The 144,179-nt window shown below is 44.9% G+C and overlaps 1 protein-coding gene and 1 long non-coding RNA gene across 2 annotated transcripts; both read right to left on the bottom strand.

Moving 5' to 3' along the window:
* Positions 1-967: 967 nt before the first annotated feature.
* On the bottom strand, positions 968-84,653 carry TRAM2 (translocation associated membrane protein 2). Its single transcript, XM_058734239.1, has 11 exons — positions 84,387-84,653; positions 41,591-41,654; positions 20,925-21,034; positions 20,304-20,420; positions 13,649-13,707; positions 12,395-12,479; positions 11,757-11,827; positions 8,897-9,001; positions 8,493-8,636; positions 7,487-7,650; positions 968-6,261 (listed from the first exon to the last, which is right to left on the bottom strand). The coding sequence occupies exons 1-11, from the start codon at positions 84,504-84,506 to the stop codon at positions 6,188-6,190; spliced, it is 1,113 nt and encodes a 370-aa protein (XP_058590222.1). The 5' UTR covers positions 84,507-84,653; the 3' UTR covers positions 968-6,187.
* A 25,455-nt stretch (positions 84,654-110,108) lies between these two features.
* LOC131513449 (uncharacterized) lies at positions 110,109-114,310 on the bottom strand. The gene is made up of 3 exons (XR_009262591.1): positions 114,013-114,310; positions 111,969-112,049; positions 110,109-111,373 (listed from the first exon to the last, which is right to left on the bottom strand). It is a non-coding gene; the product is annotated as an uncharacterized LOC131513449 (long non-coding RNA).
* Positions 114,311-144,179: the final 29,869 nt, after the last annotated feature.

The following is a 144,179-nucleotide window of genomic DNA, read 5'->3' on the forward strand; positions in this document are numbered from 1 at the left end:
ACTACTAGGGGGCCTTGAAAATACCATCGAATTAACGTGTATCAAACCCCTATCTATAGGCACTAAGGGTATTTGGGACCACAAGGTGGAGAAGCCCTCTCGAAACAGTTTCCAGAGAATCAAGGGTCACTTGGATGAGGGACTCCTTAATGTCCTGCTGGCACAGAAGTGTGCCTCTTAAAAAAAATTGAGTGCTTTACTTGTAGCATGAACAGCACTCACTATCCCTAAATCTCGCCAGCACTGCTGCCTGCAAAAACAAGCAACAAGCACACAAACCCCACATGTAAGCAAATGGGCTCAGAAAGGTTAACCACCTGGGGCCACCTAGCTGCTTCTGGCAGAGCCAGACTGAAACCCAAGTCTGAGCCAAAGCCTGACCTCTGTGAGTGCCACTCACCTTGACCTCAGGTGAACCCTTCCTGGGTAATCCTCACACCCTGTGGTGTCCATGGCTGACTGCCAGCTGTAACCACTCCTCTCCTGAGCTCTCAGAAGATGGTTCTGGAAAACACCACTGCAGCCAAGAGCAGGCCTTAGAACTGGCACCGGCAGCCCCCACTACCCTCCATTGTCACCACTACTGCTCAGCACCGGCACCAAGATTCCACACACACCTTCCGTCTTCTCCGAGCCAGTGACCTCACACCGTAGTAGGCATCAAGTCCACGGCACTTCCTTGTGAGAGCTACAAACTCAAGGTCAAGAAAACTCCTTTCCGTTTTTATAGTCTACTGATACAGACTCAAAAATGCTCGTTACTATGCACACTGCATGTAACTTTCTCCATCCTTAATTACAGTTCCCTCATTCACATGACCAAGATGAACATCGTTCAAAAAGATATATGAGAAAGAACTCCTACAGTGAAAAATGAGGCTAAAATTGACACGAAATTATTTTCCAAGTGAAAGCAAATGTAAGCATCCAGATTAAAAAGGAATAGAAGTAATTATACCAGAGACAATTAGACTGATAATTCTATGCCTTTTATTCAGTTATTTCAAAAATATTTGATTTGTTTCGAAATGTACATTAAAAAAAAATCCATACAAAACTGCAATTTGTTTTAAAACCAGACAGAAACGGTGGAAAAGGATTTTGAAAAAAGTTCACTGAAAATAAAAAGACCCCCCCCCTCCAAAAAAAAAAAAAAAAAAAACCCTTTTACATGAAAGCATAAATACGGCAGGTACAAATTTTCCTTGAGTTCCTTGTTGAAATTTGGTCCATAACGTGAACAGGCTAAAGTAGAAAACAAAAAGACACTTTGTCCACATTTGCATTAGGAGTTGCTCAGGCGGCACCAGCGGCCTCAGCTTGTCCTTCAGCTGTTTGTTAAACCAGAGGGACAGACACGTGAGGTGTATGGTCTCATCACACAAACACGGGAATCCACCCCCAAGGCAACAGTGGCACTTACGATGCCAGCCCGCTCCTACCGGGTGAGCAGGGCTGTCCCCGCGTGGCCGCATCTCCGCACAAGCTGCTTCCTCTCCACGCAAACAAGAAACTCTAGAACGCCTTTAGACAGAGTGACGGTGACATCTCAGGGGTCACAGCAGATCTACTTCCCAGACATGGACTTATTTAATGCCCCATCATGAGGATGGTTTTTTTTTTTTTTTTTACTTTTCAACAGATTAAAAAAAAAAAAATACACGAACTTCTAAGGTGATGCTACGATGCTCTATTCGAGTGCCACAGAAACCCACCCAGGGTGAAGACAAGGGCAGCAACACAGGGGAAGTGGCGCACATTTCTTCTGTAAGGGATGTCGACCGCCCTCCCACGGGTCCCTTCCCTCCCCAACTGCAGGGTGTTTAGGGACAGCAAGGCCTGTGGAAAGACCACCGGCTGGGAGAGTTATTGCACAGCCCGGAAGAGCAAGGGGACGGCAGGCAGCCGCTGCGAACATAGGTAACACTGAGTTTGGAGCGCAAGGAGACTGCAACAGCCACACTAGACCCGCTGTCAAATGGGTGTCTGCGGGCCGACACTTGTGACTAACACCTTTACCATACAAACTGTGGGTTGAATGGGAGACAAAACAGAGTGGAAGAGGTTACAGCCAGGGCGCCTTTCTTTTTAAACTAGGGGTTGGGGGTGCTGGCAGAGCAGGGTTCACAGGGCACTCAGTGTCCCTGGAGGCCACCAGGCTTCCTTCCATGGGTAAGAGGCACAGGTGACTGCAGCCACCCCTGTGGGCCAGAAAACCGACACAAAGGAGAAACCAGAAACAACCTAGAACTGACCACATACCCGAACACGATGGAGGGAGGGAACAGAGACGAGTGTGGCCAAACTGTCACAATCCATGTCCCTTTTACATGTGATATCCCAGGGTCCGGTGTCCTTGGCTGCACAGGACAGACCACCCTAGAGGCCTGGCAGCTTGCAGTACAAGCCAAGGCCAGAAGACCACATGGCAAGTAAGGCACTTCTACAGCGAGGAGGAGGGTCTGCTCAGGACAAACTCTCAGGGGTTGCTGAGCACAGAGTCAGAACAGAACATGGAAGTCTCGATGCTGTTGAGACATCTATAAAAATGAGTAGGGGGGAGGCAGGAGAGGAGAGACCCGGGGTAAAGACAGTGAAGCCGATGAAGGCTTGCTCACTGGGCCAGCCTCCGGCTGAAGAGGGATTCTATTTAAGTGTCTCACCATCTGACAATGACCCTGCGCCCTTCTGAGGAGCAGGGTTGTGGGCTGGGAGGCAGTGGGAGGGAAGGAAGACCATTCTATCTTCCCACCTCCCAAGACCACAGCACACCTTCCATTATGGAACAACTCTGCTCACTTGGGTCTCCCAGGCACTCAGCAAGGGGAGTGAGTGCTGTCCAGGCCAGGGAAAACAGACAGGGAAGGCTGAAACCTGTGATGTAAATCCAAAAGCTGAGCCTTCCCTAGCCACATGTGGCCTGGCAAGCCACTTCAAATTTAAAGAGGCATCCAGGGAGAAGAATTTTCTATTGTGGAATCTTGGGAGGGTGTACTCTCTGCCCCTACCTCTTATTCACCACTTAGGAAAAAAAAAAAAAAAAAAAAAAAAAAAAATCAAAGGCCGCTAAGGAAGAAGATCCCTAAAGAAAACCGAGATGCACACCCCCTGGGAGAATACCCCACCCAAGCTTTAGGGGTTTCTAGGGTCCCAGGGATTCTAGTCAAGAGAAGCATCTGCAAAGGTGGCCAGAGTACAGATGTCAATTTTGGTTTCTGAAATGTCAGTAAGTTCTGCCTGGGGACAGAAACAGAAACGGTTCTCGGCAACCATTTACATCTGTTGGCCCAGACACACACACACACACGGGGTTAGAATGGACTAGAATGGGGGAGAAGCAGCTCCCCTCCTGGCTCAGCCTGCTTCCCTTTCCTCTAGAACCTTCCCCTACCTTCAAAAGGAACACATGTCACTTAATAGTGCAGCTATCAGAGCCTAGATGGTAAAAATAACTTTCCCACCACTGAACCCGAGGAGCACAGGGCCCTCCTGTCCACCACACAGCCTGCCTCTCTTGCCCACTGCCACCTGCCACACCTGTGCTGGCCAGGGGTGTTTAGAGAGAGAGGCGGCTGTTGGCTGAGGTAGATGAGCATCTGTTCTCCTGCTCTTGCTGAGCCAGCCTCTCAAACTCAGAGCTGTCTGGCAGGGCCTTCCCAGATGGCTTGGCACTTTGGGAACAGGAGAGCGTGTAGAAGACGGAAGACGACAGCCAAAGTGGCCAAATCAGGACAAGCCAGCACAACAAGCTCACAGGATGGAGTTATTTCGGCAACATGCTTTGAGCCAGCCTGCCAAAGCCCGGGCTCTGCTCTGAAATATATGTGGCAGGGATGCCAGTGGGGTGACAAAGCACCCTACATTTACTCTCATCCCGTCTCCTCTCAAATCATCCCAGAGGCCCTGCTAGTGACATGCTAGCCTGAGTCATGGTCTCAGGGAGCCTAGGTTGACCCAGATCCCTGGAGTGGTGGTAGCAGCTCTGAATCATACCTACCACAGAGCCAGAAGTTTGCAGGAGGCTGAGGGAGCACGAAGCCACGTAGTCTCTGACCACAAACACCTAGCACACCTACATGAGAAGGGGGCTGCCTGATGGCATGCCTGGGGCCACTCTCCCCACCTCCCAGGCCTGCAGCCTACTGCATACCCACCGAAAATTAACTGGGGCTCACCTGAGGGAGTGGCCCCTCACAGGAGGCAGGTTGCTGCCCGAGACACAGCCAGGAGAGGACCAGGAAGGGCTGTGAGGCTGACGGGCAGGTTGGAGGCTGCTGGCTGAATGCCCCTCCATCTCCAGGCAAGGTAAGGAACCCGAACGCAGCCTCAGCAGGGTATTTGGCCGAATGGCTAAAGGGTCCTGGCTCGGGTCTGCAGGGTTGATTCCAAGTACCCTTTTAGCAACATTCTGCTCTGCAGCCTAGGAAGTGTCAGACGAGGATGGGAGAGATGCAGATCTCCAAAAGCACCGTCCCACTTCCTAAGGGTAATCAGAAGCCAAGGGTAGCTTTTCGCATTTCTACCTTATCCTGGACAGAGGAGGGTACAACTTCCTCAGTCACTGGAAAATCCAATCTGTTGCTGATAAAAGGGACATGGAGGAGGAGTTGCCCTGATGAAAAAACCCATCTCCCCCCTTTTAGGATAATAACCCAAGGTTTGGCTTCTACTGTGGCATCAGAAAGAGGACCAGCACATCAAAGGGTACTAACATTTCTATGCCCCCCAAGAATCACTCCCCAGCACCTTAATGCAAAATTCAAGAGTTCTTAATTAGGACCTCTGAAAGCCTAACCCCTTCCCGAAGTCCAAACCAGGCCCCACATGGGCTTGGAGGCCTTGTCTTTGGGTGGAGCAGAGGGAAAGGATATGTGAGGGACAGGGCAGAGGCCCCCCAGTGGCACAGTGGTAGAGTGGCGTTTGCTCGTCTACCCTGCAGACGAATTCCAAATCGGTCCTGCTCTCAGATACTCTCAAATGCTGGAGGTGCGCTGGACAGACATCGGAGGATGACAACGACCTTGCTGAAGAACACACGACAGACGGGGCCAGAGGGGATGTGGACCAGTGACCCTCTCTGGGGCACCAGGGGACGAGTGGGGGACTCGGATGTTCCTGCAGCTAGAGAGATGAAGTCAGGTAGTGAGGCCAGCCCTGACAGGGCTGCCTGGGTCTGGGGTTGAGGACCAGCGTCCATCAGGCTGGTCTGTTCACTGTGGTTTGGATTTGGTTTTGGATGCTGGTGAACGGTTGAAAAAGCAGCTGTAGCTGGGGCTGAAGAAAGGCTGAGGACAACAGCTCCATCGCCTCTGCCGCTGTTACCTTTCCAGAGGAGCCTGCTGCTCAGTACGCTTTGTTCTTGCTTTAGAGGGTGGGGAGACTTGTCCTCCTTCAGCACCTCCCCGGCAAAGTGAGGGCAGGCTGGCCCCCGTCCATGACCAGCCACCGGTAAGCCGTCTCGAGTCACGGGACCCAACATGGTTAACACCATCTTTCTGGACCAGGTCTCCATGCCCCACAGCCAAATGCCTTGGCAATTCCAAGGAGCAGTGGCTATGCTGGGCCTCCAGCTGGTGCGTGTGGAACTGGAATCATACATCTCAGTTAATCAGCACCTAGGAGATTATGATCCAAGAGGGCTGGTCTCTCCTCTCCTCGAGCGAACATGGGGCCCGCGGGTGGGCCTGCCAGTGGCCCCAGGCAGAGGCTCCTTGGCACGAGGCTTCTGGCTTTGACAAGTCCTGGGGACTGAAGCTGGGTGGTGGATGGCCAGGACTCACTGCAACTTGAGCTCCCTCTCATTGTAAAAATCAGACACGGAAAAATTGCACAATACGGTGAGAGAAGTAAAAAGCAGCAGCCGTGAAGGAAGAGAGAGAGGAGGCAAGCAAAAAGATAACCATGAGGGCCTGGGCTTCTAGAAAACCCAACACAGGACAGAGGCAAGGACGTGAGGTGGCTTAAGGGAGAGAAAGAAGGAAGAGTTTTGGTTTTATTGAGAATGGTTTATGGAGGAGTAAGAAAAGAAAGCCAAAAAGTGAGAAAGGAAAAGCCCCATTTGAAGACAGGTTCCTGCTGCTTGAGATGGAGCATCAGGAGCAGGAGGGGGAAGGCAGTGGCGGGGGCCAGGCTCCCCAACCTCCCTGCCGTGCCCCCATGAGAGGATCCCTGTTCCAGCACTTTGGCCTCAAGGAGACTTGAGTTTCTTAGTCCGTGGGGAGGTCCCATTCTCCGCTTTCACTACTCCGTTTTCATGGTAACCTAGGAAGTGAAGGGAGACAGACACACATGGTGTTCCTGCCTGGACTGGAACAGGAGAGGGGCCCGTGAGGGCCGAGCTTGCACATGGGGACCAACCAAGGGGATGCCTGGCTGCAGCTTCCTGCCAAGACGGGAAACCAGTAGATGCTCCCAGGAGGCCCTTGCTCCCCTCAACGTGACTCTGCTAAAGGTGGTTGGTCTCTGTCCTTTAGCAGGAGGCGGCTGGGATGACATATAGTAACCCAGGAACAGGCCGGGGCCCGCCCGCCTGCTCGCCCAGGCCTCAGGCTGGAACCAGATCCTAGGTGGAATGGCACAGAAGCTGCCAGGGGCCTCAGTTTCTCTCCCCCACAGGGCACCAGCCCACTTCCGCGACCACTCCCTGGGAAGGGAGAGTGGAAAGGAGGAGGTAGAGACGCTGTAGGGACAGGCATTACTCAGAGGCCTGATACTCCTCTGGCAGAAAAAAACTGCTTTTTACTGTTGTGGAAAACACCTCCATGTGCTTGCTCAAAGTCAATCGGGCTGCAGCCTCACGCCCCACATCCCCTCCCAGCCAGGCCTGACTCGTCACACCCAGCCCCGCACGTGTCTGGTTCAAACACACGGGAGCCCTTGCCAAGCAGGCCACACCTGGAGCAAGGCAGGTGAGTCAGGGAACAGAGCCCGGTGCAGACAGGCCCCCGGGCTGCACAGAACGTGCAGGGCTGCCAGTGGGCCTGGGACCTGGCAGGGGCGGGCAGTTACTGGAGCGTGGCCAGGGCCAGAGGCAAAGCGGGCATCCCACCCTTTCCGCCCACCCAGCACTGTATCGCCCCTAGTCATTCTTGAAGACAGGAGAGGAGCCAGCGGCCTGGGAGGTGGGGGATGCCGAGATGCGGAGCAAGAGGGCAGGTGAGGACAGGGCTGCTGGGCCACACAGGGAACAGGCGGCAGATCTTGGCTGGGGTTCAGAAGCCACTTCGAGGACATGCTTCCGGCCACAGCTCCCCAGCCGGTTGCTGCCCTGCCCCACCGCGGCCAGCCTCACCCACAAAGTGTCCCTGGCCGACGCCCAGCCACGTGCCAGTTAGGCCCCGGCAGGGGCCGAGGACCCAGGGCCCCAGGGAAGGACAGGGGAGCGGCAGGGCTGGTCTGGGTGGAGGTGGAGGAGCCGAGCCCAGGCCCCTCCCCACCCATCCCAGACCCACTTCTGTGTCTACCTGCCCACGGGCCCAGCACTCACCAGATTCCCTCTTGACGAGCCTGGCCGGCAGTCTGGGGGCAGCTGGGACTCTCCGCTTGGCGCTCTGCTCATTCCAGTATTCCCGCCAGTGTCGCAGCTGGGAGTGGATGAAGCGCCACATGAGCCAGGCCTGGGCAGCGCACACCAGCAGCAGCACACAGAGCCTGCGGAGGGACAGGGCGGTGGGCTCGGGAGTCGCCTCAGGGCAGAGCGGGAGACCAGGGCAGGAACCCCACAGCTCCCCTGGCCATCACCCTGGGCGCCAGCACGCCCCCATCCTGCCACCCGCACGAGGGAGGGCGTGTGGTTCGGTGCCGGTGTCCGCTCTAGTGCACTTCAGGGCTGGTGACAAAGAGATGGGGTCTAGGGACACCAGGGAGGAGGAGGGGACATCTGCATGTCCAGCTCCAGAGTCACTGCCTCCATGGCCTGTCTTTTCTGTACCCACAACAAACAACATGACTAAGCTCCATGTACATATACTGAAAGAATTCAACTGAATTGAACTACAATACAGCAGAATAATTCTAGAAGAGTAGCTTCTCATTTAGAATGCCACTTAAAAGCTGAGCAACAATGGATCAATCACACACCCTCCCAGGCCCAGGGTCACATGGGAACACAACGGCTTCCTCCCCATTTTCCCTGCTACTATGGGAGGCCACAGGCCGCGCTGCTGAGCACACGTGGCCGTAATGATCAGCTGAGGGGCTAGAGAGGTCACCTATCATGCACTTGAAGCACTGGACAAGGGGGAGGGGATTCCTGCTTGGGAACCTCGACTAGAGTCCCAGCAGGTGGTGGAGATGGTTTTGCTGGAAGCAGAAGGCTGGCACTCCTTCTTCCCTCAGGCCTGATGTCTACAGATCTCCAGCTAAACATCAGTGTGCGGGAGACCCCGGGGGTCTATTGCCCCCTGACCTTCTGAAGTTGTGCCAAGTTCAGGAGGCTCCTGGCAGCACTCAGGGAGCCTTGATTTATCTTCGGGGGCTTTTTCCCAACTCACCTGCAAAGTAAGGTGTTGAAGTTTCCTTTCTCGGGATCAAAGGCCTGGTTTTCTATGCGAGCGAGTCCAAAGCCGATGGCCAGCACGGCGAGTGTGAGGATGAAGAGGCGGGTGACCCCAAACACAGCAGCCCAGGCGTTAAACCTGCTCGTGGAGGTGGCAAAGGGACGTCAGCCTTTAGGGCCGGTGAGGGAGCTTTCACCCACTTCTCCAGAAGCAACGCCAAGTGGAAAGAGGGTGTGAAGGTAGCGCATCGGGGTGTTTGAGGGAGATCTCTGGAGTAAGATACTCCAAAAAAACAACCCTGGGGTTCCATCTGCAGGAAGGGGCACTATCAGCCATGCCTCATGGGAGGCTCCTGCCCACAGCACTGTGAGCGGGCCAGCCTGCTTTACACTACTTACAGCTTCTCGTTGTTCTCGTCGGCAAAGTAGAAGAGTCGAGCCATGTGGAAGAGGAACTCAGTTGAGTACTGCAGCAGCAGCAAGATCAGGCCCAGGCGGCTGAGGCTGGGAGAAATGGACAAGCCTCACAGTTCCCCCCCTGGGATGCTACAGAGCGTGAGGCACCCCACACCCTGGGCTCTGCTCTCCTCGCCAGCCTTCCCTGGCTGGCCCTCCTCACCCTACAGGATTCAGTTCTGCCGTCACACCTTTAACAGAATACTGAATCCCCCAGGCCTCCGCCTGTCCTGTCTGGGTCAGGGGCCCCTCACCGCTCCCACAGTGAACCTAGCTTAGGCTCCACGGCACCAGTCGCCATGCATTCTTTACCGGGCCCAGGACCCAGTGCATGAAAGGTGCTCAGAACAAGTGACTGAGCTTTGTACACAGAAATACAAAGGATTCCCGTCTGGTTTTTCATTATCCAAGTCTTCACAGCTAAGAGGTACAAGAAGAAGCAAAACTCAACATAATGCAAAGAGATGTGCTACTGAACCCACCTCTTAAAAATCTACACCCACTCAGACACCCCCTCCCCTCAATTCCAGGCATGGTGGCGTTACCAGCTTTCTTAGGCAGTTTGCTACAGATGTCAACTGTAGCTCAAATGGAGAAAGACCGCGAAGGGAAACCGCAGACCCTGCTGAACATGCAGGGCTTCAGGTAGTCAATAAAAAAATGTGGGAGCAGCCCCACAGGCTGTGCTAATGAAGGGCCCGGCCAATTCCACCCAACAAAACGAAAGCAGCGCAGAATCCAGTGGGGTGGTCACTGGGTCCTGAGGATGGTCAAGAGAATGATGGGAGCACTACCCAAGGTCTTCACGTGACCTAGAAAGTCCAATATGACCGTGCCCAGTGACCTCATGTCAAAACTCATTTTCTGCATTCCAGCCACGGTGGGCTTTACGAACACCTCAGGGCCTCTGCACCTGCTGTTTCTCTGCCCACACAGCTCTATCCCCAGATCTTCACATGCCTGACTCTCATCATACCTGCCTCAACCTGAGTCACCTCCCTCCCCACGACAACGGTGCCACGTAGACAAGTCGCTGTTACAATACCCTACTTTATTGTTTTAGAGAGTACACTAGTGAGCAGGGGAGAGGAGCAGGGGGACAGGGAGAGAAAGAGAGACAAAATGAATGAATGAATATCTCAGGGGAGAGGGAAGGGGGGCAGGGAGAGGGGGAGAGGGGGAGAGGGAGGGAGAGAGGGAGAGAGGGAGAGAGGGAGAGAGGGACAGAGGGACAGAGGGACAGAGGGACAGAGGGACAGAGGGACAGAGAGAAAATATCTCAAGCAGGCTTCATACCCAATGAGGAGCCCAATGTAGGGCTTGATCTCATAACCCTGGGACCATGACCTGAACAGAAATCAAGAGTCAGACGTTCAACCAACTAAGCCACCCAGGCGCCCCTAGTATTTTCTTCATCGCATTTACCAACACAGGAAGCTATTTTCTTGTTAATTGTCTGACTCCCTCTAGATTGGACACCCCAGGAGAACAAGGCCTTGGTCTGACTTCACCCAGGGGTAACTTCGGCTCCAAGAGCAGTGCCTGGCCCAGAGGAGGAGCTCAGGTACGTGTCAAGCAAGTGAAGGCCTCTAAAAGTCAAGCTCTTCACCAAAACAAGGCTCTGCAATCATTCAGCATTTCAAAGGTCTGCCTCCCTTGGGAAGTCCTGTAGTCAGGGGGTCTCTCCTGTCCCCACACTCACTTCTGAAAACCACAGCAAGGATGGAAGCAAAGGAAGGCCAGGCCACGGTCCTTACAGGAGCAGAGAGACGGCTGCACCAGCATCGCTGGAAAGGGAATGGGCCTCGTTTTGGAGGGCCTGCTGCTCCCTGCCCTCTCGCTTCTATCCTCATCCCAAAACAAGAATCACAGGACTCGCCCAAACGGGGTCTGACACCTGCCCTTCTCCTTCCGTGGGACACATCAGCTGTGGGAAAAGCAGATCTTAGAGCATCTCCTTTGTTTGGGAGGAACACTGACAATACAGCAGGGACCCGACAAGCAGCAAGAAGCTCTCTTTCCACATGGTCCTGCCTAAAGGTTCTCACCCTGGTCCTCACCACACACTGCTGGGTGCAGCACAAGAGCAAGGCTGGTCCCACCATAGAAGCTTTGGCCTCCAAGGACCCATCCAGGTGTCGATGCTATTTCACGCCTCCAGGGATAAGAGCATATTTGAGAGCTGCCATCCTCCTAATTCCATTACCCCAGGTCCGTCATCCTCACAGGAAGCCTGCTGTGAGGGCCTAGGAGATGACAGGCCCAAGGACCTCCAAGCAGCTTAGCAGAAAGTTATACATCACAAACCCTTAAAACGTCAGCCCAGAGAAAGTACAGGGTGCTCTCCTATCCTGCTCGGATAAAGCTCAGGAAAATTCCAAATTAGCAATGACATATCTACTCATCAGTAGGATTCTTTTTGTAAAAGACACTCAAGGCCAAACACCATGGCCATTCCTCCGACTTCAAAGGCACGGTTCAAGTGCCAGCATCCCTCAAAGCCTTCCCTGGCTCTGTCTCAGGATGCGTTAGTCCCTCTTCTGGATTCCCACGGCAGATGACCCATATTGTAGCACAGCCATCATCTCACTAAGCTGTCCTGACCTGTGCCTCTGCTGTCACTCCTACTAGGCTGAGCATGAACCACTAAAGACAAGGGAATCGCCGCCTTTGTATCCCCAGGTCTTAGCACGGTGGTGGGCAAACAGAAGGTGTGCAGTAACCGCCTCCTAACTGAATGTGTGGAGAGATGCACGGACATAAAAGGGCACAGAAATGTGACAGGCTCCGGGATCTCACTCACTTTAAGAGGTATGCTCCAGCTATGTGGACCAGGTACAGACAGATGTACTGGAGCTGGCGGGGAATTTCCTCCTGCAAACAAGAGAAGCAGGCAGTAAATGTGCTCATCCCCACCTCCTCTCCGCAGAGGGGAGGTACAGAGGGGCGGGGAGAGGGCAGCAGGCCAGGTTGCTCTGACACAGACAGTCCCCAGGTCACACCAGAAGCCCATGCACCAGGCTGCTGGGAAGTCAGAGGACGAGGTGCTGGCTTCAGGTCCATGTGGCAGGGCTGGGTTGAGAAAGAAGAGACAGGGACTGGGGAACAGGGCTTCTGGAAATAATTCAGAGGAAGGCTATTTAAAAAAAAAAAAAAAGACTGGGAAAGGCAAAAACCTCTGATCCACTACCCGGAAGACAAGAGGTAGACCTCCCCCAAAGCCACATGTCTAGTGTGGGCAGCAGGAGACCCGCTGGTGGCCTGCTCTCAGGGAGATCTTTGCAGAGACTTCACTGGCTCAGCATTTTCCTCAACCCGCCAACACGTCCCCTGTCCCCACCCAGCTCTGGGCTTCTGGAGGAAGGCTCAGGGGAAGGAGGCTGGGAAGAGCAGGAGGGCAGTGAAGGGCACGTACCTTCCAAGGGGGAAACGAGTACTCACCTTCCGTACCTTCTGGAAGTACAGCTCAGGCAGTGCATGCAGCCAGTAGGCCAGCTGGCACAGGTAGAAAAACTTCACCTGGAAGCTGGAGACAAGGAAACGAGTCACACGGGAGGGAGAAGACTATTCCTGCACGTGCTGGCAAAACACAGGACAAAAAGGTGAGGCCCAGGACCGTGGGACGAGCTGGGCCAGGACTGCGGGAGGGAGGCCCCACACCCGGGGACCCTGCTCCACATACGGGACCACTTAATGGGGCACGGAGTCCACAGAAAGAAACAAAAATGGTGAAAAGAGTACAGAGGAGGAAGGTTCTTCGGCTTGGAGAAGGGAAGGCTGAGCAAGGACAAGGAAGACGGGGCACCAATATACTGAAGAGTGAACAGATTTAAGCAAAGGAGGGTCCTCGTGCAGCTGTTAGCCCTGTGCTGTTGTGGTTCCGAAGGGTGGCCAGGAATGGCAGGGAGGGTGTCCTGTGGGAGGCAGACCTGGTGCTGCCCTTCTGGGGTCTTGGCAGCACAGAGCAGGAGGGGAAGGGGGTGCTGCCTCTGGAAGGGCACCCGCCACGCGAGGCTGGGCGGACGGTGTGTGGTGCACGAGCGCAGGTCACCAAGGACATACAAAGCCCAGAGAGCATTACGGAGATGCTCCGCTTGCGTATCCATCTTCCGACCATTTAGGTGCCTGCTGTGGACTAAATGTGTGCGTCCCCTCAAAATTCCTATGTTGGAACCCGAATCCCAATGTGATGGTGCTAGGAGGTGGGGGCCTTTGGGAGGAGATCTAGCAGTGAGGACGGGGACCTCAGTAATGGGATTCGTGCCCTCGTCAAACAGACCCCAGAGGGCTCCTTCTCTGCTCCTCCACATGAGGATACGGCCAGAAGACAACCATCTATGAACCAGACACCAAAACTGCCGGCGTCCTCATCTTGGGCTTTTCGGCCTCCAGAACTGTGAGAAGTTTCTGTTGTTTATAAGCCACACAGCCTACGGGGTCCTGGCACAGCAGCCTGAGCTAGGACACCCGCTCCGTGACGGGGGCTACCGCAGAAGACATTTCATTTGGGGGTTGTCCAGTCAAGCGCCCTAGGAGGAAGCAGCTCCCGGACGAGACTGCCATCTACAATACTGGGCCCCCACAGGCTCGGGGTGCAACCTGCTCCTCCTGCCAGCTGGTCTGGAGTTCTCTGGGGTGGGGAAGCCGGTGGACCAGCTTGCTCCTCCCTGGAGACCAAGTCATGAGAATACTCACGGGAGGTACACGTGTGGGTAGTCTTCCCAGAGGCTTCTTGGGTTTGTTAAATATCCTTCCTGTAGTGGGCAAGAAGAGGTAGTGTTTAGAGATGTGGATATGAGACCCGCTGGGGCCCTGGGCAGGCCTAGGGGTCAGGGGCACATCCAATCCCCAGCTACCAGGAAGAGGAAGATACAGGAAACGTGAAAACGAAGGCCTTCTCTGAAGGGGAGCCACCCGGCCTTCAACTGGCTTTTTTATTGTGAAAATGCTCTACTCTGGGGTTTGAAGACCTGTGTCTGGACATGGATCTGGGACTTACTGGCTCTAGCCTCTGAGCAAGCTCGTCTCCCTAAGCTTCAGTTGGGTCATCTTTAAATGAGGACAAAAATACCCTCCCAGAGTTATTGTTAGAAATAAATGTGATAGCTCATGTTTATGTGTCTAGCATGATGCCTGGCATGAAGGTACTCAGGAAATGCTTGTAGAATGAGTAAGCACGTGACCTCTAGAATCACCATCCACTGGAAAAATGAAAAGCCTACTTTGGCTTTTCACAACTCTGGCAGTAAAAAGAATGCAGGACCGCACAGGCCACCCTGGGAGGCCTCACCCCAGAGGCCTTGTAAGTGTGACACATACCACACTGGGTCATCATTGCTAGAGATCTCCATTACTCTGCAAGCTCATGGGTCTCATCATGCCCTTCTTTACACCTCCAGCACCTAGCCCAGGGCCTATTACAGAGTGGGCGAGGTAACCTGAAAACGCTCCCATCACGAAACATCTAGAAATGCTGAGTGAAACCTAACAACTAATTCTTTTGTATTCAAAAAGTTTTTACCAGAAAGGGAAAACCTTTGGAATTCAAAAGGGCTAGAAGGCTAAAAGCCTAAGCAGTAAGGGGAGGCTGAGGCAGCCCACAAGGCCCTATTCTTGGGCCAGGGTGGTCATGCCCATGTGGGAACAGAAGATGATGCCTCGGGAGTTGGAGCCCAAGACCTTGTATAAAATCAGGATCCCTGGGGCACCTGGGTGGCTCAGTCGGTTAAGTGTCCAACTTCGGCTCAGGTCATGATCTCACGGTCAGTGAGTTTGAGCCCCATGTCGGGCTCTGTGCTGACAGCTCAGAGCCTGGAGCCTGCCTCAGATTGTGTGTCTCCCTCTCTCTCTGCCCATCCCCCGCTTGTTCTCATTCTCTCTCCTTCCCTCTCAAAAATAAACAAACATTGAAAAAAATTTTTAAAAATATCAGGACCCCTTGGGGCGCCTGGGTGGCGCAGTCGGTTGAGCGTCCGACTTCAGCCAGGTCACGATCTCGCGGTCCGTGAGTTCGAGCCCCGCGTCAGGCTCTGGGCTGATGGCTCGGAGCCTGGAGCCTGTTTCCGATTCTGTGTCTCCCTCTCTCTCTGCCCCTCCCCCGTTCATGCTCTGTCTCTCTCTGTCCCAAAAATAAATAAAAAACGTTGAAAAAAAAAAAAAATCAGGACCCCTCAATGGCTACAAACTTCAAGAGAAGGTTAGATTAGAGTCTGCATTAGTTTGGATTAGACTAGAGAAAGGGTCGACTATAGTCTGGCAACAATAAAAGGAGATAAAGAAGCTGTTTGCTCACCCTGTGCTCACGATGAAAACTAAAATATATTAGCCCTTGAAAATCTGTAACCTTGGGTTCACTTTCAGATGGGTTTGGAGTTCAAATTTATAACCACTTGTATGGTCCAGGAACCACCAAGCTAAGAAATTAGTGTTAATGCTACTGTGACACCATTGGGACATACTCTCATCCAAGGATGTACAGGATTCTCATGCATTAAAATCTTGCTAAAGAGGAGATTACAATCCAAAATTACAAAACATAAGAGGAAACAATCCACCATGAGCAAGAGTCAGCTGATGTTACAGGAATCCAATAAAAACTTGTCGGTTGAATGAATCAATGATGAACGCTTTAGGTGATTTCTCCCTTCTGAGGGAAAAAACAAGGCTCTTATTTGTCACTCAGAGATGGTTAGATCAATATGACCCCATTCCACAAACAGGCTAATAAAGGAAAAGACAGGAAGTAGCTCCTGAAATGAGATGGTTTTTCAGCAGCATAGGTGTAATCTGAGCTGGGCCACCAACCTCCTGGCCCAATAACCTCAAGCCCAGTTCCTCAGTAAGTCAGAAAATAAACTGAGCTGGCGGCTTTGATGAGGAGACCGAGACTCAAATGTCACACTGGGACTAAGATCAGGGCATTAGCAGTGCTCAAAGCCAACGTGGTTCAGGGACAAACACTTGACTTACTGCCTCGTGGATCCACAGCTGTGTTTCCATGTGAGGCCTGACCTACCCACCCTCAAGTCACTACATTACCTTGGACATCTCAGGTATAGTCCCCAGCCCCCAGCCCACAAGCTGGGGCCCCATTAGCACAGTGACCAAAGTGACAGGTCCAGTCAGGCCACATGCACCAGTGTGGTCATGGTAACATTTCTGAAGGAAAAGGTCTCTCCCCAACCCCTCACAGCCTCACTCCCAGTCCTTTCTTCCTACCACTGCCTCCTCCCTCAGTCACACACAGATGGAAAGTTCCGGGGCCTCTGGAGGGTGACAGGAGCACTTTGCCACACCGCTGCTATCGGGCTCTGCCTTCCCTCTCTGCTGCTCATGAGGACCCAGGCACACAGTCATATATATGGTCTTCCACTCTCTACCTCAGTCCAGGGAAATCAGAGGTAAGAACGCACCATGATGGAAGAAGCAGCAATGCATTTAAGGAGGAAAATGGTACATCTGGGACTGAGGTGGGAGGAAAACTTCTGCCCAAAAAGAGGCCGCCCAAGAGAAGCAGCATGGAGAAAAACCTAAAAGTCCAGATGATCTTGTGATTTTAAACATGAACCTCCTTGGCCTGGCGCCTTTTCTTAGGAGACAAGGAGGTCAGAACTTTTAAGCCAACAAGCAAAGAAAACTCCCCAGAAAAATGCTGCCTGCTTGTGAATGTCCAGTCCACAGGGAGTTCAGGGAGGGTATGCAGGGGGGAGGGTGGGGGAGTCGGAGGAAAATGACTCACCGCTCTGAGAACAGCCTTTTCCAGACCTCGGGCCAGGCAGCTGCCTGAGGGCGGCCTGGGGCCGGGGTGCCCTCAGAGCTCTGGCAGGCTATGTACCTGAGATTATGGGGAGCCAAGAGGGCTAGAGCCAGCACCTGCACCCCACCCGCCTCTGAATCCCAGGCCCCATCAGGCACTGGCAGAGGGGCCTGGGAACTTTTGAAATCCTTCGTTATCTCCTTAACCTACAAGCTAAGTGAGGCCTGAGCGAACTGGAGCAATCTCTCCCTCCCCCACCCCTGCCCTGAAGCCTTCCTTTTTGGTGAATGGACAAACAGAACCACAGAAACAGCAGAATCCAGTCATGACACAGCCACAGTTGCTACCTAGATTCAGACATACCAATAGCGTTTGTCCTTCAGAAACAATCATGTACTAAAGTTCTGCTCTGAGTAGCCAGTCTGTTAACAGGAAATCAGTCCAGGGTGAAGAGCATTCCCCATACCAGGCTCTCAAGGAGCACCAGACTTCAGGATTTAAAACATGAAGGGAAACATCCCCAGGAAGCCGGCATGGAGACCAAACACGGCCCACCCTGCTTTCCCCTATAGAGTGCTCGTGTTTTGTTGTGTTTTCTAATCAATAGGAAGTAGTCCATAGGTAGGTTAACAGTAGGAGGTTGATCTTTTCATAAAGTATTGGTCGGTCCAGTCACACTCTCATCACTCTGCTTGTTAAATGCAGAGAGAAATGTCCAAACCCCACTGCCCAAAACCAGTTACTTCTAGGGGGATGGATCTGGGGCAAATTTTTTTACTTAAAAAAACAAAAAAAACCTTTTACGTATTTCTTATGTAATAGACTGTCATCTAGAAGTTTACAAAAACAATTGACTTGTTATTTTAAAAGCAGTTAAGGGCCAGAGCAAGAAGACGTAACTGCTGCTTACCCCCTCAGTCTCACAACCACTGTTTAGTGAGCACTTAGTACCTGCCGGGCTCTGCACTAGAGACTCTGTGAGCATGCAGGCTGTTCACAAGCAGTTCGGGGTCTAGTGGGACAGACAGACAGCACGGAATATATGCATGAATGAGAAAAATGTCACAGCAATGGGTGTAGTGCATGCAGTACAAACTGGGGGAGGGGGTTCTCTGAGGAGATGGCATTTATGTGGAGACTCAGATGGGAAGGAGTCAGCCATGGGCGGCCGTGGGATTCAGGGGGTGGAGCATGTGAGGAGAGGAACCGCCCCCGCAAAGCGCAAGAATCAGGAACAGCCAGGAGAGGTAGAGGAGCAGAGGTAATAGTGGGACCCAGATCACAGGAGCAAGGAAGATAATGGCTTAACTGGCTGCAAGAGGGACAAGGGCTTTTACACAAGGGTGCAGGACTTCATTTATGTTCTAAAAGGACCTGTCTGGCTAAGCAGAAGAAAACGGATTGTGGAGGGAGGCTACGAGAGAGGAAACGTCTCCATCTAGAAGGACGATGGTCAGTGGTCCAGGCAAGAGGTAATGGCGGTTTGGACTGTGGAGGAGGACTTCCCAACCTTGGCACTACCAACATCTGGGGCTGGGTAATTCTCGGTGGTGGGGGCTGTCCTGTGTGGTGCAGGACATTCAGCAGCACTCCTGGGCTCCACCCGCCAGCCCCATGTCCCCAGGGGCCAAAATCTCCCCTGTGGAAACTGGTGGGCTGGGCTACAGTATGGATAGAACCTCAATGAGCTCTGCAGGTGGGGTTCGCAGGACCTGCTGATGAACTGACTGCAGACAATAGAAGACAAGAACCAAGGAAGATTTCATCCTAACAGAAAAATAGGATTTAAGAAACACTTAGCTATTTCTCACTCCTTTTACAAAACTACCCTCCCTTCTTCTTCAATCATCTTTATTCCCTGCAGGATGGTGCAGTGGGAGTAGAAGAGGGCCAGGAGTGGCATGGTGCTCTTAGGAGTTGGGGGTCACTGGAGCTTTCCTGGGTCCCCATGGCCCCCACTTTCTACTGAAGATGTTGAGTGGGGAACTGGCTGTCACCATAATAAAGGCCTGTCATGAGCTTCCCCAAGTAAAGTGCTACATGCTGTCAGACTAATGAGCATCATTTTTAAGCCCCTGAAGGCCTGAGAGAAACAAAGAGCAGTTGAGCATTTAACGCACTGGAAGAGACGTCACATAACATGGCTTTTGGCCTCCAGAATCTGGTCTAAATGTGTCACAGCTCCAGGAGAATATCTGGGGCTGAAGTAGGAGGGGTAGAAGTGATTCAGAGACGAGGCAATGTTTCTTCTGAAAGACCCTGAGGCCATTCAGCCTCAAAGCAGCAGAGGGACTCCACGGGCGAACACCGAGAGGTTGGGAGAAGTCTGAAAGGCAGCATTACCTAGACCTGAAGGGGCCTGGACACACACTGTGCAACATTAAGGGGCACTCCTCATATGGGCCACACTGCACATCTTTCCCTCTGGGGACAGTGTAACATGGCAGTCCTGCTCAAGAGGACAGAAGCCTCAGGTCCTACATTTAAAATTCCTAATGTTCTGTTTAGGAAACGGTTCCATGATTAAAGGATAAGAGACATACAAGCAATATACACAAGGACATGCAGACTCCTGCTCTCAGAACGTGAATTCAGCGTTGAGCTCTGGAAGCAGAGAGTTCCTTAGGATGTGAAAGTTCATCACTGTCACTGAAGGAAGAGGAAGGGGGTGAGAGGTCAGCAGAAGGCAGGGAATGAGAGGTCAGCAGAAGGCAGGGAAGGGAACTTAGAGATCACAGGGTTGCTGAATTTTCCAAGCCCTAGGCCTGTGTTTCTCACAGGACGACTCTAGCTCTAGAAAAAGGGACCAAGTTACAGACAGGAGTTATTTCACGTGGGGGTGGGGGGCTTCTAATTAAACACTTTCATGCATCACAGGCCAGGTCTTGTTACAGCGAACCCCAAAGGACTATCCGCATTCCTTGCTAGTAAGGAATTCTGGTGTATCAAAGGCTGCTTGAAATAAGAGTCCTATTGTGTAGAAAGGAGAGGTAGATAAATTGTCTGGTCCCCCAGGCATTTGTGGGAATGGCACTGACTCTCACAGGATTTGATGTGCGGATGAGGGGATGCTTGCAGGAGGCCAGTGTGGTAAAACAGAAAGTGTACTGAACTTGGAACCAGACTCCTAAGTCCCAGTCTGGTCCTTGCCACCTCAGAACCACATGACCATGGGGACACTGCAAAATTTGATCTTGGATGCCATCAATCTATCAACATGGGGACCAGAATAAACAAACAACTCATCTCATGGGATAGCACTGGTAGGAGGACACTGTCAAATGATACAGCGCTGTGTAGAGGTATGGTACCATTATCATAGCATCACAGAATAACTATAACAAGGGTTTATTTTTGGACAAGAGGGCTCTCTGCAGCTTTAAAAGAGCATCTATACCATCTGGCCCCTCTCTCCTACCATGAGGATACAAAAATAGTCGTAGTTCCAAGAAACTGCTCAAAGCTTTTACAAACTGCTCCTGACTCTTTTCCTTCCCTGCTTAGCCCTTCACGGTCATTTTATCAGCCATCTGAGAAGAGATACGTTGCTGGAAGCCCAGGCCCTGTGCTTCAGCGGTCCCCGGGGCCACTCACCGTCACCACCACATAGAAGCACCATACCACAGAGCTGAGATGAAAGACGACCAGCTGTCCAGATTCGTTGAACTTGCTGTGTTTCACCTTGGAGAGGTGAAGCCGTTTGCTGATTTTCTAAAGAATAAAGAGAATCCTGCATATTAATATATGCAGGTGCATTCATAATGGGCGGCTTCAAACTCCCATTTTCTACCCTTGAAAGGATAGCAGTCTGAAGCGGCCATGGCTCAGGCCATTCAGTGTAAGCCTGCTGTGTGCATGGAGCGCTCAGTTCAAGGCAAGCATGTTGAGAAAGCGGCCAGATTGAGGTCCTCAGCCTAGATGTAAAGAAAACACCCCACAATCAGGCCACATATGACAGACCCATAAGCACTGTGTCTTGCCATTTCGGGCAGCTGTCCCCTCATGCAGTAAACGCTGCATCCCATGCACTAAAAGGCTGTGAGAGGGGACAGAAACCACAGTGTGTCACAATGGATGTCCAGTCAATAGGACCAATCAGGGCATGCAGATTAGGAGGGAAAGGGGCAGAGAGCTGCAGTGTCCTCTAAGGCGAGGCCCTTCTGCCCACCGCATCTCCCCAGCTTGTGATCTCAGAATCCAGACAGCGTCACTCACATCTAAAATGTACTCCTGAACCACAGCGTGCAAGATGATGGTGATGAAGACGTAGAACAAGATGGTGACCAGATCCTTCGGCCCATAGTGGTAGTGCACAGTCTCACTATCTGTGGAGGTAAGAAAAGCCATGTCAGCATCCCCGGGCTGAGGAAATGCTCTGGGACCCCAAACTGAAGAGATCTCTGAAGCAGAAGGCGCCATGCCGTACCCCTGGACTTGGAAGAAACCTTTTTCCCTAGAATCCTACCCACCCCGTGGGCATCGCCCTTGGTAAGTGCCAATGGGGAGGATTAAGGAGAACCAAGCACAAACGGTGATGACTACATCTCCTGCATCTGGGCAGGAGAGCGCAGTGGTTAGGAGCCAGGATAAGAGACAAGCCATCTCGATCGCTCCCTGGCTGTGCGACTATACAGAAGTGACCAACCTCTCTGAGCCACAATTTCCATCCCTGGAAGATGGGACTGTCGTCTTCAGCACGGAAGCATGGAGTAGCGGTTAGGAGAGTGGACTCAGAAGCCCGAGTTTATATCACAGCTCACTCATTACCTATGTGACTTTGGGGCACCTCTATATGTGACTTTTCTGTGCCTCAGTTTCCTCATCTGTAAAATGAGAGTAACAGCAGTTCCTGTATCGTAAGGTTTCCCTCAGAATCAGACGGCTTCAAAGCAAAGTGCAGGGAACAATATCTAGTACATAGCAAGTGCCATATGTATATTTGTTATTATTTCTGTTGTTGGGCTAGTGTGAGGATTAAATGAAATAATCTGTATCAAGAGGATTATCACCGTGCCTACACCCATGGCAAACATGCCATAAATGGCAGTCTATTAAAATATTATTTAATAGTAATAAATTAGACAGCATCCCAGACATGTAATAAGCCTTGTATAGCCCTGCTGTGGCGGCCTCGTTCTCCACGGACAGAGGAGGATTTATACTTTTGTTCCAGTTAGCAGGCTAGGGTTGCAAGGGCTCATGAACGCGCGCTGGGTCTCTGCTGCTCTGTAAACGCCCCCCTGGCTCCACCAAGCAGACTCGCTGGCTGCCTTTCCAGCTATGCTGTGCTCACGCGGAGTCGCACACACATGAGTCATCTGTCTCTGCCAGGATGCGTTTACCAGAAGGTGGACCAGGGCCGGTGAGTTTCGGGGTGGCCACGGAGCGAAGCAGAGCTGACTGGGTCACCCAGGGAATCAAACCATCCCCTCTGCCTCCCGGGACGGAGAGAACGGGATGGTCCATGGCGCTGAGTGGGGAGAGGGCAGCGAGCACGTGAACTCTGGAATCAGACAGACTTGCCTTTTTCCTCTCCCTCCTCCTTTCCACAAAAACCTACTCTGTAAGGGGCACTGGGCTAACTGCCGGAGTGTGGAGATAAGGGATACTGGCCGGACTTCAGAGCACACAGACCGGTGAGGAGACGGATAAGTAAACGTACAATTACCCTACAGACAGGCACGTGGGGCCAAGAGGCAAAGAGAGCGTCCCAGCGGGCCCCGGCAGGCCAGGGCCCAACCCCGGCTGGGTGGGCGCAGTGGGCAGCAGGTCAGGGTGAACAGGAGGACACCGGAACTTGGGGAGAAGCACGGGGGGGAGGGGGGAGGGGGCCATCTAGGCTGAGGAGGTAGTGTCTGCACAGGCTGCAGGGAATGAGACCGCAGCGCCTGTTGAGTGCCTGGGTACCGCGTGAAAGGGGGTGGGCTTTGTCCTGGGGGCAACATGGGACACATGGAAGAATTCAAATCCAACAGGCAAATGACAAAATACGGGTTTTGGAAAGTTTACTCTGGCAGCAGTGAACAGCGCCGTGCCTGGAGGTGAAGACACCAGTCAGGGAGCTGCCTCCGGATCCACAATAAGGAAGCATGGAGGCCTGAATTAAAGCAGGATGAGAGACGGAGAGGGCTGTCAGTGAGACAACGGGCAACACAGGGGGACTGGCCCACCCAGGGGCTGAGGGCTGGGAGGGGGAGTCAGGCACTGGCCGGTGGAGAAGGCACTAGAGCCAAGAGGATGGCTGCAATGACACTTTCCTAGCCTCCCTCAGAATGGAGGACCAGAGGAGACAAGTTCAATTGTAGTATATTTTGAAACTATAAAATAACTGAACACATGCAGAGTTCCATCAAGACCAGCATCACGAGTTATGGGCGCCTGGGTGGCTCAGTCGGTTAAGTGTCCGACTTCGGCTCAGGTCATGGTCTCACGGTCTATGAGTTTGAGCCCCACGTTGGGCTCTGTGCTGACAGCTCAGAGCCTGGAGACTGCTTTGGATTCTCTGTCTCCCTCTCTCTGTCCCTCCCCTGCTTGCACCCTGTCTCTCTCAAAAATAAACATTAAAAACTTTTTTAAAAAAAGACTAGCATCCCTAGGCAAAATGGAATTTAAACTCAAGTATAGTCTAACAGTAGTGAAATAACACCTGTCAAGACTTTGGGTTATCTTCTTTAAGGCCTATTCAAGGTCACCTGTTATTCTTCACCCCCAAATACCATGGTTCGAAAGAGACGTGACCATAGCCTTAGACCCCTCTTGAAACAAGAATCAGTGCATGAGTTAATACATTCTTTTGTTCCTTCGCTGTTGAGAGCCACATGCATGTTTTTCATCAACAAATAAACCATGTGCAGAGCTCCATTCTGGGTGCTGGGAGAAGACCATGAAGGATGGGCACAGACCTGCCCTCTTGGAGCTTAGTGGATGTGCACCAAATTCTCATACTTAAAAACTACAGAGGCTAAAACTACAACACAGCAACAACCAAAAAAACTGAAACAACCAGATTAAAAATGGGCAAAGGATGTGAACAGACATTTATCTTAAAAAGACATACAACTAGAGGCACTTGATTAAGCATCCAATTTCCGCTCAGGTTGTGATTTCACGATTCGTGAGTTTGAGCCCCACATCAGGCTTGCTGCTGTCAGCACAGAGCCTACTTCTGATTCTCTGTCCCCCTCTCTCTCTGCCCCCTCTCCCCTCCTCTCAAAAATAAATAAACTTTAAAAAAAAGAGAGATGTAAAAATGGTCAACATGTATGTGACAAAGTGCTCACCATCATTACTGTTAGGGAAATACAAATCGAAACTACCCCACATCCATCAGAATGGCTACAATTTAAAAAAAAAAATGAAAAAGAACAGAAAATAACAAGCGTTGATGAGGACGTAGATAAATTGGAACTTTTATGCACTGTAAAATGGTAGTCACTATGGAAAACAGTATGGTAGTTCCTAAAAAATTAAAAATAGTAAACTCAAAATGGATTAAAGACCTAACTGTAAGATCTGAAGCCATAAAAACTCCTAAACAAACAAAAACATAGGCAGTAATCTCTTGGACATCAGCCTTAGCAACATTTTTCTGGATATATCCCCTAAGGCAAGGGAAACAAAAGCAAAAATAAACTATTGGGCCTACGCCAAAATAAAAAGGTTTTGCACAGCAAAGGAAACCATCAACAAAACAAAAAGGCAACCTACAAACTGGAAGGAGATTATTTGCAAGTGATCTAATAAAGGGTTAATATGCAAAATATATAAAGAATTTATACAAGTCAACACACACACAATAATAATCTGATTAAAAATGAGCACAAGACCTGAATAGACAGGTTTCCAAAGAAGACATACAGATGGCCAACACACATGAAAACATGTTCAACATCACTAATCATCTGGGAAATGCAAATCAAAACTACAATGAGAGAATACCTCACACCTGTCAGAATGGCTAGAATCAGACAAGAAATAACAATTGTTGGTGAGAATGTGGAGAATAGGGAACCCCTGTGCACTGTTGGTGGGGATGTAAATTGGTCCAACCACTGTGGAAAACAGTATGGAGTTTCCCCCCAAAAAATTAAAAATAGAAATACCATACAATCCAGCAATTCTACTACTGGGTATTTACCCAAATAAAATGAAAACACTCATTCGAAAAGATGTATGCACCCCTATGTTTACTGCAGCATTATTAACAATAGCCACATTATGGAAGCAACCTAAGTGTCCACTGATAAAGAAGATGTGGTATATACATGTATATAATGGGATATTATTCAGCCATAAAAATGAAGGAGATCTTGCCATTCAAGACAACATGGATGGACCTACAGGGTATTATGCCAAGTAAAGTAAGTCCGAGAAATATAAATGCCTTATGATTTCACTTCTATGTGGCATGTAAAAAACAAAACAGAAACAGACTCCTATATAGAGAGAACAGATGGCTGGTTGCCAGACAGTGGGGGTAGGTGATGAGTGAAATAAGTGAAGGGGATTAAGAAGCCTACACTACTAGTTAAAAGTAACCCATGGAGATGACAAGTCCAGTATAGGGAGTCTAGTCAGTGATGCTGTAATAATGTCATATGGTGACAGTAACTACACTTTTGGTGATGAGCACAGTGTAATGTCAACTCGCTATGTTTGTTGCACACCAGAAACTATTACAACATTGTATGTCAACTATATTCCCTTTAAAAAAATTAAAAATGGAGTCACCACGTGATTCTGCAATTCCACTTTTGAGTATATACTCAAAACAACTGAAAGCAGGATCTCAAAGAAATATTTGTACACCCATGTTCACAGCAGCATTTTTCGCAATAGCCAAAGGTGGAAACGACCCCAATGTCTATTGACGGATGGATAAACAAAATGTGGTATACACATACAACAGAACACTATTCAGCCTTAAAAAGGAAGGAAATCCTGTCACATGCTACAGCACAGATCAACCTACAGGATATCATACTAAGTGAAACAGGCCAATCACAAAAGACATACTGGATGATTCCATCCTATAAGGTAGAAGTAGTCAAAATCATAGGCACAAACCAGAATGCTAGGTGGGGGCTGTGGAGGGAATGGGGCGTTGCTGTATAATAGCTACAAAGTTGCAGTTTTGCAAGATGAATAGGATTCTGGAGACCACTTGCAGGACAATGTGAATGCATTTAACAGCTACTGAACACTTAGAAATGGTAAAGATCACAAATTTCATCTTCTATATATTTAAATTAAAAAAAAAAAAAAAACAACCACCAGTGGCCACGTGTGAGAAGTGCTCTGAGGTGGACTGAAGGCTGAGGGGGAATAAGAGGGAGCAGAAGCCTCGCTCTGAGGGACCTGAGCACAGTGCCCAGTGCAGTCGGTGCCCTGCACTCGGATGGTGGCACAGTGATGGGGAGAGGACAAGTCCACATAGAGGTGGGGGATGGGCCAGCCATAGGGAGTGGTTCTCAATGGGCAAGGAGAGCAGCTGACAACACGGGGTTGAGAGAGGTAAGGGATACTGGCCATCCTCAGGTCCCCCAGGGGCTTCCGCACCCCAGCCCAGCCCCCCAATGCCACCTCAGGGTCAACACAAGCCACTGACACCCTCCCCTTGCCCCACATCCTTACTGGTGATAATCTGCTCCTTTGAGGTCTTTCGCCTACAATCATAACGGGTAGCAGCATCCACAAATACTGAGAAGACATGCTCTGGTTCATACACATGATCTCTGGTGCTTTCCCCTTATCTGCTACTTTCCTACTTTTGATCAAAGCAGGCAAGTGAACTGGTTTGGCCCTTTCTGCTCTCCACAGAGCCATGGAGGCTGGGTGGATACTTTGTGAACACAAAGTATTCTTACAGGAGGCTATAAACAAGTCCCTGTTTCTGGCAGATTTTTCTTTTTCTTTTTTTTTTTTTTTTTTTTTGGTTGCTCACTAATTCTAATACAAACCCTCTCAGGACCCAGGCTGGAGTTCTTGCTCTTCAAGCACTGCCCCTGTCTTGCATGAGCTCTCAAAAAGGCTGGCAATGGTTTGGCAGAAACCTAGTATAATTTTTTCTGAAAAGTAACTTGCAACACATCTCTGAGCTATTAGACCAGGGAGGCCACCCTGGTTGTGAGTTGCAGCAAAATGCCGACAGGTACCAGGTGGGTAACCCAAACGAGCAAAGCAGTCTGGGTGTGGTAAGCTAAAACCTTTCGGCACAGAGGTCTGCTGGTTACCCAGGGAATATCTGCACGTCCACAGTACGCTTCCAACTGACTTCCTTCAACCATCGCACCTTCTTGGTCTATCATTCACATTTCTGCTTTGAGAGAGGGACACGTTCTTCTTTCTCCACCTTACTAAAAGAACAGTTAAAAGTGGAACACACAGTTACTGACAGGTAGTCAAGCTGTCAGGGACACACTGGAGGGGAGTCGGTAACTGTGGGAAACTGCACAGCGTGTGTCCCCCGGGGGGAGAAGAAGGAGTGGGGAAGTCGCTCCTCAGATACGGAGGCTGTGGGAGGGATACAGCCCAGTGTGTCCAGATTCTCGATATTCCAGAAGCAAAGAAAGAGATCTTTACATGAAATCACTTGATTTAAAGACACTGCGCACAAATTCAAAATTTTAAAAAACACTTTATGGGCCAACACCAGACTGACCAGAAAAAATGGACCTGCCGGGCCATGGTGACCATGGGCCACCAGTGTGTAACCCCCAGGCAACATGACCCCTGCAACTTTCCAATAGGAACATCCTGGGAGTCTCCTTCCTACACACCCCCATGGAGTATGTCGATATGCCCTTCTGTAGGCATTACTCTAGCTTTAGAAGAAAGTACCTTCAGTAATGATCTTCCAACTGTAGATGAGTTACTCAGCCCTCATCCAAAGTGGCATCTGCTTGGCTGATCTCTGATCACAGTTTAAAAAGAAAGCTACAGTAATCAATAACAGCCTTGGCTGTTTTGACCAACAGCCTCAGTCAGCAGCTGCCCCTTTACGGGAGTAACATTCTTATGGACATCCTGCTTTGCTTCCTATGACTAAGAGATACATTCCTGTTTCCTCTGGTGTCACCTGTAAGCAGCTTCTCTGGTCTGCCTCACATGTTCCCATCCCGTCCGGGTACTACTGTGCGGTCTCGGCCCTCCTCCCACGACTTGAGCTGGTTGGTGGCTGTCTGTAGCCATCCCATCCACCTCTTAGATCCTTGGAGTCTGGGCACCTGCCAACGAGACTTCTAGCCTTTGTGTGAAAAACTGGTTGCTCAAAGAGCATCACTGCCCATCCTGGCTGCGTCTTTGCTCCTGGTTCCTTTCCTAATGCCTGCATATCTCGGTTTATAAGATGTACTTTCTGTTAGTTTCTGTGCTTATAGCCAACTCTGTTTCCATGTTAGTGTGACGTCTAAAAGAACTCAGATACGGGAAAAAAAAAAAAAAAAAAACCACCACAAGCAAAATCAAAAGGGAAATGATCACTTAAGGGGGAAATATTTATAATTCAGATCATAAACAAAGGACTAAGCTTGCTAATATGTAAAACACTTGATAATAAAAAGATCAAAAATCCAAAAGAAAAATGGGCAAAGGATACGAACAATTTACAGAAAAAATTTAAAAGATGCTCCACCTTACACAGAAAGGAAATGCAAATAAAAACTACAATGAGCTGCCATTTCATACCCATCACATTGGCAAAGATCCACAGCTTGACAACATACTCTCGCTGAGGCTGTGGAGAAACCTCTCCTTCACACACCACTGATGGGGGTGCAAAATGGACCACCCCTTTGGAAGGGCAATTTGGCAATTTCTATTGAGATTACAAGCGCATCAACCCTTTGATGTGGCGGCTGCACTTCTGGGAATTTATCTTGTGGTAATACCTGCCACGTTCACAATGACATGTGATGAGGTTATGCACGGCAGCACTGTTTTGAACAATAAACTAATGGAAGCAATCCAAGTTGTTTTCATCTATCAGGGGCAGGTTACATAGCCCATAGTTCTAATACACTGGGGCTATGCAAAGTGTGGCTGTGGACCAACAGCAATGGCATCACCTACGGGCTTGGAAACACGGGCTGTTGTGGATCTACCCCAGGCCTGCTGGATCAGAAACTCGGGATGGCCCAGGACTCCATGCTTAATGACATCTCCATGTGATTCTGATGCATGCTAACATTTAAGAAGTGCTGGTATGGGGCACCCGGGCGGTTCAGTCGGTTAAGCGTCTGACTTCGGCTCAGGTCATGATCTCACGGTTCGTGAGTTTGAGTCCCTCGTCGGGCTCTGTGCTGACAGCTCAGAGCCTGGAGCCTGCTTCAGATTCTGTGTCTCCCTCTCTCTCTGTCCCTCCCTTGCTCATGCTCTGTCTCTGTCTCAAAAAATAAATAAAACATTAAAAAAAATTTTTTTTAAAAAGAAGTGCTGATATAAACAATGGGTCTGTTTTTTAAAATCAGAGAGGGGACGCCTGAGTGACTCCATTGGTTAAGCGTCCGACTTCAGTTTAGGTCATTATCTCATCATGCACAGAGTTCAAGCCCCGCATCGGGCTCTCTGCTGTCAGTGAAGAGCACGCTTTGGATCCTCTGTACCCCTTTCTCCCTGCCCCTCTCCAGCTTGTGCGTGCTCTCAAAAAGAAATAAAAATTAAAAAAAGAAAAAAAAAATCAGAGAGAAACAAAGATCAGAAACAGGGAAAACCAATCAGGAGATTTAGAAAGCAGACCCATGGTTGCTTTGGGAGGGGGTAATGGCTGGGAGTGCTGTATCCTGCTGTAGGTGATGGTGGCGTGGGTGCACATCTATGTACAAATTCACCGGCCGTACCCTCAAGAACACGTATGTTTCACTGCAGGTGCTATACCTCAATAAAGTTTGTGACGAAAATGATGAAGCTCTCTACCCATTGACATAAAAGGATATCCAGCATACATTACTTAGTGGGGAAAAAAGTTAGGCCCAGAACAGTACAGTATTCTACCAATTACATAAAAAAGAGAAGAAAAGAAATATGTGTATTTGTGTCTGCATAAAGCAACAGTGGAAGGCGGGGGATAAATCCAGGAAGGGCACACAGGAAACAACAGGGATTATCCACAGGGGATGCGAGTGTCAAAGGAAGAGAGTTCAGGGTGAGAACAAGACTGAATTTTTGGACATGTGAGTGTATTTCCTACTCAAAAAATAATTCTTCCGCTTTGTACAAATAAAACTAAAAAGTATCCATTTTTCCCACCTCGCTGTCTCTCCCCCCCCCCCTTTTTTTTTTTTTACCACAGGGACCCAGACAAAGCATGAAAAGACCTGAAGCTCATTTCTAATGTTGCCACTCGCCCACCAGGGTGGGTGTGATCCAGGGTCTCTCTGCCCTCAGTTACTCCTTTGGGACAATGAGGTTAATGCCATCTACCTCTTCTCACAAAGCTCTAAGGATCAAGTAGATAACGGACTTATAAAGTGCTACACCAAAAGAGGAGATCATTCTGACCACTTCTTTCAGAACCAGAAGCTAAAAGAACATAACTGTCACCATGTACCACATACAAAGTACTCCCATCAGGGTGCTTATTTAGGATAAGGAATACAAACAACCATAAGCCACTTATTGAGCATGTGCTCTGTGCCTGGCACTGTAGTGAACACATCTTGTAAGCGGCATCATTCACCTCTCCCAGGAATCCTGAGTATTATACCCATTTTACAGACAGGGCAGCTGAGGTTAAGAGGTGGGAGTTAGTTAGGAGTGGGCTAAGACCCCAAACATGCTGCCAATGACAGGGGCTGAGGCCCATCGTTTATTCCGAGGCCTCCTTGCTTTCTGACTCCCCGAAGGCCATGCTAATATAAACAATGGCACGCCGAGGTGCCAGGGGAAGAGTGGGGTTGAGGACAGGCATGGGGCCCATGCCTCACAGGGCAACATTCTGATCTCCAATCTCACCCTGTGTGGCCAGGCCGCCAGGTCACACCGCCGCTGACCTCCCAAACTATAAGCATCACCATGGTTCTCACATGCACTCAGCTGGTATGGGCCGAAATGTGGCTCCCCTCACCCTCCTGCCAAAAATGATTATGTTGAAGTCCTAACCCTTACCACCTCACAATGTGACCTCATTGGGACACGGGGTCTTTACAGAGGTCATCAAGTTAAAATGAGAACGTTAGGGTGTACCCTAATCCAATGTGACTGGTGTCCTTACAAAAAGGGGAAATCTGGAGGCACCTGGGTTGCTCAGTTGGTTAAGCATCCAACTTTGGCTCAGGTCATGATCTCAAAATTCACAAGTTTGAGCCCTGCATTGGGCTCTCTGCCATCAGCACAAACCCTACTTTGGTCCTTTATCTCCCTCTCTCTCCGCCCCTCCCCTGCTTGTGCACTTTGTCTCGCTCTCAAAAATAAATAAACGTTAAAAAAAAATCTTAGAAAAAAGGGGTGGGGGGATGGATCCGGACACAGAGACACATACAAAGAGGATGGCCGTCTACACGCCAAGGACAGAGGCCTGGAACAGATCGTGGCTCAGAGCCCTCAAGCAAGCCAACCTGCCGACACTTTGATTTTGGAACTTCTAGCCTCCGGAGCTGTGAGACAATAAATTTCTGTTCCTTAAGCCACTTGGTCTGTAGTATTTTGCCATGGCAGCACTAGAGAAATACATACCCTTATACAATCCTTCCTCACATAGACCCCAACCCCGCCCCTGCCCACAAAATTAAAGATCTGCCCGAGGATCTTCAAGGTTACCATTTTATCCCCATCTTGTATGGCTTGAGATAGATTTTCAACAATTTTCTAGTAAGATAGAAAGATAAGGAAAGGATACTTTCATGATGTAAAAAGATGCAGCAAAAATGAGAGAAGCATTAAAGAGAATTTGGAAATAAAGGGCCTAACTTGTGACTCGTTTTCTTGATGTATCATTTTTTTTTTTTTTTTTTTAATAAAGCTATAACCCTCCCCGGGCCTTCGGGAAAGAAATAAAATAGTAAGTCCTAGGTGCCAAGCACACACTCAGCAGTTTACACACTGCAGTTTACACACATGAGGCTTCTATACACAACTCACCTGGGCAGACAACAATGCAGCACGTGGAGAATGCCTACAGGGAGGGAAAGCATGAACTTCAAGAGAAAACTTCATTGAGAGCCATAAAGGAAAAATAACTCCACAAGGATCCCATGCAAAAAAAAAAAAGAAAAAAAGAAAAAGAAAAAGAAAAAAGAAAAATCTAAAATCACTGCTTTTTTCTCCCTCTGGGTAAAAATAACAATGTCAACAAGTTCATTGTTAAATTAGGAACAAAAATTATTTCAGTAAGAACTGAATAAGAAAACAATTATCCTAGCTAGACAGAAGAAGGGATTTGATTGGGAAGGCCAGGAATGTGCAGAAGTGAAAACGCGGGGCAGGGTCTGGATCAGAGGGTGTGTTGGAGGGAAGGGAAAGAACAAGACAACTCACGAGGAGAAGAAACTAGGAGGATGGGAGAAAAGACAGTGGGAGGCTGCAGGTCAAAGATGCCATTGCCAGGCTTCCGGCTGGTGAACAATTAGCCACAGCAACTCGGGCTCCACTTACTTAAACCTCTGGAACTGTACCCAGAAGGGGAGGAATCCTCTGGGCTGTGGCAGGGAATTGGATTAAACCAAGTTTAGGCTGGAAGGGGGTCACCTCTGAGATGCTGTTTTCCCTTTGTGGAAATTCACTGAGCTGACCACTTACGTTGTGTCCACTTTTCTACACAACTGTTATGCTAAGATAATACCTGTCCTGTTCTGAATGGATCAGGCCCAAATTCACACGTTGGGGTCCTAACGCCAAGGTGAAGGTGTTACAGGTGGGGGCCTTTGGGAGTCGCTTATTATTAGGGAATGAGGCGAAGCCTTCATGTATGGGACTGGGGCCTTAGAAGGGAACTCACATAGCTCCCTGCCCCCCACCCCCTATCAGGACACAACAAGACGTTTGTGACTGGAAGAGGGCCCTCACCCGAACATGCTGGCACTCAGATCTCAGGCTTCTAGGCTCCAGACCTGGGAGAAATAAGTTTCTCTTGTTTAGAGGCCACCTTCTATGCTATTCTGTTTGAACAGACCAAACAGAGTGAGGCAGCAAGTTTAACATGTTTCAGTTCACTGGGGAAAAAAAAAAAAACAAAAACAAAAAACAAAAAACAGGTTTGGGGCTGGCTATCAGTCCTGGGTTAGAGGCCCCTCACTGTCTTTCAGATGGCTGACCAATAAGGCCAGGGACACCGGGGGCTGTGGTTTATTTTCTCTTACTCATACAGACAAGACCTCAGGGCCAAAGGGAACCTTGGCAGCTGCTTTGACCATGGGGCCAGGACAGAGCTAGGTCTCTGCCTCCCTGGTTGGGTTTGCCCTCTCTCCGCTGCCCCATTTGGTAAACCCAGCCTTCCTCTGGCTTGTCTGGACCAGTGCTGCATGGGGTGTGAGCAGCCCAGCCTCGGTGTGCCCCTGGGAATGTCTGTGTGTCTCAGCTCCCTCAGCAGGAAAAGGATGGGGCCAGGCCAGGCGAGCCTCCAGTACCCTCCAGCTACATTGGGCAGCTTTCTCTGCCCAGAGCCACTGCTTCCCACCCATCTCTTCCCTTTTGTCCCCCACAAGATTATCTTACAAAGAGGCACTCAGTCTGATATGCGATGCCAGTTTCAAGTCCATGGAACAAGCAGAAGACAAGACTAATTCCTGCCACGCAGCCCAGGGAACAAACCCCACTCCAAGCCCTGGACAAAGGCCTTCAGCTGAATGAAGCTTGCAAACCATCTGTCTGAGGTTGTTTTGATGGGGCAGAATGTCTCATCCTACCAGGGGTTGGGAGAACACGGCCAGGCTATCTTATGGGAGGTCCCTGGTCTTTGCATCTCTCCCTGCAAAAAGCTGCACAGCAACTGGTGGCAATAAAGCAGTGAGGACAAGAATGCCAGGGATGTGTCCTTGTCACCTTTGAGGACCACAAAACAAACCTTTCTCTCAAAGAAGCCCTCACCCTCGGTGATTTAGTCCTAGGGGCACAGCAACAGGCTCGGGAACGTCAGAGCTACCACAACCCCTGCCCACGCAGGGGGCGCCCCAAACATGGCCATGACTTCTCAGGGAGCTACAGCCCAGCTTGAAACCAAATCCAGCCCATGATACTGTTCACCCCCCTCCACTCCTCAGACCAAAGAGTTCTAGAAAAACCAAAATTGGAAGAGAACAGAAAAATGCAAATGATTCACAGGATTTAGCAAGTTTCCCTGTCTTACCTTCAAGGATGGAAGCAAAGGGTCGTTTGAAAGTCTGCCTGGTGCTTTTTACGCAGGGCACTTAGAACAGCGCTTTTAGTCTTCACAGGAATCACCTGTGGATCTCCTTAAAAAGCAAGATCTGATGCAGGTGTGTGGCAGGGCCCGGGGAGCCTGCATGTCTAACAAGTTCTCAAGTGATGTGAACAGTGTGGGTCCGTGGATCATTTGAGTGGCAAGCACTTAAGAAGACTCTCAGGGCTTCCTGTATTCAGGAAACACTTGAGATTGAGAGCATGACCATAGCTCTCGATTTTGCAGATCAAGGATGGAGACAACAAATGTTACGTGATCCGCCCAAGATAATTCAGCAGTTCAGTGGCACAACCCAAGACAACCTTATAAATGCTCAGCCCATTTGGGGTCACCTGTTCTAGACCAGCAGGAAAGCCAGCAGGCCTTGGGTCATTCAGCAAATCAGTGGAAAAGCCCAAAACAACCTTGTAAATGCTCAGCCCATTTGCGGTCACCTGTTCTAGATCAGACGGAAAGCCAGCAGGCCTTGGGTCATTCTGCAAATCAGTGGCAAAGCCCAAAATAACCTTGTAAATGCTCAGCCCATTTGCGGTCACCTGTTCTAGATCAGACAGAAAGCCAGCAGGCCTTGGGTCTGCGTAAAGAATCAAACATCTTTTCCTGAGCCTTTATGTTCTGTATATTTCTGGCCACAACATTACGCTCTGTGGTATTTTAATGAGAAAGAAGACTCAGTGTCTAATGGTACGACCAGAAACCAGACATCTTATTCCTTGCCACGGGGTACTGGCACGTAGTTGCCAGATAAAATACAAGACGACCAGTTCAACTTAAATTTCAGACAGATAAAGAATAATTTTCTAGTATAATTATGTCCCATACACAATCTGGGATATACTCATACTGAAAAAGAAAGTATTCACTGTTTATCTGAAACTCAAGTTTAACTGGCAGTCCTGGATTTTTGTTTGCTAAGTCTGGCAACCCTAACGGTAGCAAAATGGGAATAAGGACAGTAGGGATTTGGTAACAAGGAGCACTCTCTGCTTCACTGCTGTCGACGTTAAAGAAAAACACGAGGAAGCCAGCATGGCAGGCGTTTCACCAGGATGCACAACTTACTACGGCAACAAGAATGCCCATCTCCTCTTTAGTTCACCTCTCTGAACACGGCTTAATCTTCTCAACCAGCTCATTACAATGTGACAAAATCATACATGGAGGGCTGGTATTATTAGTTGAATTGCATCCCCGCAAACTCCTATGTTGGAAGTCCTAACCCCAGCACTTCAGAATGTGACCTTATTTGGAAATAGAATCAGTAGCAGCTGCAATTAGTTAAGATGAGGTCATAGTGGAGTAGAATGCCCTTAATCTAATATGACTGATGTCCTTATAAAAGGGGGAAATGCGGATGCAGAGACTGACATGCACGCAGAGCAAATGCCATATGAAGACTGGCATTCTGATGCCACGAGCTTCAGGACCGAGGGCTGGAGCAGAGGGAGCGTGGCCCTCCTGATGCCTTGATCTTGGACTTCTTGCCTCCAGAACTGTGAGACAATAAATTTCTGTTGTTAAGCCACTCAGTTTGTGGCACTTTTGTGACCTCAGCCCCATGAGCAGATGCTGGCAGCTGGGAGGAAGGGAAGAGAGGACAGAGACGAGAAACCCATCAACATTACCATTAGCTATTTTCTGTCAAACTTGAAAACTTCAGCTGAGGGAAGACACTGGGATTCAGAAATAGTAGGCTGCTTTGTGTGAACACAGCCACTGCCCTACTAAAATTCAAACTTAAATGTCGAATTGAGCAAGTTACACACGATTTAAAGAAACCTTAGAAATAAGAAACCCTTACCCAGGTTACACAAAAAGGATACGTTCCCAAGCACCCTCAGTCTTAAAGACATTTGGGAGGAGTGTTCTAAAACTTGCAACCTCAACAGACCCGTTATTGTGAACCGCTGTTTTCCCATGAGAAGTCTGCTTTCCTCCTGTACTTACAAACCAAACATGACCACACCGAGCTGGTGACTAAAGAGGCCAATGCAAAATTAAGCAGGCTATTCTGATTTCATTGCCTCTCTTGATTATTTGCTTGTCATATTTCGTATAACCCCAAAAGGCAAGATTTAAACAAAAGATACGCTATTTAACAATACTTTATCCTCTCTTTCCAAAGTAACTGAAACCTCCTCAATTCAGAATGGATTCTAATGGACCTTCACCTTTACCCAGGCCTCGTTGTGGCCCGGAGGGGCAGGCCAGGAGCAGAATTCAATAACCGCACCCAAGAAAAATGCCAAACCCAGCTGGCTCCTGCCACACTGGCCTTCGCTCAGTCACCAGAATGGGCCAAGATATTTGTTTCTCACTTGAGGCCTCTGCACATGCTAATCCCTATGTCTGGAACGTTCTTTCTTCTGCCTGGACCCTCTCCCTGTGTCCCAACACAACTGGCCACACATACTCGGCTCTAACATCAGCTTCTCAGCAGCATCTTCTGTCCTTACTTTTTCATTTTTCTTTATAACATAAGCCTGTCTATTCCCTTCACCACCCCTACCACAACCATAATTTTTTATTGTTTACTTGTTTATTATCTATCCCTCCCTAATAAATGGTGAGCTCCATGAGTCAGAAATCAGACATGTTTTGTACACAAAAATAGACACAAAGATCAATGGAACAGAATAGAGAACCCAGAAATAAACTCACACTTACATGGCCAATTCATCTATGACAAAGGAGGCAAGAATATACAATTGGGGGAAAGACAGTCTCTTCAATAAATGGTGCTGGGAAAACTGGACAGCTACATGCAAAAGAATGAAATTGGACCACTTTCTTACACCACACACAAAAATAAACTTAAAATGGATTAAAGACTTAAAGGTGACACCCAAAGCCATAAAAATCCTAGAAGAGAACACAGGCAGTAATTTCTCCACCATCAGCTATAGCAGTATTTTTCTAGATATGTCTCCTAAGGCAAGGCAAACAAAAGCAAAAGCAAACTATTGGGACTATACCAATATAAAAAGCTTCTGCACACCAAAGGAAACAGTCAACAAAATGAAAAGGCAACCTACAGAATGGGGAAAGGTATTTGCGAGTAATAAATCTTGTAAGGGATTAATATCCAAAATATATAAAGAACTCCTACACCTCCATGCCAAAAAACCAAATAATCCAATTAAAAATCGGTAGAGAACCTGAACAGACATGTTTCCAAAGAATATAGACAGATGCACACCAGACATGTAAAAAGTAGGTCAACATCACTATCAGAGAAATGCAAATCAAAACAATGAGAGAATACCTCACACTTGTCAGAATGGCTAGAATCAGACAAAACAATAACAAGTGTTGGTGAGAATATGGTGAATAAGGGAACACTTGTGCCTTATTGGTGGGAATGTAAATTGATGCAACCACTGTGGAAAACAGCATGGAGGTTCCTCAAAAAATTAAAAATAGAAATACTATATGGTCCAATAATTCTACTCGATATTTGCCCAAAGAAAGTGAAAACACTCATTCAAAAAGATATATGCATCCCTATGTTTATTACAGCATTATGTACAATAGCCAAAACATGGGAGCAACCAAAGTGGTCATCAATAGATGAATAGACAAGGAAGATGTCATATATAAACATATGTGTATGTACATAACCAATATACAGAGAGAACAGAATATTACACAGTCATGAAAAAAAAAAAAGGATGAGATCTCAGGGGTGCCTGGGTGGCTAAGTCAGTCGAGTGTCCAACTCTTGATGTTGGCTCGGGTCATGATCTCACAGTTGTGGGATCAAGCCTCGCATCAGGCTCTGCACTGAACATGGAGGCTGCTTGGGATTCTCTCTCTTCCTCTCTCTCTGCCCCTCCCCTGCTTGTGCTCGCTCACTCTCTCTCAAAATAAACTTTTTTTTTTTAAAAGGATGAGATCTTGCCATTTATGACAATAAGGACGGACCTAGAGGGTACTATGCAAAGTGAAATAAGTCAGAGAGAGACAAATTTCATATGATGGTCACCAGAGTGGAGAAGGGAAGAGTATAGGCAGAATGGGTGAAGGGAAGTGGGAGATAAAGGCTTCCAGTTATTTAATGAATAAGTCACAGGAGTAAAAGGTACAGCACAGAAAATACAGTCAGTCAATGGTACTGTAATAACGTTGTACGGTGATAGATGATAGCTACACTTGTGATGGGCATAGCATAATATATAAACTTGTGGAATCACAAAGTCGTACACCTGAAACTAACGTAACATTGTGTGTCAACTGTACTCAAATAAAACAATTGAAAAATTAAAAATAAAAGTAAAAACGACAACCTTTATTTCACTTCACTCTCTTCTTGCTTGTTCATAGTTTCCAAGAACTCAGATGTAATTCTTACCTCTATGTTCATCTATAAAGAAGTCGTACCCCTCCCAGACTGTTTCTTAATAAAAATTTAAAATAGCCATTTCTTAAAAGAAAGAAAGAAATCAGACATGTTTTAGAAACTCCTTAACACCCAGGGCTTGGAGCTCAGGAGGCACACAAACATTTGTGGGGATTGATCAATTAATTAATTATTTAAAACAAATGAATGAGAGCATGCTATGATCAATAGCGGCATACTTCCAAATCCTGCCAGGAAGGTCTGTATGCTCAGAGGCTCCAAGTTCAGCCCTGGAGCATGCAGTCTACCTTCTCATCCCAGCTGGAGATGGATTCTTTTAGGATATCACTTGTCTGCTAATTTCTCTGGGAAAGTTTCAAACTCAAAAATCAACCCTCTGATCATGCTCGAGCTTTATAAACACAGGCATATCTCATTTTATTGCACTTTGCAGACACTGCATTTTTCACAAACTGAAGGCTTATGGAAGTCCTGGGTCCAGCAAGTGAACTGGCGCCATTTTTCCAACAGCATTTGCTCACTGGTTTGTGTGTCACATTTTGGCAATTCTCAAAATACTTCAAAGGTTTTCATTATTATGTTTGCTACTGTCATCCATGATCAGTGATTGCAAGTCGCTGAAAGCTCAGATGATGGTTAGCATTTTGCAGCAATACACTATTTTTTACTTGAGGTAGGTACGCTGCTTTTTAGACATAATGCTACTGCACACTTAACAGGCTACAGTATAGTGGAAACACAACGATTATATGCACCAGGAAACCAAAAAGTTCATCTGATTTGCTTTACTGCGATACTCATTTTATGACAGTGGTCTGGAACTGAACCCGAAGTATCTCCGAGGTCTTTTCTATAATAAAAGCATACCCTGGTCACATGCACATCAGCTGTTGTAGTCCCCAGGACAATACTTTCTCATGGTAAATTAATAAAGCAGTGTTGGGTTGTGATCTGGCAGCCCATATAAATGGACTTCAGGGAGAAATGTGATGAAAATACCAACACAGCATTTGATAGCTGGATCTCTCTTTATAAATTAATAAATTGGCATTCTGACATTAACAAAAAAGAAAAAGGCTGTCCATTTTATATTTGGAAAAAAAAAAGAAAAAATAGGACTTATGGGTCATTAGAATTAGATGACCGAGGGCATTTTGGCAATGCAAATACACAACCTACAACCTTTAAAATGTACATAGACTAGGGGCGCCTGGGTGGCGCAGTCGGTTAAGCGTCCGACTTCAGCCAGGTCACGATCTCGCGGTCCGTGAGTTCGAGCCCCGCGTCAGGCTCTGGGCTGATGGCTCGGAGCCTGGAGCCTGTTTCCGATTCTGTGTCTCCCTCTCTCTCTGCCCCTCCCCCGTTCATGCTCTGTCTCTCTCTGTCCCAAAAATAAATAAAAACCGTTGAAAAAAAAATAAAATAAAAAAAAAAAAAAAAAAAAAAATGTACATAGACTTGGCCCAGAAATTCCAGTAATAGGAATTCATCCTGAGAAAATAATCACAAATGCATGTAAAAATTTAGTCCCAAGAATGTTTACTGTAGCTCTGTTTACAACAGAAACTGGAAGCTTAAATATTCAGTAATACGGGGTTGAAGGATAATTTGTGGTAATCCCTACTAAGAATAATTTGCGAGGGTGCCTAGGTGGGGCTCAGTTGGTTGAGCGTCCAACTTTTGATTTTGGCTCAGGTCATGATCCCAGGGTCATGGGATCGAGCCCTGTGCTGCTTTCCACACTGAGCCCCCCACTCACACTCCCTCTCGAAAGAAAAGAAAGAAAGGAAGGAAGGAAGGAAGGAAGGAAGGAAGGAAGGAAGGAAGGAAGGAAGGAGAAAGTCTCTGCAGCTTTTCAAAATATCTTATCGAATAGAATCATAATTAATTAATGGCTTGGAAAAAAGGTTCATCATATGCTGAAAGCAAAAAACTGGGTTAAGAATCAATATTCCTTAACTGTAGTGGTCGGGTAGGTGGTGGTGTCAGGTGATTTTTACCTTCCTGTGTTTATCCGCATTTTATAAATTTCCTCTGGGAGTCATTTTGAAATATGTTTCCATACAAGGAATTTTAACCAGTCACAAAAAGACAAAAACTATATGATTCCACTTACATAAGGTACCTAGAATAGTCAACTTCATAGAGACAGGAAGTAGCATGGGAGTTGCCAGGGGTTGCAGGGAAGGGGTGGGGGGTGGAGTGTGGAGTTACTGTTTAATGGGTACAGAGTTTCAGTTTTGCAAGATGGGTGGTGGTGATGGTTGCACAACAGTGTGAATGTGCTTAGTGCCCCTGAACTGTACACTTAAACAGGGTTAAGATGGTAAATTGTATGTTATGTTAAATTTAGCACAACGTTTTTAAAACCAGAAAAAAAGCTAAAAAATTTAAATTAGTAAATGGTAAGTACCACCGGATCTAGCAGTGTGTTAGTTATTAGGATTTTCAAGAGACAGGAATAGGTAGTGTAACATGGTGTCTCAACTATACTACAATTAAAAAAAAAAAGCGGGAGGGACACAGGAGTAGAGAAGGCAGAACCTGACCTTGGACCACGTGGCACTGAGCAAGACAATCCACTGTGCCCACCAGGGCTGGGGTGTGCCTTGGGACGAGCGAGCGTTTGCCGTGTCTGCTGGCCACGGTGTTTCCTATCTCTTCCTTCACCAGCATTGGGTTTTCCTGCTCTCCTGCTAGTGTCTCTCACTTTGATCCTCAGGTGAAGGAATTGATTTGGCTGCCCCCGAAGCGTGATTTCCCCAGAGTCTGGCTACAGAAACTACATCCTCTGTATGCCATGGGTTAAGGGATTTGCCCCCAGAGTCCTTCAGCTAGGCAAAGAAGAGAATCTCACCTTAAAGTCAAGTCAATTCATCTCTGTATTACTGAAGAAAGAAGTAGATTCAGCAAACAAAAATTTCCCCTTTCTTCACCGAGAGGACACCCAGGGCTTTGCAACTGAAAGGGAGGTGCAATGCCTGCTTCCTGGTGGTGGGGGACCCGAGAACCCCAAGATTGCAGAGCCACAGGCCGAGGGCTGTGCGTGGCCTGCAGCTGCATCTTAACGGTCCTACAATGGTGGATGCTGAGCTTCAATATCTGAAAAGTCCAAGTCCTTCAGAGTTAACAGGGCCAGGGAGAGACAGAGACTAGTGCTTTCCTTACCTGCTGTAGGCACGCTAACGTTATACTGAGGTAAAATAAATAGGAAGGCAGTCTTGGCGGTGACCTGTAAAATAAAGGGAAAATGTTCCAATTTAGTTTCTTGGTCACATCAAAAGAAACAAGTGGATCCTGCTACCAGCCCCCAGGGCCCACCCCTTTTGCATCTCGGACCCACAGACCTGTCCAATGAAGGGTTTCACCTAAGGAGGAGTTTGCACTGTTTATTTCCCCGTTTACCTTTAATGACAAGCCTCCCAATACCTGCACTAAAACCCAACAAGACAGCGTGGGGCCCTGCACGGTATCTAGACTTGGACCCACTGAGGATGGAAAGAAACAAGCTGTGCTTGGCAGCCGAGGGCTGTACAAATCTGCCTGCCATTCATTCAAGTATGTATTAAGTTCATTCTAGGTACCCGGCGTTTTGGATTGCAGAAACTAACAGGAAATGAGGACACGGACTTCAAGAAGCTTCAGACCTAGCTGGGGTTCCCCCCAGCGCACAGGCTAACGGCACACTGGACAGCAGCCCCAAAAGTCTACACCTGAGCTTCAGAAACAGAGAACTCCAGCTGCTAATTTCACATCCAGTGTGTGTGGGACACGGGACAAGACATAATGCCCCCCACTGCTGGCTTGTTTATTTTGAAAGCTGCCTTTAAATAAAATCTTGTGTTGTGAAAAATCTATGGTTGTCACCTGGTTATTAATAACCAAATCAGTACCCTGGCAATTCAGCCTGCAGAGAAGAGATGACAAAATGTGGGGATTCAAAGCTTGGACTTTAAGGATCAACAACCTGGGTTCAAATGCTGCCTCGGCCATTTGCTAGGTGTAACCTTACACCCGAGCCTCAGTTTCCCTGTCCACAAAAATCAGGGACATTTGTAATATCCCAGCTTGTAATATCTGGGTAGCGCTGGCCCAACTGTGGGTGTGGTTGAAGGCTCCCCAGATGTTTCTGATGTGCAGCTGGGGCTCAGAAGTACCACCCACACTGTTGTGGAGCAGGGGAGGAGGCCAGGTGAGGAGGGGGGCCCTGGATACGCCTCAGCAATAAAGACTTGCTGGTTCTCCTCTAAATAGAAAGGTTTGAAGGCTGCACCATGGGTGTGGGGGAAACACACTGGGCATGGCAGAAAGTAGCGTGGAACCAAGACCCTCCCCGGGTGGACTCCCAACACACCCAGAGGGAGGTGACTGTCCATGGCCACTCTCCCCATCACCGAGACCCACTCCTCTGCAGCGGGGTGTCATTTGCTCTCTGCACACAGCGATGCACAAGCCTTCTCATGTATTTGTGCTGTTTTCTTGGACATGTTCTGTCATGCTCACAGGGAAAAAGTCAAATGAGACTAGGGATAAGAAGGCGCTCTGGAAAACACAAAGCCCTATCCAAATCCACAGGTCTTCCCCCACGTCCATCCCCAAATCTATCTTATTACTGTGGTCCACAAAACCTTTTTCAGGATGTTCCCAATGTCCCTTCTAGTCCAATTGCCTATATTTCTTTTTGTGAAAAATGTTTTCATTATTTATTTTTGAGAGAGAGAGAGCATGAGCAGGGGAGGGGCAGAGAGAGGAGGGGACTGAGGACCCGAAGCAGGCTGCTGGCTGACTGCCCAGAGCTAGACGCGGGGCTCAAACTCACAAACTGTGAGATCGTGACCTGAGCCTAAATCAGAAGCTCAAGTGACTGAGCCACCCAGGTGCCCCCAATTGCCTGTATTTCTTTAGAACAGAGGGACACTGGTTTAGCCAAAATGTGGTACCCATTATTTTTCCTTTTGGGGGTTTTAGCCCCTCTCATTTTGTATCCTACTTCTGTTACATCCCCCCCTCCCCAAATTCTATTGATCAGAATCTCATTTATCCATCATAGTCCAGCTCAACTATAGCTCTCCACCAAGCCCCCCCCCCCAACTGCTCAGAGTGGAATGCTTTCTTCCGCTGCGCCCCCCACCACACCACCTTTTCTGTCTATTCCTTTACCTGTCAGGTGCCACTCCCTGCACACAGGGACTAACCCAGATGCACAAGGAAGGCCTCAGTAACTGCTCACTGGACAAGATGGAAAATCAAAAGCTGAGTCTGCACTGGCCTGCTTCACTCAACTGTTCTGTTCCCACTCTTTAGCAGGAGCTGCCCCAGTGCTGTCACGTTGGTGGTCCTCTGTCACCTCTCTGTCGCCCACAGCTTTTCTTTGACACCATCTGGCTGCTACACCAGCTGAACGCATGATGTCATGAAGCCCCCCACCACTGCAGCCACGGTGGTGTCTCACTGTAGGCAGCTGTTAGGGATGTGGCGATGAGAGTTATTAGTAGGGCTCAGGCGTCGGTGTACGACGTGTTGGTCGTGTACCTGACTCTACTCACACTGGTCATCCGTGACCCAACTGCCTGACTCTATACTGTCCGCCATGACTTCTTTTGCGAGTAAGCTTTGTCTTCTCAGGCTGAAATCCCCTCAAGGGAAGATGAGGAAGCCAGAGGAAGCAGAAGGGAAGACAGAGGAGAAAGACAGGCAGACAGGCACAAAACCAAACTACATATGTTCTAGGCACACACTACATATGTTCTAGGTAAATATGTATATTTACCAAACTACATATGTTCTAGGCACAAATCTCCATTCAGTTTCATCCAGGAAACACACCCATCTTTTAACTTCATGGAGTGGAGTGGACCTCCATGAGGTTTTGGCTGACCGGGATCCACTCCCTGCTCCCTGAGGGCATCACCTCTCCCCAGCTGTGTGTGTTTTATGTGTGTACACGCACACATGCATGTTTGGGGATTACCCTGATGACCACCTTCCTCCTGGAGGGATGACAAGGCCAGGCCCTCTCCCCTGGACAGAAGACCAGCCAATCAGATACCTTCTCCTGGACTCAGAAACTTGGGCAGGAATGTAGGAATTGCTGGTCAGTGCCAGGTGCCTGACCAGATTCTTCCTCTGCAGCTCCCACAGCCCTGCCCTGGAGTGCCCCAGACCCTCATCAACTGCATGAACCCCCAGAGAGCCTCCTTAAGTTGGCCAGAGTCCATTCCTAAGACACATTATAGTTCCATGTATCGAGTACTGGTGTTCAACTCTAGCTCACACATTTGAATTCCTAGGTAAGCTTTTAAAATGTCTATGCCTGGGCCGCCCCCAGTCCATTAAACCTCATCCTTCGTGGCATCAGCATGTCGCTAAGCTCCCCAGAGCGCTCCCACGCGTAGCCAAGTCTGCAAGGCCACTCACGCAGAGACTCGCCTTCACCACCTTGTCTAAGCAAGGCTGTCAGGCTCTCTATCTAGGAACTTTTCCTGTGCCCTTCACAGAATTTAATTAATTTATGTCTTAAGTACATTTTTATTTTAACTTCTAAAGAAACATACGTACTTTAAAAAGCCGAACAATTCAGGGGCACCTAGGCAGCATAGTCAGTTAAGCATCCGACTCTTGATTTCAGCTCAGGTCACAATCTCACGATTTGTGGGCTCGAGCCCTGCATGGGGCTCCACGCTGGCAGTATGGGGCCTGCTTGGGATTCTCTCTCCCTCTCTTTCTGCCCCTCCCCTGATCTCTATCTCTCTCAAAACAAATAAACTTTAAAAAAAAAAAAAAAGGAACAATTCAGAAATATGTAAAGTAAAAACCTACCACCCTCTCTGTGTTCTTTGCTTTCTTACCTTCTGCAGCCCATATTCATGTCTCCCTCTGTATGTTCGATGCCAATTCTGTGAGAGCTTTTCCTCTGCATGTATCTTATTTGGAATTTATTACCTTTTATTTTGACATTACAATGTGAATTGTGTTTATATAACTTGACGCAAGGGATGAAAGAATGAAAAAATTTAAAAAGAGCTACAGCCTATAAATAATGTTTAAATCACATCTTAAGCTCAGTATCATATGGACCAAGATACAGATCTATTCAATGTACATCAAAGTATCTGAAGTATGGTTAGTTACATGGAGAATGTGCAGGTCAACTTTTCTTTACTAATGTCAACATATAAATAACTGGCTATTTAATAAAAATTTCCTTATACATTCTAGGGTTTTTCACTAATATTTGCCACAAGGTCAAATGATATTCGACACCAAAAAGCTCAGCAGAATAAAATGAGCTCTGACAGGAGATATAAATGTATAGAGTCCACTACTCCAGCTACTGAAGAATCATCTCACTTTTTTTTTCTTTGAAGAAGACAGACATTTGCTATATGGGCTGTACATATATATATTCTTTCCCTGGTCCTGAATATACAGTCAATTCTTGTTATTCATGGTAGTTCTGTTCAATGAAGTCACTGCGGACACTGAGTTAACAAACACTGGACCACTGCTCCCAGGAGAAATAGAGTTAGGTACCAACAGTCTGGTCACAACATTTCCATCAACCAATCACTATGTGCGTTTTTGTGTAAGGATGCTGTATTTATAATATATTGCTAAAGCATGAACACTAAACTCATGGCCAACAGCGCTGTAATTCATGCCTGAAGAAGCTTATCTAACACACGTACATCCTCTGTGAGGCATATCAGGGCCTTCTCATGCTTAGGAACGACAGATGGCACTTCAGCACCAGGGGTGAGGGCCATTTTAAACAGCAAAATCACCAACAAAAAGCACAAAAATGAAAAAAAAAATGTGGCACTGGATAGACCACAAAAAAGACATTTGCTTACAACAGGAGAGCTGAAACTAGAAGGCAAAGCATGGTCTTGTTTGATGTCAGCTGGGAATGTGCTCATTGGGTGACTCAAATTTTCCATTGCTGTGTGTATGTTCACAAATGGCCACACAATTGCCCAGTGTTGATGTTCAGAGTCACAAATAAATTTTAGCGAGGAGGAGCATCGGCACGCACAAAATGTGTGAAGGACAAGGATCAACTGTTGGGACAAACCCGACTGCCAACTCCATGAGGGCCAAGATTTTTTGTAACACCTCTTTGAGGTATAATTTACACACTATAAAGTTTACCCACTGTAAGTGTATAGCTTTATAGGGTTTATCTTTACTTGTTTTTACACTCTCCATTCACTGGAATACAAGTTCCAGGAAAGTGTGGATCTTACTCGTCTCGATTATCTCCAAACCATCACCTCCAATGGTGCCGAGGACACAGCCAGCACTCAGGGAGCTCTTGTTAAATGAATACAGCGATGAGGTAGGGGAGCCAGTGCTGTGCTCAGCTGGCTGCCCCTCGGCCCATCATCTGCATGTCCTCTCCCTCTCCCTGGGGTCCAGCCCAGTGCGAGGCACGTAGTAGGTATCTCATACATACCTAGTTGATGAACTAATGGTGCAAGCAGCCATAGTTAGTAACCACAGATGGTTGCTTAACAGAGGTTTTCTGGACATGATTCTGAGAGAATAGGATCTGGGACTCTGATTAAGGCAAAAACACCAAATTCCAGTGTTTTTCCATCCCTAACCGCTGGGTCGTAGCAGCAGAAACCATTCGAGGCCCTGCATCTTTCTCTATAGGTGGCCATGCTTACCCCCCCATTTTAGTCTGTCTCAGTAAGGTGACATCAGTACCTCTGTTTCACGGATGAAGAAGATAAACGTGAGGCCCAGAGGGGTACAGTGGTCTCCTGAGACCTCACAATTGTATAAGCAGAAAAGGCACATTCAATCTGATTTTTATTTTTGTAAGTTTATTTATTTATTAATTTTGAGAGAAAGAGGTGGTGGGGGAGGGGAGTAAAGAGAGGGAGAGAAAGCAAATCCTAAGCAGGCTCTGCACTGTCGGCACAGAGCCCGATGTGGGGCTCAAACCCACAAATCATGAGATCATGGCCTGAGCTAAAACCAAGAGTCAGACACTCAACTGACTGAACCACACAGGTGCCCTTCAATGTGATTTTTTAAAAATGTGTTCCCCCCAAAAATTTAGGATATTCACAATATGGCACATAAAATAGAATGGTGACATAAAACAGAAGCAGGAAAGGAACAAAAATTATCTACTGGAGGCAAAGAGGAAGAGTGAGGAATGAGACTGCTCCACAAAAATGCAGTCCAGGAAGTCCTTCTCATAGGCTAAGGTGGCCAGAAATTTGCTCCGTGCTGAAGGCATCTGAAGGAGGAAGGAGTGACTGGCTCCTGCATTCACCATGTTCATTAATTAAAAAAAAAAAAAAAAAAAGACTACTCGAAAAAAGCAATTCTACTTCTCCAGCATAAAAGCCACTTTGTTCTTTAAAAGGCACCCCAAAAACCTCACCCCATAACCCTCTTCCAACCTCAGAGCAAGGACAAAACAGCTAACAAGCTGCTCTCTGCAAGTTCTCACTGGGTTTGCAGAGCACACAGGGCTGAGAAACAGGAGCCTATTAAAAATGTCATTCCAATTATCTCCCATCCCTTTAAGGCTGTTTATAGGAAACATTATTGAGTTTAATAGCATTTTAAATGCCAGGTTCAGTGGGTGAAAGGTTAAAAGTGAAAATGTGCTAATACACTAAAGGGGTACACTAAATTATGGAGGGGGAGCCACATCTCCCTCGTTCCCTCCTTTCTCCCTCTCTGTCTCTCAAACACACACACACACACACACACACACACACACACACACACAGCTTCACTGAACTTTTAACTAAAACAGGGCATCAAGCACAAACACAGTGATGTTGAGCATGCTTGTGTAGCCATAACAAATCTAAAATCATTCCGCATGCCGTGTTCTATTAGGGGCACATGAATCTGAGCTCTTGGCTGCAATGAGACCAAAGATGCCGGTGAAATAGCTGTTTTTGGCAAAGCATACTGGGCTTGGATTCCAGTCCCAGTTCTGCTCCTGGGCAGCTGGGTGACCGCAGGCAAGGTATTTTACCTCTCTGGATCCCAGGTTTCTCATCCATTAACAACAACAACAAAAAGGACAATTAGTGTTATCAAGTGCTTAGTCTGCACCTTGCACAGTTCCAAGTGCTTGACATAAATTATTTCATGTAATGCTCACAACAACCCTAAGGGTAGGTACTAATAATATCCCCATTTTACAGATAAGGTGGAAAGGATAAAGCCAACTAAGGTGGTCAGAAGAGATGTCCTTAAAGATCCTCTCCACCCTCCGCTCCAAAAGGCTATCATTTCAGGATTCCATTTATCATCAACCCCCAAAAGCACAGCCTCATGCTGACAGCTCGCTGGGAGGTCATCCCAAAGTCTGAACCATATTACTGTTTCTCCACCTTGTGGAGACAGGGCCTGGGTATCACCTGTATCTGACAGGGCAAGGAAAAGCAAGGCCTCTTGAGCCAACCCACCATAGACCAGCCTGCCAGCCACAGCTTCCGGCCACACCAAGGTTCCCAAATGCCCCAAACTGTTGTCTTTTCAATGCAAGCTGATATCTGGGCACCAAAGATAAGAGAGAAGAAATGCAATGAAAGCAGCCTCATTGCTTTCTTTTTTGGTAGTATTTCACCCTCAGATCTGGCTAGTTCTCTTTATTTCTTGGCAGTCACAAGCACGCGTGGGCCCTTGGAAGGGGGCTGGGGTGGAGGACCAGCCACCGAGGACAGGAGAGGGTATGTGGCCTGTTTCACAGAAACAGCTCTGCTCCAGCCGCCATTGTCCCGTGCACGACCACCACCCCCTCCTAGGGCCCAGGACACAAAGAGAAGCACACGGGGGACCCTGACCCCACGAGGGACAGCCAGCATGGCGCCCCTCCTCCCAAGAAGCACAGGGGGTGGCCAAGTGAAACATCCTTGTCCCCCAGCTCAGCCTCTGCTCTCTGGAAGCCAAACGGTCTCAGCTCAGAATTTCCCAAAATTGATTTTGCATCTTTCTGCTGAGGCAGTGCATAGGAAAATTTCAGTCAGACAGGAAAACATTTGAAAGTTACGCCCAATTGGTGGGGAAGATTTTTTTTTTTTTTTTTTTAATAAAGAGTCTTTTAGCCCCAAGCATTTGCTCCCCGGGGCTCCTGCTTCAGGAGAACCATGGGCGGCGGGCTGGTCACCTGCAAGTACATGAGCAGGACTCAATGGACCAGGTTTGCAGCCCCTCTGTCACTCAATGAAAGGCAGATACAGCTGAAACAAAGATGCTTTTCACTCCTGCGTTCTGAAATTCTACGTTTTGGATGACCAGAAGCTGGCTGGGAGGGCCGAGCGCCTGAAACCAGGAGGCAGAGTTCTGACAGTACCTTTCTGTGTGATTTTTTTCAGCAACGCCTAGACATCCTGGTTTTCTCACTTGAAAAACTGCCTTGATATAAGAATTTAGCAAAGCTACACAAACACACACACAACAGACTCTCCACGAGCCCATGTTCACAACGTTGAATAGAAGACTCACCACAAACAGCGACGATCACACTTTTCTATTTTGGACTTAAAAATGACAATACATATTTATGAGAAAAGTCCATAATCAGAACGGCCATGATCAAATTGTTATTACCCACTTTGTTATACTCATCGGTTCCAAGGTCTCAATTTTATATTGGGATAAACAGGAATTTAGAAAGGGTCACTTCCAGAGTTTTAAAAATCTTTGAAGATGGGCTTAAAAAAAAAAATGCATCTGAAGATTGAATTTGTCATGTGATCCATCCCCAATTTGGGAAGTTAATTATGTACTGAAAGACAGGAGGTAGCCTAAAGCCAGCTCTCATCCACTGCCTTTATATCCACAACTGAATGACAACTTCAGGAAGACTACATATTTACGCAATCGGTTTACATAGATTGAACTTGATCTACTGGTGCCCTACAGATACCCTTAGGTAACATATGAAATGTATTTCTTCTCTCAAGGCCTTAGTATATATACCCCTCATCTGCCCCCTCAAAAAAAAGACCCCTTGACCAATATTTCTGGCATTCTAGTTGATTATATACTGCACTCTCCCAACTGCACATCCCAATAGCTATCCCGCCATTTGGACAGCACAGCATACTCATAAACCATTCCTTGTGGGAGCTAAAAACTAAAGAAAAATAAAGAAGTATTCACATAAGACAATTTAGAATGTCAATACTCTTCGGATGTATCTCTCTTGCACTGCATGGTGGAGTTCAGATGGCTGGTTGCACTGTGGATAGTCCCAAAACACACGTTTTGTTGGTCTGAACAAAATATTTCTCAATGTGACCAAAAGCCACCTATTCAGACAGAATATAAACAGTAAATAAATATATAATTAAAAATAAATTAAAAATCAAAATAGGCAAATGAAAAAGTCTTGGAGTGTGGCATTTCAGGTTGCAAGTTAAGACTGGGTAACATTTTAGGGGCCCCTGGGTGGCTCAGTTGGTTAAGCATGCAACTCTTGATTTCAGTTCAGGTCATGATCTCATGGTTTTTGAGATCGAGCCCCATGTTGGGCTCTATGATGACAGTGCAGAGCCTACTCTCAATTCTCTATCTCTTCCTCTCTCTCTGCCCCTACCCCACTCACTGTCTCTCAAAAATAAAGAAGCATTAGTAAATAAATAAAGACTGGGTAACATTTTAGACTAGACTGCAGAAGAAGACCACCGCACAGTGCCACAGTGTCGATCAGCTGTGGTTTTTAAAGAAGCTTTAGCTCCATAAAGCAGGAAGCACAAAGGGGGTAATTCGAATCGTTACAGATTTGTCTGTGACAGCAAGTTGCTAACCGTCGTCAATCATCATAAGTGGGTGCCAGAGAGAATCATCCTCAAGGAACTTATGGCGTTTCCTGGTACTTGAGGAAATGAAAGGATTACTCAGGGGCTCCAAAAACCCAGGGTAGCTGGACCAGGCGGGGCCCAGGTGTATTGGCCTTCATCTGTTTACACTCAGGAAAGAAAGAGAAGGCAGAAAGTGATCCCTCTCCTGCAACCATCTTTAATTAGTCTCTACCTTTTGGAAAGTATCCGACTCAAAACAGCAGTATGTTGATCCCCATGTTTTGTCTGAAGAGCCAGCCATGTGGATTAGAGCTTACTAGAAAAATGAACTGTGAGTTCACAGGGATGGAGTGGAGTGAAGCCATCTCCAAGGGCCATACACCAGGCCCATCAGGGGGCTGATGGCTGACTCACACAGGGAGCTTTCAGATTCCTCTAGTTATCTGTGTCAGGGCACCTGAAGAGAGATCCTGACTCAGAGGGTCCACCTCTGTCCATATTTAAACTGAGAACCAGGGCTAGAAGGCAAATAAGTGAGTTTTTCAAATAAGCCACTCTGTAGGAATTTGAGATGTGGGATCTCTGCTGTCCCAGTTTCTGCACACCCCTACTCCACTGAGGGGTGAAAGGGATTAAGGAATAGGCCCCGTGAATGGGCCACCATGGTACCATTCTAATACCAGTAAGAGCCATTCTCTTCCACACAGGCAAGGAGTTGAGGTCAGGCAAGGGAACTCTTAAATGTGCATCTTGATTCCGCATCACCTTTACTTCCTACCACTCTCTGTGTTACAATGCCTCCTGCTCCTACGGGACATGCATTATAACCCCATTCTGGGCTGGCATCCAGCCTGTTACACCTGAGTCTACAAAGACCCATCAAGGACCACCTGAATGGGGGCACCTGATAAACAGAACTTAATGATGATGATTTGATTCAAGTGAATTAAATCAAGGCCAAGAAGGTTAATGAAAAACATCTAGCACTCAAATATCCTTATTTGTCAGCAAATAATATTCACAGGGGATATTCCACATCATCTTCAAAGTGGAGAAGAAAAACAACTTAAAAGACAAGAGATCCCCCCAAAATGTACTACAGATAAACAGAAAATACAAATCTAACCCCAAAGGCATGGCTGGAGGTAAACACTACCCACACTGTGCCACAAACCAATCTCTCCATACCCCTAAACCTAATAAGCAAAGTCTGGGCAAATGTCAATATTTAGGTAGAATGCCATATTCCAAGATATCTCCCTCTCCCCGCACCCCACAGATCTGGCAATATACGTTACCACAGAACTCATTTTACTAATAGAAAGTGGTAATTTATTTTATTTTATTTATTGTTGGGGGGGCAGCACACTCAAGCAGGGGAGGGACAGAGAGAGAGGGAGATACAAAATTTGAAGCAGGCTCCAGACTCTGCGCTGTCAGCACAGAGCCCGGTGTGTGGCTCAAACCCATGAACTGTGAGATCATGGCCTGAGCCGAAGTCAGACACTTAACTGACTGAGCCACCCAGGCACCCCAGAAAGTGGTATTTTAAATAACATCTAAACATTGGTGTGCTTTTTCTCTGCCCAGCCTCTCAGCACCCCAGGCGACTGACTGTGACCTCACACAGGGTAAAGATAGCCTGAGGAGCAAACCAACCATCAGAGGGAGAGGCTGGACCTCAATCTGAACTCACAGCTGGTCCTCAGAGGCTGACAGGAGGCTGCAGGCACCCTCATCCCAGGCTTGATGTGCAACACCCCACTTGCTTATAATAAATCCCGGCCTTAGAGCAAGAGACAGGAGGCCAGGTGTCCCCTCGGCTGGGCCCACTGGGTAACTGTATTTCAGGGGATACAAAAAGAAACAGGAACTGCCTGGGACACCAGTGACCTTAAACTTTGGCCAAGAAACACAGATAATCTCCATGCAAGACAATCACACAGTGAGAGCTGACAGAGGGGAGGACAGAGCCACACACAGACACACACCGAGTGGGAGGGAAAGAGGAAAGACTCTCCCCTGCCAAGGCCTTGGGTGTGGGAATGTGGGTCTGCTCCTTTCACTCTTTAGCCACTGCTCTGTCCCCCTGAGGCAGGAACCAAGGCCACGGCCTGCAGAGGGCAGATTGAAGGACTACCCTTGGCTGTTCTTTCTGCCATTTCCCGACTACACCAAGAAAGATGACAGATCCATCTTGCTAAAACACTACAGGCCCTGTTCTACAGTCCCCCATGACTCCCTAGTGCCTAGGAGAGAATCGAGATCCCCAGCTGGTATCACAGGATTCCACAGGTACCCCACCTCACATTTCCGAGCTTTGGCCCCTCAAATCTGAGACACAAGAATGCCCCCCTACCCCTCCTAATCCAAACACCATCCCAGACAGGAAAGGCAATACCCAAATGTAGAGCCCAGTCAGACAAACCAGTCTGTAAAAGCTTACTTATAACACAACAAAACCATCGTTATTAGCAGGTACAGTAGTCCCCCCTTATCCGTGAGTGATACGTTCTGAGACCCCAACTGGATGCCAGCAAGTGTGGACAGTACCGAAACCTACATATACTATGTTTTTTCCTATACAAACACACATACCTACGATCAAGTTTAATTTGTAAATTAGCCACAGTGAGGAATTAACAACAATAACTAATAATAAAACAGAATAATTATAACAATATGTAATAAGAGTTATGTGAATGAGGTCTCTCTCTCAAAATATCTCACCGCTCCCTACTTGCCCTTCTTCTTGTGACAACGTGAGATGATAAAAGGCCTACATAATGAGACGAAGTGAGGTGAATGGTGTGGCCTCGTGACGTAGCATCAGGCTACTGACCATCTGAAGGTCATCTGCTTCCGCACCATAGTTGACCGCAGGTAACTGAAACCGTGAAAAGGGAAACCGCAGATGAGGGGGACGACAGCACACGCAAGCAATTCAAGAGACCAGTGGGGGTCCCCTGACTGAAATGGGCACTGAGCCCCCTAACCACCCCGTCCCATGGGGAACATCACCAATGAGGTTCTGCCTCACCCGTATTCTAAGGGATGGATGAGCCAAAAGAAGGCCAGAAAGGGGCTGCCTGCACTAAGGGTCGAGAAGTAGAAGAAATGTAATTCCCAGGAAAAATGAATGTCTGAGTGTAGATGGGGATGAGGCTGGAGGGCTGGCAGAAAGCAGGTCTATGAAGGGTCCTTTATGGCAGGTATAAAAAGTGGACTTTATCCTACATGTGGGAGGTAGCCACCTACGATTTTTAATGGGAAGATACAGTGAGATTTCCACTGCAGAAAGTGCATTCTGCTCAGTGTGTGGAGGGTGGGCTGGGGAAGGGGAGGTGAGCCGGGCAGCGTGGAAAGGTTAGGAAGGAGGTTGCCGCAACAAGGGATGACGCAGGCCTGGATTCAGGTAACGGCACAGACGCACGACAGTGATGGGTGATTTTCAGAAGATTCAATGGCACGATACATTAAGGTGGAAAAGTAGTCAAGAGGGGTGCCCAGGGCTTGCTCAGGAAGCAGATGCACAAACATATAATTCAAATAAGATATGCTAGGTGTTATGACAGTTAACTCAAAACATTGTAGACGGTGACGACATCAACAGAGACACAACGGAAGTCCAGGGCTGGGAAGGGGAGACTTGAGAAGGGCCAGTCAGAGGCCAGAGGAAAGCCAAAGGGCCCCAGCAGCCAAGGGAGGTGAGCAGTGAGGAGCCCGTGCTCAGCACGAAGAGACCTTCAGGGAGAACAGGTCAACTGGGGGCTGAGATGCAGACTGCACAGGGGCAGCAGTCTTACTTACTTATTTATTTATTTATTTATTTATTTAATTTTTTCCTCTCTGATGGGTCCCAATGGTGCTCAGCACACAGTGAGATTTCCAAAAATATTTGAGGAATAAATGAATGCATGAAGACTCCATTAGATTTGGGGACCAGAAGGTTACTGGGTCCTCACAGGGTAAACGTTCTAGGAAGGAGGGAAGTCAGTGTATGTGGGTGAATGTGAAGTGGAAGAGTGGAGACAAAGGTCCATAAAGCTTGTTCAGGTGGCTGGGAGCTAGATGGGGGGAGGGGGGTCAGGGAGAGGATGGGGGAAGCTTGAACCTACCAGTCGAGTCATGAGGAGAAAGACAATGAGAGAAGAGTGGTCGGATATGCAGAGGAGTAGGGGGAGCTGGAGAGGAATGCATCCATCCAAAGGAAACTTCTTTCTTAACGGCACCTAGAACCACAGGAGAGGGATGCCCTAGGAGAACACCAGTCCTGGGCAGCTTCCTGGTCAGGCCCCACACCTCCTGGTTCCCCAAGATCCCTCTCTCCGAAGCTCTGACGGTATCTAGATACAAATACCAGATACAGAGAAGCAGCTCGATCAATGCGCCTTGAATCGATATAAATCAGAGGAGGAAAAGACAAGTGAAAGAAGATTACCAAGGACTTGGGGGTTTGGGGAGAGATGCAAAACCAAAATTAACACCCCCCCCCAACTATATTCACAGCAAGACTAGGAAACGTTTATGCCCTCTATTTAGTCAATTCCTTTGAACCAGTGCTACACTATCACTCTGGGTGGCCATGACTCTACTTTCACTCATTTCCCAAGAGGGAGAGGCAGGGTCACCTGGATGGATTTGCAAAAGGATAGCTGTTCTGTGGGTTCCCGGGGTGGGGTGCTGGTCAGAGGGCCACGAGGAGGCTCTGGCTTCCTATCATTCCATCAGCCTGTGCTGTCTCTGGCCAGACTGACAGGGTTCGGAATCAGAACCTGCAGACATGCAGATAAGTGTCTGGCCATGGGCCAAGGTCCCTGTTCTGAGACCTGTTGTGACTGCCGCCATGGCCACAGGGGTGATTCTGGGACTTTTTTCCCACATCTCACAATGGCCACACCAGGTTTTCTAAACAGGTGTGTCAAGGAAAGCAGTGTGTGTGTGTGTGTGTGTGTGTGTGTGTGTGCGTGCGCGCGCGTGCACGCACATGTACGGGCGCACACATGAGCAAAGCTAGCTGGTAAGACATTTTTTTCACACTCCAGAAACATGCATTTGCTTAGAAACACCTCTAGAAAAAGCAGAGTTAGAAACATATAATCAATCACAAAATATTTGAGTGCATCATCCGGGCAAGGCCCAAGGCTACAGTAGATCTAAAAACTTGTAAGACTCATTTTCTTCCCTCAGAGACCAAAATCAGGAGCTAGGTTATCAATCTAGTCCAACTCCCTTATTTCAGAAGTGATAAAACCAACTGCCTTTTATTGACCATTTACTGCGAGCCAGGCAAGGTTGAGGCACTTTCTATGATTACCTCATGTAACCCTCAAGAACCCTGTAAAGAACAACAACTAACGTGTAAGATCTGAGTAAATGCCAGGCCTTGTGCTCAACACCAAACAGGATTACCTCATTTAACCTCCAACTCTAGAAAAACTTCGGCTGCCTCTGTTACTGGCACTACTATTATTTACTGAGCTCCTACCATGTGCCAGGACAGAAATTATCTCCTTTCATACTCCCAGAGGCCATACTGTACAGAACAAGTGAGGCTCAGAAAGCTTGAGACACTTGCTCAGAGGCACACGGCTAATAAGTCCCAAGAGAGAACTGGATCTCGAGATTCATCAGACTAGGACGTCTGGATTCTTCACCACCATGCTACCCGTGTAATGTGTCTAAAAACTAATGATCAAAGCAAGACTTTGATCTGTGAAAAGCTAGTTTTAAGACAGGAAAAGATGTCATGGATCTGGACACAATTAGGCAAAGGAGAAATTAAGGCTCTTTTCCTTTCTCAAGGCAGAGACCATGGCTATATTCATATTTGCATGCCCAGGGTCCTTGGTACTAAGGAGGGACTCAGTAAATATCAGTTAAGTTCTCTGGGTTTGGAGATTTATGCATCTCCTCTGGGAAGGCTTCTGGGAGACACTGAGCTAAGCTAGAAAGACCTAGATTGGGGATAAGAAGAGGGGAAGGGGCTCAGGGTTAGAAAAGAGTCATTACTGTGCTGAGAAAGCACACGAAGGGGACCCAGATTAGCACCTTCTAGCTTAATATCATCATGGTGGCTTTGGGGGACTATCCTCTGTGCAGGCCAACTTTCGATCTCAGGTGTCCTCATCTGTTTCAAACAAGTCTAAAATGGAAAGAGGAAAGGAGATCTGGCCCTCAGAGTCCTTAAAGCTTTTATCCATTCATCCATCCACTCGTTTATTCTAAGAGCTACTGGGCCCCAAAGTCAACTGTCTCCATCCTCTGAGTTAGTTCATCAATAGAGACGTGCCAATTCCAGCACAACAGTGCATTTCAAAACCTTGCTTCCCCAAACCATCCAAGCCCAGATAAAGAAACAGTTGCTTCCCTCAAAGCAAGGCAAACAACACTGTAACATGAAGATTCAAGCTCTATTTCCAGCCACAAAACTCTAAAAGCGGTCCCATATTTCATAATTTACCAATTAAATTTTATCAGTTACTTAATGGACAAGTGAGCCCAAGCGCCTCCACGTGAAGCTGTTACGAAAGTAATTTCCTGATGGATACCAATATTCAAAGACTGGTGGTAACTGGACACGGTGATTAGAATCCCATTAATGCTACACTGGAAACTCCTCTTGGTCCCTGAGGGCTGAGCGTGCAAAGAGTAGAGTAAGGGTAAGAGAAGGAAATGGGTTTAAGTGGTACTTGAGTATCATCTGAGCTAGCCGCAAAAGATGGAAATGGAGGCATGTGATGTAGTGCCACTTTTAAGAAGTGAGGGCCATCCTGGTCTCACCAGAGACCAAGGCAGTAAGTAGCTGAAGGTGGATGCGTTATGCTCTTTGGCTTTATTGCAGTCAGGAAACATCTGTCCAGAAAGCCTGTGTTAGAGTCTGCAGTATTTCAAGAGTGTCAGTCTTGCCCTGCCACCTTTTCCGATTGCCTATGGGTGTAAGTGAGGCAGGATTCAAATAGGAAATAGACTGTGTGAGTGCTACTGGGCTGGACAATTCCCCACTTGGCCCTCCGGGTCCATTCTCCACTCTGTCCCTATGCCCCAGAGCAGAGAGCAGGTGACCTTTATGGAGCAGGCATCAGTGGGCTTCCAGGACCGCTGCCTTCAGATGAATCCGCAGGAGATGAGAGAGCTCAAGGAGGGAGCTTGTCACCTGGCTCCCTCCCTGCTGGGCAGATGTGGCAGTGACCCGGATTTACATCAAAGGTCCAGCCCCCCTCCTTCAGCCACAGCTCCCGGCATTACCTCCCCTACATCTTCCCTTTCCTCCTTACGTCTAAAGAAGTTCTGTATGTGCTCCATTCCTGGTCCCCTCAGGCTTAGGGCTATCTCACACTTCTGTAAACTCCGAGGTGCTTTACCATCCCTTATCTGTTTCCCCTGATCCTGTCTGTACCCTTGTTAATGGTGCCTTCAATACCTTGCTCTAAACACCCCATCTGTTTCCTGTGGGACCCTGACTGATGCAATTCTGCTCCTCAAATAAAAGACTTAATACTAACACCGCATGATGATAATTAACCTCAATACAACCCCTGGCAATGGGGCACTTCCCGTCAGGAAAACTCTCTCCCATACATACATGCTGGAAATATCCCTCTCTCTGGGCCAGCTGAGTTCCGAATGCCCAATGGTGCTGACGATGACTAGCTTTTGTTGTACGGGACACCCTGGAACTGACTTCTCACAAAATCCGATCAAAACAACCCTCACCGGGGATCAGTGATCACCCATCTGAGTGTCCCAGGGGTCCTTTACCGAGGACACAGGAGAACATAGGCCCCTGAGGACACCACTGACCTCAGGCTGCATTAACAAATCCCAGGTCTGGCATCAGGAACACTCGATGACATAGCTTTTAGTATTGATTCTGCAAGATCACACCCACTATGAATGGGGACTGACTTTATACTGACAAAGAATGGCTTCTAAATCATCTCTGACCAACTCCTGTCAGGAAGTGAAAGGTTCTTTGCCTTATGTGCCCCAAGTGCTACATTAGATGGAAGGGATAAGCCAGGGAGCCCCAGCCCAGCACCTCTTCTGACGCAAAGAAATTCTTTCCCCTCCTATTTTTTCAGGATAGAGCAAGAATTGGAGTGAGGGGAGGCAGGAGGGGGAAGGTGAATGAGGGAGGAGGGTGAGTCTGCGAACGAACGAACCAACGAACGAGAACGAACGAGAATGAACGGGGCCACTCATCTCCAGGATGTCTTTCTACCTTTTCCTACAGCTGAGTAGCCCAGGGGCAAGTTGTCTGCCAAGCTTCCCCGCCCGTGTAAACACTCTGGCACCAGCTGGGGTTCGGAATCTGCTGAGTCTCTGCCAGCTGGCGACCTGGAGATGGGTCAGATTAAAGGAATGCATAATGAGTGAGGGGGTGGGAGACAGAGGCTGTATTTACACGGAAGGGGTCTGCAGGGGTCAGTAAGGCACCGGCCAAATGGGGCTCTGGAAGTGGAAAAAATATGAAGGTAAAGAGGAAAGGGGTTTCAATGTACCCAAATGCCACGCCCCACCCAAATGTCCCAAGGCTGTTAAGTTCATTTATTTTTTTTTTCTTTTAAAAACTGACTTCTTTGTCCCCGTCTCAGTCCCCACCCTCCCCCGCCAACATCTCCCAAACCAATTACACACAGCCCTTTGAAAGGTTCGCAGCTGCCTGCTGGAGAAGGCTCAGCATGATCAGACAGCACGGACACTCAATCCTCCTCGATCCCAATTTGGGAACGTTAACACGGAAACCCAAGCCACGTGCTGACAAGCAGGCTCTGGGCCATATTCAGCCCCAGACGGAGGAGGCCAGGCAAGGTGGAGGGCACAGAGAGCCAGCAGTCCCGAGCAGACATCCTGGTCTCCAGCCTCAAAGACAGACACTTCAGGCTCCCCTGAGCCTGAAGGGGGGGGGGGGGGGGGGGAGGGGGGGAGGGGGGAGGGGGGGGAGGGTGCGGGGGAAAGATTCAGAGGAGACAATCCAACAAACAAGACCCCCAGGCCACACAGGCCCTTCTGCCGCCCTGCAGAAAGGCTTAGGGGACAAGAACAGACAAGCCAAAAGTCCTGGTGGGCATTTTGTGGCCACACCTGGTCAGAAGGCCACCTGTAGCCTTCCTGGAGCACCTGCAAATGTCTAACCCCAGATGGCTATATATGTTACTGAGGAGAGGAAGTCAGCAGCCCTGAAGAGCAAATGAGAAAAAGCACTGGGAGGTGCTGGGGAAGCTCGGACACAAACCAGATGTAGGGCCTCAGGCTGCTCCCATCCCCTCGCTAGGCCTCAGGGTTCTTATTTTTTAAAGCATGTTCACAGAAGTTCCTCTACTTCCACTGATCTTTCCCCACACGCTGCCAGGACAGGGATTCACCTCCAGATATAGAGTTCAAGCCCAGCCCTTCTTGCTCCCTTGGAAATCCCTGCCATAGCGGTTGCCTTGATTCCAGTGACTCTCAAATCTACCTTCCCCACTCAGATCTTTCTCCTGAGGATATTCCTGCATCTCTACCTAAAGAGCACATCACCAGCTCTCACTGGGCACACCCCAAGTCAAACCTCATGTCTTTATTCCAAAAGCTGGTGCCCAGGAAACATCCCTATACTTGCCCATATCCTAGGCTGCCCACCATCCCTTACAGCCAGCCACCTGTTGGCTCTTTCCTTTACTATTTTATTAAATCCATTATTTCCACTCACACTGCTACTAAAATGCCTCACACCCTCCTCTCATACTAGCCTGTAGAAGAGCCTTCTAACTGGATGGTCTGCCTCAGTACTCAACCCCAACCCACCCCCACCATCCTGAACAGAACAACCAGGCTATACATAACATAAACAATGGGTACCCCCTTCATGGCTCCCCACTGCTTAGAGGATATATCTCTTTAATCTGACATTCTTGAACCTCCTTCCCTCTCCTCCTTTGATTACTGCAACTCCCCCAACAAACTCAGTACAACAGCCCTGGCTGTGCCAAAGGATATTCTAGATTATTATTCCATGAAATACTCTCCAAGGTCAACAAATATGTTTGGTGCAGAGATACAATATTCATTATTACTACATTAAAGGCTCTGACAAGTCTTGCAGTAAATAAACCTGTTTAGCCTAGCATTTCCCAAGCCTATGTGGCCCAAGAACTTTTTGTAGCATTATACCTATTAACTAACTGCTTTCTTCATTTCTCTGAACCCTTTTTCTTGCCTGAAATACCAGCCCTCTGTTCTGCCTTCCATTTATGCCTCTGCTTTTTTTAATTTTTTTTAATTTTTTTTAACGTGTATTTATTTTTGAGACAGAGAGAGAGCATGAACGGGGGAGGGTCAGAGAGAGAGGGAGACACAGAATCCGAAACAGGCTCCAGGCTCTGAGCAGTCAGCACAGAGCCCGACACGGGGCTCGAACTCACGGACCGCAAGATGGTGACCTGAGCTGAAGTCGGACGCCTAACCGACTGAGCCACCCAGGTGCCCCTATGCCTCTGCTTTGACTTTCCTTTCAGGGCCGGCTCTGAGCTCACCTCCCTGGAGCCTTCTCCCCCATCAGACCACCAGCACCCATGCTGCTTCCTTCCCCTCCATCTGAAGCACCTACTTTCTATACCTCCTTGCTGAGAGGCAGGGGTGCACGATGGTTGAGAGCCTGGGTTTTGAATTCAGAAAGACCAGTGTTAAAATCCCAAATCTGCCCTCACTATAACTCTGAGATGGAGTTGTTTAGCTTGTTTGGTGTAGACAGAGATAATAGAATCTATTAAAGAAATTGTTGAGGGGATGAGTGGGATGAGAAGATCAAGTCTAGCACAAGGCCTGGCACATCATAGTATTGAGTTTAAGTAACAACTAGTCATTTTTCTCCTTATTTTTTATCGTGGTTTTGTCACTTACCATTTTCTGTCACTTATCAGTTCTTTCAGATGGCAAGTCACTGGAAGTTCAGGGCTAAGTCCTGTCCCATCCCCTACCCTTCCCTCTACATATAAATTGGGTTTAACAAATATGTGCTGGTAAGGCAACCACCACCACCCACCCCCAGACAGCAGGTAAATGTAGACCCTGGGCAGGGAAATAGAGCCCCCAGTCCTAGACTACCAGCACTGAGCAAGAGGCTGTCGGTCCGGAGATTCTTCAAGGCAGTTGAGTCCTCTAACTTCACAAAATCTCCTGGACCATACTGTCCTGCTCTGCCCTCAGCACCTGTTTATTATGCCCTTGGAAGGGCTGGGGTGGGGGGAGGAGGGGGGTGCTCTGTAAACCAAAGTGAATAGGTCTCACCCAAAAGTGGCCTGGGTGGCCACAGCCCCACTACTGGGCAACAGTGGGCTGCTGGGCTGGCATTGAAACTTTAAATTTTCAATTGCTGTTTTTAAAAGCTTAAATTTTCAACACAGGCTATTTCATTCATGTGACTTTTCTAGCTAATATCTGGAACTGAGAGGTTTCATTTCCACTTCTAGTCAATCCTGACTTGCATTTTTCTTGGTGCTTTTGTATAGGCTTCTCGGAATGGTTTAAAATATCCATATTTCACCCTCTGAGCCATTCTTCAAAAGGCTTCTGAAAAGTAAAGATTTTATTTATAGTAGGTGAGAATGACCTCTCTAAGATCAAGGGCAAGGGCTTCTCTGTGGGGCATCTCCTAACTGTTTTGCTGAAGCCCCTCCCCCTGCTTGCCCTATCCCACCCACACACACCAGCCTGCCATCCAGGCTCCAGCTTCTCTCCCTCTATGCTCCATTCACCTTTCCTGCTCTCCAAGCAACAGGCTGTCACTGATCCAACCTTGCCATCTTTCTCTTTCTAAAATGGAACAGCTTTTTAAAAAAAATTTTTTTTAATGTTTTTTATTTATTTTTGAGACCGAGAGAGACAGAGCATGAATGGGGGAGGGACAGAGAGAGAGGGAGACACAGAATCGGAAGCAGGCTCCAGGCTCTGAGCCATCAGCCCAGAGCCCGACGCGGGGCTCGAACTCACGGACCGCGAGATCGTGACCTGAGCCGAAGTCGGACGCTTAGCCGACTGAGCCACCCAGGCGCCCCAAAATGGAACAGTTTTAATGTGACTTTCCTGATTTTATTGAAATATACAGAGAAAAAATAAAAATGACATGAATTCTACTACACAGAGAAAACCACTGATTACACTCTGATTATTCTTAGAGACATTTTTTTATAAAAATAAAAAAAACCAAATGTTTACAGAAAAAGTCCTACAACAATATGGCGTTCTGTAATCTGCTTTTTAAAAAACACAGCCATATGTCTTGGACATTATTCAACGACATTGTATATTGATGTACGTCACCATTTGAAATTTAACCAATTCCTTACTGGTAGGCATTTAAGAACAACCTCATCTTTTAAAAATGCTAACATCTCAAAATATTTGGATATAATATTGAGCGGGAAAAAATCAGGATTTGGTCTGTGTATTTTTATTACAAGCATGAAAACCATAGCGTCTGGGCATAAGAACAAATAGAAATTAAATCAACTGTGCTAAGTGAAAGAGCTCGAGGAAATCTGTTTATAAAGGTGGTGTTCAAACAGAAAAAAAAAAAAAAGCCCTTCAACAAAGTAATTCATAAAATGCAAAATCCCTATTACTGAAAAAGATGCTATGACAGGTCATGCCTCAATGTAAAATATTTCAAGCAGCTGATTTCCACTTATTTAACCTCATAACCTTTCCAAGTGGGAAAGGAAGACAGCAGTACTGAAGCTATATGATTTCTGAGAAAGGGAAAAGGGAAGAAGTAATTCTGGAAAGGAAAGGCATTCACAGGGAGAACCGCGGACTGGGGGCTCAGGCTCAGAGCCCATCAAGGAGAAGCCTTCACATGGACTCAACCTGCACGCTTCTTAACGGTCATGGTGGCCCAGGCAACAGTGTTTGAGTGTGAAAGGTGTATCTGGTGCAGAATGGATGCACCAGAATGTATAGACTATACATAACTAATACGGAATGAGAAAACGAGAGGCACAGAAAAATGGCTGCAGAATGACAGCTGTAATTGTCATGGAATTGATTAATTAATATTCATGAGTAACTAACACCGATGGAGTCCTTACATGGTATCAAGCTATGTAAAAGTGTCATATAGGCATTATTAGCTTACTTGATTCTTCCAAAAACTTCATGAGGTAAGCACAATTATCTGCATTCCCATTTTACTGGCAAAAACACTAGAGCACGGTTAAGTAAGTTAATCAAGTTATCCAGTGAAGTGAGCGAGCTGGTAAGAAATGAGGCAATGTGGGGGCGCCTGGGTGGCTCAGCCGGTTAAGCCTGCGACTTTGGCTCAGGTCACGATCTCACGGTCCGTGAGTTCGAGCCCCGCGTCGGGCTCTGGGCTGATGGCTCGGAGCCTGGAGCCTGCTTCCGATTCTGTGTCTCCCTCTCTCTCTGCCCCTCCCCCGTTCATGCTCTGTCTCTCTCTGTCTCAAAAATAAATAAATGTTAAAAAAAAAAATTAAAAAAAAAATTACATGTGTTCTTTAAAAAAAAAAAAAAAAAAGAAATGAGGCAATGTGAATTCAAAGCCTGCATTCCAAACCTGCGCACACTTCATGGTATTTATAAACCCAGTACAGTCTGGCACCATGCAATGGAGAATCAGGGTACATATCCAGATGGCTAAGGCAAATGAGCCTTAAACCTGCAGTCTATTTTTCAGGGGAAGGAGGAGAGCCTGTGAGCTCATCATCATAATAAACTTTCTCTACAAGGAGCTCTATGTACTATACAAGAATGCCATGACTGTCCTTCACTTCCAAGACATCTCCGTGAAAATGCACAAAACCAAACATGATCTGGAGCCAGTCCTCTCCAATCTGTTTAGTTTCTCACATGCCCCTAGTCTGGGATTTCGGCCACGTCACTGTGGTTGGTTTTCAGAAGGAAAACGGACTAACAGCACTTAGGAAGAATCATGTAAGTCATTCTTGGAGGATGCTGAGCTTCCAGGCTGAAGGACAGCACATTTAGGTTAAACCCAATGGGTGGAAGGTCTAGGTTACTATATTTGGGCAAACCATTGATTTGGGGCTTGACCTGATTTGAGTTCTGGGTTTGGCAACAGCACCCTTCTCCCACCCTGCCCCCGCCCCGGGCCACATGGGCTCAGCTACAGAGCGTGGCCCTCACACAGACACCATGTACCAACTCCTGCCCGGGCTCCGAGAGCAGAGGTGGCAAACTGCTCCAGGGAGCGATGGGGCAAGAAGCAGCCAGCAAGTAGCCACCAAGAAGCCAGAAGAGGGGGTGCCCTGAACCACTGGGTGGTAACGAGGTCACATCCCAAAGCACAGAAGCCCCCCAAGGATCCAATCCCATAAGGAGCACCTCGCAACTCTGGCCATACTGAATAGAAAGCACTGGTTTTCTCATCCATCTTCCTCATCAAACGGAACAGAAAGTGTGTCTTAACCATCCCGGTGGCCCAGGCACTCCGGAGTTCAAGGAGCTCCATAAATACTTGTGGAATGAATTAAAAGTTCTGGAGATTGTACAACAATGTGAGTGTACTTAACACTACTGAACTGTGCACTTAAAAAATGGTTAGGAGAGTAAATTTAATTTTGAGTATTTATTTTGAGAGTATTTGACCATGATTTTTAGGAAAAAACCAGTAACACATGGTACAGGGTGGGGGATGAGGTAGCATGCATTAATTCTAATACTTTCTGAAAGCTGAGAGAGTGTGGGCTGAATAATTTAAGAAGTATGGGGGAAGGTTTAGTGAGGTAACTGTTATCGACAGTGGATCATGTTTCTGTAAGAAACAAAAAGTCACAAAGAGATGGCAAATACGACACTCGGTAGGTTCTTCCAGGTGTTCTAAAGCAGGAGGAGTCGATAAATTGTACAGGTGGGTAGAGATGTGGCCTCACGTCCAGCCAGGGTATTCTGCTCCACTCATTCTGACAAATACACTCTTCCGCATATACTTCCAACCTCGACGCTAAAGCTGGCATTTCTCTTTATTAAAGGAGAGAGAAGGCTGCTCATGAACCACCCTTCCCGCATGCGGCCTCACAGGAAGGGAGGGCGGCGTTTCACAAAGCGAGGTCTATGTGATGTTACTGAACACTACTTGAGAGAGATGGTCAGGTGGGTCAGAAATGTAGGACGCTACTTTAATAGGTTTATATGATACATGAATCTCCAAAGGGGGCATGATACGCAGAAGTTTCACACACCTCTCTGACCCAGAACCTTCCAGCCTCCTATTACCACCCCCAGAGATCTCAATGGAATTTTCTGAGTTCAGATCCTGGCTCCCCAGTTTCCTAACTGTGTGATCTCAGGAAAATTATTTAAACTTTCTAGGCCTCAGTGTCTCCTGCCCTTTAAATGAAGTATGGAACACAGGCTCTGAAGTTAGCAAAGGGGCTTTGAATTTTGATTCTGACATTATGACTGACGGGGACCTGGTCAGGTTACTCAGTCTTTCTAAACCTCAGTTTTCTCATCTGTAAAATGGGAGTAATCATAGTATCTCCCTCACAGGGTGAGTGTGCAGACTGATCACGAGAAGATAGGTAAAGTGCTTACTTATTACAGTATTCAGCACAAGGTTAGCACTTGGTATGCATTTATTCTTTGGCTCAATAAACTGGGAAGTGCTATATAAATGTCACCATTCTTTAAGGACCAAGCAACGTCCTACCCTTCTTTCATGAAGCTTCCCTAACTTCCAGAGTCTCAACGCCCTCCTATCCCTGGGTACACTGCTCATAAGACTATTTACTACTAATTTAGTCAGCATTTAGTCATGTGCTGATATGTCATATTAGATCCTACATTGATATCTAGTGTTTTCTGACAGAATTTTTACCTCAAGCTTTTTCTAAAATAGAATCAGGGAAATTCTTTTCATGAACTTAATGAGTTTAATTAAGTTTGAATTTAAAAGCTCTATCTTCCTAGTGTAAAAAAAATTCTAAAGGGAGGGACGCATGGGTGGCTCTGTCGGTTAAGCTTCTGACTTCAGCTCAGGACATGATCTCATGGTTCGTGGGTTCAAGCCCCACATCAGGCTCTGTGATGATAGTGCAGAGCCTGGAGCCTGCTTCATATTCTGTGTCTCCCTCTCTCTCTCTGCCCTTCCCCTGCTCACTCTCTGTCTCTCTCATTCTCTCTCAAAAAGTAAATAAACATTAAAAAAAATGTCTAAAGGGAAACACAGAACACTGAAAGCTAACATCTTCCATAACCTACCTCCTAGTGACATAATAAATGTGGACAGTCTCCTGTGGTCCTCCCAGATTTTGACTGTGTATACATAAACATAAGTTTTTTATTAAAATGGGCTCACCCTGGACATACTAATCTCTAACCTATTTTTTCCCTCACACATCGGTCCGTGTCAGTACCTAAGGATTGACCTTATCCTCTTTTAAACAGCTGTAGAGGATTCCACTGCATGACTCTACCATAATTTACTTAATAGGTTCACTACAGATGGATATTTAGGTTGCTTCAAATGAATGACGACTTTAGGGCAAGAGCTGTGTCCTGTGTATTTTGGCAGCTCCATATAGTTAGCACGGTGCACATGGTAAGAATTCAGTAAATTGTGTTGTGTAAACTCTGACACTATTTGCCTCAGAATCACAGATGATTATTGAGCCACAGTCTATTAAATACAACTCTCAATAAGCCAGCACTGTTGTGAGAAGCCTGGATAAGAATGAGCAATGTTTGCAATGCTGGCCCTTGAGATACAACTCTCAGATCCAAAAGACAAACTGTTCACATTATAGTTTCAATCCTGGCTCCTTTCCTGTATTAAAATTATCTGGTGACCCAGCAATTCTACCCCTATGTATATGCCCAAGAGAACGGAAAATATTATGTCCACACAAAAACTCATACATGAATGTTCACAGCAGCATCATTCGTGTAATATGGTGGAAACAACCCAAATGTCCATCAACGGCCGAGTGAACAAACGAAATGTGGTATTTGCATACAGTGGAATATTAGTCATAAAGAGGAATGACACACATTACAACATGGACGAACCTTGACAACATTATGCTAAGTGAAAGAACACGGTCACAGAAGGCCACATGTTCTATGATCCCATTTACACGATGTGTCCAGAACAGGCAAATCCAGACAGAAAGCAGATTAGTGGTTGGGGGTGGGGGAGCAATGGGAAGTGACCGCTAACCGGTCTCTTTGGGGAATGATGGAAATATTCTAGAATGAGAAAATGGTGATAGTTGCAAAACATGGTGAATATACTAAAAACCACTGAACTATACACTTTTAACGGGTGAATTTTACAGTATATGAATTATATCTCAATTAAATATGCAAAAATCCTTTGAAAACTGGTTATCAATTGATAATTCCAAGTTACCACTTATTTGCTGCAAGAATATTACAGGAGAACCACCAGAATGCCAAGTATCATGCTGGGGCCTAGAGACACAATGGTGAGCGAGACCCTCTCCCGTCCTGGCGGAGCTCCCAGTCAAGCCCTGGAGACAGACAAGGCCACACACCATGGAGGCGGGGCAATGATGAGAACTGTGTTAGGAGGGCCCAGGGAACTGCTGAGGCAGAAGGAAGCACCCTGCCCAGTAGGGCAAAGCAGGGCATTCCAAAAAAAGGGGGTTGTGGCCTCAGGAATGAGGAACCATGGCCAAGTGAAAGCAGGATGGTGTCCTGAGGGAAAAATTTGTATAAAGGGCCGGACAGAAAAGATACATCACAGAAGAGCTGAAAGATAATCAACAGGGAAGAACCCCACTATCCGAACATGCCAAACAACGTCATTTAGAAATCCAAGTATTTGACTCCCGTTACATGCCGGGCACCATGTTAGTTGCTAAGAATACAGCAGTGAACAAGATCAATGCAGGCAGTGGTATTAGATTTTCAACGACACACAATAAAGAGTCTATGGCTGATTTCTTGGTTTCAATGTGGTATTTAAAAAGAAAAGGAGGGGCGCCTGGGTGGCTCAGTTGGTTAAGCGTCAGACTTCGGCTCAGGTCATGATCTCACGGTCCATGAGTTCGAGCCCTGCATCAGGTTCTGTGCTAACAGCTTAGAGCCTGGAGCCTGCTTCGGATTCTGTGTCTCCCTCTCTCTCTGCCCCTCCCCTGTTCATGCTCTGTCTCTGTCTCTCTCTCTCTCTCAAAAATAAAATAAAAACATTTAAAAATTAAAAAAAATAAAGGACGAGGACAATTTGTCAATATCTGTCAAAAACACAAATGCACTTATGCTTGGACCCAGTCATCCTGCTTCTGGGAAAATATGTTATGAGATATATGGCTGTATAGACATGAAATGACCTATGTACCAAGATATTCACTGCAGCATTGCTTATAAGAGCAAACGATTAGAAACAACCCAGGTATCCACCAAAAGGGGACTGATTAAATGAAGTCCAGTGTACCTGCATGATGGGAGACTATGCAAGCTTACATACTGATGAGGAAATTCTCTGCATACTGACATGGAAAGAGCTCTAGGATATTTTGTGAACCAAAAACAACAAGGAGCAGAACAGTGTAGATAATACACTTTGTTCTGCGCAAGAGAGGGGGACAGGAAATACACACACATACATATATACACATACGTACATATGTATATGTTGTATATATATACATATGTGTGCATATCACATGTGTATATGTACTCTCTATATATCTAAAATCTATCATATAATTTATAGCTGCTTGTATTTGCATAAATAAACTCAAGGATACACAAAAATAAATGAAGTGCTACCTAGGGGCAGGGGAGGGGAGCTAGATAAGAAGAGGTCAGGGAGGGACACTTTGAATGTATTCTTTTTTTTTAATGTTTTTGATTTTTGAATAATGTGACTGCACTGCCAAATATTGTCTATTCAAAAAAAAATGTTTAAAAGCTTTAAATGGCTAGGATTATAGGTTCCCTCCCTGTGTGCACATGCTAAAGTAGCAGGAATTCCGAATATGCTCATGAGCACCTCTTACTGGGTACCTGAGAACCCAGAAGAGACAGCATGAATAGAAAAAGGTGCACATGACCACCAGCAGCAGAAAGGCAACTCAAGATGCACAGTATCCTGTGTGTGCACAAGCCCATCCTCAATCAATTCACACCAGCTACACATTAGGCACAGACGTGCTGGGGATACTGAGAAAATGTAAAGCAACCTGTTCCTTTCAGGGAGCTCACAGCAAGTGCAAGGAACACGCTTCGGCCCTACTGCCTGTGACCTTCCAAGTACAAATGTGATGAAGTAACTCCTGTGCTCGGGAAAACTTCAATGGCTCCCTATTACCTGAGCTGAGGAGCAAATCCAAACTTCTGAACAAGGGCCACCAATGGGCCGAACCCTGCCTGCCAGTCCAGACTCATCTTCCCTCACTTCCTTCCTTACTCCCCACCCCCACCCCACTTTGGTAACATGGAGCCACTTATCACATCACCCACCTGTACATCTCTGTCCTTTACACATGTCCTCTCTGCCTGGCCAATGCCCCTCAGGCCTCAGGGTCCAGCCCAGACTTCTCCATTTTCAAATAAACTGTCCCTAATACTCCCAGGAGAATTATGCTCCCCTCCCTGACTCTTGAAGTGTACCTCCTACACACAGGAGTGGCAGTGACACGGTCACCTCCCTAAGGACTCTCGGCTCCGCGATGGCAGAATCTTCGCCTTTTCATCTTTTATCCTACCTAGCCCCAAGAACAGTGCTTGGCAGGGAGCAAATGCTCGGTCTGAGTCTGGTTGAATGAATAAACAAGAGAAATAGAGACGTAGACAGAAAGGAGGCAGGAAGAAGGGCTGAGGACAACGTTTGGAGCAGGTGGTGGCTGTGTGATATGGGAGGCAGGGGTTCAAGAAGGGGGAAGGAGAAGACCTGGGGGTGGGCAGGAGCATGAACGGAAGCAGGCAGGCACAGAGAGAGGATGTTCTGGAACCTCAGGTAGGTGGTTTGCGTTGGGGGTAGGCAGGGCAGGGCCCAAGCAAGGAACAGAGGGGGTCCAGGACAAAGGCTGGTCAGGCTTTGGGGGAGCCCAGCATGCCATGCTAGGTAGCCTAGACTTTAGGTGGGCACCATGGAAGGATTTTAAGTAAGGGAGCCCCATGGTCGGCTCTGTGTCTGAAGACAACGATCAGTGGTAGCTCTGAGGAAAGGGAGTGGACAGGAGACCAGACAAGAGGCTGAGGTCCAAGCTAGGACCCGTATAACCACTCAGGAGTCTGAGCTAAAGCCAAAGAGCAGTGAAGTATTAGAGGGGACTTGGGAGCAAATGCAGGGGTAAAACTGCTGGGACTTCGATATGGGGAACAAGGCAAGGGAGAAGTGGCCACTGTGGGTTTCTGTCCGGACACACATGCTTGTATTCTCCCTCTCCTCCGGAGACAATGTAAACCACCCATGGGAGTCTGGGGTGTTTCGTAAAATAGTGGATGATCACCAACAGGTCTTGGGAAGACAACCCCCAGGTGTTCAAATAACGTGCTAGAAATCACACAAAGGCAAATCTCAATGCATCTGTTTCTAAGGGTCTGCAAAAGTTTAGAGATGGAAGGCATGTGACAGATCAGCTACTCCTCATTCTCCCAAGCACATTTCAAAGAATTATTTACTGACACCACCGTGGGGTACTCCTTGACACGATATGGGTATACTCTAGTATACAGTGAGTGCTCGATAACTTAGAGCAAATGAAATGCTAGGAGGTAGGCCATGCCTACCTTCCTCTGTCCACCAGTGAACCCCCACATGTCCGTCCCCACCTCACCTATACCTAGAAAAGCCTCTACAAAAAAAAAATGCTCCCCCTCCCTCCATCTCCTCTGAACACAGGAACAGCACCAGCTTCCTTAGATAAGGCCACAGTACTTGAGTGCAAACCTCTTCGTGGCTTATTTAACTAAAAAAAAAAAAAAAAAAAAAAAAAAAAAAAAGTGGAGAAAAAGATGTTCCATCTAGCTGAGGCCCTCCCTACTTTTTAAAAAATTGGAAATCACATTAGATGCAAAAAAAATACCTTTTAAATAAGTTCAAAGGACATGTCAGTGATAATGCAAAGGCAACACAAGACAAACAATGATATTCATATTCAAGAGCAACATCACATCAATGCATGCCTCAGGGTTACAATAAGGTCTAAAGAAAAGCTGTTCCTCTCTCCTAGCTTTAGCTGTCCTTGCCTGCCCCCCACCCCCACAACTGCCTTGTAGCTTGCCTGTGTCACATAACATGCCTGGGGAAAGAGAACTGGGAGAGGAGAGACCCTTTAGTTCCAGCAGCCTCTGAATTGACATCATCAGCGTGGGGGTCCTGGTCCCTCCTCCAGGTTGGAAGGAGACTGAAATTCTGGGGAGGGAGCAGTTCTCACATGGATCAGTGCCACAGCCTCCTGACCAGACTCTTCATTTCCAGTCTCACCCAGAGCATCCTATCACACTAGCCTGCTGAGTACCCCAGTGCTTCACGCCAGCCCCAGCTGTGCATTCACAGGGACAAGCGGATCCCCTTGCCTAGTGTCCTCTCACATCCTCTTCTCTCCCTGGCCTCACCCAGCATGCACTTACCCTTATTCTGGGCAAGGAGCCCCTCCTCCATGTTCCCAGAGTATCCCCTCCAGCAGACCACTACCTAGTGAACACCACTGTGTGCCAAACACAGAAGACAAATATGGCGGCTCAACTGGAATATTCATCATCAAGAGACTGTACTTGTTTCCCATCATCTGTCTCCCTTATTAGATGGTAAGGTTCTTCCTTTTAATTGGGTAGCATGTCTTTCCCCTGTATTGCCAGCATCTAGACAATGCCTCACAAAAAAGCTCTTTAATCAAGGTTTGTAGAAAGAGGAGGCAAGAGATCGGAATCAGCTCAGTCTGGACACACATCTATCGGGCCATGTGAGCAAACAACCCAAATGGTGAGACTGAGAAGCTAGCAACATTGGTCAAGTTACACCTGGCCACAGCTATATGCTAAAGGTGGTGTAAGTGGCCACTGATAATCTGACAAGGCACAGTTGTCAGGCCTAGAATATGCTGGACCCACGAGACTCCAGGAACAGTGGCTGAGCAGCATCTCATTTTCTTCGTTTGGAAGCTCCAAAACGGACCACAGTAGAGCAAGTCATGCCAGCAACTATGTCAGCTGGCTTCCGTTACACATTTCAGAATTTTGCGCAGAGATGTATTTACTGAATGATCAGAAAAAGAAGAAAATTGAATGGCAGGTGGTTGAATAGTGTTGAATGAAGGGATTTCCCAGACTAGACGATAAGAATGTCAGCAAAGTTTCTTCCACATTTCTTGGGTAAGAAAGTACACTGTACAATGGACCGACTTTGCCTTTTATTTCAGGGCTACAAAAAAATCTGTGACTGGCCAGAAATGTCTGGGGCTGAATCATTCTGGATATCCAAAGTTTCCATATTGCTGAAGATTTAGGTACTGAAACTGCAACATTAATCACTGTGGACAGAAATGTTCCTACACATGTGAGCATCCTACATACCTTTCACTTTCCCTGCAGATAATCATTATGATCGAGTATCATCTGGTGCTAGTCTATCATGGTAACCTCAAAATCTATACAAGTTGTCTGTGCATCTGTGCGTATACTAAGGGACACCAAGTACGCATGTTTGCTTTTTTTTTTTTTTTCATTTCTTATGACTTTAAGTTTGTTTTGTTGTTGTTGTTGTTGTTTTGGGGGTTTTTTTCTGAGAGAGAGAGAGAGAGAGAAGCAAGCAGGGGAGGGACAGAGAGAGGGGGAGAGAGAGACTCGGAGACTCGGAAGCATGCTCCGCACTGTCAGCAGAGCCCAATGTGGGGCTTGAACTCACGAACTGTGAGATCATGACCTGAGTCGAAATCAAGAGTTGGACGCTTAACTGGCTGAGCCATCCAGGCACCCCATTTCTTATGACTCTTAAGTGTTTAGGAATGGGGTAGTCCTCCCAAACGTCAGCTACCCCAGCCACTTCTCCCGTTCTAACTTAATCTTCCTTCTGTAATCTTGGGAATGAGATAACCAAGCCTCACAGAGCTGTATGAAAAGTAAGCGCTGGTGGGCTTTGAGTAGAGGTCAAAGCCCGAGCAACTAGCCTAGGTGTGGTGTCAGGACACAGGTCTGGGGCCATCACTGGGCTGCTCCGGGACCTCCCCCTGCATCCTGTTTCTCAGCTATGCTCCAAACAGATGAGGCAGCTGCAAAGGGGGTTTCTGCAGAGTTAAGGTGTCACTCCAGCACTGTTCAAGTGTAGGAAGGACAACAGGCAGCAGGTATTGAGCTCCTGTACCACACCTTCTTCTAGGTGCTCTATTTATGTCAACCTTTCTGACATCTTTTATATCAATGCTTCTAATCCTCCCAACAACTTTATGGCATATTTTTACTGATGAGGAAACGGCAGCACAGAGAGGTTAGATCCTTTACCAAGATGACAAGGTGAACCAGAGTTCAAAGTCAGGCGGACTGGTAGTAGGGCCCTGACCTTAGCCACCGTGATCCAGGGCCTCTAATGGTTCCCCCACAGAACCACAGCATGAACCACTGCTTACTACTATGAAAGCCCTCAGAAAGGAACATGTGCACCTACGTGGTCCAACAGAACTTTCTGTGGTGGTGGCAACACTCTATCTATAGCTGTGCTCCTGAGATGTCGAACGTGCCTAATGTGACTGAGGAACCGAATTTTTAATTTCACTTCATTCTACTGCACTAGAAAAGCCAAACGTGGCTAGTGGCCACCTGCTGGATGCCACAGGTGTGGACTACTTTTGGTGAGCCAAACACTGTGATACTTCAAATATGAGATGTGACGGGTAACTCCTACTTGAAGCTAGGCGTCAGAACAAGGTCATTAAGCACTGCCTCGTCCCTCTCTACCTCTTCCTCACTCTTATAATTTTGAGGAACAAAGCCTGCTATTTGGTCAGAGTGATGGAAGATGCTTCAGAAGTAGTGGTTGTTGGGGCACCTGGGTGGCTCAGTCGGTTGAGCCTCCAACTTTGGCTCTGGTCATGATCTCACGGTTCAGGGGTTCAGGCCCCACGTCAGGCTCTGTGCTGACAGCTCAGAGCCTGGAGCCTGCTTCGGATTCTGTGTCTCCCTGTCCTCTGCCCCTCCCCTGCTCGTGTTCTGTCTCTCTCTCTCTCTCTCTCTCTCTCTCTCTCTCTCAAAAGTAAATTAACATTAAAAAAGAAGAAGAAGAAGAAGAAGAAGTGGTTGTAGTCAGTCAGGCAAAGCCCTGAGAACACTCTTGGGGGCAGAGGGGATAAGAATGGTAGGTCATGGGTCAGACACTACTGATCTGAAAAAAGAAAAGAAAGAAGCCACAGAGGAGTGTAATGTGTACACAACAAGCACATCACTGAATAGGAAAATCTGCTCCAGCCCAGGGCCCCAGATCACACTCAGAAGACCAGGATGATAAAACGCACACAGCAGAGCAGGAGACACGGGCCATTCTTCTTGCTCTGCCTCAACCCCCTGATCGGCCTTAGAGAGGCCACAGGGCCTTTGGCTTGAAAGTCACAAACAAAGCCTAGCCTCTCCCCTGACTCCCGACAGTTCCTTTCTAATGTAAGGATTTTCTCCTTTTCCAAAGCTGGTTCCACTAAGCTGGACTCTGCATCAAACCCAAATTTAGGCTAGAACCTGATTTCGATGCAAAGAAGAAATGAAACTAAGATGAGAAGTTGAGACCACTTAACCCGATGGAGGCACAACTTTATTCTGACTAACCCCGAAATCTATATGGCTGGGGGAGAAGAGGGGGAAGGAAGGTGCCCCCTTTCCTCCCCTCCCAATTTCTGACTGACAACTTAAGTTGTCTACACATCCCCAGCCCTGTTGTACATAACCACATTAAACAGGCATGACTGAGCCACAGAACAAGAGACAGCCCGGGAAGCAATGGGGCCCAGAGAGCTGAGCAGCTTGCATGGGCCATGCAGCTATTTAGTGGCAGGACCCAAGGGAGAATCCAGGCCTGAGGACAGCTCAAGCCTTGAGGACTCTGGAAGAGGAACATGTGTTCACACTTCATGCCAAACCAGAGAGCAAACTGCAATTAAAAAAAAAAAAAAAGGAAAAGAAAGCAGCTATCAACCATCCCTTTCCACCTTCCAGGCCAACAGTCACAAAATCCATACAAACAAGTGTGTCCTTGCCCAACGAGGTCAAAAGTTGATCCAGTACAAAGTCATGCTACACACCAAACACACTCTCAACTCCAGAAGTGTTGGGTCTAAAAAGTGCAATTCTGCTCCAAGTTCCAAGGAATTCTCAGCAGGAAACCAGGCATTGTGAAGCAGGCCTGGTGATTTCCTGCAGGGCTCCAGGCATTGCTGGAGGGGAGGCCTGCTTACCTTGGAATTGCTCCTTCAGGTCAGGAACCCCCAGCCTGCTCTTAACATTCAGGAAAGGAGCCCATAATACATCCCTGGTACCTTTAAACCTAAAGCCACATTCTCACAGACTCGCAACACTATCTTTTGGCAGATCCCACCCTATACCAGGCACAAACACACTTGTTGACAAACCAGTGTGATCCTGGACATTCCTCAAAGCAAGTAGCTGGGGGAGAGGTAGGCTGTAAAAATCACCTCTCTATCCTTTGTCTTGAAGTAGGACACACCCTTCTGTCTCCCCAAAAGCCACAGAAATCTTCAGAATACTGGTGGGTCACTACAAAGTCTCTTTTAAAAACTCTCTGCAGAGATTATCTACACATTTATGATAAAAATGAAGGAACAAACTGATAATAATACTCGGCCCTGGGGCGCCCGGCCGGCTCAGTCAGTGGAGCATGCAATTCCTGATCTCCAGGTCATGAGTTTAAGCCCCATGTTGGGCATAGAACCTACTTAAAAAAATAAAATGAATAAATAAAGTAAAAAAGGAAATGCTCTGCTCTTATAAAATTCAGGAGCTTTATTAAGAAATCTTCTCCCTACTGCAAAGACAGGGCAACTGAGGCTCAGAGTCGTAAGTCCTTTTCACCCCAGGTGTGATCATCACCTCCACTAACCCAAAAGGTACATTTCAGATCATGTTGGAGTTTTATGGTAAAAATCTTAAGAAATCATATGGAAGAGCTCTCCTAATCTCAATCAATAAAGACCTCCTGGTGTTAGAAATCACATCTGTGGCACGTGCACATGGACATGTGCATACGCGCGCACACACACACACACACACACACACACACAAAGCCTTTGGTCAGTTCACTTATTCACAAAGCTGTAAAGTTTAAGAGCACCAGCTGTGCCTCACAAGGTATCTAGAAATGACCACCACTCTTGTCCCCTAACTACTGACAACTCCACACTCAGAGTGTCGGGCCTACATTTAAGAAACCACCCCCTTCCGCCAACAGCAGTGGCTTAAGGTTGAGGCCCAACAGTCTGCCTATAAGCTGCATCTGCCATTTACATCAAGTTCAAGGCCTGACTCCCCTCCACAAATAGCTTACCAGCTTTAAGCTACCACACAGTGACCTCTCTGAGGACAAGGACCCCACCTTATTCATCTGTGTTCCCAGAACTCAACACAGGAACACAGCAGGAACTCAATAAACAGTTGCCAAACTAATGAACATAGCACACTTAAGAAAGATGTATCAATTGCAAGGCTTCTACACATACCGTGGCACTCAAAGGTAGCATCGAGAATTCCAGGGGGCAAATAAACGCATAGAAAATTCCCTAGACTTGAGTCAGAAGATGTATGCTCAAGCCCCACATTTGCCAAAACTTCCCTCTACTGTCCTGGGCAAATCTCCCAACCTCTGGGAGTCTATTATCCTCTTCTATAGACATAGTAGATGACTTCTAGGTTTCCCTCTAATCCTTAATCTTGGGAAATGCGAAGAAAAGATATGCCCTTGAGCTATGGCCACAATATTAACTTGACCATAAGGGCAATGAAAATACAACAGCCAGAGGAAACTATTCTTCCACAGATGCTGGCTAATAACAGGCAGGAACTTTCACAGTAGGTAAAGCCCCTGCCCATTCACCTATGTTCCCATGTGATACACACATTTGGGTCATCCTCTGTCATCTCTTTCAGGGAGATGCAAATCTCAATGACTGTTCCAGGCAGAAAAGCCTCCAAGTGGAACAATGACCTGCAGACATTACTTCCAGGTAATAAACAGATTCCACTCAGACAAAGAAAAATAAAGCAGCCTGTGGCTACATTCCATAGACTCCTCGTTCATGGAAGCATTAGGGCTGAGCTCTAAATGTGAGCCAGACGTTGCTGAATTCTTATTTTGGCTCCAACTCTGACTAGGAGGGAATGGTCCTTGGCCAAGTCTCTCCTCTGGAAGCCAGGCTCTGGATGGGTATGACAACCCCCATAAACCATCCAGATTACAGGGTGAGGCTAGTAAAGCATTTTGCAGATGTCAAGTGTTGCCAACCCATCCAGACAAATGAGGGAAGCCGTCAAGAGGCAACGTGGCTCAGGCAGAGAGCCACAGAGCAGCACCTCACCTAACTCTAAGCTCCCACAAACTCACCAGTGGGCTCCAGGGGCCTCAGAGCACCCTCCCCCACCCGCCTCCAATCTGCCTCCACTTCCTCTGTTGAAAAGCAAAGAAAGCTGTGTGAACCTGCACTGGCCAGAAGAGCTGCCTGCAAAGCTCTTTAAACCACACAGTGAACTTGCACCGTCAACCAGCTGTGACTAGGTTGAGTTGGGTTCTCCTCTACTGTGGGCCATTTGAGACAGCGGAGGTAAATCAAGGCAAAGCAATAGACTGTAAAAGATAAAGGTCTGCTTGTGAAATAAGAAGGGCTGTGTCAGGAGCCATGTTAGTAGTTTTACTGTTTTCTTTTCCTCTTTTTTTTTTCCTTTCTTTAACCATTAGGTACCAACGGATACCAGATACACAGCGCTGGATGAAAAGGTTAAGAGATAGTATCAGTGCAATTTCCCACCAAAGCCTGCTAATAGTGCTCTCGCTGATTAGAAAGCACTTCTGGAGTTTGGGAACTCTAATCCGGTCTTATCAACCCTCTGGCTTCGTCATTTATCAGGGTGGGAACGGGAGGTACATCAGCTATGCCACAGAGTGATTTCTGGGGCCCCTGCCCACGACAAAGCAGATCAAAAGGGAGCTCATGCCTGCCAGAGTGAAGTTTTCACCATAGCAACACGTGTGCTCTACAAACAGTCAGGACTGAGGCGCTCTGTTGTGACTGGTCTGGACAGTGCCCCCGAGAAACGAGCAACTGAGGGCTCAGAAAACGGAGTGAGCAAGAGAAAAGGGGCACCTATTTAGCTCACGGGGCAGTCTCCTCATGGTTTTTACTCCTCCACCGGCTGACAGTGGCCGCACAGAGACCCCACAGCCCGTGTTCTAACGAGACAGATGTCAGAGAGAAAACAGACATTCTCCAAAGAACGCCGTACCACAGGCTCCCTGGGGAAAAAGAGGGACCCAGGGTAGAGCAATCATCCCCTTTGGTGAGCAAATGGCCAGCACTGGAAAACTTGGGGGCAAGGTCTCATCGCAAAACATGTCAGATCGAAAATGAAATGCAGCCCCCGTGCCCAACAAGCCAGTCTGATGGTGGAAGATGTACTCACAGACCCAACAATGAAGCCAAGAGCAGCAGTGATGGGCGTGTTTGTTGAGACCATCGACTAAGTGCCCATGTGCCAGGCAGAGTGCCGGGCATTTTTACAGGTATCAGTCTTCATCCTGAGGTAAGGGTTAAAAACTCACTAACTGATCAACACCCCCTTTCCGGAGAGCACATTTTTGCCAAGGGAAGAAATAGGGATAGCTGATTCACCATTAAGTCCCATAGGATACAGTTACACTTGAGGCTTGACCAGGAGAGAAACTAGCTCCAAATTTCTGCTCTGTTGCTCAGATCACTGAGCAATGTGTGTGGAAATCCAACCACAGAATGAGAGCACCCAAGAGAATAAGTGACCCTTCTCAGTTTCCCTTGACTAATTTCTCTAGAACACCACTAAACGACTAAGTCAGAGGCCAGTGAGGATGATGTATAAAGTCAAAAGCTACAAAAGCTGGCAAAGAGACATCTTCAAAAGCACCCTGAAGGTAGTCCAAGAAACAACATCTGTCCACAGACGCATGCCTGTGCCATTTACATACCTCTTCACAGAAATACAACAGAAGCAGAACTGTTTCACAAGGCTAATAATCAGACAGGACCAGCAGCCTCACGCAGGTCATAATGCCTACAGGTGCGTCTGGGAGGGTGTGAGCTGGAGCCATGGAACCTGTGTGTTAACAGGACTGCCATTGTACGGGCTGCAGGCACATCATTCTGACAAGTCAATCACGGTGTCCGGAACAGGGAAGAAGGCAGCTCTTCCACATCTACCTCCAAAAGAAGCAAAACCAGCCACTACCAGAAAAGTTCTCTGGGTCCTAAACCCTCAAGTCATCACAGACCAAACAGGAACCGAACCTACAAATGACAGGCCTAGAGTTCTAGAAACATTTCCATGCTACAGAGCCCGCAGGGCCTGCGAATGAGCTTTAAAACCAACAAAAAAGTTTCTGTTTCAAAATGACATTTTAGAGGTAATGTATAATTGCTTCCTCTCTGTTCGATGCTCCCCCCCCCCCTCCACTTTTTCTCATTCTCCATTCACTAATGAGAGAGTTTTCCTCTTCCCCTGCCTGTTTCAGTTTGAAACGTGGCACTGAACGGGACACTGGAAAGCAAAGGGAAAGGGGAGGGGCAGGCAGCTTTCAAATCTGACGCACACACACACACCCCCGGCTGGCCGCCCACACCCTGAAGGGGAGTCAGACTGGACTCCACCAAAGACAGGACTGCAGGACCAAACCGTGGGGTAGAAAACTCCCACTTGCACCAACTCCCCCAAAAGCCAGAGTTAAGAAAGAGAGAGCTGGAAGGGAAGGAGGGGGAAAATAAAGCTCCACATTCCTGACATTTTTTAGCCAAGTGCTGTGGCTGCACAGAACAGCTCTATTCCAAACAGCATTGCAGAATGGAAAGGAAACCTGGGTTCAGGGCAAAGAACCCACCCCTGCCTTGGAAATGGGAGAAGGAATTTTAGGACGGCCCAAAACTAAACCAAAAGGAGGAGGGAGGGGCACCTCTTCATGTGTGTTCCCAAAGGAAGGGATCCCGAGGGAGGAAATTTGGAGTCATCATCTCCCAGGAGACAGAACTCAAGTCCTAGGATCCCTGAGGGGGAAATGAAAGCCCCTCTAAATGCTGGCGAGCTGAGGGTGAGTTGGGGAAGGGGCAAGGTGGGATGGAGGCCTGTTGGGATGTGAGGGGCTGTGGCTGCCTGGGGTGGGGACAGTGGGGTCCAGCTCATTGGCAGAAGCTGGGCAGGGGACCCCAGAGGGAGGAGCGGCCAGGAGAGTCACTCTTTGTGGGAAGAATCATAACTGTGTTTTCCTGACTCAGCTTCTGAATGAAGGAATCCTAGCCCTGCCCCAAGTCAGAAACCCAAGAGCCTGACATCCTCTCTCCCTGTGTCCCCCTTTCCCTTCCCCCTCCTTCTGTCCTCACTTCTACAAAAAATCGTGTTAAGTGCTGGACTGCCCCGCTCATATGCACCCTACATATACACCAGTTCTCCAGGGGAGAACCCAGAACCCTAAGTAATATCTATTAAGTCCTATGCTGGGTTATGTGGTGCCACCCCTTGGCTTTACTCCAAATGTGAAGTGTTCCTCTGGTGTTCCTCTGAGGTCCTTTGGGAGTAACTGAGCTCTTTCTGCTCTCATTCGGTAGGGAGAGCAGAGCTCCAAAAATCTGACTGTCTCTCCTATCTCTGTGGAGTCAGTTGTTAGGTATAGACAACAAGAACCTTTGTGCCTAACACAGCAGAACACATGTCCTTCACAAGGGAAGTTTGGGCATGACCCTCTCACATACCAGCATACATCACCAATATCACAAGGTACCTCTGGTGCCCTATAAGCCCAACCGCTGTAGGTCTAAGCTTCTGTAGGGAGAGGGTGGTGGCAAGAGGGAGTCCGCAGGCATTTCACAGCCAGGGCCTTCTCCATGCTCCCCAGTCCAGTCCCAAGGGGGGAAATCAGGGAAGGCATTTTTGTGGTTATTTCTTCTACCCTGGACCTTTCTCTTCTGTCAGGTAGTGGGATTAAGGGCTCCTCGCACTTTTCAACTCCCACAAAACTCCAGGTTTAATGCGTAGGACTTTCCAGAAGACTAAAGGCAGGAGAGGGAAGGAGATACCAAACTCAAACCCTAAGCAGCTCTTTCAAGCAAAGATAAAACCCACAGAGCCACAAACCTTAGCAAATGCCTGAAACACAGCAAAGAGGGCCATAAGACTATGCAAGAGGCTCTGCTGGCTGTATAGCATGTGGCTCTGAGGTCTCCAGCTGTCACATGTGTCTTTCCAACCACACCCTCCAAGACTGGTGACACTGCACACTCAGAGGCCTCTTAGAATGGAGGACAGCAAATAGATACTGAGGGTATTGGCTGGACAAAACAAAATTCTCTCTTATTTCATTAAGCTAGTAGTATGATCAATAACAACAGGCCTTCAGGAACAAGCGATTTGTCACATTTGTAGAATCTCTTCTGGCTTTTATCGTTTATATGATCTTGGTTAAACCTTACAATAACTAACCTTGTGAGGAAGACAGGTTTTACAAACCTCTTTAATGATGGGGAAACTGAGGCTGCAGTCAATTTTTCAGTCTGACTAGTGACAGAGCAGAGACTGGGACCCAGGGATGACCCTGGCTTGACAAAGTCAGGGTCAATATACCATGAGAGCTGGGGGGTGGGGGGTGGGGGGTAGGAGAGGAAGAAGGGAGGGAGGGAGGAGCTGAAATGGAGAAGCACTACCAAAAGCTGGAGTACAGACCCCAATCCTGATCCCAGGTTTATCTCCTACAGACCCTGAAGCCCAGCCAAGGACACATTCACACATCCAACCCTGACTCACCACCACAAGAATGTCCCCAGCCTGAGGGCAGCTTCACCGGCCAAGGAGAACCCTTGCCATCCTTAGACAGGAGACAGAGGGACACAGAGGGAGAAATCAGCCACACTAGGAACCCTTCATCTCTGAAGCAGTTCATAAATGATTACAGCTTCCTATCCCATCCCTGAGAATGCAGATAAGCAATCCTACCCAGCAGGAAGGACCCGGTGAGAGTGAGGGGAGTGTCACTCACACGTAATCTCACTCCTGAGACAAGATACACCACAGCAAGCCCTAGACTCACTTTCCTCCAGTTCCTCCCACTTTGAATATAACATTTGTCTCCCTCTCCGGAGCACAGTCAGTCGTTCCCTGGACCCCCTCGGATTCTGACCCCCAGGAGGCTCACTAACACACTAACACTCTCTGCTTGGTGAGGCCTGCACCAGTGCACTGCTGTCCCTGGTAGGACCCCATCCTCGTCCCCCACCCCCACAGCTCTGAGAGAAGCACCTTTCCCCTAAAGCAGAGAGTATTTCCATCTCTCTCCCTGTCCCTGTAACGGGTGAGAAGCTCTGGTCCACTACAGATGGCTCTAAAGGAACAGTCCACAGGGTCATAAAGGGTATATGGAACCTGGCCTTTTAGGCAAGGGCAAAAGAAGGCGGGGGGGGGGGGGGGGGGCGGGGAGGATGGCAGAAGGGCACTTCTGGGATGGGGCCAGGGCCACACGTGAACACCCTGAGCACGTTCCAGAGGTGAGGATGCAAAAGACCCGGAAAATCAGATGGGAGGGTGGAAAAGAGTCAGGGTCCCTCCCACTGGAAAAGCCCAGAGAAGCTGGCAGCCACCGCTCGGGAGGGGGAGAGTTGTGCAATGACTGCGGGTCTGGGAGTCTCCGGGCTTGGCTCCCGGACACCAGAAAGGAAACCCCACTGGTCGGGCCAGGGTGGCAGCGCTGCGGTTGGTTCGAAGCCAGGCTTAGGATCCAGGGCTGCAGAGAGCGCTGCAAGATAGGGTGGGTGCTCCAGGGGGCGGCAGAGCAGGGCAAGGCTGCCACGGCGCATTGCTGAGGGTGGCGTCCGGGCTGACCCGGAGGCCAAGGGGCGTAGAGTGCACAAAGCCGGGGCGCAGAGAGCGTACATGGCAGCCAGGTTCCCCAGCTCAGACGAGTACCCGCGGAACCTGCAGGGCTACGCCGGCCGACGCACGAGAGGGGGCACCCCCTCCCCAGTCTCGCTCACCTCGAACATAAGCCCGATGAGGACGCAGAGCACCAGGCAGAAGCCGATGTCCGCATGGTTGTGGATGACGAACTCCTGGCTGAAGAGCGGGTAACTTTTCGTCCTCCTGCGGAAAGCCATGGCAGCGGGCGCGCAGCGGCCGGCGGGGCCCGCACCCTGCGCTCTCGAGCCGCCGCGCAAACTTCTCCAGCCCCGGCCCGGTCCGCCCGCCGGCCCGCTGCCCGCTCGCCCTCCCGCCCGCCGGCCTAGCGCCGAACAACTTCTGGGGCCCGCCCCCTTCCTCCGCCCGCCCCCGCCCCCGCCCCCTCCGCCCGGAACCGCCCCCGGCCGCAGCCCCCTCCCCACCCGCGGCCCGCACTCGGCGCTCAGGGCTCGCTGCGGCCCCGCCCCCCGCGCGCTTAACCCTCTCGCCGCCGGGACGCGCGGGGCGGGGTGGGGCCGGCCCGGCGCGCGGGGCGACCAGCGCGGCCAGGTCCCCCTGGCCCCGCGCCCTCGTCCCGGCCCGCCGCTGCGGCGCCCCAGTGCATGCTCTCTGCTGCGGCCCGGCCGCCTCCCGCGCCCAGAGAGCAGGCCGCGGGGGGCGCTGACGCCCGGCCTTGCCGGGACAGGAAGTGGGCCCGGGTTTCCCACTTCTCTGCGCCCGCTCCTTCCTCCGCGGGAGGGGAAGGGCCAGGGAGGCCGCGGCCGGGCCGAGGGGTGGGCCAGGCAGCCGGATACTCCCGGGGTTGCAGGGCTGAGAGCGGCTCAGGTCCGGTGGAGGGAGGGGAACTGCAGGCCGGCCTTCTCGCTGGCCGCAGCGCCTGCACGGATGATCAATGAATGGACGGTCAACCAAGTATTTATTGAGAGCTCGCAGTGGCTTAAGCACGTTTCAGATCGCTGGGAATATGCAGCAAACAAAAAAAGGCCTGGCCCTGGGGAGCTTGGATTCCAATGAGGGGAGTGGATGGATGGGTGCAGTTTTGCTAACTTCTCTGAGAGACGTTTGTGCTATTATAAATTAGTTTTACACGTCTTACCCAAAGTCTACCTTCAATGTTAATTGACCTGAAGAATAAACACTGAAGAAGAAAGAAAGAAGCCACCTTTTCGTGGAAAATTTTTATTTAATATTAAAAAGTACTCCTGGGAAGGACAAAAGGTATTTTTAATAAGTTAATTTATATAGGCAAATATTGGATTTATTCCTACCAGTGATGAAGGAGTCAACTAATCACTTTCTAGATGTGCAAAAATATAAAATGAACAAAGAACTATTTAATTTCCATTCTCTTTTTCATGAGGTCCACAGTTATTTCACTAAGTAAATAGGGTTTCTTAAATATGGCACAATGTATGAAATGTGATTGAGACTAGGCTTGTCTTGACTTCCTAGATAAATTTTACATCTGTAGTTTCTTCACTCAGTATTTAGCACACAGTCTTTGGTCTTTAGTTTCTTTATCTGACTTCAGGAAATGGGAAAGTAATGGCTATATAAGACTACACCTCATTTAACTTCAAGGCTGACCTTTTTTTTTTTTTAAATGTTTATTTATTTTTGTGAGAGAGAGAATGAGCAGGTAGTGGGGGAGAGGGAGAGAGAGATTCCCAAGCAGGCTCCATGCTGTCAGCGCCACGCACACTGTGGGGCTGGAACTCAGGACCTGGAGATCGTCACCTAAGCTGAAATCAAGAGCCAGTTCCTTCACTGACTGAGCCACCCATGTGCTCCAAGGCTGACCTTTCTTAAAGTTGGACCTGACACATGTAAGGAATAAAAAGGTTAAGAACTCCAGAGCATCACACCTGTGAAAAGGTGTTCAAATTTTCAAACTGCTGCCACATCTATTAGGTCAACCTCTATCCAGTCGGTTTCTTTCTAGGTCAAAACTGAAATACCAGCATTTCACACGGTTCAACCTAATTCTTTCCTCCTGGTTCCCTATGACCATTTGTAGAGGATATCGTGGTGGGAATTTCTTGCAAAAGGTGGGATATTGCTAACCTCTTAACATTGTGTTCAGGCTGAAAGTCCTGGGTATAGGTATTATAACCTCTACGTTTATAAATGAGAAACCTGAAGTAAAGGGGATGGCTTAGTGCTCATACTGATGAGCCCTGAGTCCTTTCAAATGTAATCAAAGTGTTCTTTAAAAAAAAAAAAAATTATTTTAGAGAGAGAGAGAGAGCATGAGTGGGGGAGAAAGCAGAGAGAAAGAGAATCTGAGGCAGGCTCCACGCTGAGCGTAGAGTGCAATGCAGGACTCAAACTCACGACCCTGGGATCAAGACCTGAGCTGATTTCAAGAGTCAGACGCTTAACTGACTGAGCCATCCAGGAACCCTGACAAAGGGTTCTCCTACGCATGTTTTAGCATTTTATTACCTTGCAAACCCCCAGGGGAAGTACTAGATGCCTGTGTCAGCCATCCCAAAGTCCTAGTTTCAAAACCATCTTCAACCCCAAATGGACCCCTTCTCAGCCCCTCCCATCCAGTCACTCATAGACCCTATGAATCTCAGAACCTCAGGATCTCTCCCAACAGCCCCCACTTCCACCATTCTTCACCTGGCCCACACTAGTTACCTTGGATACCCTGCCTCCAGTATCTCCCCCTTTAATACATCATTCCATGAGAAACATCTACTGAGCACGTACTGAGTGACAAACACTGCTTGTTACCAGAGACAGAAAGATAAGATAATCCATGTGTGGTGGTTTTAAAATATGTCCTCAAGGGGCGCCTGGGTGGCTCAGTGTTAAGTGTTCCACTTCGACTCAGGTCATGATCTCGTGGTCGGTGAGTTTGAGGACCGCATCAGGCTCTGTGCTGACACCTCAGAGCCTGGAGCCTACTTCGGATTCTGTGTCTCTCTCAATCCATACCCTCTCTTGAGTGTGGGCTGGACTTAGCGGCTCACTTCTAACAAATGGCTATGGCATATGTGATGGTGTAAGGCTCCCAAGAGTAGGTCATAAAACACATTTTGCCTTTCCCCTTTCTGTCTTGTCTTAGGTCACTAGTTCTGGGGGAAGCTGGCTGCCATGTTGTAAAGATACGCAAGCAGCTTTATGGAGAGGTCCACATGGCAAGGAACCGAGGCCTCCTGCCAACAACCAGCACTAGTTTGCCTGGCTTGCCACCTTGGAAGCAGATCCTTTAGTCCCAGTGAAGCCTTCAGATGATGACCACAGCCCCCGCTGACTTCTTGACTGGGTTTGGTGACTGCTTTAATATAAGATGTACAGGAGTTAAAGGAGTCAAAACTCTAGGCTGGGATGACACAGTGATAGGGGGACCATTAAAAGCTCTATGTGGAACAACAGAGAAGGAAGGAGTGGGCATAAGAGAGCTGAAGATGGCCTCACCTTTGGACAAGCTGGGCTTGAGGAGTTACGAGACATCCCAATCGCCACTTTGACAGCTCAGATGGAAGCTGTTAGACTGGAGTTAGGGTGGGAAAATCAGAATTAAAGGTATTTGTGGTTCATCTGCAATGGGACTGTTGAAACCATGGGGTTAGGTAAGCGGTCCAAGGAGAGTGTGCTGAGTGAGGAAAAGCCTGAGGTCAGCAGAATCCTAGGGAACCCCAAACACTGAGGGAGGAGGAGGAGGACGAAAAGGAAAGTGTAGGGATGGAGGAAGCCACAGCCTAGGCATTTCACAAGGAGAGGCTAGGTGAGGCAGGATGAGAATAAAAGGAAGTCCCTTGATGCAGCCATTCTGGCTTTTGAGAGCCCATTTTTAACATTGGAGAGGGCTTACCGGTGGATAGAAGATGAGAAAAGGAGGTGAGAAAGTAGTCTATTCTTTTGAGAAGTTTGGTGAGAAAAAGGGAAATGGATGGTGTCTTGGCGGATATAGAGAATTGAAGGATGGATCTTTAAATTGTATATATTTTTTGAGATTGGAGGAAGAGAAGAAACAGGAGAGAGAGAGAGAAGGAAATACTGAAAATACTCAAACTATTAATACTAGAGATCATTGATGAAACAAAGGAGGAGACTTAGAAAACAGCCCCAACCACAGGAGGAAGAGGGAGAACTCCTCTAGTGGTTGTCTTTGCTGGAGCAAAGATGAAGAATGGGTGAATATATAGTTACATCTGGAGGTGGAGGAAATAATAACCTCTTGTGTTTCTATTGCACTTGACAGTAGCCTTGTGAGGGAGGCAAGACAGTTATTACCAACCCGTTATAGCTGTTTTGAGACACATAAATGACCAAGGGCCACATAACTAGTGGGTGGCTAACCAGGACTCAGAGCAGCTGGTCAGCACAGAGTTCCCTTTGCTGGACCATCCCGTAGCATTTCAGGCTTCGTAAAGCGTGGCACTGATCAGGTGGATATCATCTGCCTCTCTCCACCTGTCCTGTTATGGCTGCTGATAATTCTGCCACACCAACTCTTAACTAAACTGGAAGAGCCCCTCTTTCCAGAACAGACCATGTGGTTCCCAATCTCTGTGTCTTTGTTCCCCTCACAAGGCCTTTGTTCCATGTCCCTTTGCCAAAGAAGTAACCATCCTCCAAGATAAAGAGCATGTATCTCTTCCTTCACAAAGCTGTCTTTGGGGTACTAGGCTGGAGGCATGCATACTGTACCTTGTGCATACCTCTCAGGTAGCAGCACATTCTTCTGGAGTCAGTGTATTTTTCTGTGAGTTTTGCCCCCTTTTGGATAGTGTCACCGTTGAGGGCAGGAAACTAATCATTTGCTCTCATATTTCAACAGCACCAAGCATAGGAATCCCACATGGTATATTTTCATCAAGTGTTGGTTGAATGAATGATTGAATGAGAGATGCTGTTACCTTGGCTGGTATGTATACAATCATTATCCCCCAAAAATGTATTTTCTCACATAATAAGAAGTCTTAAGTTTGTTCATTCCCAGGGGTAAATGATTAATCAAAAACTAGGATCTCACTATTTTTCCACTTTGCCACTCTGTGTTTGCTTTTGACTTGGACTTGTCCCTCATGGCTACAGAGTAGCTGCAACAGCTCCAGGCCTTCTATCCTTCATACAATAAGACCTAAAAATCAGACAAGAAGGAGAGGGCATTTTGAAGAGTAAAGAAAACTTTCCCAGAAACCCCAGACTTCTCCTACTGCCTCACTGGCTAGAATTACATCACATGCCCATTCCTAAACCAAGTCATGGGCAAGGTGAATAGAACTAACATAATTAGATTCACCTCACCAGGGAAGCATCCTCAGAGGGCTTGAAGAGATTTCTCAACTCCTTTGAAGATTCTGGCTACCCCTCACCTAAATAAAATTAAAATTCTGATTGCAAGGAAAAAGGGGAGAATTGGTATGGAGCAGTCATCCAGAAAGATCTGCACAGTGATCTTTTTTCAGGGTTTCTTACTCTATATATTTTTACATCTTTGCCTCATAGGACACACAGCACTTTTGCCCTAAACAACCCTTGCTTTCTGGTTTCTTACAGTAGGAACATGAACCTTGCAAATGTCATACGCTTAACAGTCACTGTGGAAGTGTTCGGCTGAAGGATCTCCAGCTTCACAAAGTGGACTGTCTGTTCTGGTAGTCCAGCATGTGATGTCAGACTCAATACCACCTTTCACCAAAGAATGGGGCATCTCAGCCGTCAGATCTTCTTGCCACCAAGATCACAGCAGTTTATTGGAATCCGTGACATACGATGGGGTCATCCCTGGTGGCAAGCACTAAGGAGTTGCATGATCTATGAAGAATTTTAAAACAATGATAAACCTCTAAATGCAATGTGATATACTAGATTGAACCCTGAAACAGAAAAAGGACATTAGTAAAAACTGCTAATATCCAAACAGTCTGTACTTTGGTAATAGCATTGTACCAGTGTTGGCGTGCCTGGGTGGCTCAGTCAGTTAAGTATCCGATTTTGGCTCAGGTCATTATCTTATGGTTCAAGCCCTACATTGTCTCCCCTTCTCTCTCTGCCCCACCTCCACCCCCCGGTCTCTCTTGTTCTCTCAAAAAAAAATAAACTTAAAATAAAATAACATTGTACCAGTGTTAATTTCTGTGTTTTGATAAATGTACCATGGTTATATAACCTGGGTGAAAGAGTTGTGAGAACTCTGTATATTGTCTTTGCAACTCTCCCATAAATCTAAAATTATTTTAAAATTAAAAAAATCTAAATGACAAAAGTGCCTCAAAATCAGGTATGCTTGTTGTATTATCACCATAGCAATTCTAAACAATGTTAGTGGTAAAAATACTTCCCCCCTCAACCAAGTCTTTTGGTCTAAGTTCTAGGCTACTGTTGTCATTGTTGTTGAGTCTTAATAATACATATGTAAGTTCCAACTTAACCCATTTTTATTACTTATCTTTTAGTAAGCACTGCATTCTACATGCAGGTTAATCCTAGTAGCTCTCATACATACAGCCCATGCCTAATATGGGGTCTCAGATGCACACGTGTGGTTCAGGCACATATCCAACTGGAATCATCTGAGCTTGTTTCGAGCCCGATGGTACCTCAGAAGCTTGTGTTTGAACCACAAATTGGAAACAATTATAGCACAGTGCTTTTAGAGATGAAAAACAATGTGTTGCTTCAATTCTGTCACTCTGTGTGGCCACTAGCAGCTTTTATGTGTGTTTAAAATTTAAAACAATGCAAAACGCCATTATTACTATTTGTTTCGTGTCATGTGTCATGATTATTTCTGAAAAATTTTTTCATGTTGAGGAGCAGAGAGTTAAAAATGATCAGGTATTAAATATGCTAAATATAACAGGGCACCTGGGTTGCTCAGTCGGGGTTAAGCTCCTGACTTCAGCTCAGGGCATGATCTCACAGTTTGTGAGTTCAAGACCCATATCAGGCTCTGTGCTGACAGCTCAGAGCCTGGAGCCTGCTTTGGATTCTGTGTCTCCCTCTCTCTCTTCCCCTCCCCCACTAGCCTAGCACTCTGTCTCTCTCTCTCTCAGAAATAAATAAACATTTTTTAAAAATATGCTAAATATGAGAGTGAGTGGAATTAAGATCCTAGGTGTTAGAAACTACCTTAAAAATCATATTGCCACTCCCTTCCGTTTAGAGACCATGAAAGTTTGAAGGCCCAGAAAGATGCTGAGGTTAATAAGGATTTGGTGAGTTGGGGCAAGGACAAGGGCCTCTCCCCTCCTGGCCAGCATCCCCGGCACGGTCTCTGTAGTCCGTACCCGCTCTTCTTTTGCAGACAGGCATAACTTAGAAAAACCGAGTCACTAGTCCAGTGTCAGCTAGTGACTCAGTGGCAGAGCAAGACATGGAAACCAGGACTCCTGACCATTCAGGGCTCTAACCACTGCCCCCTATTTCCTCTTTCCAGCTCTCATTCAGCGACAGACAGATTAATTCCAGACGACTGAAGAATGTGCCACCTGATGTATGGGAAGAGGGGAGCATTTTTTTTTTAAAGAGTCACAACTCAGATTGACATTAGAAAAGAGTAGATTTCAGTCAGAATTCCCGCAAGCAGAAAAACAGTTTGGGAAGTAAGGGAATGATTTCAGAACTTTATTTCCACTCAATTCTCCAATTTGTGTGTGTGTGGGGGGGGGTATTGTTCATTGGAAACTATATTGGGAACTTAAATGGTGCACAAAAATTCTTATCCTTGGTTTTTTCATGTTTAAGGAGAAAGCAATAATTACTAGAGTGAGCATTGTGATATAGGAGGTCATCACACTGAGGAAAAGCTCAATAGCAAGAACTCCATGGAAAGGTGTACATGAATCACTGCCTTCCCTGAGCCACTCTCTCCTACACTTTTCTAGACTGCTAGAAAGGTAGACACTATCCTGATTAAACCTAAGCACCTCCCTGTGAACCTTTGCCGCCAGTCTTTGAAATTCATCTCCTCTCTCCTTCTCAGATCACAGCCCAGGGTTCAGTGATCATTCACTTGTGACTTGTCAGGCACGGACGCTACATACAACAATTGGGATCTGTCTTTGCACAGCTTCCTACCACAATAATTGTTTAGGTGTTCACTGATACCCACTGAGCTAATAATGGACTTCCTACCACATGCTTGGGGAGATGATGGTTGGGTGGACGGATGGATGGATGAGTGGAAGGGTAGATAGGTGTAGAGGTAGGTAGACAGATGACTAGATGGATAAGTAGATTTATGGGTAGGTAGATGGATAGATGGGTGAATGGAAGACTGGAAAGGTGAATGGTTGGATATGTGGAAGAGTGGATGGGTGGATGGATGAATTGATCAATATATAGGAATCCATACCATTCTATTTTTATATTGGCACCCAAGGCAATTCCATATTGAAGGGGCCCCAAGGGAATTCTTCCACATAGGAGATATGTTTGAGACCAAAGCTAGGTTTAGATTGGGTAGAATTTAGCCTTGGTATAGATTTTTAGGCCCTGAGAGGCAGGAATTATAGCTTTCCATCTATATGCCTTAAAAACCAGTTCATTTCCTGCCACACAGTAGGTACTACATGAATATTTGTTGCCAAGAATGAATGAATGAATGAATGGTTTGAGAAACAAGCTCTTTCCACTTGCTGTCTCCTTGGCAGGAATTAGCTGGTCACACTGCTGTCCCTCTTGATTCTTTGCTGATGAGATTGGGCGTGGGGCAGGTCCAGAGGTTTCTCTGACTGGGCTGAATGATTCTTACTGACAAGTGCGAGTGGCCCCTTTACAGTTGGAAGTCCCAGGGCTGTGATGAGTGACCCAGTCTCTCCTCTCTCCTGATTCCTGGCAGGTAGCCCCTCCTCTTGATAAGATAGGAATTCCTCACTGTGTCCCACAGGTTTGTGCAAGGTGGGCAGGGTGCTGAGTGAGGACAGAGATGAGAGAAGAGGAAAGTGAGAGCAAGGAAGGAGACATGAGAGGAAGGGAGACATGGGACAGTGAAGAGAGGAGAGGGGGGAAAGCTCCGAGCGAGGTGGGCTACGGGCTGGAGTAGGACAGAGAGAAAATGGTATTTGCAGCACAATGCCTCCAGTAATAACACCATCATTGTCTTGCCTGAACAGATGTGCAAGGAGTCCATCTCATTATACAACATGAAAATGGAACACGTTTGTTTCTATCGGCCTCATCGGAAATCTTGGCAGATGCTGTCAGAAAGTGCACACTGTTTCTGAGATGTGATTTTTCAATAGCGCATACTGTACTTTTTGATTGAGGTTGGAGAAGAGAGGAAAAGGGAGTTGGTTGGGCCTTTTTTTTTTTTTTTTTTTTTAATTTTGAAATTCTTCTCTCCAGGGAGGCTTTTCCTTAGACCACACTGAGTTCCTTTGGCTAGCCATGCCAGCATGACCAGTGGTCTGGGGCTGGCCACACTAAAGCCCTGTGCCAAGGGCCCATTCCTTTGAAATAGCCCCCTCCATACAGTCTGCAGGGCACACCCTTCATGGCGCTCACCTCCCCTTAGTCCAGCATTATTCACAACTTCTCCTCTCGTCTACTCCACTTCTGCCTTGACCTCCGTGTCCCTGTCTTGCCTTAAGACATCTGAAGTGGGTGTTTCAAGCAAAGAGTATTTTGTTCCCAGCTGAACAAGGCTCGGGGAGACCGGCAGTGCCAGAGACGGGAGTGGGCACCATTCGTCACTGAACTAAAGCCTCGCAGTGTGCAAGTTCCCCGCGACAAACACCACCTTTCCCTGGGAAGGCAGCCAAGGCCTGGAGCCCTGGGTAGGAAATCCCCAGTGAGAGGCCCTTCCTGAGCGCCAGAGAAAATGGTTCTTTTCATAGACTGAGTCCCCTTCCTTTCTAGCGTAAAGGCCCACATCACATCCCCCTTCCTGGCCTTCGACGCTCCATCCACATGCCAAGTGCCCCCGCCCCGGCGCCTCCTGGCTCCTGTGCCCCTCCACACTCAGCTGGCTTTCCCAGCCTTTGCACAGCCTCCTCCGTTCCCTGGCTGGGCTGCCCACTCCCCGTCCATCCAACACTCTGCGCCTTCACACGAAACTGTGCCATGCCACGTCCTATCCTCTCCAGAGACTCCTGTAGGGTTGGACAGAAATGATTTGTTGACTTTACCAGATTAGCAAAGGGAGCAAATTCCACAGATGCCTCTGTCCCTAAGTCTCAAAGTTCAGACCTACGGCTTGATAGCAGGAGCGAGGTGATGCAGGCAGCCCAAGACTGAGCGAAACAATAACAACGGTAACAGTCACTCTTCATGGGGCAATGACTAGCTGGCAGGCAATTGTCTACACCTCTCACGGACTTCTTAATTTAATCTTCTCAACAACCCTCTGCAGCAGGTACTGTTACTAGCCCTGCTTTACAGAGGAGGAAAGAGATGGGATGTGAGGCTAGCAAGAGGCAGACCCTGGGTGTGCCTGGGGGATGGTGTTTCTGCGCTCATGCCCTTGGGGGGGGGGGGGAGTAGCAGCAGACTTGGATCCCAGCTTCCTTCTGCCACTCCTTAGGTGGGTCACTTCAGGCCAGCCACACTCATTTTCCAAGTCTCCTTTACCTGATGAGAAAAATTATGGGAATGAGGTGATTTCCTGGGGGCACTTCCATAAGGTGACACTGATTTTTCCCCCTCATTATAAAGCCACTCAGAAAGATCCCCAAATTTCCTGGACTCAAGGTCAGCCCGAGATAAAGGGGACAAAGTAGCTGTTGAATGCGTTGCCATCTATAACATGGCAAACACACTGACGAGTGCTAGGCAGCTAGTCTAGTCCCACTCCAACTCTCTTGGGCAAGAGGGGATGATCCTTCATGCTTAGATACTAGATGGAGTCATAAATACTGTTTCAGAGAGCAGGGGCCATAGGATCAGAGCTGTCCTGAGCCCCACCCAGGATCCCCTTGGCCACTGCCCTTCATGGCCAAGGGCGAAGCCTGCACTCGTCAGCCTGGCTTCTGGGAACTGCACGGGCACGCTCTCACCTTCCCACCTTGGCTTCTTGTCTTCCCTGGAGACTCAGGAGCACCTCTCCCGCCGGGTTTGACTGAGCTGACAGCATGGTAAGAGCTCATCCTTACCACTGGCGGAAGATTTGCAGCACCATATTCGATTTGAAGATGCACCCTTTTCCTCATTTTAGCATCTTATTCATTTACCATTGATCTTAAAATCAATGGCACAGTATCGCTTATTTGGTAGCACTTTTTCTTTCACGGAGGCTCATGAAATAATGGTGTACCTTACAAGTGAGGGTCTCTTAGGTTTGATGAAGTATGGTAAACAGCAGTTTCCAGATCTGAGCTCTAGAAGCTCAGTCAGAGGCTGGCAGGCTGTGTGCCTGTTCTCTGAGTCTTTTCCTCCAGATCAGGACTGGGTCTGGTAAAATGGAGGTGATCTCTTAGGGCTGATAGGGCCCTCTGGTTGTAGCCATGGGTGATATGTAAACCGTTTCATGGCCAGTCCAGTCAGCCAGAAGACAGCTGGAAACAACTGGCATGTCTGACCCGGTGCTTACCAGATCCCCTCCCTGGCTCTAGTACCCTGCATTGTTGGCTCCAAACCCGCAGCCATGTTCCTTCCTTCCTAATGTTTTGGATACTTGCCAGCACACTCAGGGAACTTGGCCTGTCACCCAATCCCAGGGGACAATCCCTAACTGGACTAAGTCAGGCATGGTTGTCCCTGTCTCCTTTACTTTCATTGTCTACAGGAGAGGGCATGTGTATTAATGTACTATTGTTGCCATAGCAAACGACTACAACTCTAGCTTAAAACAGGTCGGGCACAGGTCTCCCTGGACTAACAATCAAGGTGTCTGCAGGGTTGAGTTCCCTTCTGCAGACTCTCAGGGAAAATTGGTTTCCTTGCTCTTTCAGGTATTGGCAGAATTTAGTTCCCTGAAGCTCTGTGACTCAGGTCCCTGGCTGCCAGCTGGGTTCCTCTATTAACATCGAGAGCCCTCTTTCCAGTTCTTACACATAGTCTCCTCCACCTCAGGACCAGTGACGCATCCTCTTCACACTGCCATCTCTGTCACCTCACTGGGCTTATGTGATTAGATTGGGCATCCCACGTAATCCAAGAGAGCCTCCTCATCTCCAGCTTCTGCCCTTAATCACATCTGCAAAGTCCCTGTTGCCAGGTAAGATAACGAACGGAGTCACAGGCTCCAGAGGACAAGCGTGTGGGCATCTTTGGAGGCCACTGTTCTGCCTGCTACAGCATGTGACCCACTCTGGCTGAGGAGTTATAAAGGGGGTATCTGCTGGGCTTTGGGGAAAAGATTTTGCTCCCTGACAAAAAGACAGACTTTGAGGGGGCTTGCCCTGCTCCTACCTACGTTTGAGGTGATATGAGCTGTGGCTGCTATCTTGCCAGCACGAGGCATCCACACCTAGGATAAAAGCTGAAACACTGAGAGCAGCAATGAGAATTTCAGGGTGAAAAGAAAAAGCTTGGCCTTTCGATGATGATGTTGAGCCACCGAAACAACCTAGATCTCCTGCCTTGCTCCTGCTGATCCCTCTTTGGGGGCTGGGCAAGGCTCCTATATTTCTGATTATGGCTGGGGATTAGTCTTGGGTGAATAGATCTCCCATAGTCCATAACGCTGCCTTCCAGGTGGTACCTCCGGGTTGAGATTATTTGTCTTAATTTCCCTGAATTTGTGGTGCCCTCCAAACTTGACAGCTTGGTTGCTGGCTGCCCTCATGCTGGCTCCTCTCTCAGTCTATACCACCCAGGCTTGGCTTTTCCCTCCCTGGTAACCCTCCATTTCCAGGGTCACACCACACCTACACTCTGCATCTCTTGGTGTTTCTGGTATATCTTAATATCCAGACAAACTAGGTGTCTGGCCATTCCCTGGCAAGTGCTTTCACCTTTATGCCTCTGTGCTATTATTCCTCATGCTATTCCCTCAATCAGAAATCCCCTTTCAATCTCCTTATACCTTTACCATAAATCCTTGTGTCTTATGAGATGCTATGATTCCCATGTGGCAAATGATTCAAAAACATCGGGTAACTTATTTAAGATGACCTTGCCAGTAAATGGCAGAACTGGGATGCTACAGTAGATCTCTCTGACTTCAAAGCCCAGGTCCTTTTGCTCACTTTGTCTTTTGGCATTTTAGAGGAGACACTGCCCAACTGAAGTCTTGAAGGACTTGTCTCCCTCACTACATCACAAGCATCTTGAGTGCCAGGGAGTGAATCATTCTTTAGTGACCCCAGAGTCAGTGGCATGCTGGCCAATGTTACCAGCTGGCTCTGGGAAGGGGTTGGGGGAAGCCACCTGATTTGTACTGTTTTCCATGAGGTGAATTCTCCCATCACGGCTGATTTCAAGCTCCCGATGTGACATTACTGAACAACGAGTTAGGAGAGATGTAGAAGCACACCTTTATATGATATTTCCACCACACAGATTCCATAGATGTGAATTACCTCAAGAGCCCAGATCATAGTGAAATGTAGTAAAATAATTAGGAAGTGAATGAGTTTTGCTTGCTATTACCTTTGTTTTAAAGCTATTTAAATTTTGATTTATTCTATCCTATTCTATTTTTATTTTGATCTATGTGACTTAGCCTTTAATCATTGTGTTTCATGATCGGCTTGCAAGTTTCCTGAAAACTTAACAATTAGGTTCGCGACTGGTTTGGGCTGGCTCCGGCATACCACTGCCAGAGTCTGTAGCACAAGGATTTGCTTTTAACAGGCACTGGAATGGCAGGTGAGGATGCTAATAAAAAGAACATGATTATCCATTAATGAGTTTTAAATAGAGTCTAGTAACCCAGACTTAATATTCTTTCCTATGTTTGAGAATTCCTTAGTTCCATTGCTCAGACTTCACCGAAAGCCAAACAAATAAAAACTAGCTGAGAGTAGAGACCGAAGAATAGCCAAGGCTCGAACTAAGGGCTGTGAACACCCAGTGTCAGGGTGGGGCCCCAAGACTGCTTCCAGTTCCAAAGGGTCTGCTTTGTTGATCGGGCTCGAGCAAGCCTCTGAGCTAGAACTGTCTCCTGTCTTCACTTCCCCCTGCCCATGTCCACCACAGGAGAAGTGCTGAAGAAAACCCATTAGTCAAATTAACATTTGGTTACACTGGAGAGAGGACAGGCTCCCAGGAACTAGGGAGTCTGGAAAGAAGTAAAAACTACATTGCAGCCTCCCAAGAAGTTTTGCATTTCTCCATCTTAACCTTTTGTCTAGGGTGCAGTGCTGACGTCACTGGAAACTGGAGTGGGCAGGCTCAGCTTAGAGAGGGAGAGAGACAGCTGGTGAATCAGCTGTGCTGCCTTACACTCCCCACTCTCCCTGTCCTGGCTCAGGGACTGTACCATATAAGGACTCCGGCTGGAGAAGGCAGTCCCACTGATTTGCATTAGGGCTCCCTTTAAATTGCATTTTGGGATTAGGTCACTGTTAACCAGCAAAAGGGAGACCCCAGAAAGGTTGGTCAGCATGAAGAAACTGGAGCCAATTGTGGTCTGCCAAGAGAAAGATGAGAAGAGGGGCAGCCCCATCCAGCCACACAGCTCTTGGGAATGAAGACCAGAGCCTGAGAAAGCAGTGGGAGTGACTCTTAGACATGGTTGCAAGGGGAAGGATTGGGCAGAGGACCAGCCCACTCCTGCAGACACCCTTCATTCCGGCCTCTGGCTGGCCCAGGGCTGCAGGAGCTTTATCCTGAGGCCGATTCAGACAGGGAAATAACCCCAAAATTCCAGATGTGAGAGATGGCTTCCCTGCAGGGGGTGAAGGTGGCCCTGATGCTGCTGAATGTACAGGAACCCTGCTGGTCAAGTGACAGTCTAGGCTCTGAGAAATTCTGAAGTCAGGATGGGTTCACCCAGGTAGAACACAGCTTGTTAACTTCCAGCTCCCATCCCATCCATCCAGACTGGGTCAGCCCAGTGTGACACAGCAAGGCTGTGGGAATCCAGGGACACAGGAGAGGAGAGGGAGGTTGGGAAGTGATCTGGGAAAGTGGCTTTTAATGAATGGCCAATAAATTGCATCCAATTTGTAAAGAGTAACCAACTTTTTTGTTGTTGTTTCCGTAGTCTCTTTGCTGTAACTTTTTTTTTAAGGACCAGCTTGAATTATTTCATGGCACTTCTCTTTCTGTGTACCTCCTGATTTTGTTCAAAAAGACCAGCACCATGGAATACTCTATCGCTGTGAGAATGCACTACTCCATATGCAAAACGCAGACAAATCTCACATAGAGTGGAGTGAAAGAAGGCAGACACAAAAGCATACTGTGAAATCCCATTTATATCAAGCTCAGAAACAGGCAAAACCAATCTGTGATGTTAGAAGTCAGGATAGTGGTTCCTTTGTTGGCCTTAGCAACTGGGAGGGGCAGGAGGGCTTCAGGGGTGCTGGTGATGTACTAATTCTTTGTCTGGATGCTGTTTACATGGATATAGACGCACTGAGCTGTCCACTTATGGACATATTTCTGTATGTAGGCTACATTTCAATCAAGTTTCCTCAAACAAACAAACAAACAAACAAAAAAAGGAACCAGAATGTAATCTTTGAAAGAAGCGGTGACAGGAGAGTAAACTGTGCGCCGACCAAGAAATGAGCCTCTGAGGGTCCGTGTGACCGAAAACTTGATCTCCAGTTGCACTGTTATCTGCTGCTGGAAGGCTCTAAGAAACCTAGCTCCCCTGCGTCTCACATTCTCTGCTGCAGAACAAATGGGATGGAATCAGTTACATAATGTCAGAGACAAGATTCCTCTTCCTTACCTGTTCCAATGGAGCTAGAATATGATTTAATGTTCACTTTGCCTCTCATGTGATCTTCTTATGAAGGAACAGTCTTCAGGCTCACAGACCGATTCTTACACTGTCAAAATGTGCACACACACATCTGCACCCCTGGCGGTATTCAGCCCCTCTTAGCATTCAAGGTGTTAGCAGCGCCATGCTGCCTCGGAAGAATCTTTTCCATGTCTCTCTCCTCGCTTCTGACAGCCTCAGGCGTTCTTTGGCTTGGAGAATGCAAAACACAGACAAACCTCACAAACGTAGTGTGGAGCCACTGTGTTCAGGCAGCATTCTCCTGTGACTTCACTCACGGGATCTTCCCTCTGTGCTTGTCTGTGTCTGTGTGTGTGACACCAGTCGTATTGGGTTAGGGCCCACCTAAATGACCTCATTTTAACCTGATGACCTCTGTAAAGATGACCTATTTCCAAGTAAAGTCACTTTCTGAGGTATTGGGGGCTAGGACTTCAACATCTGTTTTTTTTTGGGGGGGGGCATTATTCAACTCATAAAAGCCAGTGATTAAAAGGCTTCAGGAAACCCTAAGGGAGCCCCCTGACTCCACATCCCACCAGGAAAGGTTAAGGATCCCAACTGAAGACCAAACACCAAGAGACTTGGATAAATTGTGATAATCTCCAGTTTGTATAGTGCCTCCCATTCCCAAAGCCCTTTCATGATTAAACATTTGATTTTTCACAGTTAGAAAGGCAGAAATGCAGGCTCTGGGGCCAGACTGCTTGGGTTGGAACCTCAGCTCCATCTGCTATTAGCTGCCTGACCCACATTGCCTCTGTGCCTCAGTTTTCTCATCTGTCAAATAGGGATGTGGCAAGAATCAAGTGAATTAACATAAACCCTTCAAGCACGCCAGGTGCACAGATAGCACTGATAAATGTTAGCTGCCAGAACAAAAAGCCAGGTAGCATTGTCTACATCTTACAGAGGAAGAAACTGGGGCACACAAGGCTAATTCAAAGCAGATCCAGAACTGAAACTCGGGCCTCTAGGATTTAGCACTGACTTGTTAGGTTATCCAGCATGACTTGCTGTCGTCCATTTTTAGGTAAAAGTAACAACAATCACAGCTACCTTTTACTGGGCACTTACTAAGCACCAGGCATGGTCCTAAGTGCTTTACATATAGCATCTCGTTTATTCCTCATAATAACCTATGAGGCAGATATTGTCCCTGTTTTAGAAAGGTGTAAATTAAGGCCTGAAATTTCAGGAGGCCAAGTTGGATCACCCAGCTGGTGATGAAGAGCCGGGATTTGGATGCCAGTCTCTGCAATGCCAGGGCCTGAGTTTTCAACCACTTACACTCCATAACCTCTGGAAAGAAAACCAGCATAGTTACTTTATACACAACTAAGGGCTGCCAGGATGGATGGGGTGATGTTTGTAAGTTCCCGAAGGGTCAAGAAGTAGCCAATCTAGGGGCACCAGGGTGGCTCAGTTGGTTCAGCATCCAACTCTTGATTTCAGCTCAGGTCATGACTTCATGGTTCGAGAATTCAAGCCCCGCATCAGGCTCTGCACTGACCACTTGGAGCCTGCTTGAGATTCTGTCTCCTTCTCTCTCTGCCCTTCCTCTGCTAGCTCTCTGTATCTTTCTCAAAATAAATAAAAATAAACTTTAAAAAAGCAGACTAAAGAGCCATTCTTAACCATCCTTCCCCCTTCTCCCTGCTGCTTCAGGCACTATACCCCAGTAAGTGTCCCAGATGCTCCCATGGAAAAGTTTGCAGATGGGTCCCCAGGAGCTTGGGGAGCCAGGCCTGGGAGTGGAGAGGCACCAGATAAGTGCTCGATTAGCCAGGCCGGAGGGATTGTCAGACGCTGCCAAAGAAACAGAGGAGATCCCAGTGCCAGAACCCAGAGGGAGCCGTGGTGCCCGGGCACAAAGACTTTGTGACACCTCTCAAATCTGTGAAGAGAGAGGGGAATGACTTCACACGGCTGCATCTTGTCCTAGAAGGGGGAGTACTGCCCTTCACGGATGGCTTCAGATGGCCATGTAGGAACACCTGCCTGCTTTGGGATTTCAAGCGAAGGCCTAATCAAGGCAGTTCTCTGGAGGGCTCTGCTCAGGCTGGTCCCACATCCATCTCGATGCCCACACATGGTTGTGGCTGGCCGGCCAGACAGACACAACTGTTTTGGCTTCCGTCATTTCTTTTTTTCCCTCTATCAGCAGCACTGTACTCAGAGTCCTTGATCCTGTACTCAGAGTCCTTGATCCCAGCTCGCCTGATTAGGGTCCTCAGGACCCAGCACCCAGTCTGTGCCTCCTGGGGCCCCCTGGTGGAGGAGCAAAGGTTAAATGAATCATTTGAGTCATAAAATAAGACAGGTGTGGTTGTGGAGAAAGGGGAGAGAAGAGGAGGAAAAAAAATCATTGTGGATTTTTCCCCAACAGAATTTAAAGAGCTCTGTTGTGACTCTCTTTCTTGTCCCCCACTGGATGAATGATTTGCTGTGACTTAAGGAGCCACAAACACAACAGCTCTGACCCTGGAATGGACTTTGAAGGGGAAGCAAAGTAGAGAACTGGCCTCTTCCCTCGACTTCCATTTGGAGCACCCCACAACTCTCAGGGCATTTAGAAAGTAACACATTTAGCGTTTTCCCAAAGGAATGTGAATTGTGGCCTCAGGAAAAGGTGTTTACTCCCATGGAAGTGGGATTTTTATTGCTAGTTTCAACATCAAGGAGGTGTGAAAGTTATGTACAAATCCTGACAATCAATACCACCTGAGGAAGGCCAGAAAGGGGCCCACAGGTCAGTGCTCAAATGTAAGGTGCACAGCTCAGAAGCGCCTGGGGATCGTGTGAAAATGCAGATTTTCAATCAGTAGGTCTGGGCTGGGGCCTGAGAGTCTGACATGCTGTTGTTGGTCAGAGGATCACTGGCTAAGAAATAATTCCAGCACTTTTCTTGGCATTCTCCTTCACACACACCTCCCCTAATCAAAAACAAAACAAAACAAAACAAAACAGAACAAAACAGGGAAACAGCATGGCCTAGAAGTGTCTTACATAATCCCAAATATCTGGGAAGGGACTGCCATATGATATTTAAAATTTCAATCTGCTCCCTCTCTGGACAAGAATGGGTTTATTCTTTTTTTTTTTTTTTTTTAATTTTTTAATGTTTATTGCTTTGAGAGAGAGACAGACTGCAAGCTGGGGAGGGGCAGAGAGAGAGACACACACAGAATCCAAAGCAGGCTCCAGGCTCTGAGCTGTTAGCATGAAGCCTGATACGGGGTGCAAACCCACAAACCGTGAGATCATGACCTGAGCTGAAGTCAGCCACTTAACCGACTGAGCCACCCAGGCGCCCCAAGAATGGATTTATTCTTGATCAGGTCAGATGGTCGAGCAAAGGATGAAGAAGGTTCCATAGAATATTGAGTAGTGTCAGAGAAAAAGAAGAAACAACAGTATTATAACTATTGTTTTTGCTCTAAAATACATTCTTAAAGGTGGCTTTGACTGATACACAAGAAATACTAGAAATACTAGTATATATATACTATAATATATATATATATACTAAAAATACTAGAAAACATAATCGAAGGCAAATTTTATTTGTGCTTTGTATTTTTCTATATTTCCCAAATTTTCTACAAACCAACCTATATTGCTTCTTTTTTCTAATACATTTTATAAATGTTTATTCATTTTTGAGAGACAGGGTGTGAGAGGGGGAAGGGCAGAGAGCAAGAGGGACAGAAGATCCAAAGCAGGCTCTGTGTTGAAGGCAGAGAGCCCGATGCAGGGCTCGAACTCACAAACTGCAAGATCATAACCTGAGCTGAAGTTGGACACTCAGGTGCCCCCATGTTGCTTCTTTTTTGAAGGCTAAACTTGAAACATCCTGTACTGTCAAAATTTATAGGCCTTTTCCCTGGTGCTAGGAACTAGAATGGAATCTGATATTGTATATACAGGTACACTCTGCAGATAACTAAACCTTTGGGATGGGTGAGGATAAGAATCTTCTGGTGTTTAGGAGACCATGCGAGCAGGGCAGGTCGTCACTGAACCACTATGCAGCATGGAAAGAACCACAGAGAAGGCTTATGAGGAGCACCCAGTCTCTGCCTCCTGAGGTCACGCTGACCGCTTGCTGGCCCAAGGTCTGATTTATTTTAGTTTCTATAGCTTTAAGCAAGGCCAATTTGCATAAATGATGGTCTGCATCTTGATCCATGTTTACAAATCAATGAACAGACTACCTAAATCAATGAACTGTGATCTGGTACATTTTATAAGATGAGAAGAAGCAAGTTGGGCAGACGAAGGTTGCAGAGGGTAGAAGTAATCATGGAAATGGAACCTTCATAACTCAGTTTCCCATCCCATGGCATTTCCTTTAAATCAGGATTCCCAATCTTCACAATTGCTAGGGCAGCATAACTTTAGATAACACAGTCCTCCCTAATCAGCACAGTGCTTTGTATACCATGGGTACTCGGGTTTTAAATACACTAATGTTTCTTTCATAATGGTCTGAGCATAGAACACAGAGCAATTTTAGGAAATGGTCATCTTTTCCCACTGGTAGCAATAAGCTTTGCAAAGAGGTTTACACAGGCAGTCACCCCAAACCTATCTGTTAAATGGAATAAAAGATTATTGAAGCACAAGAGGACTTGTTTTTATTATTTAAGAGGACTGAAATACCAAAACTAGTTACTAAGATGGGAAAAGGACAGCAATAAATGTAGCAATATTCTTTTTTTTTTAAATGTTCATTTACTTTTGAGAGAGAGAAACACAGCATGAGCAGGGTAGAGGCAGAGAGAGAAGGAGACACAGAATCTGAAGCAGGCTCAAAGTTCTGAGCTGTCAGCACAGAGCCCAACACGGACTTGCACCCACAAACTGTGAGATCATGATCTGAGCCGAAGTCAGACGCTTAACTGACTGAGCCTCCCAGGCGCCCCTTCTTTTCTATTTAAACATATAGGATGGCTTTATAGGTTTCAAGTATGTGATTTCTAATGTTTGAGGAAATAAAATTCCAGGAGGGCCCATGCCTCCGTCCCTCCACCCACTGTTTGGGAACGAAGACTGACCTTCTGTTAGCATCTCAGCTGATCTCTTGGGTGCTTTTTGCCAGTCTCATTCAGTTTTGAATATTCTTTACCCTTCATGCTTGGGCTGCAAAGGTAATCATATGCAAGATTTTGCTCTTTTGTCTCCAGTCCTTATTCCTCTAGGTCCTTTATTCCCTTGACCACGACCCTTTTCATCAGATGTCCAGTATTTTCATGGCTTCTCTAGAAAAAAGGGAAAACTCTTTTATACAGAGGTACAAACAACTGATAACAATTTAGAGCAGCACAGATAGGTTCTTTTCCAGGCCAAATCAAGAACAGACAAAATTTGTTCCTAAGGATCTGCTTGCTTATTTTTGATCCTCTGTTTTCAGTGTGAAGATGACCCTGGCTTCAAGAATGTCTTTCTGAGGCTATCAGCTCAGGAAAGGCTCCCTATCTTCAACTGTGCCTGACTCCTATACTTCTCTCCTTCTCACCATCCCACCAAAACTTACCCAACCTATCCCAGCCTTCCTTGTCTTCATCATACATTGACCAAATATACCAGTAGGTCCCCTTAATAGTGAGAATTGGGGACAAGTGCATTTTTGAGATGCTCTGCTCTTTGGTCCAGGGGCCCAGTAAAGCTTGATGACAAATGAGTTAAACTGTGGCCTAGGTGGTCCAATCTCAATTCCAAAACACCTTCCTCTGGCCCTATGGGCATCAGTGACTCACCAGCAGTCTGGGAGGACCAAATTGCTCCCTAAGTAAAGCAGATAAGATGAAAACACAGAGTGGTATTTGCTGGGGTGGATCCTTGCCCATTCAGTGTGTTTGCATTGTCTACTTTTGATCCAAGGTCCCTGGCTGAGCAAATTGATACAAGACCAATTAAATTTCCACTGCAGGGGATTCAGCAGATGTCCAATGCTTCTGCTGTACTGAAGCGTACTCCCTGACTGCCTTGCTAATGGTAAGTGGGCCTTGAAACATACATATCACGTTGGAAGAACCAAGAGACTAGATGCAGGGCTCAGCACCCCTTTTCCTGGGCAAAAGCCAAACCTAAGTCCCCACAAGTTTGCCATATCTTACCACTATCCTACACCAACCTCCGTAATTAATTATGAAAAGCAGTCTGTTGTAGAGAAAAGCAGCTGGGAAGACTCTCAGACACCCTGACTTCTAGGGTGTGTTAGCACCAGCAGCTAATGAAAACAGTGTTTTATTCATTTGCTGTTGGAGGCAGCATGAGGTGGAGTTCTCAGACCCAGGTCACAAAGATAATGACCTTGAGAAGGTAACTCTCTGCAAGCAGGAGAGAAGTCTTCCATCTTTGTCATACCAGGCTGTCATACCAGGCACTGCAAGGCCCCCAGTTGAGAGTATAGGTTGGGGGCTGGTCAGCAGTTTGAGCTATGGCAGGCCACATAACCTCTAGAACTTTCCAGGGGGTCCTCCTAACAAATAGTCACCCAGATCTGACTCATCCTTAGCTTACTGAAGGCTACTGACAAGAATGGGTCTCCCACTCTTCCCGAGGATGCTTGATCGGGGCAACTGGGATGTGTGTCTCTTTGGGGTGGGGGATACCATTTACTTTCTGATCTGAGAGTAAATATGACTGAACCAAAAAAGGGTCTCAGATGTGTAAGTTACAGGCACACATAAATGTTACCAGTTTACCTCTTAAATATTTATCAGCCTAAAGTTACTTATCTTGAGAGGCCATATAACACAGTGGTGAAACCCACAGTCTTTGGCACCTAATGGATCTGGGTTTGAATTCCAACTATACTCACTGTGTGGTCTTGGGCAAGTTACTTAATTTTCCAGGCCTCACCTCCCTGATAGTAAGATCGAGGTGATGATAATGAAACAGTACCTTCCAAATAGAGTTACTATTAAGACTGAATGAGCTCATGTAATCTAAGTGGTAGAACAGTGCATTATTAGTAAGTGCTCAGCTATCATCTTGGGAATATGAAAGGTCATCATTTTTCAGTAAAAGTCAGGTTTACTTAGATGTAATTTATGTATAATGAAATTCACTCCTTTTGGTGTACATTTCTGTAAGTTTTAATAAACTTATACAATCATGTAACCACCACCACAATCAAGATACAGCACCCCAAAAAGTTCCTTGGTGCCCCCTTTTCATCGACCCCTCTCCTCAACCCTAGCCTTAGACAACTACTGATCTGTTTTCTGTCCCTATAGTTTTACCTTTTCCTGAATGTCATACAATAAATAGCAGAAAACTCATCATTTTTAAAGGCTGACATATGTGACAACCAATGAATTTCTAAGTATATTAAAGAATCAAGTTACAATTTTCATTCCAAATCAGATGATATATTTCCTGTTGACTTATAGAAGAGGTATATTATTTTTCAATGCCTCCTGAATTAGTTCCTTTATGGGTAAGTGGATTTTTCTCATATGCTATCTCATCAGTCATTACATCTCAACCTTGAGGCTGGAGTTGGCAAGGAGCAGGATATGACATAAAGGAGATCTCAGGTATTCAGAAAAGCAAAATAAAATGGAGATAGAGTCACTTGAGGCAGGAAGTCACTTGAGGCAGATTCTCTCTCTCTCTCACTTGAGGCAGGAAGTGAATTATATGGTTCTCCATCTCTCCATTTTAGGGGAAGTCTGGGGAGTTGTAGAGAGTAATGCCAAGGACAGGGGCATTTTGTTTGTTTGTTTGTTTGTTTGTTTGTTTGTTTGTTTGTTTTTTCAATCTATGACTTGGACTCTGGAATGAGTTTGCCTTGCAACCTGTCCTGCACAAAGTCTAGGAGTTGGCCACTCCTAAGTAAACTTGGTGGCATAATGACCATCTTGGTTCCCATATGGTATGGAGGGGCTCCTGAAGCTCCCCCACGAAGTGAGAGGAAAGAAAGAATGGCCCACTGTGACAGAGGGAAATGACCCTACAGCAGACAACATGGGCTAATCACCTAGACCAAGAACTAGATACAGGACAGTTTTGGAGGGGCTCACTAACAAGAGCCTGGCAAACCAAAGTATCCAGGAATTACCCCTACACCCTGGCCAAGAGGCCAGATGTTGAAGCACGCCTATAGTCAACTTAGCTGTAGGCAAAGTCAGGAGGGAAGGCAGTAGGCAATGGTGGGGATCTGAGCATTCAGGGACACTTCTTGGATTCTAAACCTCTCTGTTCTAGTCCCATGATAATTCAGGTAATACACCCCTCGCCACAATCCCATCTTATGGAAGCACAGGAGAGGGCAAGGACATTGACAAGACCAAGCCTTTCTCCTCAAGTACTGTTTGAACTGTTATAGCAGACTAAGGTGACCCAGTGGGCCAGGGCTTGTGAGAAAGTCACAAGCTGTTGTCCCAGCCCACTTGAGTGTAAGGCGTTTGACTCTCCAGCCCCAGTACACTCCCATCACACTTTCACAGCTACTTTATCCTCATTTCTCATCTATTACCTCTTGGAAGTGGCCCCTGAGACTGCAGCTTTAAGAATCTTGGTCTTGTGGGGTGCCTGGGTGGCTCAGTTGGTTAAGCATCCAACTCTTGATTTCGGCTCAGGTCATAATCTCATGCTTCATGGGATATAGCCCAAGTCAGGCTCCATGCTGACAGCATGGAATCTGCTTGGGATTCTCTCTCTCTCTCTCTCTCTCTCTCTCTCTCTCTGCCACACCCCCACCTGCACACTCAAGCACGTGCGCTCTCTCTCTTTCTCTCAAAATAAATAAATAAACTTAAAAAAAAAAAAGAATCTTGGTCTTGGAGTATTAGTCAACCATTAAAAAAAAAACAACGAAATCTTGCCATTTGCAACAAAAAAAGTATAATGCTAAGTGAAATACGTCAGTCAGAGAAAGGCAAATACTATATGATTTCACTCATATATGGAATTTAAGAAACAAATGAACAAAGGAAAAAAGAGATAAATCAAAATGTAGACTCTTGGGTCACCTGGGTGGCTCAGTTGATTAAGCATCCAACTTCAGTTCAGGTCATAATCTTGCGGTTCATGAATTTGAGCCCCACGTTGGACTCTGTGCACAGAACCTGCTTTAGATCCTCTGTCTCCCTCTCTCTCTGCCCCTTCCCTGCTCATGCACTCTCTCTCTCTCTCTCTCCAAAATAAATAAATATTAAAAAAAAAAGAAGAAGAAGACTCTTAACTATAGAGAACAACACGATGGTTTCTAGAGGGGAGGTGAGCGAAGGGATGGGTGAAATAGGTAATGGGGATTAAAAGTATATTTATGGTAATGAGCACTGAATAATGCACAAAATTACTGAATCACTATTATTGCACACCTGAAACTAATATAACACTGGACTTTCAAAATATAAGTCTTTCAAAACATAATACTGGACTTTCAAAAATGTTTAAAAATAGAATCTTGGTCTTACAACTTCTACATAAGCTGGACATTTTAAGGAATAGTGAAATGCATCCCTCTGTAAATAATGATTTTTAAAAAAAAAAAAAAAAAAAAAAAAAATAATGATTTTTTTTTTTTTTAAGTTTGTAACTCAAGGGGATGCCTGAGTGACTCAGTTGGCGGAGCGTCAGACTTTTGATTTCGGCTCAGGTTATGATCTCATGGTTCATGAGATGGAGCCCTGAGTCAGGCTCTGCACTATCAGCTTGCTTGGGATTCTCTCCCTCCCCCTCTCTCTGCCCTTCCCCCACTCACATGTGCATGCATGTGCTCACACTCTCTCTCTCTCAACATAAATAGATTTTTAAAAGTTTGTAACTCAGATAAGCACTCCACAGCTCATCTTTAAGTTCAAGATTTTATCATTCAGATTTCTTCAAATTTCTCCCTTTCTTTTGGATACACTTGAAGGTACATGGTGCCATTAGATGCATTTATGCATTTCCACAGAGCAAACATGAACTTTTTATAATGAGCAACTGTAATGGGATTTGGCTTCTAGGAGAAGATTAAGAAAATGATTATAAATAATAGGAAGACCAAATGCCCTTTATTTGAGAGCAAATAAACTTTAAATGTTAGGGCAGATTACAATGCCACAGTGATAAAGTAATTAGTAGTTCCTATTGAAACAAGCTTAATCCAAGGGAAATTCCATAACCAATTATATTTCCCATGTGTAACTGGGCAGGAAAATACGACATTTAAGAAGGCAGAAAAGGAACTTCTTTGTAGGCCTCCATTAAAACTGGATGTTGGAACACGAATGCACTCCAAAGTATATCATTATTTTTTGCACTCTTTTATCACTCTGAAGTGAAGAAACCAATCTAGGAAAAAGGTGAGAGTCAGCATTTTGAAATGCATTGGAAAATTGTAAATTACGAGAGCTATTGATAAAGCTGGTATTTATAGCTCTATCAAGGATTTTATATTGTTTACATCTGGATTGCAGACTCAAAGCCCACTAACCTATTCCAACTTATTAATGCTGTTTCCATGTTCAGTGTCAACTACACATGAGACAAAGATGATCTGAGTGGGTCACTTGGATCAAGATTTAAAATACAGCTACTTAAAATAAAGGCTTCCCAAGCTAGACTGTATGTTTTGATATAAACTGCATCTGAATTGGTATCACTGAGGATGTATCTTTGCTATTCATCTACAAACACAAATACTTATGAATGATATCAGATAGTGCCTGGGCATATAAAATGTCCACTCACCTATTGAATTTCTGATTCTAAAAACTTTGGAAGAGTTTTCCCCAAAACACCTCCTTCAGATTCTATGGTTGAGAGAAACAAAATCAAACAGGAAGCATGGACAATTGTCTTTGAGCATATCAGTCCACTCTCTCTACACTACCCCCTCACCTCCACCAGGTCTTAGTTTCCCCTTCCTTTAGTGAGGTCTTCAGTTTCATCCATTCACTTACTGACTTACTCACTTATTTGTCTTATTAGCTACCTATTGCTGTGTAAGAAATTATCCCCAAGACTTAGTGGCTTAACACTACACACATTTGTTATCTCTTAGTTTCTGAGGGTTAGGAGTTGAGGCATGCTTAGCTAAGTACTCAGCTTCAGGGTCTCTCACAAGGCTGTAATCAAGGTGTTGGCTAGGGCAGGGATCTCATCTGAAGGTTGACTGGGTGAAGCATCCACTCCCAGACTCATGTGGTTGTTGCCAGGATTCAATTCCTTGAGCTTTTCCAACATGTGAGCTTGCTTCATCAAAGCATGTAAGGTGAGAAGGTGATCAGCAAGATGGAAGTTGCAGTCTTATGTAACCTAATAATGGAAATGACATACCCTCAACGTTGCTGAATTCTATTGGTTAGAAGCAAGTTACTCCAGGTAACGTAGGCTGTGAATACTAGCAGGTAGGGAAAATTGGGGACATTTTAAAAGTTGCCAATCACATTTATGAAGAATTTTTTGAGCACTTCTTAGCTGCCTGACACTGTGCTAGGTGCAGAGAATACAGTGGAGAACTTCCTTCTCTCATCAGAACTCATAACCTATCAAGGGCACTGGGTGGCTCAGTTGGTTGAGCATCTGACTTCTGCTCAGGTCATGACTCATGGTTCCTGGGTTCAAGCCCCATGTCAGGCTTTGCACTGATTGTTTTGGATTCTCTGTCTTCCCCTCTCTGTGTCCCTCCTCCTCTGGCACACCTTTTCTCTCAAAAATAAATAAACATTAAAAAAAATTAGAACTCACAATCTATCTGGGGGAAAAGGAGCAGTCCTTGAATAGATTATTGCAATTGTGATAAGCCCACTAAATTAGAAATACAGGAAACAAAGGAGCCGTCCTGGTCTAGGCTGAGGGAGATAGGATGTCAGAAAGGGACATTTCAATGGAAACTCAAAGAAGGACTCACCCAGAAAAGGAGGAAGGACATTTCCCAGGCAGAGGGAACGGCCTTTGCAAAGATCTTCAGGCAAGATTTGAGGAAGAATAGCTGGAATATAGAGACAGAGACAGTGGGAAGAGTAAGAGGAGGAAGTAGGGTCTTGTCTGCTATATTCAGGAGGTTGGTTCATAGTCAAAGACCAAAGGAAAGCCCTTGAGAAGTGATTCATAAGATCTCTTTGGCCACCTTTCTCCTTCTTCTGCAGGTCTTCTCTCTACTGGCCTAGGGTCAGTCTTGTGGCTACGACCATGTTCCGTGACACTACTAAGTGGCCTGACTCCCCTTTATCCTGTAACAATATCCTGCTAAGATTGTATCATATAGTCCCAAAGGCTCTTCTTCTTTCCACCTCCAGGATTTTTCTGGCAATTTTCAAACTGTTTTCAAACAAAACCATGGTAAACTCTTATTATATAAAACAGACAAAAGCAGAACCACTCGGATCAAAGACAGTTATAGGAGGAGGAAGGGCACTTGGGAATGCTCTCCCTCACATCTCCATGGGGGTCCCCAAGACACCTGTCTGGAGTTCCAGGACTCCAGTTTGGGAAACATGCACCTGGGCCCCAACTTTGTCAACTATTATTCCCAAGGACCCTTTCTGTCAATAAATTTTTATTGGAATCCTTGCAACATGTTAGACATGTAGTAGGCACGTAGAACAGAAGGGGATTAAGACATCTCTTCCCTCTATACCTCAAATTGTCTGTCCCCACTTATAGAAGGAGGATCTGAGCAGAGAACACTCTTTGTATCCTATCTCAGCGTGTTTCCTCCCTACCAAGGCTCTGCACAGAAAATGCAGCAGCAGCCTTTGACCTCCGATCTGATTTCAGAGTCTTAGACTTGAGTCAGCCATCAGGTCTAGCATGTTCTGTTGGTCTCTGGGATCCTGCCCAATATGCCTCAACAATCCAGAATTCTAGGGTGAGATGGCTTCCATTTGCTGGTTGATTACCAGGGATTTGACTAATCCTTCATAATTAACAACTAAAAGCTCATACCAGTCCTGAAACAGTAAATTCAAAAAATTCAAAGTCTTAAAACAGTAAAAGGTGCAATGGTAGGCCAAGGCTATGCAACATCAGAACAACAAGCCCGGATGTTGGGTTGTGCAAGCCAAGCAGTCTGTTGTTTAATTGTTTTATCTCTGCGTGACTCATTTGGCATGTTTTAGCTTAGACTCAGGCCAGGTTTTAATAAAAACAGCAAAAGGATCCAGCTCAGCTTTCTCCTCCTCCAGAAGATCTTCCCTCCAAACAAAAAGTAAGCTCTATCTCTGTCCTACAAACTGAGATCACCTCTTGATTTTCTGACCTATTGCAGAATACTGGAACAATATTTTGGGATACCTACACTTCTTAAAATGTTTTATTAAAATTTTTATTAAAATTTTTCTTCTCAAGTGATGTGCTTTACCTGAGTAAATCTTAAACTCCTTCCAGGCTCAGGGAATGCTTTACTCATGTTGGTATTTATGGCCCTTTCCCACCTCCAGTCGACTTAGCACTGTGTCATACAAATAGGCACTCTATAAATATTTGTATGTGAATGAATAACCATGGGCCACCCCATGTATTATACAGCTAGTCTCATTGACTTGAAGGTGACCTAGCTGGGGCATTTGTGAGGGACACGAGTTCTGGAGGCAGTCTGGGTGGGCAGCATATGGTTCACAGCTGGCAGGCAACATTCACAGACCCCTGGCCAAGTATGTGTGAAAGTCAACATCTTTATGCCTTGGGGGAAAAGGTCACTGATTAAACCTGCATGGAGGGTGATTATCATTTACTTAACCCCAACCTGGACTACATATCACCAGGCTTCACTTGCACCCTTACCTTAGTTGTAATTTAACCATTTTTGCAACATTTCACTTTACACAAGAGTGCATTCCCTGAAAACAACCAACCAGAGGATTCTACTAAAAGCAGCATGGTTTTTATTTCCTTTCAACTTTTGCTGTTTAGTTAGACTACAGGCAATTCGAATTTCATCTCCTTCAACTTACGTGAAACGTTGAAGAGGAGGTAATATAACCAGAGTGTCGTGAAGCTCTTATTCAAATCAGGATTTGCTTTGTATGAGACTTCATGTTCTGAGCCATGGATAACCATGTCAGAAGGGGGTTAGGCTTCCATTCTTTGGACAGGCCCTCCCGGCTTTATGACTGTGGGTGACTCACTCAACCTTCTGGCAACTTTCTTCCTGCCACTAAAAAGGTGAGAAACAGAGTAGGGATATTATGAATTACTTCTTAGGCTTAAGGGTATTATGAGAATGAATTGCTTTTTGTCCATCCCTTCTAGGAAAAAGATACACAAAAAGTGTGAACTTCTGGACTCACCTTTTCCATAAACTGGATCCTGTTCCTATTTCCCCTATTTCTAGCAAGAGGACTATTAACTACTTAACACCTTTCCAGAGGCAACCAGTTTAGTCTTAGCAAGTCTTCCTTGCCAAAACCTATGCATCTGTCCTTTTTTGTATACCTCATTCATTCACTTAGTGACTATTACTGACCATCAGTGAAATGCATGCCATTGTATTAGTTGCAATTGATAGAAACAAGTATAAGACTAAGAAATGGATAGAAATAAGAAATAAGACTTGGTTCTCACCATTAAGAAGCCTACAAAGCTTTTTAAGGGTCACAGTTACCAACTGTTTCTGTGTTTTTTCCTTATACGTGAGAAGTTGAAGTTCCAAGTCTAATCTCCCGTCTGCAATCTCTTACTTATTTTCTCTATAAAGCACTTCAATGACAAATTATTATTTCTAAATAAACATTATAATCATGTCATTTCATGGAGATAAAAAAAAATATTTTTTTGAGAGAGAGAGAGAATGGGAGGGGCAGAGAGAGACAGAATCCTAAGCAGGGATTCTCTGTCAGCTCAGAGCCTGATGTGGGGCTCAAATCCACGAATTGTGAGTGAGATCATGACCTGAGCTGAGATCAAGAGTCGGACACCCAACTGTTTGAGCCACCCAGGCACTCCTTGGAGGTAAAATTTCTAATAGCTCTTCACTGCTCACAGGATAAAGATAAAACTGTTTCTTAAAAAAAAAAAATTTAACATTTATTTTTGAGAGAGAAAGAGAGACAGAGTATGAGACGGGGAGGGACAGAGAGAGAAGGAGACACAGAATCCGAAGCAGGCTCCAGGCTCTGAGCTGCCAGCACAGAGCCTGACCCGGGTCTCAAACCCACAAATGCGAGATCATGACCTGAGCTGAAGTTGGATGCTTAACCGATTGAGCCACCCAGGTGCCCCAGATCAAACTCTTAACTTAACTTTTAAGTGTTAGAGCCTCTAAAATCTGGAACGAACTTATTTCCTGATCTCACTTCCTACAACTACCCATTATAAATTTTCTGCTTGGACAAATTGGTCAGATTATTATACTAAAAGTATATATATCCTTTTCCCACTGCAATCTATTGCTAAAAAGAAAACCACAGACCCAAAATGGTGTCACTTAGGCTAAGTCACTAAACTAGGGCTTAATACCTAACCTAATTGTAGTTTCAACCTTCCCCAGAAATGTAGTCTGCATCACTCAGGAATTTTCTGATAAGCATCATTGAGGTAATCTGTTACAGGGCTCTCTCTAACCCTCAAAGGAAGATGAGGTAATTTGCATGATAAGACCTCTTTCTCTTCCCCTAAGGGAAAGTGACCTTGCCTGAAACAATCCTTTTCTTTTCCTAATAACTTCTTTGCTCCACCCTCCTTCCCATAAAAACCCTCCATTTTATACCCTCCATGCTACTCGCTAGATGGGATGCTGCCCATTCAAGAGCTGCTTAATAAAGCCAATTAGATCTTCAAATTCACTCAGTTGAATTTTTGTTCTTTAACACTATGTATTCATATATTCAAGAAGGGATTGGGTGCCTTCTGTGTGGCAGTCTGTGATAAGAGATGGTGCACAGTTTCCACGCTCAAAGAGCTCATTGTTTGCTCAAGGATACAGACAATGAGTTGGCTGCGGCCATGATAGGAAGAGCACAGGACATAATGAAGCACTGAATGTGATGGGAACGCACAGAATCGCACAGTATCCAGCCTTGGAGAAGTCAAAGCATATTACTCAGAGAAAATGACATCTACAGTGACACACAAAGAATGAGTAAAAGGCAAGAAGTTGAAGAAACTGTGTACCAGACAGAAAACAGCAGTGGCCTGGTGATAAGAATATATGGTGTGAGTAACTGAGAGAATGTGAATCAGACTGGAATGTGGACTACACATGGCAAGAGGCTGAAGATGGAAGCAAGTCCAGATGATCAGAGATCTCATAAACCTGGCTAACAGGTTTAGGCTGGACAGGCTTTGAAGCAGCAAAGGCCATGACCAGATTTGACTGTCATGAGAATGCCATGCCCCGGTCTCATAAATCAGGAATGAAGTGTTTGAGAGCATTAAGGAAGGCCTTGCTTTCCAGGAGTCTTGTTAATGATCTTATTAAGATGTTTGATTCATTCCCCTGCATCAGTCCTGAAAGTAGGAGAAATCCAACGGAAGCATTCTTTGAGAGAATAAGAGCTCTTGCTGGGCCTTAGAAGAATGGCAGGGGAGATCTGCCTAAATCAATGCAGAGACAAGTATACCACCTGGTGGTGTTTCAAATCAAATTCTTGCCAATAAAATAATGGCTACCACTGGTTGAGCACTCACTACGAGCTCATATACTCACATCACTTTGTGTGAGGTACATATTATACCCATTTTAGAGATGCAAAAACTGAGGTTCGAACAGTTTAAGTATCTGGCTTAAGGTCTTAGGTTCATGGTAAATATTTACTTATTATGATATGAACAAATAAGCCTGGAATTTGAACCCAAAACAATAGAACTCCAAAGTACAAGTAATTTTGATTCATTTAGTTTAAAGTTACTCTGTATTAATCAAAGATAGTTACAATATTTCCTTTCCATCGTCCTTCTGATAAATCCAGGCGTATAGGCCTACTCTACGTTTTGCCTAGAGCGGTAGGAATATAACAAAAACACATGGCATTGGATAGAGAAATGAGGAGGAAAGAGAGATCCACCAAGGAACAGGATGAGGGGTATTTTTGGGTGATTTGTACTGATGAGATAGGGGAGGACAGAATTTAAACTATGCAAAATGAGTAGGATTAATGTTCCCCTCACAGACTTCAATTCAGGCGTATGCCTTGTAGTAATAACTAGCGGGTTGGAGTGAAATTGCTTCTCTCCTATGGCCCATTTGAGCGGTGTAATGAATGGTTCCTCACATAAGGCTCCCTTGTAAGGACGAACACAAGTACACAGAACTGAGTCCTCCAGAAACAGAGGCCCACGTCCAGGTTTTAAAAACCACCAAACAACCTGTACCCAGAAACAGTCACTCATTTAGATGTGCAGGAACTGAACGACTGCAGAAATGTTCCAAGCCAAACGGCAGTGGGTAAAAAACAAACAGCAGCAGCTTGCTTGCATGAGGTTGCCAGGAATCACCCTGACCGATTAAGAAAACAACAGCCCCAAACTGCTTGTTAACCAGTGCAAGGCTGAAAGGATAACTCTGGGTCTCAAACATGTTTTATTATTTAATAATGGAAAATGATCTAAGACCTTGAAAATACATTATGAACTCAATGAGAAATAAGAATATTTCAGCTGATATTCCACCACTTACTAGTAAGCAAGATATTCATCATAAGGTTTCTTATGATTGCAAAACCACAGAAAACAACGACAATATTCATTAATTGGAGATGGCTAACATACCAGTGTACCCATGTTGTGGAATACCATTCAACACAGAAGAAGGATACACTAACGGTTACTAATAAATACTCAGCTGGCTGGCTCTCCTTGTCATCCAGTTGAGTAATATGTACAGTCTGACAATATTCATGTATTAAAAAATAGAAAGCAAAACTAAATTTGAGCAACCCTATCTTTTCTAACAGTAAATGTATTAGAAAAAGTTCTAGAAAAATACATAGCAAATTGGTAAGAGTGGTTACTTCTGGAGAAGACAGGATAGAAGGTAAGCACAAAGTAGGGACTACAGTTCTATTTATAATATTTAACTTTTTGTAAGTAGGTATATTTCTGCATTTTTTGTATAACTATAAACTAGAAATAGTTATCAAATAAATCATAGTATAGTGCTTGAAAAAGAACAGGCTTGGGCGCCTGGTTGGCTCAGTCGGCTGAGTGTCTGACTTTGGCTCAGGTCATGATCTTTTATGGTTTATGAGTTCGAAACCCCATCGGGCTCTCTGCTGTCAGTGCAGAGCCTGCTTCTGATTTTCTGTCTCCGTCTCTCTCTCTCTCTCCCTCCCCTGCTTGCGCGCACATGCACACACACACACTCTCTCTTAAAAATAAGTATTTTTTTTAAAAAGAAAAAAAACAAGCCTTAGCACTGTTAATATGAGGATCCCACTTAGATATCTACCAAATTCATGTAGGAAAAACAAAAAAAAAATTTTAAAGAAATGGAGACTTATTAAGCAAGAATTTCATGTTAGTATATTGAGATGACGAAGCCGAGATTTCCATTAGTTGGCATTTTTAGACTATGAAACAGACAACCAAAGGAAACTGTGAAGACTTTCTTACTGAAAAGCTTTATTACCAAGATGTACTTAAGGAGTAAACCTAGGAGGTTTATAAGGAAATCCCCCCAATAAAGTGAAATTGGATAAAATATTTAGAATTATATGTAGTTTTCCAATATTTGAGCAATTATTGATTGGAAGACACTAATGAAAAAATTATGTTGACAATAGCAGAAATGCATAGAATATCCTAGAATATACAGGAACTATATGACCAAAACTTTTTAGGAAATACACATCAGTAAATTAAAATAAGCGGAGAGGTAAATTACATTCCTGGGTGAAAAAAAAAACTGGCTGCTTTTCAAATCCTTATCAAATTAATTTACAAGATTAAGGCAATCCCATTGAAAAATCCCAGCAGAATTTTGTTTTCTTGTTGGACTTTGAGGACACAAAAGAATGGACTGATGAGAAAAATCAACATTTTTCTTGTTCCACAAAAATTAAAATATAACAGAACTTCAATTTTTAAGATGTTCTGGTATGGGTACAAAAATCTAAAAAGAGGTGCCTCAGTGGCTCAGTCAGTTAAGCATCCAACTTTGGCTCAGGTCATGATCTCACAGTTCATGAGTTCAAGCCCCACGGCAGGTTCTGTGCTGACAGCTTGGAGCCTGGAGCCTGCTTCAGATTCTGTGTCTCACACTCTCTCTGCCTTCCCCCACTCCTGCTCTGTCTCTGTCTCTCTGTCTCTGTCTCTGTCTAAAATAAATAAACATTAAAAGAACATTTAAAAAGAATCAAAAGAAAAACTAATACAGCAGAATAGAACATAGTTCTGAAAGAGATCTATCAGTATATGTATTTGTGATAAATATCACAATCCAATGATGAAAGGAAGGATTGTTCAACAGATGATATTTTTAAAAAATGGTTATATGAAAAAAACAGAACACAGCTAATTCCAATGTTTGGGGTTCAAAATTTCCATATAACCGTAAAATATATGATTTTACTTGAAAACACAGATTAAGAGGTAAGTGGTATTTGTAAGAGAAGGACATTCTAAACATAAATAAAGAAAGAGATCATAAAAGGAAAGATGATGCTTTGAGCATATAGAAAAAATAAAACTCTTACAGGGCTTCTGGGTCACACAATTACAGAAGAAGAATGGTGACTCCTGAAGCCTGCACAGCCCCACAGAGTCTTGCTTCTGTATATCAAAAAACCACCATCATCCACATTAAATAAAGGTGGAATTAAAAAGCACTTCATCATATATGACAAAGAAGTTCAGACACAGTGATCCTTTTGCAACATGGCAGATCACCTCTCTCTTCTTTTCAATCCTTGCAATGGCTTCCATCTCATTCCAAGTTGAAGCCAAAGTCTTTGCGGTGGCCTCAAGGCCCTCTGGCCATCTCTCTGACATGCCTCCTTCTGGTCTTCCCCTCTATGACTCTACTCCAGCCACACTGGCCACTTCGAACCTTGAGCCCATGAGGCACACCTCCATTCCCGGGGTTTTGCTCTTGCTCTTCTCTGCCTCAAGACTCTTTCCCTCACTTTCTTCAGCTCTCTATTATCAATTTTTTTCATTAGGGTTTCCCCTTCCCAAAGGGTTGCTTTTTTTCCTCCATGCTACCAATCCCCACCAACATTCTATACATTTACTTGTTTCTCTGTTTTCTGTCTCCCTGCCTCTTGAATATAAGCTCAGGGACAGCAAGGATTATGTCTGCTTTGACCACTCGTATATTTCTAGCATCTAAAACAGTGCTTGCAGGTAGTACTCAATATTTATTTGTTAAATAACTGAATAAATATATTTACTAATTGGTACTTTTTAATATAATTGCCAGAGAACCATTAAAGCTAACTTGAATTACAACTGATTAAGTGTGGGGAGGCAGCTGGCCCTCAGTTACTAGAATCAGCACCAGAACATCATCAGGATCTAATATTGTCCCCCATTCCCCAGCTACTCTACTTCATACTTATCTTTCCTCACAGATCCCCATCTCTGTTTCCCAGAGCACATGGTGATCAAATGGTCCCCAGGAGCACCCAAGTTTTACGGTAGGTTGCTCAGCTACTTGGAAACAGTATGACCTGACTCGGTGGGTTCTATTCCAAATTCCTGGGGACGGCTGTGAATAACTCGGTCTGGACTGATGTCTATCCAGGGACCAAGTGACTGTGGCCAGGGTGGAGGTGAGGGTCAGAAGTTCACTGTGAAATCATGCTACCGTATTGCAACCATATGGATAGAGGAAAGGACAATTCCTAACAAGGGTGTCAAGCAGTTGAACCAATAGGTATCTACTATAACATAAAATTAACTCTTAGATAAATTATAAAAAATGCCAATCCCTAATTTAAAATGGAAAAGGTCGGGTTCGGTGCTGACAGCTCAGAGCCTGGAGTCTGCTTTGGATTCTGTATCTCCCTCTCTCTCTCTCTCTCCCCCTCTCCCACTCATCCTCTCTCTCTCAAAAATAAATAAACATTAAAAAAACTTAATGGAAAAGGTATGAATAGATAATTTTCAAAAAAGGAGATACAATTGTCCGATACATTTTAAAAAGGGTTTGACTTCATTTATAATCCAAAAATACTCTATAAAATGATGGTATATTACTGGGGAAATATTTGCCACAATAATGACAAAACATTAATATCCTTAATATATAAGGAGTTAATCGGGGCACCTGGGTGGCTTGGTCGGTTAAGCGTCCAACTTCGGCTCAGGTCGTGATCTCGCGCTCCGTGAGTTCGAGCCCCACGTCAGGCTCTGTGCTGACAGCTCAGAGCCTGGAGCCTGTTTCAGATTCTACGTCTCCCTCTCTCTCTGCCCCTCCTCTGTTCATGCTCTGTCTCTCTCTGTCTCAAAAATAAACGTTAAAAAATATATATATATAAGGAGTTAATAAACACAAAAAATTAAAGATATTAATATGACCTAGGAATGGTAAAAGATATGTAAAAATTATTCATAATAGAGAGAAAGCTTAGAAAGACATCTGTGTTCATGAATTGGAAGACTTAAAATTGTTAACATGTCAGTACTATCCAAAGTAATATACAGATTTAGTGTAATTACTATCAAGATCTCAATGGTGTATTTTGCAGAAATTAAAAAAAAACAACCATCCTAAAATTCATATAGAATCTCAAGAGATCTGGAATAGTAAAAAAATATTGATAAAAAAACAAAGTTGGAAGTCTCATATTTTATGATTTTATGATTTTAATTATTTTTTTTAATTTTTAATGTTTATCTTTGAGAGAGACAGAGCGCAAGGAGGGGAGGGGCAGAGAGAGAGGGAGACACAGAACCCGAAGCAGGCTCTAGACTCTGAGCTGTCAGCACAGAGCCCAACACAGGCTGGAACTCACAAGCTGTGAGATCATGATCTGAGCCAAAGTCGGATGCTTAACTGACCCAGCCACCCAGGCGCCCCTCATATTTCATGATTTTAAAACTTACTACAAAGCTATGTTAATTAAAACAATGTGGTACTGGCATAAAGACATAAATGTAGATCAATGAAATAGAATAGAGAGCCTGAAAATAAACCCTGACATACATGGGTCAAAGAATACAAGTCAAAGAATTTTTCAACAAGGGTGCCAAGATCATTCAATGAGGAAAGGATGTTTAACAAAGGTTGGGGAAACCAGATATCCATATTCGAAGTAATAAAGTTATATCCTTATCTTAAGCCATATACAAAAACCAACCCCAATGGATCAAAGATAAATTGAAGACCTACAATTATAAAACTCTGAGAAGAAAACACAGGGGAAAACTTCATGATATTGGAATTAGCAATGATTTCTTATATATGACGCCAAAAGCACAGGCAACAAAAGCAAAAGTAGACAAACAAGACAACATCAAAGTTAAAAACTTCTGCACATCAAACAACAACAAAATAAGCAATCCATGTAATGAAAAAGCAACTTATGGAATGGGAGAAAATATTTGCAAATCATACATCTGATGGAGTTGATATCCAGTACATATAAAGAACTTCTACAACTGAACAACAAATAAAAAACCCAATTAAAAAATAGGTAGGGGTGCTTGGGCGGCTCAGTTGGTTAAAAATCTGACTTCGACTCAGGTCATGGCCTCATGGTTCATGAGTTCGAGCCCCACATTGGGCCATGAAGAGCCTGCTTGGGATTCTCCTTCTCTCTCTCTCTCTCTCTCTCTCTCTGCCCCTCCCCCACTCACACTTTCTCTGTCTCTCTAAAAATAAATAAACTTAAAAAAATATGTAAAACAGTTGAATAGACATTTCTCCAAAGACAAATGGCCAAGAAGTATATTTAAAAGATGCTTAATATCACTAATCATTAGAGAAATGCCAGTCAAAATCCCACCTCACACCCATTAGGATGGTGACTATCAAAAAACAGAAAATAGCAAGTGTTGGTGAGGATGTGGAGATATTGGAATCTTTGTCCACTATTGGTGGGAATATGAAATGGTGCAGTTGTTTTGGAAAATAGTATAGAGTTTACTCAAAAAATTAAAATAGAATTACCATACGATCCAGCAATCCCATTTCTGAGTATATATCTAAAAATAAAAATAAAAGCAGGATCTAAGAGAGATATTTGCACACCCATGTTTACTACAGCATTATTCACAATAGAATATTGTGAATTATTCCACTAGAGGTGGAAGCAACCCAACTGTTCATCAAAAGATGTGCTGTATACATACAATGGAATATTATTCAGCTTTTAAAAAAGAAGTCCTGTCACATGCTATGACATGGGTGAATCTTGACATGATGCTAGATGAAATAGGGTACTCTAAAAAGACAAATACACAAATACATATACTCCACTTACATGAGGTATCTAGAATAGTCAAACTCACAGAATCAGAAAGAATGCTGGTTGTCAGATGCTGGGGGGAGGGGGACACGGAGAGTTGTTGTTCAGTAGTTACAGTTGTACAAGATTGAAAAATTCTTGGGATCTGCTATACAGCAATGTGCACATACCTAACATTACTGAACTGCACACTTACAATGGTAAGATGGTAAATTTTATGCTATGTGTTTAAAAACACACACACAAAGAATCCCAGGTAGATCCCAGGTGGATCTAAGTCTGAGATGCACTATTCTAGATACTAAAAACCCTGGTATTGTATCTAGAGTTTTAAAGCTTTAATATTCTTAAAAGATATTTTATAGACATTGTTTGGAAATATATACTAAAACAACATTTGAACAAAGCAATGAATAAACTGAAAAGAGATGAGTTACAACTTTCCAAAGGAACATCCATGGAGGAGATTTAATGTTGATTTACAGATACAATGCAAATAAGGCTTTCACTCATTGACCACAGTGGAAAATTCCATTGTTAAAAGTGTATTGATGGTCGAACAAAGGAATTTGGTGATCCCTCGCTCAGGTATAATGATGCACTTGGAAAGATGAAAAAAATATATACCATTCCCATCTGTTAAGTTGGCAAATATAAAACATAAATACAATGTAAAAAAACATATTGAGAAATAACATACGTACATAAAGGACAAAAATTTTAAAGGTGATATTCAATGACTTCTGATGCACAGGAATGTGTGTACACACACACACACACACACACACACACACACACTTCACTTTGTGAAACTGCACAAATCAAGACACAGAACACTTCCAAAACTACAGAAGACTCTCTCATGCCCTTCCCAGTCAAACCCTCTCGAGAATGTTTTGGAGATAATTAGATTACATTGTGTGACCTCCACTTCCATACATCATTAATAGGAGTGTAATTAGTGGATACTTTATATAAAGCAATTTTGTAATATTACCAAAAGTATTATTAATGCTTAAATTATTTCTAAGGAAGGAATTGAGCTTCTTGGAATCTATCCTAAGCAAATAACATGAAATGTAACTAATCATATACATATAAGGATGCTCGTCACTGCAAAAATGACATCAAAAAATTAGAAATTGGGGAGATGTAGGTCAAAGGATACAAACTTTCAATTAAAGAAGTTCAGAGGACCCAATATACAGCATGGTGACTATGGTAAATAATACAGTATTGTATCCTTGGAGGTTGTTGGAAGCAATCTTAAGCATTTTCACTACAAAAAAAATAAATAAATAAAGCTAAATATGTGAGGGGATGGATGTGCTTATTATCTTGATAATGGTAACCATGCCAAAATGTATATGTATGTCAAATTATCACCTTGTATGCTTTAAATCTATACAGTTATATTTGTCAATGATTGCTCAATAAGGTTTGGGGAAAAAATAAAGCACACATAAAAACATTAGAAATAGCCTAAATATCCATAGTAAGAATGGTTAGATTATAACATATCCACTTAATAAAATAGTTTACAGTCATTAAAAATTAGGTTTTTGAAAAATTTTTGACATGAAAAAATACTATGATCAGGTATTAATTTATATGGATGAAATAAAATGAGAAATTCAATATGATCCTAATTTTAAAAATCATTAGTTAATATGAATATAGGAAATTTTAATTCTGTTCTTTTGCTTTTTGTATTTTCCAAACTTTTTATAATCACATGTATTTATTTTGTAATTAGAAGAAAACCTTATTTTGAAAAGCAACCAAAGAAAGTAAATAAACCACCATTGGTTCAGTTTCTTTGGGGAAAAATAAAAGTCTTCCCATGGTTGACTGTGATTTCCATACAACTTATACTGGAGACTTGAATAATGAAAACAACAAAACACAGAATGGATCAAAAGTCAAAATGGACACTTCTATGAAGAATCTCATGACATACCTTGTGTTAAGACAATTGATAAAGGTTCATCATTTCAATGTTTTGTCAAAAGGAAGAGACTGCGAAAGCTGCATACAATTCTGTGCTATTCCTTCAATGGGAGGAAAAGGGGAAATAACAGAAAAAGCTCAAGCCTCTATAATGACTCATTTTCATCTCCTTTCCAGAGTTCATAGGACAGGTCAAAATCAATCCAATCTGGAAGCTTCTGGAGGGAACCCAAAGTCCTTCTAATACCCACATAACACAGATGACATGCATAAGCAAACATCTGACCTGCTCTTTAGTAGGTTTATGGTTCTGTACCAAAGAGAAAAATTTAAGGCCAGAAATTGTATTTCTTGGTGGATCCTCAAATAGCTCCCTGCTTTATTTTTTCTAGAAGTTGGAGGGAAAAATAAACTTGCCAAGGTCTGTGCAACACAATCCATATGGATGGAGGAAAAAGATATTAGAGTTTTAATTTATAATTATTTTCATGTCACCTTTTAAAACTTCCTATTCTTGAGGTGCCTGGGTAGCTCAGTCAGTTAAGCAGTCAACTCTTGATTTTGGCTCAGTTTATGATTTCATGGTTTGTGAGATTGAGCCCCACATCAGGCTCTGTGCTGACAGGGTGGAACCTGCTTGGGATTCTCTCTAAATACATACATACACACATACATACATACATACATAAATAAAACACTGAAATTTCCTATTCTCTCTGGGTACAGAGTATATAAGCACAGTGCTACATGCACATAATTTTTAAATAAATATGCATACATATATTGGAATGTTCACACTTACATTTTTTAGTGGCAGGTGTACATGCAAAAAACAAAAACAAAAACAAAAAAACTGTCCAGACCAGAGGAACTTAGCCTCAGTTAACTGTGAAGCACGTTGCAATTAATGTTTACTGATAACATTGAAATACTATAATAGTTTGGGATTTTAAAAAAGTCAGAGCAGATTCAAAATTACCACTCTCAGTTTTTTCATAGGTAGTATGATTTAAATTTTTTTTTTTAATTTTAAACAGTTTATATTTTACAGCAGGTGTAGGTTCACAGCAAAATTAAGAGGAAGGGGCAGAGATTTGCCATATACTTCCTGCCCCACTTATACATAGTCTCCCTTATTGTCAGTACTGACCCACCAGAGAGGTACGTTTGTTACCTACGTTGACACATGATAATCAACCAAAGTCGATAGTTTACATTAGGGTCCATCCTTGGTGTTTTATGTTCTATGGGTTTGTATAATGACATGTATCCATTACTACAGTATCATACAGAATATTTTCACTACTCTAATAATCCTCTGTGGTCTGCCTGTTCATCTATCCTTCCACCTTCCAGCCCCTGCAACCACTGATCTTTACTGTCTATAATTTTGCCTTTCCCAGGATGCCATATGGTTGAAATCAAATAGTATGTAGCCTTTTCAGATTTGCTTTACTTATTAACAAGCATTTAAGTTTCCCCTATGTGTCCTCATAGCTTGATAGCTCTTTTTTTTTTTAATTTTTTAAGTTTTATTTATTAAAGAGAGACAGAGCACACACATACAAGTGAGGGGGGACAGGCAGGAGAGACAGAACCCCAAGCAGCCTCCACACCATCAACACAGAGCACAACCCACTAACCATGAGATTAGGACATGAGCCAAGATCAAGAGTCAGACACTCAACCGACTGTGCCACCCAGGCGCCCTGCTCATTTCTTTTTAATGCTGAGTAATATTCCAGTGAGCACTGAAAAGAAATGTCTGGATGTACTACAGTTTATTAATCCATTCACCTCCTGAAGGACGTCTTGGTTGCTTCCGCATTTTGGCAATTATGAATAGAGCTGCTAAAAATATGCGTGCAGGTTTGGTGTTGATTGTAAGTTTTCAATTCCTTTGGGTAAGTACCAAGGAACTTGATTGCTAGATCATGTGGTAAGAGTATGTTTACTTTTCTAAGAAGCTGCCAAACTGTGTTCCAATGTCTGGAAGTAGGTGTACCATTTTGCATTTCTGCCAGAAATGAATGAGGGTTCCTCACATCTTCACCAGGATTTGTTGTCTGTGTTCTGCATCTGGCCATTCTGATAGATGTGTAGTGGCATTTCAGTGTTGTTTTAATTTGCATTTCCGTAATGACATATAATGTGGAAAGCTTTTCATATGCTCATTTACCATCTGTACATCTTCTTTGGTTAGGTGCCTGTTAAGATCTTTGGCCCATTGTTTAATCAGGTTGTCTGATTGCTAATTGTTGAGTTTTAAGAGGGCTATGTATATTTTGAATAACGGTACTTTTGCAAATATGTTCTCCCAGTCTGTGGCTGGCCTTCTCATTCTCTTACATTGTCTTTTGCAAAGTAGATATTTTTTAATTTTAATGAAGTCCATCTTACCAATTATTTATTTCATGGATTGTGCCTTCAATGTTGGGTGTGCTTTTTTTTCCAGGGAAAAGATAGTCATACAGCTTGACTCATTTTCTCCAAAGGCCCAAATCAGTCTTTACAAATGACATACTATTAATAATTAGGAAAATTGAAAATCATTGTAATGGATTGTTTTCTCATTTTTTCATGAGAAAATTTCTCACTTTTTTCTTAATGCTTATTTACTTGTTTTGAAAGAGAGCATGCGCATGCACATGTGAGTAAGCGGAGGAGGGGCAGAGAGAGAAGGAGAGAGAGAATCCCAAGCAGACTCTGCACCAGTCAGCGCAGAGCCCGATGTGGAGCTTGATCCAACAAACCATGAGATCATGACCTGAGCGGAAATCAAGAACTGGACACTTAACCAACTGAGTCACCCAGGCACCCCCTCACTTTCTTTTAAATGAGAAGCATGGATAGATACATAGTAGAATACAAAGGATAGACACAGTGTATATATACAGTTTATAAATAAGAATGGTATTATGAACATTTCTATTATAATGACATGATAAAATATTATTACCAAACCAAAGCAATGATGTGAATGTTTGCATTAATGTTATTGATATTAATGCAAACTTTTAAGAAATTCAACAGATGGAACATTAAAATGATCAAACAAGTTTTATCTAAGCTTACTCTTCATTTGTAATACTTATTTGACCTGTTAATATACCTGTGGAAAAATGTGCTGAAAAACAACTTGTCTTGCATTTTAAATAAAGTTTAAAAATTAAGACTGTGCTTTTCCATGTTTTATTATAATTTTTGAAATTCTTAATGACTGATTTATTAGATGGATAAAATGATGTATTGATATCAAACCCAGAAAGAAAGAGGTCTTACTACTATTTTCTTATCTTTGCTATAAAATATTTCCAGATTTTTTTCAATGTCTGGATAGAGCAGGAAGGAAAGGCATGGTAGTGAGCATCATCTATCATTCATGTTGAAGTGGGAAAAAGATGAGGGCCTTGGGTCTATATTTCAGTCCCATGTGAAGAGATCACTTCTTCATTGGTATTCCAGAAAATCCATAATGCTCTTCAAACTTCAGGTAGTTCATGTGAACTAGAATTGCAGAGGTGTAGATGGTATCAGGACCTAGAGAGGCCCTGAGGTCTAGCAATAGGAAGGGAAGATGAGCAATCAGGGACTGACTACTGCCACAAGTGGATCAATGTGTTATTTATTCCAAAGTTTCCTCAGAGATAATCTGACCACTTGTCAGGATAGCATCCTAAGTCAATGCCTCCAGCTACCCACAGCTTCACTTAGCCATGGTCACAAAATGTAATATTAATGTGAGAGGTCATTTCATTCCCTTTATTTTTGTTTAAAGTTTTTTATTTATTTAAGTAATCTCTATACCCAACACGCGGCTCAAACTCATGACCCAAAGATCAAGAGTTTCACGCTCTTCCAACTGAGCCAGCCGGGAGCCCCTCATTCTCTTTAGATCTCACAGTGATTTTGTCAAGCCTTGAAGGCGTTGCCTATGAGAAGGATAAAAATCAAGAGCCAAAAGGAAAAAAACCCAAACGAACCCAAAAGAAGCCAACCAAAAAACAAAAACAAACAACAAAGGCTTTCTAGTCTTTGTACTAGAAATGGTGAACAGATGTTCCTCAAATCCACAGATATGGCCTTAAGTTAAAATAATCAGAATTTAGACACATCAAAATTTGGGTACATATGGGACAGAGAGCCCAGGGGTTTAAAAATCTAGTTATAAATAGGAAAGCAGAGGTAGTGGGTGAGGATCTTTTCAGAGGGGAGAGTTAATAGGGGGTTGGGTTATTGATGAAGGTTGTTCAACATACATTCACTCTTAGTAGACATTAAAATCAGATAGACTCTCACCCCTCTGGGCCAACACAAATTAATTCTCAGGACTCTCAAGATTTTGAAACTCTAGGATTATGTGTAGGGTACAATTACATTTTATTACTAGATTTTCCTATGACATGTCATGAAATGGACATCTCTCTGAAGTGGGACATCTTAATCAAGGTAAATTTCACCTCCCTGTCCCTAGCAGGGCCACACATGGGCAGAGAACCTAAGATTTGTGATTTGGGGGACAATCTTATGGACATTAAGCAATCATTCTCAACACTGGCTGCACATTATAATTATCTGAAAAACCTTAAAAAATATCTATGCTGCAATACTGTACCCTGAAAATTTTTTGTAAAACATCACTGAAAGCAATTTAAAAAGATGTAAGTTAATGAAAATATCTCAGGTCAATAGATTGGAAGGCTCAATATTGTTAACATACAATACTCTTCATACTGATATATAGATTCAATGTAATTCCTATCAAAATCCAGCTCTCTTTTTGGTAGAAATTGACAAGCTGATCCTAAAATTCATATGGAAATGTAAGGGACTCAGAATAGCCAAAACAATCTCCAAAAATACCACAACAAAACCAAAACAAAGTTGTAAGACTCGCCCTTCAAGATTGCTTGGTACTGGCATAAGGATAGATATATAGATCAATAAAACAGAATTTAGAGTCCAGAAATAAACCCATGTGTCTATAGTTGACTGTTTTTGACAAGAGGGTCAAGACATTTGGTGGGGAAAGAACAACGTTTTTAAACGTTGGAATGACTGGATATCCACATGCAAAAGAACAAGTTGGATTCCTACTTCATTCCATATGCAAGAATTAACCCAAAATGCAGCAAAACATAAATTTTAGAGGTAAAATTATAAAACCATAGAAGTAAACATAGATGTAAATCTTCATGACATTGGAGTAGGCAATGGTTTCTTGGATTTGATACCAAAAGCACACGTAATAAGAAAGAAATAAAACTGGACTTTACCAAAATGAAAAATGTTTGTGTATCAAAAAGTATTAGAAGGAAGTAAAAAGCAACCCATGAAATAAAAAAATTATTTGTAAGTCGTATATCTGCAAATCATATATTAGATATTATATATCAACATGTCTATTGATATCTATCTATACTCCAGCATCCAAAATATATAAAGACTTTTACAACTCAACAATAAAAAGACAAATAACCCAATTTAAAAGAACTTAAATAAACATTCTTCAAGAAGATATACAAATGAGTGATAAATATATGAAAGGATGCTCAACATTATTAGTCATGAGGGAAATGCAAATCAAAATATGATATTCCTAAAAACATGTAAACTGCCAAAAATGAAGCAAGAAGAAATAGAAAATCTGAACAGACTGATTACCAGCCATGAAATTGAATCAATAATCAATTAACTCCCAACAAACAAAAAGTCCAGGACCAGATGGCTTCATAGATGAATTCTACCAAACATTTAAAGAAGAGTTAATACCTATTCTTTTCAAACTTTTCCAAAAATTAAAAGAGGATGGAAAACTTTCCAAATTCATTGTATGAGGCCAGCATTATCCCAAAACCAAAGCCAGATAAAGACACCACACACACAAAAAGGACTAGAGGCCAATATCTCTGATGAGCATAGATGCAAAAATCCTCAACAAAAGACCAGCAAACCCAATACAACAATACACTGAAAAAAATCATTCACTATGATCAAGTGGGATTTATTTCCAGAATGCAAGTGTCATTCAATATTTGCAAATCAATCAACAGGATATATCATATCAACAAGAGAAAGGATAAAAACCGTATGATCATTTCAATAGATGCAGTAAAAGCATCTGACAAAGTGCAACATCCATTTATGATAAAAACCTTTAACAAAGGAGATTTAGGAGATTTACCTCAACATAATAAAGGCTACATATGAAAAACCCACAGCTAACATCATACTTAATGGGGAAGAACTGAGAGCTTTTCCCTTAAGGTAAGGAACAAGACAACGTCTCACTCTTACTCGACATAGTACTGGAAATCCTAGCCACATCAATCAGAGAAGAAAATGAAATAAAAAAGCATCCAAATTAGTAAGGAAGAAGTAAAACTATCACTATTTGGGATGACATGATACTATTTATAGAAAACCGTAAAGATTCCACCAAAACATACTGATAGAACTGATAAATGAATTCGGTAAAGTCTCAGGATACAAAATCAATGTACAGTAATCTGTTGCATTTCTATACACTAATAATGAGTCAGCAGAAAGAGAAACTAAGAGAACAATCCCATTTAAAACTGTATCAAAAATAATAAAATACCTAGGAATAAACTTAACCAAAGAGGTGAAAGAGCTGGACTCTGAAAACTGTAAAACATAATAAAAGATATTGACAACACAAACAAATGGAAAGACATTCCATGGATTGGAAGAATAAATATTGTTAAAATGTCAAACCAATCTACAGATTTAATGCAATCCCTATCAAAATACCAACAGTATTTTTCACAGAACTAGAACAAAATCCTAAAATTTGTATAGAACCACAAAAGACCTTAAATAGCCAAAGCAATCTTGGAAAAGAAAAACAAAACTGGAGGTACCACAATCCCAGACTTCAAGTTATATCACAAAGCTGTAGTAATCAAAATAGTATGATACTGGCACAAAAACAGACACACAGATCAGTAGAACAGAATAGAAATCCCAGAAATAAACCCATAATCATTTGGTAAATTAATCTTCAACAAAGGGGGAAAGAATATGCAACAAATGATTTTGGGAAAACTGGAAAGCTAAATGCAAAAGAATGAAATTGAACCACTTTCTTGCACCAAAAACAAAAATCAACTCAAAACGAATTAAGAACCTAAATGTGAGACCAGAAACCATAAAAATCCTAGAAGAGAGCTTAGGCAGTAATTTCTCTGACAATGGTCATAGCAGCATTTTTCTAGATATGTCTCCTGTGGCAAGGGAAACAAAAGCAAAAATAAACTATTGGGACTACATCAAAATAAAAAAAACTTCTACGTAGCAAAGGAAACAACCAACAAAACTAAAAGACACCCTACCAAATGGGAAAAGATATTTGTAAACGACATATCTGATAAAGGGCTTGTATCTAAAATATATAAAGAACTTATACAACTCAAAATCAAAAAACCAAATAATCCAATTAAAAATGGGGAGAAGACAAGAACAGACATTTCTCCAAAGAAGACATACACATGGACAATAGACACATGAAAAGATGCTCAGTATCATTCATCATCAGAGAAATGCAAATCAAAATCACAATGAGATATCACCTCACACCTGTCAGAATAGCTAAAAACAAAACGTCAAGAAACAACAAGTGTTGATTAAGATGTGGAGAAAAAGTAACTCTCACGCATTGTTGGTAGGAATGCAAACTGAGGTAGCCAGTGTGGAAGACAGTATGGAGGTTCCTCAAAAAATTAAAAATATAATTGTCCTGTGATCCAGTAATTGCACTACTGGATATTTACCCAAAGAATATGAAAACATTAATTCGAGGGAATAAGTGCACCCCTATGTTTATTGCAGCATTATTTAGAATAGCCAAATTATGGAAGCAGCCCAAGTGTCCACTGATAAATGGATAAAGAAGTGGTATATATACAATGTAATATTATTCAGCCATAAAAAAGAATAAAGTCATGTCATTTGCAACAACATGGATAGAGCTAGAGAGTATAATGCAAAGTGAAATAAATCAGAGAAAGACAAATCCCATATGATTTCACTCATAATAAACAAACAAAAAAGAGACAAACCAAAAAACTGACTCTTAACTGTAGAAAATAAACTAATGGTTACCAGAGGAGAGGTGGCAGTGGGGAATTGGATGAAACAGGTTAAGAGCACACTTACCTTCATGAGCACTGAGTAATGTCTGGAATTGTTGAATCACTATATTGTACACCTGAAACTAATATAACATTGTATGTTAACTATACTAGAATTAAAATTTTAAAATAATAATTAAAATTATTTATGTTTTTATGTAAAAAATGTTATGTAAAATAATAATTAAAATTATTTATGTTTTTATGTAAAAAAAACTACAAGATATTGCTTCTTCATAACCACTAGGATAGTTACAATCAAAAAGACAGATAGGGGTGCCTGGGTGGCTCATTCAGTTGAGCATGTGACTCTTGATTTCAGCTCAGGTCATGATCCCAGGGCTGTGGGTTCGAGCCCCACATCAGGCTTCATGCTGAGCATGGAGCCTGCTTAAGATTCTTTCTCTCTCCCTTTGCCCCGCTCCCCTGCTCTCTAAACACAGACAGAGAGAGAGAGAGAGAGAGAGAGAGAGGGAGAGAGATAACAAGTGTTACTGGGGAAAGTGGGGAAAATTGGAACCCTCATACATTGTTGGTGGAAATATAAAATGATGCAGTTCCTCAAAAAGTTAAACATAAAATTACCATATGACCCAATAATTTGACCCTTAAATATATGCCCAAAAGAACTTAAAATATATACCCACACAAAGACTTGAACATGGATGTTCATAGCAGTATTTACTTATTTATTTAGTAATTTCTACACCCAACATGGATGTTCATAGCAGTATTTACTTATTTATTTAGTAATTTCTACACCCAACGTGGGGCTCAAATTCATGACCCTGAGATCAAAAGCTGCACACTCCTCTGGCTGAACCAGCCAGGCACCCTGCTGATAGATAAATAGAGTGGTATTTATAATAGCCAAAATGGAAACAATCCAAATGTCCACCAACTGCTGAATGGATAAACAAAATATGGTATAGCTACATCATGGAAGGAGTATTATGCAGTCATAAAAAGGAACGATGTACTGATTCATGCTATAGTATATGACCTTGAAAACATTATGCTAAGTGAAAGAAGTCAGCCACAAAATTGTGATTCCACTTTTATAAAATGGCCCAGAATAGGTAAGTCATAGAGACAGAAGTATCTGGGCATGCATCCTGACCTTTGAATTAAGGCTCCTGGTGATTTTGAAGCACCTGGGGCTTGTGATCTAATCCATTACATTAAATAAACCATCAAATTTTTTATTATAAATTTGTTGGCAGAAATTAAGATTTTTTTGATGCTGCCTTCCACCCTCATCGTTGTTCTAATGGTTAATTTCTTTTAATTTTTTTAACGTTTTTTATTTATTTTTGAGACAGAGAGACAGAGAGCAGAGGGTCAGAGAGAGGGAGACACAGAATCTGAAGCAGGCTCCAGGCTCCGAGCTGTCAGCACAGAGCCCGACGCGGGGCTTGAACTCACGGACCGTGAGATCATGACCTGAGCCGAAGTCGGCCACTTAACCGACTGAGCCACCCAGGCGCCCCTCTAATGGTTAATTTTGATGAGAACACTGGTGGACAAGGTCTAGAGTAATGATTGCTAAAATTCACCAGTGCTAGAATTATTCACCAGTGCTATCAACAAAGAAACATATTGTTTCATTACATTATAATATGCTTTTTAAAAAAGTTTTCCCCATTGCTAATCTGCATACTATTCATATTCTCTGCATTGTAATATCATTTAAGATTTTTCACAGGATGTAGCATTACCCTTATTACAGTGTCAATATAATAATCTGTAATGCTGGAGGGTTGTTGGTTGCTTTTTTTCTATGTTTATATATTATTGAGAGTGAGAGAGAGAGAGCAGGGGAGGTGCAGAGAGAGAGAGGGAGACATAGAAACCAAAGCAGGCTCCAGGCACCGAGCTGTCAGCACAGAGCCTGATGCAGGGCTCAAACTCACAAACCACCAGATCATGACCTGAGCTGAAGTCAACGGCTCAACCGACTCAGCCACTCCTGGTTGTTTTTGTGTTTAATCAACTCCTGCTTTAAAGTTCACAGTGTAATAATAGCCATGGTAAGCCCTAGCTCTGAGGATTTTTCCCTTTGGACTCAGGAGTGGGATATAGCCTTCAGATCTTGGGTAGTCCAAAGGGTTGGGTGTGAGTGCTTTAAGTCAGGATAGGCTAAACAATTTCACCTACCCTGAGTGAAGGCTAGAATCACAACTTCCCAGTGGTTTTTAATTTTATCATTTGTTTACTATTCCCACTTAATTTCCAAAAGGAAATTGAAGTAATTCGATTGTCTAAGAAAGTAGATTTAGGTGGAGCAGGCCTGATAAGCAAAGGATTAGGTTTCTAGCATGATTCTTTATGGGTATTAACCTGGATATTATGTATCATTTTGGAAAATGACTACTTTCCTCATAGTCTAATTGTAGGATGAGAAGCAGCAGAGACAAAGCCATGCAGAAGATGCGGATTTAATGGCAAAGTTCTTGTACATTCTACTGGGAAACACCTCATTTCTGCTGAGATACCAGAATCATATACACATTTATTTTATTAGAAAAGGTTTGCACAGGGGCACCTGGGTGGCTCAGTCAGTTAAGTGTCTGACTCTTGGTTTTAGTTCAGGTCATGATCTCACAGTTGGTGAGTTCAACTCCTGCATCAGGCTCTGTTGCTGATAGCACAGAGCCTGCCTGGGATTCTGTCTCCCTCTCTTTCTGCCTCCACTGCTTGCTCTCTCTGTCTCTCTGTCTCTCTCTCTCTCTCTCCCTCAAAATAAACAAATAAATAATTAAAAAAAAAGAAAAGGTTTGCACATTTAAGCAGTAACATTTCCAAAACATGTAAGTCTCTAAATAATGAGTTTCAAACTTTTTTTTTATGAAGTTTATTGTCAAATTGGTTTCCATACAACACCCAGATGAGTTTCAAACTTTTAATCTCATATTACTAAGCATAATGGATGAAATGCAAAACACACTCATGGAGCATATTAGAGTAATGCAAAATAACTCTACCTGTAACTTTACTACTTTTTATTCCATACAAGGAAGCATATCAAAATTGAAGTAAGCAAAAATAATGTTAATTATTGAATCTATGTGGTAAGTCTGTTGTTCAATGTACTAGTCTTTGCTAATATTGAATTATACTAATACTTAATTTTGGGGTAAATTCAACAGAAATGAGATTAATACAATCTATTGAGGTAGTTTCAATATTGGGGTAACATTAAGTCTATTGAATTTAGAATTATCTTTAAAAAAAATTTTTTTTAATGTTTATTTTTGAGACAGAGAGACAGAACATAAGTGAGGGGGTAGGGCAGAGAGAGAGATGGAGACACAGAATCCGAAGCAGGCTCCAGGCTCTGAGCTGTCAACACACAGCTCGACGCAGGGCTCAAATTCACAAACCGCGAGATCATGACTTAAGCCAAAGTCAGATGCTCAACTTCCTGAGCCACCCAGGCACCCCAAATTTTGAATTATCTTAATAATAGCATCAAATAAAACAAACTTCTTACTAGATACTCTTATTCTAGCCATGATTAAGTAATTGGTACCACAAAGCCCTTCCACTATAAACCACACAAAAGTAGATAAAATACATAAAATAGCTGTTTTCAGATACTGGACAGCCATCATGTCTGCTGAAAGAAAGAAAACAATTTACATACACACAAAAGAGACTTCACTGATGAATTATCTCAAACATCTAAGGAAGAAACAGTACTAATCCTATACAACTCTTTTTAGAAAATACAGGACGGGAACACTTACAAACCTGTTTTTTGAGACCAGAGTTACTCTGATGTCAAAGCTAGACAAAGACATTACAAAAAGGAAAACAACTGACCAAATGCTGTCATAGATATGAAGTCCTTAATGAAATTTTAGCAAATGGAGCCCAGAAACATAGAAAAAGAATAATCATGATAGAATGGGATTTATTACAAGAATGCAATGTTCGTCTAATATTTGAATATAAACAGATGCAATTCAAAGAATAAAGAAGAAAAATCACACAATCATCTCCATAGATGCAGGAAAGCATTCAACAAAATTCAACACTCATTCCTAATAAAACCTCTAAGCAAACACAGAATAAAAGGAAACTTCATCAGCCTCATAAAGGACATCTATTAAAAAATCCACAGCTAATAACTACTTAATAGAGAAAAATCAAAACATTTTCACCCTAAGATGAAGATCAGGGCAAGTATGTCCACTCCCACCACTGTTGGTAGTGGTCTGGGACACTTTTATTAGAGGTCTTCAACAGTGTGATGAGACAAGAAAAAGAATTAAAAGGCACAAAACTGTAAAGAATGAGTAACACTGTCCTTATTTGCAGATGACATGGTCATGTACATAGAAAATCTTAAACAATTTAACAAAAGCTACTAGGGCTATTAAGTGAATTTAGGGCAATTTCAGGATACAAGGCCAATGTAAAAAACTCAGCTGTATTTCTATATATTAGCAAGTGAACATTTGAAAAAGTATAAACTTAGAATAATACCATTTAGAATAATATTAAAAACCCAAAAAGCTTAGGTATGCACATAATAAAATATATGGATTATACCCTGAAAACCTTTAATATTGCTAAGAGAATCAAAGTAGAAAAATGGAAAGACATATTATTTCTTGTTAAGGTGTCAATTCCTCAAGAATTGATCTAAAGATTCAACACAAACCCAATCAGGATCCCAGAAGACTTTTTTGTAAAAATTGACAAGTGGACTATGAAATTTTCATAGAAATATGAAGAGCCTAACAGAGATAAAGCAATTCTGAAAAAAAAAAGTTGGAGGATGTATACTCTCTGATTTCAAGATTGTTATAATGCTATGGTAATCAAGACAATGGGCTATTGGCATAAAGGCAGACAAATAGGTCACCGGATTAGAATATAGCACAAAAGTAGACCCACATATATTGATTTCACCAAGGTACCAAAGAAACTAGATGGGCAAAGTACTTGCATCAAATAGTGCTGAAACAATTGGCTATGTATGCAGAAAAAAAATCAGTTGCAACTGATACACTAAAAGACAAAAATTAATTTGAGATGGATCACGGCTCTTAATGTAAAAGCTGAAATCATAAAGCTAACAAATGGGGGTTATTTTTGCAATTACAGATAGGTAAATACTTCTTTATTAAGGACCCACAAAACACTAATCATAAAAGAAACATAAAATGGACTTAATCAAACTTTTAAACTTCTGTTCATCAAAAGTCTTTGTTAATACATTGAATTAGCAAGCTACATATAGGAGAAAAGACCTGTATCTGACAAAGGGCCTGTATTTAGAATATATGAACAACTCCTATGACTCAATAATAAGAAGATGAACAACTCCATTTTTAAAAAGTAGTCAGGAAGACTTCTCCTTCAGAAAGATGGAGTAAACACATTTTTCCCTTACTTGTCCTAAGTACAGCTAAAAACTCTGGGCATTCTACATAAAACAAAGCTAAAAGGGCTAAAAGGTGGAGAGAAGGCAGATCAGCAGTAGACCTGAGAAATGAGGAACAAGGTGGTGAGTTCCTGGGTTTTCTTTTTGTCTCATATACCCACACTAGATGGTAGAGAAGCCAGCAACCTGAAAATGCCAATGAGTGCACATGTGTTCACCCTCCACCCCCAGAAAATCCTGCTGGCTCTAGTCGAAGGACCAAAAAGGGGCAGCCTAGAAGACAGAAATCTGTTGGACAATAACTACTCTACTCCAGCCAAATACCCGAGATAAAACTGCAACCCTACCCCCATCCTCACCAGTGAGGCCAAGCAGGGAGCCTAGACCTCCATCCTTGTGAGGTCATAAAGAGGTACCCCAAATCTCTCCCCTACCCTCCCAGTAAGGTAGTGTCAGAGATCATGGAGCTGAACATTAAGTCCTGGCTTTGACCGAGTCTCTGATTCCAGTTTTGCTTTTTTTTTTTTTTTTTTTTTTTTTGCATGCTATGAGGCAATGAATTGTTTTTTCGGCTTAAGCTGAACAGTTTAAATAAGAAACCTAATTCAACTTAAAACTATTTTTTCTGCAACCTAAACTCTGCTATATAATCTCTTACCTCAACTTCCTAACATTTCAGGCTTCTTACTACTTAATTTCTTTTCTTTAATTGTGTTGGCCATGTTTGTCCTACTTCCTTCAGTGCCCAGCCTGTATCCTATAATGCATCTCCTCAAGAATGCTTTTTGTTGAAATCAATTTTATTGAGCTATAATTTGCCTGCAATAGGCATTCACCTAAAATGTACTCTTAGGTGACTTCTGATGCATCCACATACCAGTGAAAGTACAGCTACAATCGATATTGAGAAGATTTTTACCATTCTCAAAACTTTCATATTGCCTCTCGGCAGTCCATTCCTCAGCCCCCAGTTTGTGGAGTCACTATACTTGCATTTTCACTATAGTTTATATTTACACTTAAAAATTTTTTTAACATGAGGTGTCTGGGTGGCTCAGTTGGTTAAGCGGCCGACTTCAGCTCAGGTCATGGTCTCACGGTTCATGAGTTCGAGCCTCAAGTCGGGCTGACAGCTCAGAGCCTGAAGCCTGTTTCAGATTCTGCGTCTCCCTCTCTCTCTCTGTTCCTCCCCCACTCACGCGGTTTGTTTGGTTTTTTGACGTTTATTTAATTTTGAGACAGAGAGAGACAGAGCATGAGCTGGGGAGGTACAGAGAGAGAGGGAGACACAGAATCTGAAACAGGCTCCAGGCTCTGAGCTGTCAGCACAGAGCCAGACAAGGGCTTGAACTCACAGACTGCGAGATCATGACCTGAACCAAAGTTGGACACTCAACCCACTGAGTCACCCAGGCACCCCAATTTATATTTACACTTTTTACATCTGGCTTCTTTCATTCAGCATAATAGTTTTGCATGTAGATTGCATTTATCTGTAGTCTGTTCCTTTTTATTGCTGAGTAGTATTCCATTGCATAGATAAACACCACACTTTGTTTACACACTCACCAGATGAAAGGCTGTTTCCTGTTTGGGCTATTGCGCACGAAGCTACAGTGAACATTCCTGGGTAAATAATGATGGCATAGAAGTATATTTACTGATAGGGAAAGATGTTTATGAACAATCGCTAAATGAAAAAAAAAATGTTTACAGAACAGTTTATAAACATGAACCCATTTTTTTGTAAAGAATATATGTGTGTAAATAAGTAAATGCATACAAAAAAGTCCCAAATGTTAATGATGGTTGTTATATCTAGGTGTTGAGATTACATGGTTTTTAAGTTAAAAATCAGATTCAGTGGGCAAAAGACTGGAACAGGCACTTCACGAAAACAGATATGCCAAAAAACACATGAAAAAACTGCTCAACATCCTTAGTCATCAAGGAAATGAAAATGAAAGCTGCAATGAGATACCGCTACTGATAGCACCAAATGTCAAGAATGTAGAGCAACAGAATTCTCACACTTTACTAATGGGAATGTAAAAGTGTACAGCCGCTTTGAAAATTGGTTTGGCAGTTTCTTGTAAGTTAAACACACATCTACTCTATGACTCAGCTAATACACTTCTGGAAGGAAAAAAAACACTGAACACAGAACAGACTCATGCATGGATGATCATAGTAGTTTTCCTCTTAATCCTGAACATTTCAGGAAGAAAATCAGATTTCAAAGTATTTTACCTTGTTTTTTCTTTTCCCAGCCTTGGCCTTAACCACTAGACTAGGAACAAACCAGAAACAACCCAAATGTCCATCAGCAGAAGAATGAATAAATAAAATCGGTGTATCCATACAATGGAATACTGCTCAGCAATAAAAAACAAAAATTAAAAGGCTTCTGATACAATACGTGAATGGACCTCGATATCATTATACTGAGTAAAAGAAGACAGGGACAAAAGGATGCACAGTGTATGATTCCATTAGTATGAGTTTCTGAAACAGGCAAGACCAATCTATGGGAAAAGAAATCAGGACAGTGGTGTCTGAGGCGGGAGCACGTGGGGACGGACCACAGTGTCTGTGGAGGTGGGAGCATGTGGGGACCGACCGTGGTGGGGCTTAAGGGATATTTTGCAGGTCATGCAATATTCTGTACTGTTATAAAGGGTATGGTTTACACAGATGAATGCAACTGTTGAAGCTCGTCAAGCTATATACTTAAGATCTGTCATTTCACTGTATATAAATTATACTTCAACAAAAATGAGAAAAATTTAAAATAAATCTTTCCGTTAATGTAAATTTTTAAACACACAAGAAAAGTAGAATGTACACTCCATCGTATTTGAGCAGTCATTTGTTAACTTCAAGTACTGGCAAAAAATTGCTTAAGATGCATATCACAACTGATCCCTATACGCTTGTGAGCCAAGAATAATTGTGTTTACTTTCTAATGAAAGGAAGGGAGGTTTTGTTTGTTTGTTTGTTTCTTTGACAGATCTCATGGTTTGAGAGATGGTAGTATCTTCTACCTTCCCAGGGATTTTGATGGAAAATCAAAATTTGATCCACAGAGACCTACTGAAAAAATGTGGTCATTTTCAAATACCAGGAAGGCTTCATTTTTTAAGGACTTTTTACCAGTCTGTGTTGCCTCTTAGGAGGAAAACAACCACGATTGATTGATTTATTTTAAAATAAGCTCAATATTTTTTCCATTTTGCCAGCTAAGGAAATATAGTGATAGTTTTTGCTATACTTCTCTCCATTCATGTTTTGGAAGAGGAATCAATGGAAGGAAGGAAGGAGGTAAATTTACATTACAATGCTGTGCTTACTAATTATTTGCTATGTGATCTTGAATGCATCTCTTAATTTTTCTGACCCTCAGTTTCCACATCAACATGCATGAGAATCTCTATCTCAAAGTATCATAATGGAAATTAAATACCATCTGTGAAATGTCTTGACATATGCCAGGAGCTCACTAAATATTACTGCCTTCCCTGAACTCCTTAATGGAAGACAAGATAGAAGAGCATTTTTTCCTTCATATTTTACAGGTATCTGGACATTCTTTGGGTAACTTACACAAGTCCAATTTGAACTATTTTTCAAGTGAGGTGGGGATGGGTGGATCGAGGTGGGCAAGGGTGGGAAGGCTGAGAGATCTTCACCTTTTATCTCTAAGAACATAGGCAACATTTTATAATAACTAGTGATGAAATACTGCTTATTGTTTGCAGTTTTTATTTCTCTCTATGAAAGAGTATTTGGAAGGCAATTTCTTGTTGTGTGGTGGGGGTTGTTGTTGGTTTTTTTTTCCTTCACTGATCAGTGCAGGCTGCAGTGATGATTCTCAAACTCTGAACAATGGTCCCCAGTGTGTGGGCAGGGAAGGCCAGCATATGGAGGCCTCTCACATAGCCAAACACCAGCTCTCTGCCCTTCCTTCAGCTTTGTTTAAAGACAAGATCCGTTTCCTCCTTTGTCATCCCCCACAAGGCCTCCAGACTCCACTGTGAAGCTCAGCCAGATCTCTGTAATAAATTACCTGGGAAGCCACAGCTGAAAAAAGAGAAAAGAACAAGGTGAAGTGTTCTGAAATCTGACTTTCTTCCTGGAGTATTCAGGATTATCTATTCAGAAGGAACAGGATTGCACTAAGGTGTGTGCTAGGTGGTTTGCAGGCTAAAGTTTGTAGAAAAAGTTTGATTGGTTCATTCAAGTCATTATTACAAGTTTTCCATATTAAGGGTGAAATGTTTCCAAACTTAAATAAAAGAAAATAGATTCAGAGTATTATATAAAATAGTTATATACCATGATGTCAGCCTATACAGGCGAGCCTCATTTTATGTACCTCACTTTATTACACTTTGCAGATACTGCATTTGTTACAAATTGAAGGCCTGTGGCCACCCTCCATCCACCAAGTCTATAGGCACCATTACCCCCACATTTGCTCACTTGTGTCTCTGTGAACACATTTTTGTGAATTCTCGCAATATTTCAAACTTTTTCATTATTATCATATATGTTATGGTGGTCTGTGATCAGTGATCTTTGATGGTACTATCATGATTGTTTTGGGGCACCGTGAACCATGCCTATATAAGACAGTGAGCTTAACAGATAAATGTTGTAGGTGGCTGACTGCTCCAGTGATCAGAGTTTCCTCCATCTCTTTCCCTCTCCTTAGGCCTCCCTATTCCCTCAGACACAATATTGAAATTAGGCCAGTTGATAACCCTACAATGGCCTCTAAGTGTTCAAGTGAAAGGAAGAGCTACTGTCTCTCATTTTAAATCAAACACTAGAAATGATTAAGCTTAGTGAGGAAGGCATGGCAAAACCCCAGACAGGCCAAAAGCTAGGCCTCTTGCACCAATTAGCTAAGTTATAAACGCAAAGGAAAAGTTCTTGAAGGAAATCAAAAGTGCTACCCCAGTGAACACATGAATGATAAGAAAGCGAAATGGCCTCATTGCTGATATGAAGACAGTTTTAACAGTCTGGATAGAAGATCAAACCAGCCACAACACTCCCTTAAGCCAAAGTCTAATCCAGAGCAAGGCCCTAATTTTCCTCAACTCTATGAAGGCTGAGAGAGGTGAGGAAGTTGCAGAAGAAAAATTTTGAAGCTAGCAAACAGAGGTTGGTTCATAACGTTTAAGGCAAGAAGTCATCTCTGTAACATAAAAGTGCAGAGGGATCTAGCTAAGAGAATTCATGGAGGTGGCTACACTAAATAAGAAAT

This window comes from Neofelis nebulosa, chromosome 6, assembly GCF_028018385.1.
Source record: "Neofelis nebulosa isolate mNeoNeb1 chromosome 6, mNeoNeb1.pri, whole genome shotgun sequence".
Classification (NCBI taxonomy): domain Eukaryota; kingdom Metazoa; phylum Chordata; class Mammalia; order Carnivora; family Felidae; genus Neofelis; species Neofelis nebulosa.

Coding starts and splice junctions, on each gene's coding strand:
- TRAM2 (XM_058734239.1), bottom strand. CDS start 84,506: ATGGCTTTCCGCAGGAGGACGAAAAGTTACCCGCTCTTCAGCCAGGAG. Junction 41,655..84,386: donor TCATCGGGCTTATGTTCGAG/GTGAGCGAGACT, acceptor TTTATTTTACAG/GTCACCGCCAAGACTGCCTT. Junction 12,480..13,648: donor TACCCACACGTGTACCTCCC/GTGAGTATTCTC, acceptor CCTTGTCTCCAG/CTTCCAGGTGAAGTTTTTCT.